Consider the following 115,124-nt stretch of genomic DNA (forward strand, 5'->3'; position numbering starts at 1 on the left):
TCCAGACTTAGGGAACCTTGAACACCTAAAAATTGTTGCATACAATGATGCTTCTTTTGGCAATTTAACAGATGGAGGTTCACAGGGAGGCTATATACATTTTTAGTTGGAAGCAATCACAAGTATATGCCAATTGCATGGCAGTCTAAACGTATTAGAAGAGTTGTCAAAAGTACTTTAGTTGCTGAAACTTTAGCCATGGTTGACATGGCAGAAGCCTGCATTTTTTATCGAAAACTTTTGTTAGAAGTACTACAACTGAAAGATAATACCAACAGCATTAAGATCTTCTGCAAAACAGACAATTCCTGCCTCTATGATTCTGTACATTCCTCAGCACAAATTTTGGATAAGAGACTTCGCATAGAGATGGCTATTTTGAGAGAAATGATTGACAAAAAAGAAATTGAAGAGATCTCTTGGATATCAACTGACCTACAAATTGCAGACTCCTTGACAAAGAAAGGAGTGCCATCATTCAAGATCCTTGTGTTCATATCCGAACCAGAGGAATCCTCTGTATAATGTAAATACCTTGACCCCTTTTTTATTTTGCAGATTACATGATGCCCAACTGAAAAGAAGAGAAAAGAAGGGAAGAACTTTTAATCTGTGTGAGTGATCTCCCCTGAAAAACTCTCCCTGCTAGTGAGGCGGTTTCCGGTCAGAAGTGGAGAAGCGGCCATTGTTGTATATACTCGGCAGTTAGTGAGGAGTCGAATAAAATATTTTCTCCGTATCCGTTGTCGAAGTCCGTCATTTATATGTTTATATATTTTTTTATATGTATTAACAGTCTTGTGTTTAACAACTAACAGCCATGGTAAAGCCGTAACAATTATCAACTAGTATGGCATCAAGAGGCCCCACTCGAAACGACTGCATGGCCCAGAGTCCATTCACCAAATGGCAATACAGCAGCCCCACTATTTTGCACCTGCTGATAGGACGGCCTCCTTAGTGGTTAATCCAAGGTTTAGGTCCCTGACTATCAGGCGGATAACGTCAGCCCAGATGAAACGTTTACCTCCAGCACCCTTACTAGTGACATGGCTACAAGGATAGACATAGGAACAGAAAATTTCCGACATCTCAGGTTACTGTTCACGAAGTACTGTCGACCTGGAGAGCAGCTTTTTCTTCACCCTTTGTGAGAAACATCACTCATTGGAAATGAGGGACAACAAAGAGGAAGCGAGAGTAACGAGAACTGCCGATAACGCATCCACAATTGTCTACTCTCTTTTGTAAGTGCGCTTTGTTTGGATTTGCTTTCCTTTTCATTTCTAAATCGCAATAAAAGGCAAGTTAGTTTTCGCAGGAACGTGTTAACTCAAAGTATTTCCAATCAATGAAAATCATTTCAAACCCCAAAAGTAACAAGTCTATGTCAAAATAATAAACAAACAGAACTTAGAAACTCCTATAAAACGAGGAAATAAACAACTAAAAGAGAGAGAGAGAGAGAGAGAGAGAGAGAGAGAGAGAGAGAGTCTTCATCAGCTGGTGCATGCACTAATAACAACAAGGTAAATCAATACATATACACAATGCCACGCTGCCAAATACTTACATACATCTTACTTACATACAATTACTTACATATGCATATTCACTCTATAAACATGTTGACTTATGACTATATACTCAACTTTCGTTACCCAAACATAACTTTGCATAAATCAACATTTTCATTATATGCTTATAAAATCGTTGATATAAAGATATTTTGTTATAAATTGTTTTCTCAATTTTTCATTTACATAAGCGTGTTTATGTTTTAGTTAGCACTTGCTAACTGGTGACCTATCTATTCTGTCATATTTCATTTATTTTCATTTTAATATGCATGCTCAATTTTTTTTTTCTTATAACATTTATAAACAATTTATATTAATTGTTGGTGTGATTCTTGACAATACCCCAAAACGCCATCATCGCTCAAAATAACTGAAAATGATCCAGTAGAAAAATAATTACAAGTAAAAAGAGAATTTATCGAGTTTTATCGTTTGTTTTAATGTGGAAGAGTTATGTGGCTAATTCAGTATGACAAACAAAGAAGATAACCCTTGACTTAAATTAATGGTCCGCCATTTTTATACACAAAAATGTCCGAACGGAATTGTAGATGATTTTTTGTTAAAAATACATCTAATACATTTTCTACTGGATCATTTTTCGTAATTTTTCGAATGTATATTAATTTAGACATGACACGTAAGTACGTTTTCACCTGAAATGCGTTCGTTTAAAATATCACTAAACTACAAGCAGTAAGCACTTTTTATTTAAATAAATATTCAATTTAAAATATTTCTCACACCCCTACCCGACTTTTATAAGAAACATTTTTTCTAAAATAATAATAAAAAAAAGAACGTCTAAATATCAAAGTTGGATAGAGGTCGAGAAATACACACAGATGTACATTGTACAACCGCGTTATCATTTTAATTTTGTTGTTTTTGTTGTGAAAAGAATTATAAAATATATTTTTCAGCAAATTATTTTTGGATTATTTTATCTCATTTATATAAGTCGAGCAATTAAAAAAAAAAAATGCAGTTTATTAAAAAGAAAAATATTTTATTAAAATAAAGAAAAAAATTGTCGTCTGCTTTGTTGATTATTTTGGCGCCATTATTATTTTTAGTTTTCTTAAAATAAAGTCTCTTCATTTTTGGTTCAGATTTAATCAAGTAAGTTTCAATAGTTGCTTTTTTATTTTATTACTTAAAAAGTGTTTTCTTTTTTAACCTGATTTGTCCCCCAAAAGACATTAAAATTTTATGGAAAACTTATTTAATTTTCGTGTATTTTTAGTAGACATAAATAAAAATAAAGTAGACATAGATAAAAATCAAAATTATTTTCAATGGAAAAAAATTAATTACATAAACATTTTATTAACTTTCAAATTAAGTTTTACTTTTGGATTCAAGATTTCGATTATTTAAAAATTGTGTTGAGTTTGTATATTAATAAAATTGCATTTATCCGTGTGTAGTTCTCGCCTTTACGTGACTTGTTTATAAGATGGGTTTACAGAAGTAAATGTTGAGATTAGCGTCGGGAACAGAATGTTAGAAAAGGCGATAAAAATTGTGCTTGACCTAAGATTATGACATGCTGAACGTTTTGGAGTTAAAATTTATTTCAGTATTGCTTTAATGCTTTATTAATATGAAAAAACAACAACAAAACACACACACACACACACACACACACACACACACACACACACACACACACACACACAAAAAAAAAAAAAAAAAAAAACACGTACATACATCGCATTCATTCCCCTTACTTGCCTTCCCACAAGGACAAAGTTTGACACAAGGTCGTTTAAAAAAAATATGTGAAAATTCAGGTCCATAAAAAGAGGCGTTCTGGATTGGAACGAAATTTTAAATTGCCTCAATGTAGAAGGATTTCTGGGTTTACACATAGATTCGAAAAAGTTGTCAAAAAAACAAATATATAACAAATAAATGTTATCAAAGGCAAGATAAGTTACTTTTCTGCCAAACTGGATATATTTTTTGTGTTTTTATTCAATGTAACATGTTTATTCAGCTCGAAAAACATACAGTGTTTACCGATGTATTCGAAAATTCAAGATGGCGTCTCACACCCTCTTTAACACCGTAAGTTTGGAAAAAGGTGTTATAAATAAAAAACTATTCAAAATACTATTAAAAACCCGCCAAATATATGTCAACCTATGTCACGGTAACATATATTGAGCGAGTTTTTAACAGTATTTTATCCGGTTTTTTATTTATAACATCTTTTCCCACACTTACCGTGTTAAAGAGAGAATCAGACGCCATCTTGAATGTTCCAATACATCGGTAAACACTGTATGGTTTTCGAGCTGAATAAACATGTTACATTGAATAAAAACACGAAAAATATATCCAGTTTGGTAGAAAAGTAACTTCTCTTGCCTTTGATAACATTTATTTGTTATATATTTGTTTTTTGACAACTTTTTCGAATCTATGTGTGTACAGTAATACAAACCCAGCCAAGCCATTTGTTAGTTAATAACTTCGTTATGCCACCATTTTGGAAAAACGACGATAATACTAGCATATTTACTCATTTAAAAAGTGTTTTTCTTCAGATTTTATACGTAAGAACTTAAAAAAAAAAAAAAGTAAGAAAAAGCACTTTACAATGACAACTTTTATACATTTTCGGGGTGCCGCAAATAAATTTCAGGCGGACCTGTACAATAGTGCCCCCCCTAAAAATGCGCCCCCTCCCACTTAAAAAAAAAAAAATCTTTTTTCCAATAATTATCGTTTTAGCAGAAAAAAAATTTGATAAAATAAATTTAATGACTTTAAAAAAAAAGGTCACTTAAAAAAAAAACATAAAAAAGACGGTTTAAAGTTTAAAAAAAAAAAGGTAAATTTTCAGATTAAGTCCACCTCCACAATTTTCTTTTAAATGACGACTTACAAGGTTTTCGGCCATGCTGAATACGAAAATCGCCTTGAAATTTTGCTGAAATAATTAGTTATCGAGATATAAAAAGTTGTAATATGCATTGTATTCTTTGGCGATCATCTTTGTTACGAGTGTAGAGTTGTTTATGGCCGCGCGCACGCGCGTAAAAACGATAGCCGCCAAAGAATACAATGTATAATACAGCTTTTTATATCTCGATAACTACTTATTTCTGCAACTTTCCAATGCGATTTTCGTATTCAGCATAGTAGAAAACTTATAAAAGTCGTCATTTAAAAGAAAATTGTGGAGGTGGACCTAATCTAAAAAAAATACCAAAAAAAAAAAAAAAGCTTTAAAAAAAAAAGAAAGAAAAATAAAGCGTATTTGGGAGGGGGGCACTCTTGTACAGGTCCGCCGATTATAACATTTAAAAGTGGCGCAGAGAAATAGTTTTCATGATATGAAGCAATTATTTTTTCTAAAAAGGGAAATCACTTTTCTTTATAAATTTTACGTAAAATGAGTACCCATTTTCTGGCCACCAAGTGATAATTTTTATTTTTGTTTTTTGGGCTGCCTGAAAGGTTTTTCGGTAAATTTTTTGCTTGGCACTACCGAAAAACAAGAAAAAATGGCTATGATGTCTTTTAAGTCTCGACAAAAACTTCAAAATAAGAAATTAAATAAAACAAAATTGTGGTAGAAACCCATCCATTGCCAACGGTGTTATTTATTGTTTTATTTCTGAGCACTTGTACAGTTTAATGAAGACATTAAAAAAATGAAAATATCGAAAAAGGTTATAAGTACGTATCCGTTTTGAACTGAAGATCTGAAAAAAAAATTTACTTAATTTGATTGAGTAGTTTTTTTTTTTTTTGACAGCGGAAAAACACGTTCTTATGAGAGCGCATTGAAGTCAAATGGAATTTTTTGAACACGCACGGGGAGATAACTCAATTTAAAGCGCCGACACTCCCTCCCCATCTTTAACACTAGCTTTTCTTCCTAAAAATAGAACCTTTTGCTCGGTATCATAACAAATTGTTTTTTTTTTAGCTGTTAAAAAAAAAACAACTTGAAATTAAGTGGAATTTTTTTTCAGACAACTTTATTCCATAACGGCTATGTACAATTTAAACTTTTTTTTTTTTCGATGTTTTCATTTTTTTAATGTCTTGATTAAGCTGTAAAAGTACCTATTTCTTATTTTGAAGTGATTATCAAGATTTCAAAGATGTAAAGAGACATCGCGGCCATTTTTTCTTGTTCTCCAATAGCGTTGAACGTTACTTGTTTTTCGAATCAAGTAAATATTTTACATGAAATAAAAACACTAAAAACTTATCCAGTTAGGTAGAAAAGTAACTTATCTTGCCTTTGATAACATTTATTTTTTTATATATTTGTTTTTTGACAACTTTATTGTACGTTTGTGAATTGTAATAGAAACCCTGAACTTTTTGAATTGCCTCCCTCTTTTCTAAGTGAAAAAATTTAAAAGATGAAAACAAAAAAATTTTTATCAAAAGTTAAAATGAACAAGTGTCAAGACTAAGATCTTAACAAGTTCTGTTAAAGCTTTATTTAGAAGTAGCGGGGGTACCCGGCGTTGCCCGGGTGCTTGTAGTTGTGTGCATGGGGGGGGGGTAAAGAAGAACAAAAAGGAAACTTAACCCTGTTTAAATATTAAAAAAAAAAAACGATAAAAAACAGCGATTTTAAAAATGGAAGAAAAAAAATAAGGAAGGAGGCTTGGTGACAGGTCAGCTCAAACCCGGAGCCTTGAGGCCCATAGACTAAGCTGGAACAACTGCACTACAGCAATAGTCAATGTAAGAGGGATTAAAAAGTGAATGTCAAACATCACGCTATTCTGCAGCTTTTAATGAGGTCAAATCGTTTTACTGCGGGATAGTTGACGGTGACGTTTACATCCGGTTCGAATCCAGTTTCACTGTTTTTATACTGAAAAGTGAAAGCAACATGCGACGATCCGAATATGTGGAATATTTATCTTTTGAAAGTCCGGCAAATTAAATAGACAGGCGACCCTCATTGTTAACTCGTAGATATTATCATTTAAACGTGATATAAAAAGTTTTAAGAAGTGAGTCGATTGATCGCTTCTCGGAAAAAAGCCTTTCTTGGACATACACAAAAAGCGAACATACATACATACACACATTTTTGCTTTTATATATGTAGATTCAATATTAATTTATTAAAACAATCTTTCATCTCATCTCCATCGTCTTTCAGGATGCTTCACCACATAATATACACAACTTCTTCAGTTCTCTTGATATTGCATGACAGTCTGCAAGTCCCAAACAATTTCCAATCCTGTGTCCTGTAGCAGGTTATCAATGTAGGTCATTCTTCTTCTACCACAGTTTGGGTGTCCATCTGTCGGTATCCAGAGAACTAGCTTGCTGGCTTCCTCTTTGCTGTGTCTCATGCTGTGACCAGCTACTCTCATCCTTCTCTGCTGTACTTTCAGTGATACTGGTGGTAGGTCACCATAAAGCTGTTGGTTTGTTGTGTGGCTCCTCCATGAGGTATTGAGGGCCATACTGAGCATCTGTGTGTAACAGTCATCCAGTCTCTTCAGTGCATTTGTAAGAGTCCATGCTTCAGTTGCATAGAGAAGGACTGCTTCTACTGTGGCAACAAAGAGTCTTACTTTCAACTTTTCTGAGAGAGTGGATGACCATATCTTCCTCAACTTGTGACATACACTCCATGCCAGTGCTTTTCTTACTTCAAACTCTTTTTCAGTGCTCTCTGACCATGCTCCAAGGTACTTGAAGTTTTCGACAACTTTGAGCAGAGTTCCATCAAGTGCTTTCACTGCAATTGGGTCAATGTGATTGAAGGCCTGTATCTCTGTTTTCTTGGCATTACAGTACAAACCCATCAATTGCGCTTCCTCTTCCAGTTGGCTTAGGACTTCTTGGGCTTGACCAATTTCCTCAGTTAGTAATGTTAGGTCATCATCAAAATCGAGATCAGTAATAAATGGTCGGACATGCTTGCTCTTTTGTCTGTGCAGCTCCTCTTCTCTTCCAACCTTTACTTAAAATGCCATGAGACTTTATATTTCATGCTGAATAGACTATAAATTTTCACCAAAAAGATGCAGCTCCTCATAGATTTGACTGCATGACCATCTGACAAAAAGAATCTATAAAAAAGCATGAAAAATTATGAAATATTAGGATCTTGAAATTAAAACCAGTGAAATATGGCAACTAGATGCAAATAAACTTTGTAATTATTGGTAATTTGGAGATAATGATTTAAAAAAAAAAAAAGAGGGGGGGATAAAAGTTTATGTAGACAAGATTACTGGGAAGCCTTGTAGCAGTGATAAACATCAATATTATATTTCTCTTGGTCTGTCTCTCTGTCTGTCCATTCCACTTTTTCTAGGAAACTACTGGGCTGATCTGGCCAAAATTTTCTATGAACCGTTACAATAAGGTGAAACAAACTAAGTATTATGGTATCTGTTTGATGCACAGTTAAGGATTAATAGGGATTAGTCACTACAATACTACATTTACTGTAGAAGTTTCCTTGGAAACTACTGGGCCAATCTTCCTTAAATTTTATATGGACCTTTGTTATGATAATGTGCAGGGAACTATGTATTATGATATCCATTCAATGCACAGTTAGAGGTTAATAGGTTTTACTATTTAATGCAAAAATGAGCACAAATTTAACCATATTCAACCATCATTTTCATATAGAGCGCTCATTCTAAGTCAATGGGTTATAACTTTTGTCTGTTTTTAATGGACAAAAAGTCTATTTCCTCTGCTGGAAAACAACCCTTCTGTGGTTGTTTGGTCACACGATGACCAATCGCAATAAATGGTGTAGCAATTTCTACTGGATCGTTTTAGCACTTCATCCTGGGATCTTTAGGGTTTATAAACAGAATAGAGAGTTTTCTCTCTCCTGTCACCTGTTGACATAGCTACCATAACATTGATATAAAACTTCAAAAAGTAGAAAGAACTATCGGAAGCCTATGAAATTTTGAAAGGCTCCCCGCTTACAGGTGTCAGGTTACGAGAAAATAGAACAGAACACAAGCAGGTATTAATAACAGTTTGCTCGCTGTGTAACTAACTCATAAGCCTGATGTAGAATGGCTCTGGAAAGAATAGCTTGATAGTTACAGGCACTGGAATGGGTAACCAGACGTTGACAGGCTCTGGAGTGCATAGCCTGATGTCGACAGGCACTGGAAAGGGTTGCTTGATGGCTACCGGCACTGGAATAGGTTCTTCAATGTTGACAGGCACTGGAGTAGGTAGCCTGATGTCTACTGGCACTGGAAAGGGTACCTTGATGGCTACCAGTACTGGAACGAGTAACCAGATGTTGACAGGTTTTGGAGTAGGTAGTCTGACATCAACTGGCAGTGGAAAGCTGCTGAGGGGAGCAGGAAGGCTGCAGGAGGCACTAGGGGTTGCTGGAGGCATGAAAGGCTGCAGGAAGCATCAAGGGCTGCTGGAGGAGTAGGCAGGCGTCTTAAAGTTAAAGTGAAGGCAGTGAAGGTAGAAAAACTTTCGGAAGGTTAGCCCTGAAAAGGACTATTTGTGGAAAAACTTTCTGAGATTGCTGTGGAAAAACTTTCTGTTTGAAGACCTGCTGAGAGCTTTAACTGGGCACGCCGAAATTGACTCTAAGCCCCACCCCTCCGCCATAGATGGTCTTTGGCAGCAGACGTGCTGTAATCATAAAATAGTATTGTTACAACAGGCGCCACTTTTTGTAAAAAAACAAATGAATAGAATTAATTTTCCACTGAATCAATCACAATAAATAGAGTTTTCAATGTAAATTTATTGTGTTTATGTTCGATTCCTTTTTGCTTCCTGGAGAAAGAGTTGAATTTATGTTTCTTTCTCTTCAGTTCAAAATAAGAAACGAGGTGTTGCTATTTTTAGCACAGGGCAATAGTGCCACTTGTCTGCCACCAGACGGCGAATATGAGATTGCTTACAAATGGCCGCCATAGTAAATACACACCACGACAACCTCTAATTCTTTGTCGTTTTCTTTTTTTATTTGTATATGTGTTACTTCATTATGAAGTCTTTGAGTCTGGCTGGTGGCAGTCTTTTCCATGATGGATTTCGTCTCGGAAGTTGGTCAGCCATTGGGTTTGTAGGTCTTCCCCAGTGTTATTTTTGCAGGTGTGGGTTGTACTCACCCTCAGAGTCAGAGTCAGACTCTTCTCCTTCTGAGATGTGCTCAAGCTTACTTGTTGAACAGAGGAATTTCTGGTCACTTAGTGGTTTCCTCTCTGCACAGTTATCATACTGGTCTTTTTTCTTGTGACTATGGTTTAAGGTTGTACAGTGGGGACAAATTGTTTTGTTTCTTTTGCCTGACCAAGACTTTGTCACCTAGGCAAAGGGGTGTAAATTTTATATTTTTGTTTTTGTTCACATAATCTTTCATTTTCTCTTCATTTGGAATCATTTTTTTCTATGCTGTCATGCATTGGCCTTAGCGCTGGTATCTCAGTGGTATTGGGGATACCAATATCAATTTTTCTGCTAGTACAGACTTTGAAAGGAGATATTTTTGTGGTGGTATGGAGGTGGTTCTATATTGCCTTAGGAAGTGAGGTAACTGGGTTTTCCAATTATGACCTTCTACCATGATAGCATGTATATATATTTTTTTAAAGTATACATAAAGTGCTCATCTTGTCCATTTGCCTCACACTATAGAGGTGTAATTTTTGTGTCTAAAACCTGACCAAATAGCAAAGTCTCTGAAATCTTGCCCTGAAACGGAAACAGGCCATTATCAGATTTTAAAATAGTTGGATACCTTTATCTTTTTTTTTTTTTTGTGGACAGTGAGTGGAATATTTCCACTTCAAGGAATCAGCTATAGTCATCGATTGTAACTTGCAAATAGTCTCCTGAAATGGACCTGCAAAATCAACTAAAATTTCAGTCCATGGAGCAATTAGGAAAGGAGTGGAGTGTATGGGTTTACAGTGTGAGATATTATTAGATACTTTGTCTTGACAATGCCTTAGTGTGTATGATGGGCTATGTCAACTGTCCTTTTACTTAATTTAGAAGGGATCACAAGAAGGTGTCATGCACTGATAGTTCATCCTTGAATGAAAGAAAACTTGACAGTTGGGGGTCATTCTATCGTCCATCTACAACTGCAGCTTTCACCTTCTGTAAAAAGGGGTCTTCCTTTGTAGCTTTCTTAACTTCTTCAGCAGTGATGGATTTGGGTATGGTCTTTTGTAGGCTTCTGCTTGTATTGTCTTTTGGATGGTATGGTATGGACGGTGAATGAGATAATCTGCTAGGTTTAGATAATCTTATCCTGGATGATATATCAAACTGTATTGATAAGGCATGAAATACAGATGCCAGTGCTCAATCCCAAGAAGTGATCAGTGGTGATGGTGAACTTTGCTTCATATAAATAAATATTTGGCTGCGTACACAGCGGCTTACATCTTTTCTTCAGTCTAAGAGTATCGCTGTTCTACATCCGTACGGGCATGACTGGCATAGCATAATACCTAACCCAACTGGGCTTGCATCTACAAGGATGTTGGTGTCTTTATTTGAGTCGAAGTAGGCTATGACTTCAGTTTCTGTCAAAGCTTCCTTCAGTTTGTTTAACACTAATTTTTCTGTTTCTGACCATCTCCATTATCTGTTCTTCTTTGTAAGTTGTTGAAGTGGTTCAAAGTTATGAAAAATGTTAAAACTTCATCCCCCACGTAATGAAGAAAGGTCACTTTCTTTTTTGTCATTGTCAATGTCTAGGGCAACAAATAGATTTTCTAGCCTGCCTACCCATTTCTCCCAACGAATGATGGTTTTCTTGTGGTCAGCATGTACAGTGAAGGCTGGGAAAACTGGTAAACCACCACTGGACATTATTTAATTTTTTCCTGAAATTCTTTTCATTCTCGTCACCAGATGAAATGTCGTGGATGTCAAGTTGTGAGAAAAGAGAACAGGACACAGGCAGGTATTAATGACAGCCTTTTCAGCCTGTAACTGACTCACAAGCTTTTATTTATCTTGCTAGTAAATAGCAAGGAGACCCGACGTTGCCCAGGATTGAATGATGATCAATGAATATTTCATACTCTTATATTTTTATTGTCATTGAAATTCGTGAAATCGCCTGGGAGGAAGCTTCAACTGCCTCCATGCAGTAACTTAATCCAAAATATATGTTATTCTATATTGCACTCTAGAGAACTTACTGTTTATTTTATAAAATTATTTTATATAAATTTCTTTCCATTTAACAAAAAAAAAAAAAAACATTAAGAAATTTACGTGCAGGGTTGGAACATGTCATGGCAAAAAAAAAAACAAAAAAATCATGTAAATTTTCAAGTGTTATAAAATTCTTTGCAGTTGAATAAAAAAAATTAAGAAATTTACGTGCGGAGTTTGAACCTACAGACCACATCATGCAAACCCCCCCCCCTAAAAAAACAAACACTATCAACAGTAGAATTTTCATGGCCAATTGTTCTATCACTGTTGCTAAGTGATGACATGGAAAAAAGGGCTTTACCGATATTAGATAAATTAAAATAACGGTTTTGATTATCGATTACCAGTAATTATTGAGGGGTATTCTGAGGCAAAACTTAACTAAGATCACTCCCAGACTTATATACTAAAGTTCTGTAATTTAAAAGAAAATTTGTTGAGCCTTTCGGAATCTATAGGGAACAAACTCTCACACACACACACACACACACACACACACACACACACACACACACACACACACACACAGACAAAGTTGCATTTATATAATTGTAGACATACTTCTTTTTTGCGCATGCTTTTAAGGTAGTGTAAGGGTAGGTCATTCTTTTGGGAGTTACGTCCTTTTGATTGCAAAATTACAACCATTTTACACAGTGATCACCACTTATCAAGGCCCGGAAGCCACTCAGGGATAAGGGTTATTGCAAGTACATTACGTTAGTGTGGTGATTTGCTGAAGTGTTTACTTAAGGGGGCGGTTCATTAGGAATTTGTTAACATTGGACTTGAACACATCCAAGTTGTAGTCCGGAGGAAAGCAGGCAGACGGAACAGAGTTCCACAGGCGTGCAGTTCTAAGAAAGAAGCTTTGTTCATGGAATCCGCGTTTTGATTTAGGCACAGATATAGAGTGGGGGAAATTTTTCACAGTGGATTCAGCTAGACGGGTGTTTTTCGTGAAAAATTTCTTTCAACAAAAAGACAAATTCAGAGTTCTTGCTTCAGGCCACATGCACTCAGTTGTGTATCATTATATCAGGGGTGAGCAAACTTTTCATTGCCAGTGCCTTATTCAAAAATTAACAATTTTATAGGAATGCACAATTTTAGAGGGCTACATTTAAAAATTAACAATTTTATAGGATGACATGATTATATACGGTCACATATAAAATTAACAATTTTATAGGACCATATGATTTTTATAGGGTCACATTTGAAAAAATTTGCAATTTTATATAACCACATGATTTCATAAGGCCACATTAAAAAAATCCCACACTTTTATAGGATTACATGATTTTATAGATCAATAGAGTATATGAACACAAAATAATTTATACATAAAACAAACAAAATAGAATAAAAAAATGCAATTCATTTTCATTCAACATTTTAAAGTATTGTAGAATATTTACATGAAACATACTTATTTGAAAGACAAAGGTACCTCAGTTTAAATCTAAAAAGTTGCTGGTGAGTATGTAGATTTCCTACACCTGGAATATATAATCATATATTTATATAAAATGTTTATTCATAGAAAAGGATTGTTTTTCCTTTCTTTAACAACCCCTTTCTTAAATATTATTATACGATAGTCTTGTCATTCACATGAAAATTTGCTACTATAGTCTAACATTTTGGAAATTCAAATAATTCTTCTCATTAGTCACTGTATATACAACTGCAATAAATACTTTATAAATTTGTATTTTATGTTTCTATTGTGCATTCTCGTGAATAATTATTTTTGCAGCTAAACACATTTGTATTTCTTCATTGCATTCAATAGAAATATTGTGTATGGGAGGGGAACTATATCTTGACTGAATTATGTTGTAAACAACATTGAAAGGTATTTCGATCATTAAATATGTTCAGGAGGATTAAATTTTACAATTTCCTTGTACATGATAAAAAAAAATGAACAAACTTTAATTTAATAATAACAATAATACAAATTGGGAGAAGGAAAGGCAATATCTGCCTGTTCTACAAGTATTGTAGTGGTGAATGCTCTGAGGAACTGCAAGCACTTGTGCCCCCACGACGTGAACACCCTCGACAGACCCGACAAGCTGCAAAATCCCACCCTCACACTGTGGAGATCCCTAGATGTAAAAGATCCTTCTACTCCAGTAGTTTCTTCCCCAGAACTGCTAGACTTTGGAATTCCATTCCGGGTCACTGCTTCCCCAACTGTACTGACATGCATAGGTTCAAGTGCAACGTGAACCAACATCTCGCTGCCCTAATCCCTACATAGTACCCCAGTAGATGTTTCCCCTGATAGTAGCCCCCTACACCAAGGTGGCAATGTGCCTTGTTTGGGGTGAAAATGTAATAAAAAAAAAAAAAAAAAAAAAAAAAAAAAGATCAATCCATTCAAAGATAAATTAAATTTTATTGACAACAGAAAATGGATTTGAAAAAAATAACTGAATATACAGCCACTGTTAGTAAAAAAAGTTTTGTTTTGACCTTGAAAAGAAAAAGCATCTTTGTATGAAAAGCAGCTGGACAGGGGATGAGATTAGCAATAACTGACCAGTCTTGATTTGTTGCTGATAGCAAGGTGAAAGACCTCGGGATGACTATGGAATATTTTTTAGGCTTGGCTTAAGTATCAATTAGATAGCTCTCAGCTAATGGCACCAATATACCAACGTCTATTTTTTAAAACGTGTGAAAATATATATTCCCTGTGCTTTCAGTTGGCTGTGATCAAATTTCTGTATTAAGATTCTCATCCAATTAAAAGTCGATATTTTTGCAAAAAAACTAATTATTTACTGCTGTTGATTGAACAAGCTTCACAAATTAATAACAGATAAATTGTTATCATTAAGAAGACTCTGGGACATTAATTATGGATTCCAATTCGATAGCCGGTGTGAAATGAACTGACAGATTTATGATTGCAAGAACAAATTTTGTCCATCGAAGAGTTGAGGTGTACGATGTGGAGGAAGTTATCGAAAGTAGAAGGTTAAATCTGTTCAGTTATGTGCAAAAGATGTCTTCAGGAAATTAAAGGAAATTAATTTTAACGGTGGTACATGATCCACAAAGGAATTGGAAACAGTTGGTGGCTGAATACATTGGCCAGTTGGGATTGATGAATCAAGATGTGAGTGATAGAAAATTGTGGAGATATTGGATGAAGACGTTTAACACCATCATGAGAAAAAAGATTAAAAAACGAGAAGAGAATTGATTATAGTTAAATAGATCCCAAAGTTCCCTTTTTCTTGATTACTACATTAAGATGTAGGGGAGGGCACCACTACTTTCCCTGGATTGCACCACATATTCTTATAATGCTATTTATCTGACAAGGAAATATCAAGTACTCTTTGGAGACTTTGCTATTACTTAACTGAGGATTGAACCCTGCTCTTTTAGTCTATTAGCAAATATTTTAGCCATTATACCAAATGGAATAATTATTATGAACATGCGTTTTCTATATGTGAATATTTCTATTTTCAGGTTCAGTTATCCAGAAAACATCTCAAAATGCTTCTTAACCACATCAAATCTAGAGATTTGTTCGCCAGGTGAGTTAAAATCAATTAAATATGTATATTTTTAAATAGTCTTTGGTTAAATTCAATAAACTTACGTCATTTTGATTTCTGCTTTCTATTTAGAAGTCAAGGCAAATACACCAAAGAAAAAAATCCCTTCTGATTCATGTTAATGTAATTCCAGTTTAATTTAAAACTCGATATAAAAAAATAGTCTTTACTTTGAAATGCTTTTTTAGAATGGCTCTATTGATATGTTGTCATCAAAATATATTTTTTTAGTTTTTACTTTGTATACAGAAGAATAGACTTTGAGGGTATGGTCATGTTGAAAGAATGGGTAAGAGTTCTACGAGTTAGTAGATGTAGAACAGTTGCAATAGCATGTTCAGTACGCAGGAGAAGGCCAAGGGAAATGTAGTAGCCGAAACTCGCTACAATCACAGGCAGGAGCTAATTCTCACAGTCTGAGATTTGAAATCCATATTCTCCCTGGCTTGTCTAATCACAAGCCAGCTTTCAATCATGTGACCGAGTACATAAAAGTTGGAATCACAAACCTTTCTTCCTCTTACTCCCTGGCTTCAGCTGGCAGCAGATTAGCCTGGGGCTTTGGCACCAGGCCGAACATGAGTACAAGCTAACATGGCAACCTTCTAACTCCCATTTGTTTCCACGTGCAGTACCCAAACGAACATTCTTTATCATGCTAAAGGACTGCTCTCGTCAATACACTGACACTCACACACCCACTGCAACACTTAAATACACTGAAGACCTTGCTCTTTTTTTCTCCTTTAACCGGTTTCCTTTGTCCCGACGACTACTAGCTATAAACATGTGTAAACGGAACTATTCTCTCCTCAACAAGCTGGCAATATATTAAATCTATCTTTACTCAAGAACACTAACCTGTTTTTCTCTTCTACTAATGCTACTAACGAAAATGACAAATAAAGTTGTTTATTAATATAGAATGAAACTCCATTGCGTTGTCTCATTTCTATAGAAACATGGGAGAAAGTGATAAAAACTGACTTTCAGGAAAGAGGGATGAATAAAGACTTGTCCAGAAATAGGTTACTTTAAAAATCAGTTTCTTAAAGCCATCCAACACATGTAAAATAGATGTTGTGGTGGTGGTGGTGGTGGTGGTGGTGGTTCAGCAGCAAGTACCTTTTCTCCATTCTCTACGAATCTGTCTTTTTTTTTTTTTTTTTACTCTTTTTCACTTCAAACAAGGTGTATTGCTACTTGGAACATAAGGAATTACTATTTGGGATTATGTCTAACAGAGGACTGTAGGGAGTTGGACAGCAAGATGTCTGTTCACATTACATTTAAACTTCTACATGTTAGTACAGTCAGGGAAGCAGAAAACAGAAGAGAATTCCAAAGTCTGGTAGTCTAAGGGAAGAAACTATTAGAGTATAAGGTTTTCCAGCAGATAGGGGTCTCAACAGTGAAGGGGTGAGATTTAGTTGCTTGTCAGGTTAGCGGGAGTATGTACATTGAGGGGGCACATTCCATCAAAGCCCATTCCATTAAAGTACTTGTAAAACAGGCACAGGGGTGCAACATGGTGGTGATGGGACAAGGGTCGGAGCTTGGATGATAGTGCAGGACCTATTAGATTGGAGACTTTTTTTTATACTTTGTGAGACTATTGGTAGAGGCAAGAGTCCATATTTGGCAACACTACTTCATGCATGGGCAAATTATGGCTTTGTAAAAATATAGGATACACTCTGATGTAAATAATTTTATAGCATGGTAGAGAGAGCCCACTTTTTTCACAATAGCCTAGGCAATGTTCTCAATGTATTTATTCCAATTCATGTTGCCTGTGAATGTTAAGCAGGAGAAGTTTGAAGGATGGGCTCTCAGGTAGGGTGTTATTTGCCATGACAATCAGTGATTGAGAAGGTTTTTTTGTAGTTGTTAAAGGAAAGAAGCTTAATTTTAGTAGCATTAAATGTTACCATCCACTTACGACCCCATTCCACTACCGACTAAAGGGTCATTTTCTAGGATTTTAATGAGACTTCTAGGATTATTAGATGTAGAATAGTTGAGGTAGCAAGGTCAGTTGGCAAAGGAATGTCAAGGAAAACATGTGGAATTAATAAGGATAAATTTGAGAGGGAGAAGGATAACTAAAGACTCCACCAGATATAGGTTAGTTTGGAAGTCAATTTATAAAAGTTGTCCAGCATATATCAGCGTGTAATAAAATGTTAAACATTAAACTCGATATAATGATTTAATTTTTGTGTCTGAAACATTTCCGTGTTAAAGAAAGAGAATTATTTTAATATTTGTCTTTTTATTAATTTTTTTTTTCTTTCATGTTTAAAAGTTTTTCAGAAGAAAAGATGGATTCCGGTTGTGGTAGTCAAAACTCCATGCAAGACTCTCAAGACTTCCTCTCTGATCTTTATCCCAGTCAAGTAAGTTATGATACTTACAGGTTCAGTACTCCCTATTCCATTGCTAGAGCTAACACCTCATTTCCTATATCCTCTTCCTATTGTTTAACACATAACACAGATTCATTCATTTCTTTTTTTTTACTCCAAACAAGGCATATTGCTACCGAGATGTAATGAGCTACTGTAATTAGGAACTAGATTTATAGAGGCATCCTAAGTGGGGAGTTGAACATATCTTACCATTAATCCTAAATCTGAGTGACCCTCCCCACCAAAAAACTTTTTTAACCCTACCACTATCCCTAAGTCTGAGTAGCAAATCCCTGCCATATAAGCCCTCTTAAAGCAATACATAATCAATTAAAAAGTGCACAGGATTTATCTCCTGTAGAAAATTAAATTGATTAACTGCCCTAACACACTAGAATGACTTGGAAATTTGTTCACATGACATTTAAACCATTGCATGTTTTATATAGTTAGGGAGACAAGAAGTTTTTTTTTATTTTTTTTATTATATTTTCACCCCAAACAAGGCACATTGCCACTTTGTTGTAGGGGGCTACTATCAGGGACATAAGCATCAGGGGTACTGTGTAGGGATTTGGGCAGCAAGATGTTGGTTCACGTTGCACTTGAACTTCTGCATGTCAGTACAGTCAGGGAAGCAGGGACCCGGAAGGGAATTCCAAAGTGTAGCTGTTATGGTGAAGAAACTACTGGAGTAGAGGCTCTCTTGCATCTAGGGATCTCTACTGTCAAGGGTTGGGATTTAACTGCTTGTTGGGTTCGTCAGGGGTATTTACGTCGAGGGGGCACAAGTGCTTGCAGTTCGTCAGAGCATTCACTGTTAAAGTACTTATAGAACAAGCAGAGGGATTCAACATTTCGTTGATGTGACAGAGGCTGAAGCTAAGATGACAGTTCAGGACCTATCAAGTTGGCGAATCTCTTTTGAACCTTGTCTAGGAGTGAGAGACTAGTAGCAGATGCACCAGCCCAAATGTGACAACATTACTCCATACATGGACGAATGGTGGCCTTATAGAGGTATAGGATACTTTCAGGCGTTAATAACTTTCTAGCACGGTAGAGAGAACCCACCTTCTTCGCAGTGGTCCTGGCAATGTTCTCAATGTAATTGTTCCAACTCATGTTTCCTGTGAATGTTAGGCCGAGGAGTTTAAAAGATGTACTTCTCAGATAAAGAGTCTTTGGCCATTGCTATTGGCGGTAGGGAAGGTTGCTTGTAATTATTGAAGGAAAAAAGTTTAGTCTTGGCAGCATTGAAAGTGACCATCCATTTTTGTCCCCATTCCACTGCGGATGGGAGGTCTTCCTCTAGTGTTTCTGCTATTTCTTTAGATATGTGTTCATTTGTTTTCCTGCCGTGTCTGTTATAGAGCATGGCGTCGTCAACATACATACCCATCTTACAGACAATTTTGTCAGGGAGGTCATTTATGAATATTAGGAATAACAGAGGTCCAAGGATAGACCCCTGAGGCACTCCCGCATTTATATCATATTGTTTAGATGTACGACTGTCAAGGACAACCTGGATTTTTCTCTTATCTAAGAAGGATCTAATTATGTTATGTATTCTACCAGTGATACCGTATGATCTGATTTTCTTGAGAAGACCCTCATGCCATACCCTGTCAAAAGCTTTAGATATATCTAGAGCTACTGCTCTACCCTCCCCTGCTTTGTCCAGTGACTGGTATGTATGTTCTGAGATTACAGTTAGGATGTCTGCTGTGGAACGGGCTTGCCTAAATCCATATTGTTGGTCAGTCAGAAGTTTAGCATCTGCAAGGTGATGGACTAGAGCTTGGTTAATTAAGGTCTCAAATATTTTGGCGAAAAGTGGGAGGAGGCTAATGGGGCGATAATTTACTGGGTCAGTTCTTTCACCAGAATTCTTGAAAACTGGCACTACAGAAGCAGTTTTCTAGCAGGCAGGAAAACAAAATTCATTAAGGCATTTGTTGTAAAGTTTGGAGAGAACTGGAGCTACTTCGGCGGCACACTTTTTTAATAGCACAACCGGGATGAGATCAGGTCCACATGCTTTTGAAGTGTAAAGTTTTCTTATGATAGCATGCACCTGAGTAGGGGTGATTTTCAGATCGTCTAGTGTGGCATCTGTCTGCAAAAGAAAGTCAGGGAGGGGGTGGTTAGCAGAGTCCAGTGTGGAGTTGGAGGCAAACCATCTGGCAAGCATGTTAGCTTTCTCAGTTGCCGAGCAAACAACCTCATGATTGTTGGATAGTGGGGAATAGTTGATTGCCCATTATTTACTACACTGTTGTAGATTTTCCAGAAGTCTCGAGTTCCTAATTTCTGTGCTTCTATGCGTTTTTGGGTGGTTTCAGTAAATTCTCTCTTAGCTGTCGCTATTTCTTTCTTACAGTTATTTCTGGCTTCTATGTACTTCTGTCTGTTTGAACTGGACTTATGTCTGTTAAATTTGCGGTGCGCATGCTGCCTTTGCGCTATGGCAGCTGCACAAGTTGAAGTGAACCATTGGGGAGAGTGGGGTTTGCTATAAAATTTGCGTGTAGGAACATGTGCTTCAATTGCAGTTTTGAACCATTCAGTGGTCTCATTTGCACAATGTTCAGCAGGAAGTGAAAAGATATTTTGCCATGGAGCATGCCTGATGAGGTCCTTGATGGCTTCCCAGTCAGCGAAACAATTTCAAAGTTAAGTGGTTTGAGAGGAAAAAGCTATTAGAGTAGAAAGTTTAATAAATATGAAGTTTAGATGACAGATAATTTTTTTTTGAAAAGACGATATGCCGTATTTCAGTATATGGTATATTTTTAAGGTTATGACATGCTGAATGTATTGAATATTTAAAATAATTTTCTGTTTTCATTTTCTATTACGTAGGATTATTATTTCCATAATTATCATCTCTCTTTCACACACACACACACACACACACACACACACACACACACACACACACATTGTTGAGTTTCATTTCAATGAACAAAAAATAAGTAAAAAAAACTATGATTTTTTTAAAAATATAGGTCAATGTCTATATTTTCTTTTTTACATAAGTGTCTTACGCATATTTTGCTGTTGTGCATATAGCCGATGCTGCCATGACACAAGTCAAACAAGACAAACAAATATTAACAACAGTCGCTCATAGATGAATAGAATAAAGAAGAAAAAGGATACTTGTTTATTTTTATACAAATGCTTTAATTTTCATTATAGTACATCTTACACATGTTTCGTTGAGTAACAGAAGACCACTAAACATTTTTTTTAGGATGAATGTTCTGCATAAAAAAAATGCTAGAAAGTTTATTATATGGAATGAAAAAAATTTGGAATATAAAAAGCATAAAAAAAAGAAATGTAGATGTGTAAAATCTGCAAAAATAAAAACCTAATACAAAATTATGAGCGTGAATTAATTCCATCTTTTGGTTTTTGGAATGATAAGTAATGATGTACATGCTCTGAAGGTAAAGATTCACTTTCATTGATTGTTACCATTCAAAATATAATTTATAAAATACAGGGTGGAACAATAAAAGTGTTGCCCTAAAGAAAATAACACACTACAGCTTTATTTTAAAACTTTGATTGAAAAAATCAATTCAGATAACTTGATTATGTTGTAGAATTGACATCTATTCAATGTAGCCACCTTCAGCCTCAATTATTGCCTCAATACAGTCGAGAACTGTATCAATGCAGTGATTGAGGTAATACCTTATCCACAAGTGCTGGTGTGAGCTCGGCAAATACTCAGCAGATGGCTGGTGTAAGCTCGGTGAATATTCGGCAGATGGCAGTGATCAGGCTGGTTTTGGTGTTGTGGGAGGTCATGTTAGTGATGTTCTCGACCAAGCAAAGTAGTCCAACGGGTTCAGGTTGGGGGAGGACAGGAGCAGCAAGAGAAGGGTACAAAGTTGTAGCACTGCTTCTGCTGCTAAGCCTGGGTCTCTTTGGACTTGTGGGTCAGCATCGTCCTGCTGCCACACCCAGGGTCTGCTAGCGGCCACCTGATTGCACCAGGAGATCACCACACTTGTCAGAACATCCAGATACACTTTGGTGTTGACTTTCAAGCCGACTTCTAAGATGTGAGGTGGCCCTCACTTGAAACCATACCAAAGACCATAACCATGGCAGTCAACTTTGTTTTCATCACCCTGGGCGCGTCTCTGTTATTTGTGGCAATCTAGCAATGTATTTTAAGGGTGCTGGCAATGGTTCTGTTGTCATAACTTGGATCAATAGAGATCTTGCTGGTTGAACATTGTGTCACTTTCAGACATGATAGAAGGCTCCTATCGCCCTTGGGATTTGTACACAACTGGTCAACTAATAGATGGTCTGCAACAAGAAAAGAAAAATGGTTTTGATCAAACAGAAATGGAATCATGTCATCTTTTCTAGGTGACAATTTTATTGCTTCACCCTGTAAAATATATTTTCTTATAATTGTAAGAATATATGTGTGTATGATTGTGTGAATTCAGACGTTTTTTCACAATTATCTTTTATCTATATAATTATGAAACTCTGTGGACCATTTGGCCATCCTTGCTTACTTGAATCTTGTCGATTCCATCTTTTAAAAAAGGGATGGCTTATAAATGTGTGTGTGTGTGTGTGTGTGTGTGTGTGTGTGTGTGTGTGGCTCAAAGGCCAAGGAATGGGGGGGGGAGTTGTAGGTTTTGATTCTAGCTGATGGCACACAAGTCATAAATATATTTTTATAGTTTAAATCCCATTACTATATATTAGGTTCAATATAATAATCGATAGAGAATTATCTCTATAATAATAAATACGTAATCTGCATTAATTAAAATATCATATTTAAGCATATCTTATGACCAGGCAATGCAGGGTTGCCTGCTAGTCCTTTTATATTTCCGACCTCTTGTGTAATCATGAAATTACAACACACATCGCTCTGAAACATGAAAATAGATTGGTTGGTTGGTGGTTGGTTGGTTGGTTGTTTTACGGCATATCAACCCTTTTCGGGTTATTTAATGGCGAATCTAAAGATTTTGAAGAAAAATTTTTTTAATAGAGTATATTTGTTGTTTTCACGTCGGTTTCTATTTAACCCATAGTTGGGACCCTAACAGGTACTACCACTCCGGGTCAGAGTGGACCTGGGAGCAATGGTAGTTAAAGGGTGGCTCCACACTCCCCAAAGCCTACAAGCTGGGGCCTCACCACTGGATATAGTTTAAGGTCATATCCAGGACCCCTATTGAGGGACTTTTACCCTCTGCAGGGGGGCAGTCGGCGTATTCTAATGCCCCACCAACAGGGCCGCATGAAAATAGAAGATAAAATATCCATATTCTTCACAGCACTTGTGAAACTACAAAACACAAGCAATATTTTTATGGCTATAATAATAGGAATAATATTAAAGAAAGCCATTGCACAAATAATGATGCATCTAATTAGAAAGTTGAATGAAAATTTGGCTTTAAATTAAAGTAAAAATGAGAGGTCAGGTGTAACTTCCATTAAGAAAATTAATTTCATTTTTTAAACTGTTTGCCTACATTAATTTTTTGACAAATATACTCTCTAAAATGTTTTCTTAGGTCTCCAAAATTTAAATATTTTATTTTAATCACATGATTGTTTTAAAAAAAACTTCTGTTATAGTCAACTAATGTACTTCCTAATTTCTGGCATAGCACTACCAGAAGTGGTAACACGGCAAATCAGTTCCTTCGCTTTTTCTCTCATGTCTATAAATTATTTGTTATTTTGATTTCAATAATTTTATTTTTATACTTTCATAAATGTTTATTATATAAATTCAAATAAAAAACTTTTATATTTAAAATGAAAAAAAAAAAAAACTTTTATTTTTATAATTTCATAAAGATATATTTATTATATAAATTCAAATAACTTTTATATTTAAAATGAAAAAAACAAACTTTTATTTTTATAATTTCATAAACATATATTTCTTATAAAATTTCAAATAAAATAAAAACCTTTATTCTTTTAATTTTGTTATTAAAAGTTCAAATAAAGACTAGTTGTGTTATTTTTATTTATATAATTGTAATTTTTTTGTATATTTTTCAGTAATGTCTTTTTTACATATTTTATTTCAATTAACTGCTTCAAAATAGAAATACTGAAGAACAATAAAAGTGAAGGAACTGATTTTCCTTGTCACCGTTTCCAGTAGCACTACACCAGAAATTAGGAAGTACATTAGCTGACTATAACCAAAATTTCATATGATGAAAAAGGCTTATTTCTTTATCACTACTTTCATTAAAAAAAAAATTGCTGAGGACAGACATATCCTTCTAAAATCAAAAACAAAATAACTAAAAACTAGCTGCTGTTAAATAGTCTAGGTTAAATGTGTTGTGACCTGCATTGCATAACTTTTGAATAACAAAATTGGATGTTTTTGTTAAACAGACAAGTGAGTTTGAATTTTATTGAATTGAAATGATTTTCCTTTTTTTATTATTTTTGTCTGATTTTTATTTATATGAAATCTGACCAAACCTAACACATAAAGTTTGCTGAAAGCACTACACTTACCTAACATGGAAGTTATCCTAAAGATGAATCGATTATGCTGGTTATGTGGGACCTTCTGTGTAAACCACTGCATGAAGGTTGGCTGGCCAAGGAAAACTTGGAAGCAAGTGATTAGAAAAGAGTAGAATTTGAAAACTGCAGAACCAGAATGAGCTTGCGTAATATCAGAAAACGTCTTTCTCTTGAAGAAGGGAATGCAACAAAGTCACTGACGTTGGGTTAGCAGCAACAGCCATATGCAAAAGACCAAGCTGGCTGTGAGATGTGATAGCAGAAATAAAAAGGGCACACGTGTTCAGAGAAGCAGGTATTCAAGACGTGTTCGAGATGTAGAGGATTCGAGATGTATTCAAGACACAAGAGAGCAGAAATAGACATGTTACACATGTGGTTCGTAAACTACAGGGAAAAACATGTCCTAAATATGGCCAGACAAAGAGTATCACAGCAGAATCTTGTTAAGCACATTGAAGTACGAGAAGACTTTTGAACAAGAACAAGGCATTATTCTGGAAGTACCTGTTAATACATGTCTATTGTTTTTATTGAAAAAAAAAGTGTGTCGAATTCTTTCCTTGTTTTTGTTTCCTTGCAACTGTCTGCACACAATGTGTGGGTCCCAAGTGTTGACATGTAATGACTATGTTACATAGAGAAAGAAAAGTGTCATTAAATGCATATAACATATCATTTCAACATCAAGTCAACATGCAGTGAATAAAAACACATAGAATATAATACTGCAGCATATTGAACTTGTTGGATAACTTTATTGGAGGCTAAGATTTAATTACTTTAAAATTTCATTACAGCAATGTTTTATTTTCGTTAAGTCTATCTTCACTAACCTGTCTGATTTCAAATATAATCAGCCATCAGAAACATGGATAAAGCATTGCAGCACTTATGTGCGAATGTCTCATGATTCCCTCAGTCAATTTCTTGATTGCATGCTTCAAAGACTTAAGTATAAGTCCTAGTATTAAGAAATATGAAAAATGGAAATAGTTTAATATGACACATTGGATACATGATAGCCACTTGTTGGAATGAGTCCCGAGAGACCATTTGGATGTTCCAGCACATCTGTAGCAGCAGAAACACTTCACGGCTTACTAGTTTAAATATCTCAAGGCTGACTGGTGCAGGCAAAAAACTTCCCTTTGACTTTCCCAATCAGATGCCATCTCTTAAGTAGATCAAAGAATTTAACCAAAGCATTTTGCTCTCTTCTGTTCTTGATCCTTGACTGATAACACGTTTCACTGCAGAGCCCAATGAGCCTGTTGGCCCTGACTGATGAGGAGAGAAAGAATCCATTGCAATAGGCACACAATTTTTAACCCTTCTTCAACCTTTTAATATAAAAAAGACAATGAACACTGACTTTTAACAACTTTTAAGCAAATATAATTTCTAGAGTTGAATGGAGAAGTTTTGATTATAATTTTAGGCTCATGTAACGCATTGTCTTTAATTATCAAACTCTGACCTCTTTAATGTCTCAACTAAAAAATTTTCCCTAAAAAATTCACGAACATTCTATTCCTTCTATTGTTGTAATCTTCTATTCTTAAACACATATAAAATATCTCTTTTGTGAATGTATGCCTCTGAACTATTTCTTTATTTTATTTTGTTTTATCATATAACATGTCTCCCATCTTTCTCACATTTGATTATAAACCCTGTAAACCTTTTTCAGTGAAAATATTTGTCTAAACCGACTTATTCCAAAAATACTTTGCCAAAGCAAAACTCTGAAATGTAACCCCCCAAAAAGGTCACGATTCACCATAGCAGGTATCCCCCAAAACTGGCAACTCCCCAAAATTGGGCACATTCCAAAGCATCTACTGAGCCATCATCCAAACCAATACCATGTTTATTATGATGTCATCCTGCAAGGTTTCTCACGTGTTTTTCTCATTTCTATATGACGTACAAATTAATATTTGCATTTTTGTTTTTTCACTATTAATTGTTGATTGAAATAAATTTCCTGGATGTTAAATATTTTAAAACTTATTGCATTGTCCATTATTAATCTGTTCATAGCATTGCCTGACATCGTTCGTTATTTTGTGTCCTACTTTCGTTTATGCTGTCTAATAAAAGACCAGATTCTGTTGATACTTCAATCCATTTTCTCTTCCTATTTTGGGTTGTGGTTCGCATCTATATGACACATCCACTTTTTCAGAGTACCAGGATGTATCGAAAATATGTGAATGAGCCCCCACTGTACAAACCTGCAAGCCAGCAAGACTTATACAACAAAAGTTCCTCTAAACAAAATATGGATTATCGAAAGATAAAACCCAAAGAAAACGATGACAGGTTCGTTTGTAATTTGCTTTGTAAAAATATGTTGCTTTTGCTACTTATTTAAGAATTAAAAAAATTTTTTTTCAACCTTCCATTACTGTTACGGTTTGTCCATGACAATGACAAAGACCCTCTGATGATCTTAGTGATGATGGATGACTCATACTGGGAGTTTGAAGTAAAGCTGGTTTGCGCAGAGCCAGTTTCACTCTCTTGTCCAAACCAGCCTGATCCAACGGCAGGACAGGGTTGAGACAGCTGATCCTGGTGGGATGCAGGAGCTACTAGAATTGTCAATGCTCTCTTACAATGGCAACCCATCTTGTACTGTCCAGGTTCAACTTTGCTTAACTTTAGTGATCTAACGAGCATCAGTGTGTCACCATAATTATACCGTATATTACTATTAAACAACATAAAAAACAGTATTTCGCTCTTGCTACTGCTGCTACTATTGTTGTTGTTATTTAGAAGGAGGAGGAGCAGCAGCAGCATCATCAGTCATGATAATTTGTTGGCATTCGTTTCCCCCAATATCTTTCTATTAAGAATTCTTTCTAGTATAATACTGGGTATTTACAGGAGAAACCACAAGAAGGTTGCCAACGTCCCTAAGTGAAAGTGTTTCTGTGAAACGAACTGGGTTTGAATTTAGCACACTCAGGTTATCAGCATGCATGAACCACTGTCACCTCCCTGCTGTTGTTGAGTATCATTCATTCATTTTATATGAATCAGATGATTATTGCTGGCATTTGTTTCTCCAATATCTTTCTAGTTAGAATTCTTGGTTCTTATCCAAAGTTTCTCCATATTAAAAAGCAAAAATAAAGAAAAATCTATATTATGTATGTACCAATGACAAAACAAAAACATCATATTCCAAAAAATCATGTAAATTGATCAAGTAGATTTATTTTATGAAGCAATTACTGGAAATTCATAGGCATCAACAAAAATCTTGCAAGTTTGAATTACGTTGAATTATCTTTCTGTTTTCTTTTAAATTTTTTCACAATGACAGGCAAGACAGTCACTCCTTAGTTATTCATAAAATTTAATTTCCGTACTTAAAAATAAAGCTATTAGATCAATTATTTCAAAATAAAACTATTAGATCAATTATTCCAGAATAAAGCTATTAAATCAATTATTTCAAAATAAAACTATTAGATCAATTATTTAAAAATAAAACAATTGAATCAATTATTTCAAAATAAAACTATTGAATCAATTATTTCAAAATAAAACTATTGAATCAATTATTTCACAATAAAAATATTAAATCAATTATTTCAAAATAAAACTATTGAATTAATTATTTCAAAATAAAACTATTGAATCAATTATTTCACAATAAAAATATTAGATCAATTATTTCAAAATAAAACTATTAGATCAATTATTTCAAAATGAAACTATTAGATCAATTATTTCAAAATGAAACTACTGGATCGTGATTTTTGAAATATGATATTTTCGTTTTGTCATGACTATGTACATAATACAGATTTTTCTTTATTTTTGATACATCCAGGTTGCCAGTCCGTCCGCATCATTAGCCACTTAACCATTGCCATATCCCTGCTCTTGTTGCTTATTCAAGGATTTAAAAATATTTTTTCAACGAAAAACAATGGTTGCTGGTTAGTTACTTGACCAGTTTACTTTTTGTCAGCCAGCACTTGTAACCCATTCCTTCTCTATTTGGTTATTGAAAGGCTTTCATTTTGACTAGCCTGTGGTGAAGTGAAAAATTTTTTCAACTTTTCATCACTATTGAACAACATAAGAAAATGGTGTTTTGCTCTTATTGCTTCTTATTCAAAAATAAAAGAAAGAAGTTTCGATGTTATGTTTCTGAATTGTTTAGATGAGAATTGATAATTTGGATTATTTTGACTACTCTTCTCATCTTGAATGTTATTCACATGTAATCGCCAATCTTCTTGAAGTGTATTCTGTTGAACAGTTGTAAGTTACACTTTTTTGGCGGTTGAAGATTCAATCCTCATTACAGGCAACATTAAAAATACAATTACAAATTACTTAGGACTTCTACCCAGTCATGGCGGATGGCACAAGAGCATGCTGCCTCTGTGTATCAAATAAAGCGTTCCGTTCGAATTTCCATGCAGATTCTCGAGCTTGACAGAAATATTCCAAAGTTTGACAAGATACACCTGAAGAATGTTTGCACTTATATTGACTAAAATGGTGTGCAAATAACACTCAAGATGAGAACATTAGTCCAAATAATTCAAATAATATGAAAATTTTTCAACATTATATTCTGATAATATTGTCACGATAAAAACGGTTTCTGGTCAGTCATTTAACCAGCTTAGAGGTAAACTTTTTGTCATCCAGCATTCCTTCTTTATTGAAGTGCTTACTTTTTGGTTAGCCTGTTTGAATTCCAGGGTATTAAACACTGGTGGTAAGCTTTCTTTAAAACATGCTTTGTTTTAAAGCGATTTTACCTTTTTATTATGATTAGTTCCTTATACCAAGTGGCTTCATGCCTTGTTTGAAGCAACTTTCATGATAAGAAAAAAAACTCTTGATATTTGTATTTTTTCCTTTCTGCTTACATTTAGGAAAGTAGAAAGTGGACCATTGGTTTGCTTTTGGGTTGCTCATAATGCTTGCTTCCCTTATTTTGTCCTTTAGTTCTCACATTCCATGAGTGGTGTTTATGACAAAAGGGGAAGAATTGCTGTTTTCTGGATCGGTATCTATCCAGTTTTTGATAGTAGTATTTTTTTATTTATTATTTTAACTCCTTACATCAAGTGGCTTCATGCCTTGTCTGGAGTGATTTCCCTAAAAAACAATGTTGTTAACATTGATCATTAGAGTAAAAATAAATGTGATTTTCCTCAATGAACATTTTGTAGCTCATGCATTTAAAACAAGTCAAGAATGACCATCCAGTTCATGAAATATTTTTTGTTTAATATCTTTAACAATTTTCTTAACAGAACATTGATAACGGCGGTTGTGACGGCAGTAAAAGATTCATCAAGTGAGGTCAGTATCTGAAGTTTACATTTATCATTAAGTTTTACAATATTGTTTAGTAAACAGTACAAATTTTATATTACAGTTCAACTGATGTTAGGCACACATGGTATGATCACGACCCACCAGTTCTCATTAGATCGCCAAAGTTAAGCAGTGCTGACCCTGGTCAGTACCAGATGGTTGACCAGTTGAGAATACCAGGTGCTGTATGTAAGAGGATGTCAACACTTTTATGCAAGAACTGCAAAAACATAATGTTGTCATCTTCCCTAACATTCCTTAGACACTTCCTCCTTTGAAAGAAGCTGGTTCAAGCTGCCTAAGATTAATGCCACTGGATATATATATATATATATATATATATATATATATATATATATATATATAATAACACAGAGGAAGAAAGGAAAGTTCTTTGTAGTGGTGGTAGTCAGTTGAGTTCTTGCTGTGAATGCCTCACAAGTGTACCTGCTACATGACTGAAATCTACTTTCTTTTGTATTCATACATAATCTCTCGCATAGTGATTAGTTTGTGGCCCAGTTGCTTAAAACAAGCATGTTAAGACTGGCATAGAAATACATTGGGTAATTCAAACACTTCTATGCATGCTCATTTTTTTCCCTCACTTCTGCCTTAGTTTGGAACTAAAATACAAACAATTCCTAAACAAGCAATGTGGAGATTTCACGCTAAAAACATTTTCTCATCCCTTGTCATGCGTTGGCAGGATGAAACGGAACCCTGGAACTCAATTCCCTTTTTAAAACTAAATCCTGCCTGTCATACCAAGTTACCTTACATTCTTGTGTTGTTTTGTTAAAGAAACTGTTAAATAAAGTTGATTTAATTGTAGAGAAGATGTTAGTATTATTTATATAGAATTTGGGTAACCCTTTCTTTCATTCATTTCAAGCCAACTCAATCAGATGAATACAGACACTATCTCCAAAATGGCCACCTCCAATCTCCAGCATCTCATCACACCAACCACTCTACATAAGTATTTAGATAAACCAAAAGACTGTTGGAATACCATAATTTGATCGGATGAAAAGTTGAATTATTTTGAAAGGATTCAGTTTTTTATGTACAAAAGGACAGCATCTCCAATTGTGGAATGTCACGATATGAGAATGTTTTTTAATAATTATAGCAGAGCAATTCAAGTATGAATCAAGCGATTTATACAAGTAGAAAATATACTCATCTGTTCAGCAATTTGAACTCAGTGATGAATGATGTTCCCAACAAAATACTGATCCTAAAAATATTGTTGAACTTGGAAACTGTCCGAATTGCTAGATTTGGATTTAATTTTAATTTTGCATTTAAAATTTAAATTTGAAATTCATCAGTGAATTGCAGAATTTTTGTAAAAATCGATTTTCTAAAATGTTAGATCGGTTCTTGTCCAGAATTTCCTCCGATATTAAAAAACAAAAATAAAGAAAAATCTGTATGATGTACGTATCTGTGATAAAACGCAAATATCATATTTCAAAAATCACATAAATTGATCGAGTAGTTTTATTTTTAAATAAGAAAATCAAATTTTATAAGTAACCAAAGAGATGCCATCTGGTCTGCCATTTTGAAAACAATCTAATAAAAAATAAAAGGCGATAACCCGATAATTCAAACATGAGATTTATGTTGTAACTAGCAAGGGGTACCTGGCGTTGCCCGGGTGTTTGGAGGTGTGTGTGAAAACTCCGAGGGAGGGGGGTTTAAAATAAAAAAAAATGTTTTGGTAGGTAAGTATGAGGATCGAACCCGAACCGTTGAGGCAAAGTTGTAAATTAAAGTGTGAAAAAAAACGTGCGACGTTAACCATTGCCCCACCACGAGATGCTCACGGAAACACGTTTGAATTTATTTAATTACTTGGATTAGCAGATGCACGTTTTAATGACTTAATGAGGTCAACTTTTGACTGCGGGGTAGCATTTCATTTAGTGCGGGAATTCTCCCCCCTGCCCGACGTTGGGGGTAGGGGGAAGCATTATAGGAAAAGGCCTAACCTACATGCGACGAGCGAAAACTGTTGAATATTTATCTTCCTGAAGTTAAGCGAATTAAATAGACAGGTGAGCTCCGTTGTTAACTGTGAGATATTGTGATTTACATGTGATATAAAAAGTTTTAAAAAGTTGTGTACCAACTGACCACTTCTCTGAAAAAAGCCTTTCTTGGACATACACAAAAAGCGAACATACATTTTCGCTTTTATATATATATAGACTAGCGAGGGGTACCCGGCGTTGCCCGGGTGTTTGGAGGTGTGTGTGGAAACTCCGGGGGTGGGGGGTTAAAAAAAAAAAAAAGTAAGTATGAGGATCGAACCCGAACCGTTGAGGCAAAGTTGTAAATTAAAGTGTGAAAAACAAACGTGCGACGTTAACCATTGCCCCACCGCGAGATGCTAACGGAAACACGTTTGGATTTATTTAATTACTTGGATTTGGCAGGTGCCCGTTTTAATGAGTTAATGAGGTCAAGTTTGACTGCGGGATTTTTATTTTCCCAAGATGTTATAGGAAAAGACTAACCCACATGCGGCCAGCGACAAATGTTGAATATTTATCTTCCCGAAATCAAGCAAATTAAAGAGACAGGCGAGCTTCGTTGTTAACTGTGAGATATTACGATTTATGTGTGATATAAAAAGTTTTAAAAAGTTATGAACTGATCGACTGCTTCTCTGAAAAAAGCCTTTTGTAGACATACAGAAAAAGCGAACACACATACATACATTTTCGCTTTTATATTTATAGATGTCTACAAATTCTCATTAATCACTTAAAACGATTTTCTTTATAAAAATATTTATTAATAATAAATTTATGTGATTTTTGGAATATGATATTTTCGTTTTGTTGCAGGTACATAAATCATACAGCTTTTTCTGTATTTTTTATTTTTAATACAGAGGTAATTCTGGACAAAAAATGTTGACTCATACTTGTAAAACACGATTAGACAGTTCATATATTATTATGGAATGAAATGATTGCGTACAGTGCTCAGGTGCAGTACAACTCATCAAAAGTGCATCTACCTGTATGATTGATGCATTCCAATCCTGTTTATTTATTGATCAATGGCATGAGCAACAATACAAGCCACGCCCCAAAAAACAAACTCTAAAAAAGCAATTACATTTTTATCTAATCAGAGACTCCCAGCAAGAATTTGACGAAAAAGTAGAAATAACAATATTATGTGCTTATGATTATGTTTGCATGCCGAAATCATTTTTTGGGCCTGAAATCAGTTTTTGCACCAAAAAGTGAATTTACTCTTTGGTCCAGTTGCCAAATATAAAAAGATCAGAATTTCAACATTCTTGACACATTGAGACAATACAGTAAAGCCAGAGATAGAACAGAAAGCCAGCACAAAAGATGTACCCAATTATTATATTTGGTTTAACATCTGTTTTACATTCTAGCATAGGTCTGACAGCTTTAAGAAATTGATTTACAACCTAACCTATTTCTGTCCAGGTTTTTATTTATCCCTCTTTTCGTGAGGTCAATTTTTATCATTTCCTCCTAGGTTTTCCTAGACGTTCCTCTTTAAACTGAACCTTCTACTTCAACTTTTCCACATTTATTAACCTAAGAACTCTCATTCATTCTTTACACGTCTTGCCATACTGTTCAGATTTGATCTTCCTCTGGGGTCATCAGAACTAAGCTTGTCTTTAAAACTCAGATTACGCATCCATCATACAACTAATTATTAATATTTCTTTTTTCTCAGGTAAAAGAAAGTTTGCAGCAAATCTTCAGGAGCATCAGCGAGTCACTTTCCAAAAATGATGGCACTGTAGAAGAAATGAGTGAAAGATGTAAGATTGTTTTCTTTTATCCTCCATTTTTTTTTGTTTTGTGTGTTCTACACTTCATTATTTCTAATTTTATTATTAACTTTAATTTTATTCTCATTGTAGTCTATTCTCATAAGTCTTTTTTTTTTCACCCCAAACAAGGCATATTGTTAATTGGATATAAGGGACTACTATTTGGGACCATATTTACAAGGGACTATGGGAGGAAATGTATGAGATATTCGTTCACATTACATGTAAACTTCTGCATGTTAGTACAATCAGGGAAGCAGGAAATTGGAAGGGAATTCCAAAGTCTAGCTATCCGAGGAAAAAATTGTTAAAGTTAAAGACTTCACAATATCTAGGACTTCTACAATGAAGGGGTGGGATTTTGCTGCTGGATGGGTTATTCAGGGGTATATACATCAGAAGGTACAGGTGCGATCATCAAAGCACATTCCATTAAAGTACTTGTAAAAACAGGCACAGGGATGCAACATCATGGTGATGCGACAGGAGTTTGAGTTTGGTTGATAGTGTGGGACCTATTAGATTAGATACTCTTTTTTGGACTTTATCTAAGAGGAAGAAACTAGTGAGATGCACTAGCCCAGATGTAGCAACTGTACTCCATACTTTGGTGAATGATGGTTTAGGTGTCAGTAAATTTGTAGCATGGTAGAGGTAACTAACTTTCTTTGCAGCAGCCTCAGCAATATCCTCAATATATTTGTTCCAATTTATGTTGACTGAATGCTAAGCCGAGGAGGTTGGAGGATTAGCTCTCAGAATCATGGTTAGCAGTGATTGAGGCGGTTTCTTGTAATTGTTAAAGGAATCAAGCTTAATTTTAGTAGCATTAAATGTTAACATCCATTTATGTCCCCATTCCATTACAGACTGGAGGTTTTAAGTGTCTTAGATATGTGTGCATATTTTTTTGTCCCTCATGTCTAGAGTGTTTTGTCATCAAATATACCCATCTCAGACACAATTTTATCCAGGAGGTCAGACAGCATTGTTCATTGTAAATCCACTACAAATGTGAAATTGTTTTAAAACTATTGAATTACTAAATTGAAAATATTAATCCATGACCATTATCATATTTGGTTTAATACTTGTTTTACATGTTCGCATGTATTGGATGGCTTTTAAAAATTCACTTCCAAACTTTTCTCTGGTCAAGTCTCTTTGGAAATCATTTTCATTAATAAGCCAAAATTTTTATTATTATTCCTCACGTTAACTTGGTTATTAACACACCATTTATTAACTTATTTGTATTTAATTTTAATTTGACAGAAATTATTTTTCTTTTCTTTTCTTTTTTTTTTTTTTTGATAAAGTTGGATGTGAATTCCAAAAACAATGTGAAAAATTGTTGTCAGCCATTGAAATTAATGATCAACACAAACAAGAAATTTCTAAGGTGAGTTTCTGGCTTGGATAAAAATATTTACTCAACATTCAAAGGAAGGGTGTGTATATTGATTACTAATACCAATTTTAGAACTAGTTCTCTACTTGAGAAATTAGCTATCTCAAAACATGATGTCCTAATAAGGACAAAGTGTATTCACTGGTTTGGGCATGTTAAAAGAAGCAGAGATCTAGGACTTTTTTTTTTTTACAAGGTGGGGAAGTCACTGTTTATCAAGGCCTAAGAGCTGCTCAAGAATAAGATTGGTTATCAAAAAAAAGTTGTGCTCCCTAGGAAGACATGAAAAGAAATTATTAGGCAAGACTGTAAACAGTAGCAAATGGACAAAGTTAATCTCCACAATCGTGATTACTGGAAACTTAGCATCAAGACAGCCAGACAATGCGGAACTTCTCAAAGATAATATACATGATAAACCTGGATAGCGAGTGAGTTAATCAAGTTCAATTCTTATTATGTCCGATGCATGAATACAAATGTAATATACTGAATGTTGGTGAAGTGAAATGATGCTATTTGTAAGTTACAAATATAAAAAAGGAATTGAATAAAAGCTCTTTTATATAGATAAGCAAATAATATTAATTATATACAAGTAGATTTATCTGGTATTACCCAGGGCAAAAGTGTAATATATTTCTATTAAAACCTCTAACATTTTCTGTCTCTCTATCTTTTTCTCTTCCCCTCTTTAATTCCCTCTTTCTCCTCCATCCAACCCATTCCTTTCTAGCTGGACATACACACACACATACACACAGATAACTCTTCTTTATATGATAAAAGATTCCTTGAGGAATGAATTGACATTTTCTTTCCAAGGCAAGGGTTGCGCAATCTCCAACCACACCTCTCCTGAATTGGTACTGCATGAGTCTAGTGGCAATGGAGAAGTCCAGGGCACTGGAAACAATGCCAAGATAAGTGGAGATCACATACAATACCTGGAATTCTCGAATGGTCACCCATTTTAATATTGATCAGGTGCAATGTTGCTTAACTTCGATGATCTAATAGATTACTACTGCCAAGTAATATGTAGCATTTCTCTCGTGACATTCATCTTTTAAAAAAATCTTTTGCTTTAATTCATTTCCTTGTGTTTATTTTTTGTCTAATTCTTCTTTGCCTACAGAAAGAGCATCAGATTCAAGTGCTTGATCAACAAGTCAAATCATTGCAAGCTCAATCTTGTCTTGAATCGAAGGTCGCAGAGATTATAGCTGAAAGATTTTCTGACCAAAAGTTATACTTGAGCGACAGCTTTCAGAAATTTTCATCGTCCATTGTCAAACAAAGGACTCTTCCAGCCAGAAATTTTGATTCCGATTTGAAAAATTTGGAAAACCAAAAGAAAGAATTTAATTCTCTTAAATCATTTGTGCAAAAAATATTCAAAGATTTGGAGAAAAGGTTGGATTTGCTTTTTTGTTTTTTTTTGTTTTGTAATAAATTTTATTGTTTCTGAATTTTTTAAATGAAAATTGATCATTTGTATTATTTGGATTCTTTTGCCTGCTACACCCATGAATTAAATAAAGGATTCCATTCAAAATTCAGTGCAGATTCCCACATTGGACAGAAATATTCACATATTTGACAAGATAAACCTAAAGATGGTTTGAGGTTACATCAACCAAAACGTGAAAATGACACTCAAGATGAGAACAGTAATCCGAAGAATCTAAATGATATGAATATATTTTATTCTTCTATATTAAATTCATCCAGAATAATTAAGTTGAACAGATTGAAAAAAAAAAAAGACAATTAGTCCTCCTTGTGCTGAATATTTTTTTTAGAAAAATGACTTTTACACCTATTTATAAAATGATTCTGTAAGCTTAATTCTTCATTATATGCCCAAAATATATATATAAAATTTATAGTATATAAAAATAAATTGTAAAATATGACTAATTTGCATATTATGATGGTGGCCATCTTGAATTTATAATGAGATTGAACATCTGCTCATGGAAAATTGTAATTTTCTCAAGCACATATTAGTCAACTGATGAATTTATTGTGTATACTTGTACTGTTGTCTCATATATTGCACATAAAACCAGTTTTGCATGTAGTATCATCTGCTATTAGAGTTTGGCCACAGCCACACTAAGAGAGTTAATAAAGGATGATCTTAAAAGAATGGGTATTATTGAACCGTTAATAATCCTTTCTACTATGCATCCATATTTCTTACAAATAAAATTTACTTTATGATAGGAATATCAAACAGGCTTAGTTTAAGCATTATTGAATGATATGCTCAAAATGCACACATCTGCATTGCAAGCAATTTCGAAAATTTATTTTTTGGGTCATTTTGGCATGACAGTATTGAGAACAGTGGGCCATATCTTAACGCCCTCTCTTTTCCGGGGGCCGGGCCGCATCCGTCGCTATCCTGGTTCACGGGAGCATACTTGTGATGTACTTTTAGCCATGTTCATCGCTCCCGGCTTGCAGGTCCATAGATGCAACCTAGCAGGGCTACATTCTTACTTGTCTAGTGGTGGACCCCTCAAGCATGACCAGACTCTCACCGGTCACTGGAAAATATCTCTCTGCTGCTCAGGACATGCAAAATGTGCATGACCCTAAGTCCATGTGACAACATTGTCGATGTGGACGTATCGATGCCAGCCAGTAAAAAAGACCCTAATTCTAAAAAGCCAATCGTTTTTATTAACTGGCCTCCTCCCCCTCCCTCTGGCATTTTGAAGATTACCTTTCTTTTTTTTTCCTCTGAACCTCTTTTTTTTTCTCTATCCCATTATCTTATATTCTTTTTCTTCTCTCATGAACTTCTTTCTCTATCCCCTTATTGTTTTCATTTTCTCTTTTCTTGTGAACATCTTCCTTCTCTTTCGTGACCATATCTCTCCCTAGAGAGATATGGTCACAAAATTTTATTTATTTATCTGTTCAACTTTATTTATTTATCTGTCCAACTAACTTATCACTGGCTTGGTGGCCTGGTAGTTAAATACAACAGGTGGACCCAAAAGACAACATCTCCCAGACCCCAAAGCAGACATTTTGAACCCAAGTCATTGCTTCCATAATATTTGAATTGTTCTTTCTAAACTCAACCAGAAAACGATCCTGTATTGTTTTTCTGCCAAACTCAAGAATCTCATTATCATATTTTTTTTTTTTTTCCATTGGAATATTTTATTTCTTATGGAAATTTTTGCCTCTTCTTATCGCTACATAAGTACAAAATTGAAATTAAAACCGCTTAAAGAACAATTATTATCTACTATCCTCCTACCTTCCTGATAAAGTCCCAGGGACATTTTTCTTTTTTTTCCTTGATCAAATATCACACCCCATCTCCTACCTTCTCTTCCTCTATTTGAAAAGCAAGACCATCTGGTATCGCCTGGAATCTTGCTACAATAGCAGTCCAACAAAGAGGAAGAAAGTTGAGTCCTGATTGGCTGAATGAAGTAGCCATCACCTTTTGGCGTTTTTGACATTTCAACTTGGAATAGAGATGTGTTATCCTGGGCTTTGTTTGTAAAAAATCAATATCAATAAGGGTTTTATCAATCATTGAGGAACCCCTCCCTGGACTCTAGCCATCTATCTCTGTCCCGAGCTATCGGCTGCCATGTGGTAACCATGTGTTGTATCGCATCATCCCTCCACCTCGTTCTTGGTCTTCCCTTTAGTCTCTTATGTTCATGAGTTATCCATTCCGTTGTCCTGATGGACCATCTGTTGTCATGTGGTCTGGCTACATGCCCTGCCCATCTGTATTTGGATGTTTTGATGGCAGTATTGATGCTGGTGGATATAGATGTTTGTCTTTCTGTCTTGTAGAGTGATACCTAATGTTGTCCTCTCCATCTTCTTTTGTGCCACTGCCAAGATTTCACTTTGCCGAGTTGTTAGGGCCCATGCTTCACTACCGTAGATCATCACAGGTAGTATATATTCATTGAAGATCTTCCCTTTGATTGACATATTTGCTTTTCGGCTTCTCATGATATTCTCCACTTTCCCAAAAGCTACCCATCCCAATACTACCCTTCTCTTTATGTCAGGAAGGAGATCTCCATCTTTCGTAATTTTCTTTTTCAATTAGATGTAGCTTTCAGCTTCCTCAATGGTCTTTCCATCAACAATTATTAGCAACTTGGCAGCCTGTTAGTTTAACATCACCTTGATCTTCCCAAGATGCATGTTGAGGCCAACCGGTTTGCTTTTAGATTGGATGTTGTTTAAAATGTCATTTAGTTCCTGAGGAGAGTGTGCCATCAGTACTATATCATCAGCGAAGATGAAATATGACAGGTGTTCGCTATCGATGTTGACTCCCCTACCCTCCAACTTAATCCGACTGATTATCGGATCCTGGTGACAGGCTGTGAAGAGTTTTGGTGAGATTTTATCACCTTGTCTTGCTCTCCTCTTGATCTTGTTGCTGTCACGATGGAGCTTTAAAGTAGAGGTAGCCCCACTATACAGGTCTTTCAGCAAGATAATGTATGTAGAGTCAACTCCTTGGTTCTCAAGGACAGTGAACAGTGGATCAAACTCTATAGAGTTAAAAGCCTTTTCGTAATCCACAAAGGCAAAGCACAGTGGAATCTTGTATTCATTGGTTTTCTCTTGCAGTTGACTGACAACCTGGATATGGTCGATGGTGGAATAACCCCTGATCTGAAACCTGCTTGTTCTCGACTGTAAAAGATACATCTTCTTATTCTTCTGCTTCTTCTTCCTCCTCTTTTTCTTCTTATTATTATGTATTTTTCTTATTGTTTAGGTTATCTTCATCTTCACAAGACATAATCGAAGAAACTAAAGAAATCAATTCAGATACAAACATGAAATTATTGATGAAAATCCAGGAAATTCTAAAAAGTTGTTCTGGAGAATTCTATAATCATCTTCATACAGAGTTTATTGATCTTTACAAAGAACAGAAGCAGGAAATTGAAAGGAGCATAAATCTCTGGAATGAAACACTTCGACTTGATTTGAAGAATGCGTTCTGCGATCTGAACAATAGCTACAAGCAGTCATTTAAGGAAGTATTTATGAAAATATCGCATAACAATAACGAGATGAAAACAAGGATGCTGGAATTTGAGAAAGAATTGAAAAAACTGCATTCCAACAACCACAACCACCTGCTTCATTGTGGTATAAACAGAAGTCATGTACAAAATGAAAATATGCGCACCGATAACGTACAGTATTGTTACTCTTTCTTAGAAGAAAATGATGCACAGGAGAAATCAATTATGCCTTTTGAAACGCAGCGAAACAAGATGGGTCTCAAAGAATCCAACATGCCAGCCGTAATCAGTACCCCATTTGCAGGCGGAAAATATTACAGCCCTTATGAGTCAGGAAAGAAATACAGGTAAGAAGAAATTTATGGAATTATAATAAATGTTATTAATAAAGAAGCATCACAAATTTGTGATACCACATGGATTTCTTTTCTTTCGTCTGCTCTGATTCTGGCCGTGTCGTTGTCTCTCACATTGGCACTGTCGAGGGAGCTTGCACGGGTTCACAAGTATAAAACATAAAATAAAACACAAACTCAGACAAGTTGTACTCTGGGTGTGTGTGACACCATCGACCCTATACACTTTATGGTCCACATCTTAGTAATCATTGCTAAAGCCTCTTTGTCATCAGTTGATCCATTCATTTCCAAATGTTATAAAATATTATTAAAACATCAACATACTAATTTGTTTATTTTCTTTTGTATGTTCAACTGAGAATCAATTCACCTTTAAATCCAGATTTTTCAAAAACAATATTGGTGCCAGTCCAAAGTTTAACCTAATTAAAAAACCAAAATAAAAGAAAAACCTTTATCACGTATGTACCCAGCACAAAACAAAAATATCATATTCTAAAAATTACATGAATTGATCAAGTAGTTTTTTTTAACTAAGAAAGTCAAATTTTATGAGGAAGTGAGAACGTTATATATCTTGATCTGCCATATTTAATAAATAAAGGTAGACAACTTAATTCAAACTATCAACATTAAAATCAGTCTTGTAATGACTACGATTTACTATTAAAATTTCTAAAAAAAAATTATCTATATATAAAGAAACCTACTTGATCAATTTACATAATTTTTGGAATATGACAATTTCCTTCCATGGCGGGTATATACATCATAAAGATTTTTCTGTATTTTTGTTTTTTAATGAGGCTAAATTCTGAACTTGCACCACAATATTTTCTCATCAAAGCACAAAACATCCTGTAATATAATAATAAAATGCTTTAAATACTATTTAAAAAAGTTTAAATGTGAGAGTTTGAAAAAAAAGAAAAATGGTTTCTACACTATCAGAATGAAATTTCAAAAATTGTGATACATAAAAACAATGGTATCTACGTATTCTTCATATTTTTAAGATTATATCCAAAGACTACGAAAATCGATAAGGTAGAAAATTATTTATTAAAGAAAATGTAATTTGAAGAAAACAATCGTATTTGCTTATGTAAGATACAGGAGAGTTCAAAAAGGAGGTAATTTTCCATTTCGATTTATTTTATAAAAACAAGATAACCATAATTTTTCACCTGCTAACATGACTAAAGTTTTTTTTTTTTAATAATTCAGTAATATTCAGGTAATTTTGACTGCATAATTTGGAAACTAATATTGTAATTTATTAGAAGTGACAAAAAAAAATCAGTAGAAACCATGTTTTTTTTAATCTGAAAACTCCATTTATCGACTACAAAATTTCGTTCTGATAGTGTAGAAGCGCCAAAAAAATTATATTTTTACAAGAAAAATCTTTTTAAATTCCACATTTAGAAATAGTGCAAATGAGAAGTAAAACATAGTTCCATGAAAAAAATGTTTTGTCAAAAACAGATATTAAAAAATATCTATGATCTAGACAGCTTCCCATGTCAAGGATGAAGAATAGTTTAAATATGATCTTTTATGGCAAAGGAGCGATCGATAAACTAAAGTTCGAAAAGCCAGCAGTCAATGATAAATCGATTGAAAACAAATCTTGACATGAAAAAAACAACCCATAATAGCGAAAAATGGGGTAATAGTGGTAAAGGGGACGCAACTCTGCAAGCTTTTCGAATTATAAGTTTTTCAAGAAATTATTGTTCAAATTTGATAAAGAATGAATCTATTCTTATAAAAATCATTACTTCTATTTCTTAAAAGATTTTTCAAAGTTTTATCACATCATGGATTTTACTAAATTTATAGTATTTTTGGTGCACAAAGTGACTCCTCAAAAACGCCACTAATGAAACTGCTAATAAAATTCATAATCCTTTCTGTTTTCCAACCATATTTGGTACAAATAAATTCTAGTCTCTTTTAGGTCAGGTTTATGCGAGAGTGCACAAAACCCTTAATAAAAGATTTATTTGAAACACAAAAGCACAGAATAATTAACTCTTTTTAGAATAAAACAATGAAAAGGTTTATTTCAAAAAAGAACTGTGGCCGAGGTGAAAGAAAGAGGAATAGAAAGTTCTAGGATATTCTTATATCAGGAGGCAGAAACTTAAGGTGTCCCCAGGTTGTCCAGTGAAGTAGTCGCAGCCTGGGTGTGATTCAGTGAACAGAGAGTGAGAAGAGAGAGATCTGTCTACTTTGGTCTGAGCTCTTTTGTTGACTGCTGGTTAGTTCCTGACAATTAGGTAATTAGTTCTTTAAAGGACATATCGGATTAACACAGCCTAGTAGCTGACTGGCCTGTGCATGGCTGTATAAGAAAAAATAGTTTGTTATGGTGACTGCTACACTATTTGAATTGTCCACAAAGTTTCAATTATGAATATCCCACAGTCTTTGTTTTATCATCATTCAATGATATGCAGGGAGGGGACACTTTGATGATCATCTTATCAGTAGCAGGTTAGATCCTGAATCGACTTCACACTTGCCAGATTTTAACCTCCTCTCTGATCCAGATTTTTATCTCTAGTGTTATCTCAAAGATAAAGCCTATAAAAACAATCCGCAGACTATTTCTCAACTGAAGGGCATCATGACAGGTTGAACCAGGCTAATGCAAAGAAAAGAATGTGTTAGATTTACATTATTAACAATTTTGTATGTTGTATCAAGATGTGTTTATCACTGAATAGCAATAAAACAGTCAAAGTATCTTTGAACCAAATGTGGTTGAATTGCAGAAAGGATTCTGACTTTTATTTTATCAATGATTTCATGGTTAGCATTTTGGCAGGGAGGTCTCCAGTGAAGAATTTAGCAGTCACCATAGATGATAGTTTCATGGATAAAATCATTTCATGCAATCACAGCCAATCTACAACTACATCTGATATAAAAAAGAAAAACACGTTAATTGAAGAAAGGGGAAAAATAGTAACTGTATAGTGAAAGAAAGAATATTTCAATTTTTCAAATCCATTTAGTTGAAAACATTTATGGGGTAATTTTATTGTTGGTTTGTGTTAAAATATTTATAAATATTTGATTCTATTGCTTTTTTTTTTTTTTTTTCTCCCCAGAACACTAAAGAGAAGATCACGATACCTGATGAACTCCGAAATTACTATTTCTCCCTTTGTTGTAAGTGTTTCTTATAAAACAAATTCTTTCATAATTTGGACCAATCAATTTTTATCAACGATATTCCGATATGTATTATTTTGACTACTATTCTCATTTTGAGTGTTATTTTAACAATGTTTCAGCCAATGTAACCTCTGACCTTTTTCAGATGTATCTTGTTGAACTTGAACTTTGGAATCTGTATGGAATACATGTAGGTCATCTATCACTGAGCATCTGATAAATTAACCGCATCTGTGCTTCTAATTTTATTCTCTATTTGTAGTCATATTTTCCCTTTCATCATAAGATTCTAAAAACTATTTATATTAAGATTTTGCAATATTCTCTTTGGAAGCATAAAGAAAATCTTCTCAGACTTAATGCATTTCATATCATTTAGACCATTATTCTCATCTTAGATTCTTTAGATTAGTATTCTCATCTTGAGTGTTATTCTCACAACATTTCAGACAATGTTATGTGTCAACCTTCTTCAAGTGTATCTTGTTGAACTCAGGAATCTTTTTGTCAAGCATATGAATCTGTATAAAATTTCAAATGGAACCCTTTATTTAATCACAGAAATCATATGTTCTCAATCTGTCAACTGTACGTTAGCTGAAGTCCTAAGTAATTTGCAATTGTATTCTTAGTATCGCTTGCAATAAAGCTTGCATCTTCAACCTCGAGAAGAGTGTCTTATTCATTGCACCAGACCGCAATTATCTCCCTTTTCATGATTGTAAAAGTCACAATAATCCACATTATAAAAAGGAATGCACAGACTATGTCTTTTTTTCCACTGGATTGTCCTCGACAGATACACCTCACCAAATAGCCTTGCTCTTTCCTTTTCATCTGGATCTGATTAACACCTTGCTAACATATGTGTCATCACAAACACATTATTCAATATGTGAGACTTTCTTATCTACTTACACAGGCATTATTCTACTCAAACTTTGTATACACATTTTCATAAATACTATTTCAAAGAAAACCCAGACAAATTCACGAACAATAAATATTTTCTTTTGTATATTTCATTGTTTTTAAGTTGTTTTTTTGTTTCCATTAGTATATACTTGTATTTGAACATATGTATACATAGGGATAGTAGCTGCCAAGTGCCAGCCCAAAATTCCTTAAAAAAAGTTTTGTCTCTTTTCAGCTTGTTCAACCAATTTATCTCCCAGTAATCACTCGACCGCATCTCCACAAACTAATTTCCATTATTTCTTTTCAGTCACCAGCCTTCAGCTTGCTGAGTACATCACCCGGAGTGTCCGTAAAAGAAATTCATCTACCAAACAAATCAAAGTGTCCAGAGAAAGCCAAAAGAACACACTATGGTAGGTTAAAACAGAGTAGTAGGGCAGGAGGGTCAGCAGCATTCTTAGCTGTTAGTTTTATTTTTTTGTTTCCTTACTTAAAATGTTGTACCGTTACTTAAAATGGTGTATCATTACTTAAAATGGTGTACCGTTACTTAAAATGCTGTATCGTTACTTAAAATGGTGTATTGTTACTTAAAATGGTGTACCGTTACTTTCAATAATAATAAAATTTAAAAAAAAACAACAAAAAAAAAACAACATTAATGTTTATGTGCATTAATCCGGCTCAAACATTAGTTTCATCTAACTTACACTTTTTGAAAATTGCTAAAACATTAAATTTTAAAACTTTAATTCCTAATAAAATCTACAATTTATTGGATAAATAGTCATTGTTTGGAGGGTTTTTTGAGATACCTTTAAGCAGACTAGAAACACTACACCTTTTACACCTCAAATTAAAAAAGCACAACTTCAAATTAAAAAAACTAAACTTCAAATTAAAAAACATAACTTCAAATTAAAAAAAGACAACATCAAATTAAATAAACCCAAGTTCAATTTAAAAGCACGTGACATTATGTTAGAATTATTCATACTCAAACTTTGTAAGGTAATTTGCATAACATCACTTATGCAAATTACCCACTATTACTTGTAGTTGCTCGCAACAATAAAAAAAGAAAAGTTTCTAACAATTAACATTACAATAATTTAAAATATGGAAAATAACAATGGATCTCCGGTAGTTGTGCGATCAAGTAGAGGAATCAAGAGAGGCACAGTATGTGGTCAGTACAAACGCAATCGAAATTCTCCTAAGCGTCGGATTCTGGAAGCCGCTCGAAATAGCAGGGACTGGACAACTGTCGCAGAGAACTGTGGGATAAATAGGAACACCGCGTACGCCTGGGTGAATAAACAGGCCAAGGGGCAAGACGTGGAGGATAAGCCGCGGGGTGGAAGGCGACATGGGAAAGTGAATCCGGACATGGTCAACAACATGCTTGATATAATCGGAGAAGATCCTACCATCACTCTCAAGGAGTTGGCCTTGAAGATTTCGGAGATGCATGGAATCAACCCCCCAATCAGCATTACTACCATAAATAACCATCTCGATGGTAGACTCTTCACTGTAAAACGGGTTCACAAGCAAGCCGAGAATGTCAACACTCCGGAGAATAAGGTAAAACGTCGTATCTATGTAGAAAGGGTTATGGCCGCATTGGGAGCTGGTAAACATGTGGTGTATTTGGATGAGTCAAACGTGAACTTATTTTGTACTCGGACCGTTGGACGATCCGCGAGGGGCCAGAGAGTGGTGCTACATGTTCCAGGCTCGAAAGGTCCAAATATTCACATGGTTGCTGGTATTAGTCAACAGGGACTCATCAACTTCACCCGCAGGCGTGGCGCCTACAAGCACCCGGATGTCAACCAATGGGTTGCAGAACTACTCAATTCTGTCTTCGCAATGGGATATGATGCCGGACAGGTAGCCTTGGTAATTGACAACGCCCCGTGCCATTCCCGAGTGGAACAACTACACGACCAGGCAGCTTTTGCAGAAGTGGAGTTTATTCGCTTGCCTCCATACAGCCCGGCTCTCAACCCCATCGAAATGGCCTGGTCAGCCATCAAAGCCATCATCAAGAGGGATCTACCGAGCGTTATACATGTGCCACAACCGGAAGATATCACAAAAGTGGAGCACCGTCTTCGTCTTGTGGAGACCGCCATCGACCGAGCCTACCAAGTGGTAACTCCTGCCATGTCTCAGGCATTCTGTAATCGGGTTCAACGCCATCACGCTAGATGTCTCAGGGAAGAGGACCTCCCTGTTGGAGAATAAATGGTTTATCTATCATGTAATAAAATTTTAATTTAATTTGAACTTGGATTTTTTTAATTTGAAGTTGTGTATTTTAATTTGAAGTTTAGTTTTTTTAATTTGAAGTTGTGTTTTTTAATTTGAAGTTGTGTTTTTTTAATTTGAACTTTAGTTTTTTTAATTTGAGGTGTAAAAGATGTAGTTAGCTATTCTATCAAAGTATGACTAGTTAGGAACGCTTTGATCCTTCGCACTATTTGTGGTTGAAAACCATAAGCCTGGAGCTTATAAAGCAGAACTCTGTGATTCACTGTCAAGAGTCTTAAGACAATGTTGGCTGGATTCCATGATTATAGTGAGCCATTCCTCCATATTCAGAAGATTATTTAAACAGGATCTCTTTGGTATGAAGCCATGTTGGAATTGTAAGATTGATGCTATTGGTAGGAGATGGCTGACTATAGAAGAGTTGAACGTGATTAGTTTTTAATTGATTGGATCCTTTCAATCATCCTGTTGAAGATCTAACGAATCGCTGTTCATCAGTCTGGTTTTACCTCCTCTTGTCTGTTGTGTTAATAAATTACCTCCCCTGTCTTCTAAAATAGCACTATTCGATTGGACAAGACAGTTCTCTTTGACCACTCACCAATCAATTATTTTGGACGGGATAAAAGCAAAATGGCCTTGTGTATCTTGTTTTGAATGTTGTTTTCATTCAGATAAGACACATTTACTGGCCCGTTTTGATGAGACGGTCAAAAGGAACCTGCTTTCACATGTGCTGTTGTACTAAACGTGCATTTAAGCGCAGTATCAGATAATTTCTTTCACAAAGGTTGTCATAATTTAAATGGACAATGTGCTATCATGATTTAAATAGACAACATGCTGCCATAATTTAAATAGACGATGTACTGTCATATTAAATGGAATGTAACAGATGAATTGATCTTTTAAATAAGCTACAAAGACACTTATAAAAATTCAATACGTTTCATTTATTAGCATCATTATGATTATATTATAATTTCAGCTTGCCTTTTCAACATTCGACCAACAATAGCCAGTAATTCATTTCATTTTGCAGTAAATTATTTTAAAAACTTATTCTTTCTTTGCAGGTAATGAAATGAAGCCGCCAAAATCCGTGCATGTCCCAGTAAGTGAAAACTTATTTGTCACTAGAAGCAAAAAAACTATTTCTCAATTTAGATAATTCAGGCTTAGATGGCGTGTTTCAGCCAACATAATCTCTGACCATCTTTAGGTGCATCTTGTAGAACTGGGAATCTTTTGTAACAGATGTAAGTACTAAGTAATAAGTTTTAAGTGACAGTCTTCTGGAGGTTGAAGGCTTGATCCTCAGTGCAAGCGACACTAAGAATACAGTTACGAAATACTTAAGACTTCTACCGAGTCATGGCTGACAAAATAAGAGCAAGCTACTTCTATGGATTATAAATAATGAATAAATAATAATAAATTGAATTGAATAAAGGGTTTTGTTTAAAATTCCTTAGAGATTCTCGAGTTTGACAGAAAAATCTTCAAGTTCAATAAGATGTACCTGAAACGTAAGAATAACATCCAAGTCTGAATATCAGCATTTCTAGTTTGAATAATCCAATTTATACAAATTATCAATCATTTCTTTTTTTAATTCTGAACCATAAAGCTATTTCTTATTCCCCATAGAATTTTGATGAATTAATAATACAGCATATAAGTTTGTATTTTTTTTTAACATTTTAACAAATAGTGCTCCATACAATTTCTGTAGAGCAATGTAATATTTCTTTGTTGCCCTTACTAAAAAAAAAAAAAAAAAAAAAAAAAAAAAAATCAATACAAAACTATGTTTTCTCAAACATCAAGCAGCTTGTAAAGAAATATTTTTAAAAGAGAACCACCACAATATTCACTGGTAGTCAGTTTTTTTTAACTCTTCACTCCCAACATGAGTGATGAATCTTTCTGAAATATAAACAAATTCAAAGTGCCAGATAAATGAAACCCGAGTATAAGGATTGCGGACACAATAGCATATAGTATTTAAATAAAATAAGTAATAATAATAAACTATATGTACACTCGTGTGTTTGTATGTACAGTCATCAGTATTTTGTAATCTATTTTTCATTTTTGATTTCTGCAAATATGTACATTGTGGTCAAGTAAGAAAAACTGTTCTTTTTTATTCTTTGATGAGTGAATTTAAGTAGCATGACATCTGATTCTCCTCTCTTTATTGGGGAGGGGGGGGACATGTTAATTAAATTCACTGATTAAAAAAAAATAGAAAATTCTTTCACACTTAATCACTATATACATATTGGCAACATTGCCAGTAGAAGTCCAGTATCAAAAATAAAAAAGGGCACTTGTACAGTTTAATCAAGACATTAAAAAACGAAAATATCAAAAAAATGTTTAAATTGTACGTATTCATTTTGGACTGAAGATCTCGGGAAAAAAAATTCACTTAATTTGTTAGAGTAGTTTTTTTTTTAACAACAGAAAAACATGTTTTTATGACAGCGCATTGAAGATAGACATCTTGCAATTTTTTTAACACACCACGGTGAGATAACTCAATTTAAAGCGCCGACACTCCCTTCCCATCTTTAATTCTAACTTTTCTTCCTAAAAATCGAATCTTTTGCTCGGTATCATAACAAATTGTTTTTTTTTTTTACAGCGAAAAAAAAAAACAAAAAAACTACTTGGTGAAATTAAGTGAAATTTTTTTGAAGAACTTCATTCCATAACGGATACGTACAATTTAAACTTTTTTTTTCAATATTTTCATTTTTTAATGTCTTGATTAAACTGTACAAGTACTTAAAAAAGATTACAAAATGAAATAAGATTAACGATTCAAATATTGTAAAAACATCAGTGTAGGAGTCACCTTTTTCTGGATAGATAAATATCAATAGAGGCTGAAGAGAGTCTGACATAAAGGAACAGCTATAGGTCTCTGTTTGTTTGAATTTGAAACTGACAGTACCAATGTTGTCTGATCTTCTGTAACACATATAAATATTGCGCTCTTAGTTTTGAATTTTCTTAATACTTTTGCACTCTGCTGACCCACTAAACTTACATATTAGTCAAGCAAAACTTTTGACCCCTAACTCTGAAAGTTAATATTTTTCTACATTGATTTGTTTATTTATGACATATTTTGCCATTCTCAAAACTACACATGCCCTTAGTTGAACAACAAAAAAAAAGAATGCAGAAAAATATCACAAAGTCAATCCTATACCCAGCTTTATATTTTCCAATAAAGGAAAACAATTATGTGAGGGCGCATCAATTATATGTATATTTATGAAAAAGTTTCAGTTAAAAAACTCAAACTATTGCCATATTTTGAGGAGATTATATAACATAATTACATGATAAATAAGATATGAATCTCTAAATAAAATTAAGCTCAATGATTAATATGTTATCTCAAACAATGTATTAGATCCATCCATCCAGACATTTGGATTTTTTGAATTGAGTGCGAATATTTCCACTGGAAATTATCTGAATTGGAATTGATGAAGAATAAGAATAAAATCAGAAATTAAAGTCTTACTTTTCGATGATAGTGATAATAAAGATTATCTGAAACACGTGTGCACACAGAGATTTGTTGATTTTTGGAACATGATTACAAAATATTAATTATGTTTTAAATTTTGTATTCTAATGAATTATATATATATATATATATATACACAAGAGGCATTCAATAATTAATGGTCTTGGTCAACTTCTCATAGCAACAAAACCTGGCAGAGTTATTAGTCTTTATCTAGATGGTAAGTACTCAGAATGGTGCATTTCTCTCATCGTTTAATGCAACTCTGGATATTGTTTTTGTAGATTAATCCTCCTACTACGACGAGACTTTGGAAATCAAAGTTGTACCATCTGGAAAATGCTTTCCTTTCAAAAGCAACGCCATTGCTTGAAAGAGGTGAAAAATAGAGGGTTCAAGGTCAGGGAAGTGGGAGAGAATTTCATAGCCATACGTCCATGTTTCTAATTTGGTAACATGTTCGTTGTGAATTGAAGCATTGTCTTGCAGAAGGAAGATAACTTTGCTGATCTTGCCCCATCTCTTGATTTCCTAAAAATTGAAGCATTATAGGCTTCTGTAATTGTGGTATTCTTTGCCAGGAAATCTGTCATCACTACTCTTTCCTGGTCTGAGAAGAGCCTGAGCATAACTGCTAGAACAACCTTGCCTTTTTTTTTTTGAGGTGATGAGTTCAAGTGTTTCCACTGCATTGACAGGACTTTGGTTTCTGCATCATAGTGATAGATCCAGGTTTCATCCTTTGTAATTAGTCTTTTGAAAAACTTTGACAAATCTTGGCACATCTTCAAATTTATCCTCAAGCAGTCAATGAGTTCTCACTTGTGGAAAGGTGTTATCAACCTGGAAATTCATTCAATAGACACCTTATACATATACAAACGGTCATGAATAACAGTTTCCACGAATCCTAATCTTGACCTCTTGGACTATTTGGTGATGGTTGATCTACCAAAATAGCAGCCTCAACTTGATAGTGTTACAAATGCTTCATCAGTAACAGAAGTAGGATTTTCATCATTGGCAGAAGCAGAAGTAGGAAACAAGTCCTGGAGCTGTTTCCACAGATTTTTTGCCATGTTTGAATTCATGATATCAGCATTTTATGAGGTCATATGATGGGGAATCATTTACCATATATTTCTTTCATCAGATCAAAATTCTCCTATGGTATGTGACTTTTCAAATATAAAACCCAGTTCACTATGCAACACTCAACAAGTTCCATTTTACTTCTGACTCAGTTCAAACATCTGTACATTAGAAACCACAATTAGTTCAAAGCAATAATTTTCCACATAACTCATAGAGATATAAATCATTGGAAGCGAGTTAGGGGCATTACTTATTGAACGTCCTTCAGATATTAAATTGTAGTGTGTTGACAATTCACCTTGTTCTTGTATTTTCATATAAAATGAAGGTTACACTGCAAAAAATATGAGATTACTCGATTTTATAGCCTACTCTTCCTTTACATAATTTCTTACTCATTCCATTTGCTTTTTTTGTTGTTGTTTTTCAGAGCACCAATTCTGTTTACAAGAACTTTTGGGATTTGTGAGTTAAAATTAAAATACTGACAATTTAAATTATATGTCTGACTATTTCCATTTTAAAGTCCATGTTAAAATTTATTTGACTTGTTAATACAACACAAACTTGTTCACTTCATTCAATAAATATTTAACTTTTAACTCTTTGTATTTATCTTTTTTTGACAGTGAAAAAATACTAAAAAAATTTTAAACAGAAATTTAAATATTACAAATGAAAAAAATAATATAAAAAGAGGAAACTATCCAGGGTCAGTAACATTTCAGAAATATGACAATAAATAAGAGTTAATTAAAACAATTTTTTCAAATGTTTCATCAGTCACAAATCCATGGTCTACCTTTTCTTTCTTCATGGACAAGAAAAATAAAATTAGTTTACTCAAATTTAAATGTCATTTTAATTTAATGGCCTCAAATCTAGTCTACTTTTTATTTCTTCATCTATGTTAATAAAACATCCTATTTTATATTATTTAATTGGAATTTATTGAGATGATAGTCCACAATAAAAATAAAATTAATACATCCTATTTTGTTTAAATTAAAATGGCATACAAATTCCACTAAACTAATATCTTTCTTTTTTAAATATTTGTACATTGTAGTAATTAATATCATGCCATTGTAATTATTATTTTTTTTTTATTAAATATTACTCATGAGACCAGCATTCGCAGTGTGGTGTTCTACTAATGAGCTACAATGGCTCGCTACTTGAATGCACGCTTTTTTATCACTTTTAAATTTAAGATTTGTTGTTATCGTTTTTCTTTTAGCGATATAAACTTTGAAATTAGTTTCAAAACATTTTTCCCCATTTTTTTTCTGCTACATTAGCGTTTTTTTTTTTTTTTCAAAAGCTGTATTATAATAATATAATCACCTTTAACTTAAGTCTAAGATTAGTTTAAGGAGTTAAACAATAAATAAACAAATATTTTCCACTTGTTGATTTTAAATAAATGAATATCTGTATCTATATAATGTTGAATTTTTCATTGATATTAAAAGCCTATTTTTTCTACTTAAAAATTACTAAAATGAACTTCTTAATATACTCAGTCATGGATATGCAAGCTACTAAATAAAAGTTAACTAATTTGTATATTTATTGAAAATCTAACTTTAATTATTCATTTTTTTATGGTTTCTTATTAGATGATTCGTTTCATTTAACTATTACGCTAAGTTTTATTTGTGCATATTTTCTACGTTGTGCATTATTGCATAACATTTAGGATGAAACATTCTAGCACAAACAAATGTATTTATATACATATATAAGTGACCTTGTCTCTGTGTGCAGCAAGTCTGTACCAAAACTCAAAATCTTTGGTCTATAGACTTGAAACTTGATATATAGGGGATTTAGACCTATGGAACAATTTCGATTTGGTTTTTGGCCAGTAAAAAAAAGTTGCTAAAGTGTCAAAATTTAAACAGTTCACCTGGCAAAGTAAGTTGAATGAGGCTGTTATTTTTGTGTATGTGCAAAATTAAACATTCATAGCTCAAAGTCGCTTATTTTTAACTTTTCGTATCTGTCTGTCAAACAGTAACAGTACTGGAGAGATAAATAACGACTAAGGCTGGAGTGCTAAATGTTTTGATTTTGATTCTAATGGATGGTACCAAAGTCATATATTTTTTTTTAAACTTGAAATCATTATATATTGGATACTAATAAATAGGGCTATGACAAGAGCATATTCTTTTCATTGTTTTGACTCTCGAGTATATATCCGACACAGTTAATCAATTGAGAACCACATCACTATCTAAAAACATAGAAGATATTAACTGTGATATATTCGAGAGTCAAAATAATGAAAAGAATATTCTCTTGTCATAGCCCCTACTAATCAATATAGAATTGGTTCTATAATAATATGAAATCTGCATGAATTAATATATTTAATGACCATGTGGCCTGTTAGTTTAAAATAAAACTGTCTTAAAAATGAATTATAATTAATGATGTATGTGAAGAAAGAAATGGTAAACCATGGATCCGAGACCATTTTTCCATTGTGTAAGAATTTAGTGTCCTACATTCACCTTTCAATTTGGTACCATACTATAATCAAAGCTTCATATGTTCTTTTTTAAAACTAATATGTAAATATTAGGAAGCTTTATCAGTATCCTGCTGGTTTGGCAGATTGGGAGCAGGCTGAATGTGTTTTCACAAATAGTATCGATGGAGAGGCACTCATAAAGTGTAGTTAATTTATGATGATCTCCAATGTGGTACATCATTAACAAACCAAAGCTATTGAAGAAGTAACATATGGTGAGACCTATCACTCTACGACGATTAGTAGAAACATAAATCTGTTAAAAAATATATTGATTACTTGTGTTTTTTTGTTGACGCATGTTTAAAGTTTGTTGCTGATTTTATCACTTCCGAGAGAGCAAAAATATCGACAACTCGCATCCCCTATAAGTTACTTGCTATTTGCAAAAGGGAATGCTGTCAAGCCATAGGACTATTTGGCATTCTCTCTGTCGAGGCCAACTATTTAAGGACTCACAGAAAACCAGCGATATCTAGGGCCAGTTGGACAACATCATTGAGAGTGTTGTGTCTAGGAAATCTACTGGCGCTCCTACATGAAAGGGTGTAGAGTTCACATGTTGACTAGCTGACTACAACAGCACCTGTGAGTGCTGCACACTCTCAAACTCATGTGCAGTTTTACAGCGAATCTGAGACAATCAGCATCAATTAGGTTCCTAAGAGCCGATGATGGCAAGGTTATTAGTCACGCATTTTTTAAATCTTGGTATACAATGCATTTCAATTTATAGTGTTTTAACAATTATAACATGATCAAAAATGTGCTCTCTACATCTCTTCGTCTGAAAAAAAAAAAAAAAAGAAGTTGTTCATTATTTTTTAACGTCTCATTTCATCACCAATGCCTAGATCCCCTGTTTGCCTCAGTCAAAATGAATGGCTTTCTCTTTAAAGAAATCTCTGGTTTTCAATAAGCTCTGAAGACTGACTTTCACTTCAGATCTTAAATGGAAGATATTTACGAGGTGCCTTAAATAAGTTTCCAGACTTTTTTTGTATGGACACTTTTATTGATGGTACACACATGAAATTCTAGTCCCCTTCAAAGTAATCTCCTCCAGCTGCGATACACTTGTACCATTCCAACAACTTCTGGAAGGCCCCAAGGAAGTCCTTTTGTATGAGCGTGTCAATGTCTATAGTCATAGCCTCTTTCATCTAAATTGTCTCATAATGACAGCTGCTAAGGTTTTCCTTGAGCTTTGAAAATAACCAAAAAATCACAGGAAGCAAAGTTTGGACTGTAGGATCTAAATTAATCAGCTCGACCATCACCCTGCTGTCATGACAACGTCTTTCTGATATTCTCAGAGCACTCTTGGGACAAACTTTGCATAAATCTTCTGCATCTTCAGTTCCTCACGAATAATTTTGTGTACAGTTCACACACTGACATCAAACTGCACTTATTGTCTCTATAGATACATGACGGTCCTTATCTATTAAATTCTTTATTTGGCCAATCAACTCTGGTGTTCCGACTTCCTTACTCTTCCCACACCTCTCATCCTTCACAGACTCCCTGCCTTCCTTGAATCTCTCATGCCACTCAAAAACTAATGCTCGATTCATACAAGATGGTCCAAAAAGCAGTTTGAAGCATTCCATACATTTCTGTGGCATTTTTTTTCCAAGTTTAAAAACAGAATTTTATTGCATATCATTCTTCTAAAGTGTCCTCATGTCCAAACTGCATTTTGGAAATTCACCAAATGTGACAATCAAGCCTTAGTAGGGTGCATACTATTTTTTGCTGTAGCTGTTCATTTGAACCTGAAATCATAAAAATTGGTCAGTCATCTCATAAGATGTATAACAATAATATACTGAATTTTAGAGTCTATGACAATTTTCAATGCTGTACAAAAAGTCTGGAAACTTATTAAAAGGCACCTCATATATCCAGTCTATTGCTATGATCACCAAAAAAGTTGGCTCCTCCATATCTTTCATTAACGTTAAAACTCTCATAGTATTCTTGACAATCATTCTGTCTCCTTAATCCTTATCCTCGAGTGGCTTTTGTCCCCAATAATCGATGACCTAATAGTGAGAAAAACATTTTTAAATCTAATTATAAATATACCAGCAGTACCCTTTCTCGAGAGGGAACATAATGAAAAATTTAACTATAAAAATTATCCATTAAATATTTTAGATGTTAGAGTGAAGAATCACTGTGTGGAAATTTGATGTTTGTAAACAGAAAAACTGAAATGATTTGTTTTTCAATTATGTCTTTTGTCTGTGATGTAGAAGTTTTCCTATACTGAGGCAATTTGAATTTGGTTTCAATCCAGTGATCCTAATCAGTGAAGCATAAGGAAAGGGGATTATAAGAGGAGGCCAATCGCTATTTCGATGTATATGTATGTATGTGTGTGTTTACCCATGCCTTTTTTTTTTTTTTTTTAAATCAAAATGCTACATTTTTTTTTTTTTTGTACTTGGGCTGTGGAGTGAAAATCATTTGACTGAAACAAACTTAAAAATTGCCTCACTATTGACCCTTTATGAGAGAACTGGATTTTAGTCACAGTAAGAAATGTGGATAAGAAGAGAAAGAAACTTATGAGTAAGCCCCCTTCACCCCCCAAAAATAAGAGGAAACAGTGATGTTAACCACTAAGTAAATGAAAAACAAATTGCTATTTAGATTAGTAGGTTTAATATTATATTCTGACAAAGAATACAATTAATAAGCTCCTATAAATTTATTTTTATGAATAAGTTGTTTTTTTTTAATGACGTACAGTGGAAATATTGGTTGTATGTTGAAATGATATATTTTTATTATGATAGTGTGAATTACTTTCATGTGATAACTGTAACTAAATAAAAAGGTTTATATTATTTATAGAAATATTTACAAGAATAATTAAGCGAAATAGAAAAGATCAACGTATGAAAGAAAGGATATTTGTGTTCATTATAATTAAGTAGAAAAAAAAAATGCATTTTAAGGGAAAACACTATTATACAGACGTGTCATGTCGAAATAAAAAGAAAAAAATCCAGAATTTTTAAAAGTAGATCTAAAAACTATTTTATTTTACAAAAAAAAAAAAAAAAAAAAAAATATTGCCATTCTTGACATGCCATTTTGTAATTTGAAATTGCACAAGTTAACTAAAAACAAAGGAGATAAGTCAGTTTGTTATACGGAATTGGCTGTAATAGAAGAAACCAATAAAATTGCATTATTTGATACATTTTATTTTTCTATGCAAACATATTTTGTAAAATTTTTTACTAACTTCAACATGACATAATTATGTAAGTGTTTTTACTTAAAATGCATTTTTAATATCCAATTATAATGCATAAGCACTGCAAAAAAACATCAAATGTATGTTTAAATTGAATGCGGTTATCCAAAACATAATTATTAACAAGTCAGAACAAGTTTGAAATACCAAAATTATGGAATTTAGCTAAGTGCTGAAATGTGTTTCCCCTTGTATAAAATACTGACCTGATGATAAGTGGCAACCTGTTAGTATCATATTAGTCAGGTTGTCTGAACCAAAGTACAACATTGTTGATGACCTCATCTTTTCTTCTGTAGCAATGTCCAGCATATTGTGTCCTTTTTTCATTTATTACTGAAGAGATCCTGGGCAATCGACCATACAGACGGCTGAAGGTGTTTTCCAGTTAAAGTTTAACACTGCCCAGAGCATTTTTGTGTAAGTTCTATACAACAGACTTTCAAGTTTTTTACTGAGAGTCCATGCTGATGAACCATAAAACACTGTCTCTACTATGACTTGACTTTATACCTATAAAGTCTTCATGAAGTCAAACTAATTTGCATATTTCTTTGAAATATGAGAATTCATTAATTATTCATTTTTTCTGAGATGTATAGTTTCTACATTGTGGATAATTGCGTAAAATTTAGAACAAAAATGCTCTAGCACATGGACATGTCTGTGTGTGCGTGAAACGTCTACCAAATTCCTCTCTGAATATTTGGTTTACAGACTTGAAACTGGATGTATAGAGGGTTTGGTCCCATGCAACAATTTTAGTTTTGTTTTTAGCCTGTAAAAATAGCTGCTAAGGGGTAAAATATGTGTGTGAGGGATTGGGGGGAGACAAAGTAGCTGACCTTGGCAGGAGTAAATAGAATTAAGCCATTACTCTTGCTGTTACTTTTGCACATTCGTTTAATATTTAATGTTTTGTATCCAATCTGTCGGTAGCTCAGCCAGTAACAAGACTGAAGCGATAAATTACAACCAAGTTTGAAGAGCTGAACATTTTGATTTGGATTCTAGCAGATGGCACCCAAGTCGTTTTTTTTTTTAATTTATAATTTGAAATCATTACTATGTATTGGATAATAATCAATAGAAAATTGGCTCTATTATAGCATGAAATCTGAATGAATATTCATGCACATTTTATGACCGAGCAATGCCAGGCAGCCTGTTAGTATGACTACAACGTATAGACTTAAAAAAACATCAAACGTAAGGGAAGCTGGTATAAAATGATAACATGACAGTCAAAAACTGCAAACATTAAAATCAGCTCAATGGTTGAACCTTCAAATCAAGCAGAGCTATTGTATATTAAGTTGAGCCAATTGATAACATTTCAGTCCAAATTCAGAATCAAGAATGATTAGATGTACAATCATTTCTAAGATGATCAGAAATTTTTATTTTATTTTTTACATTTTAATTCCAATATATCTTTTCTTCAGCACCTTTTACAAAAGACCACAAAAAAAATTTCATGCAAAAAGAAAAATAAACATGTAAATAGGTATTTCTGAATTTTTGAGATGAGGATTAGTTATTCATATTATTTGGATTCATCGGACTACTGTTCTCATCTTGAGTGTCATTTTCACAATGTTTCACTATGTAACCTCTGACCTCAGATGTATCTTGTCAAACTTGGCAATTTGGACGGAACCCTTTATTTTACTTCCTTCTTCCATCAGCCATGACTGGTTAGAGGTCCTAATTCGCAATTGTATTTTTTGTTTGCCTACACTGAGAATTGAACCTTCAGGTGAATATCACTTTTATAATTGTTTTTTCCAACACAGAGTTTAACCCGGATATAAGATACCCCAATATAAGAAAACTGATACAAGAAAGATTTTCTCTGGTCCCAAATTAGAAACTTTATTAATATACAACATAACCCGGATATAAGAGCTGTATGAACCGGGATAGAAGTTTCTTATATCCGGGTTACACTGTATTTTATTAGTAATGATTAGTAATAATTACTGATATTTACAACTAGAAATAAAAAAGGTTTAAGGCTCCAAAAATTTGTACTAGAATTGTCCGCAAAGACCTGTGGTGCAGTGGTTAGAGTACTTGGAAAAATCAATTGTAACAGTGTGGGTGATCGAAAAAATACAATTGCAAATTACTTAGAACCTCTATCCAGTCATGGCTGATGGAACAAGAGCATGCTACCCCCCTAAAGTAAATCAAATGTTCTGTTTGAAATTCTGTCCAAATTTCCGAGTTCGACACGATACATCTGAAGAAGGTCAGGTTACATAGACCGAAATGTGAAAAATCACTCAAGATGAGAACAGTAGTCCAATGAATCCAAATACAGATGTAAATAGGTTTATAATACTTCTAATAATGACAATAATAAAATAACGAGAACATATAATAGATTAGAACCTCAAATTCAATATTAGGGAATAAGTAAATAAAAAAATATTGTAACAATGATAATAGGAAAAAATAATAGAAAAAAAAAATACAAAATTCAAATATAACACATCACATGAAGAGACATTAAAATTAAAAAAATAATTTAAAAAATTCCTAATCACCTTAGAAACGATCTTGAATTCTTGAAACTTAAATAATGCTATAAATTTGTTTTAAATAACACACACACACAAGGACACACACTTATATATAAGTTGAATTTTTTGCTGCACTAACATTGATATTAAATGCCTACTTTTTCTACTTAAAAATTATTAAAACAAACTTAATATACTGTCATGGATATGAGAGTGACTAAAGGTTAACTAATTTGCATATGCTAAATAGTTATTTATCTGTCTGTCGATCTATCTATGTATTTTTCTTTTTAACAATAAATATAGAGATAATAAATACAGAGAGGGAGATAAGCAAGCGATTCAACATGTGGCTCTGTTCTTTCGTGCTTAGGAGTTGCGTACGTGTCAAATGTGTTTTGACATGTTAAGGGTTCATGCAGATAGGAAGGGGGGGGCGTTGTTTGCAGTAACTAAGATGCGCCTTCTCGAAGCAGGTTGAGTGACATCGAACTTAAATATATTTATCTATTTAAATTCATTGACTATTAAAGGTCTTGAAGAAATTAAAGTGACTATATATGTAAACATATGCACATACACACACGCACATATATATATACACATACACACATGTACCCACATACACATATATATACATACACATACATAGGCAAGGTTAGGTAGATGTATGATAAAATATGTTCCAATACATGTGGTTGGTTTAATATTTGGGAGTCTGTGTGACATTCTTTGGCACACATTGTGCAGACATGTACGCCACCAGCAGCATGTTCTTGATGTTCTATGTATAATCAAATGCCGCTTCAAACCACCTGCTGTTTTGTACATCCACCCGCAGTTGACACAGGTTAGCTCTGGCAACACAAGACTGCTTTGTGGCCCACTACGCCAATGAGCAGTCTGGTAGCTCATCAGCCCAGCTCTGCTCAGACAATCTTCCGCACACCTCACACTCCAGACCAATTTGGCACCCCTGCCCATCCATGGCTCCTTTCATCCTCCCTTTCCGGATATCGCGCTTCAGCCGCTCATACTGGGTTCGATCTTCCTCAAACTTGCTCACACCTCCCCATAAGGTCCTTCTTCACTCTCCGCGATCCAAAGCAAGACTCTCCCAGGTTCTTTCATCTATCTCACATTTCTTTAAGGTGGACCTCAAACAATCTTTGAATCTCATTTTAGGTTGTTGAGCCAGACGTCTTCCCTTGGTGAGCTCTCCATAAAGGAGTTGTTTGGGAAGTCGACTGTTTAACATCCTCACCATATGTCCACTCCATCTCATTCTATGTTTGATAATGTGAGCTTCAATGCTTAGACATCGGGTCCGTTCAAGCACCTCCACATCATCGACATACATTTGCCAATCCACACCTAAGATTCGCTGTAGGCACGTCTGGTGAAACCACTTGAGACGTCTCAAATGCTTCCTGTATGTTGTCCAAGTTTTACAGGCATAGAGAAGAGGAGAGAAAACGCATGCGACATAAACCTTAATCTTAGTTGGCAGCAAAATCCCATGACAGCTCTACAAACACCTGTCCATCTTTCCGAAGGCATCACTTGCCTTGCTAATCCGTAACGATACCTCATCATCCAGGGCACCGGACATACTCAGTGTGCAACCCAAGTATACAAACTTAGTGACAACTATCCTTGACCCAGATATAAACTGATGGCTCATAGTATGGCATGCCTGGAGCAGGCTGATACATTAAGACAGTTATTTTTCAGATTGATAGTCAGGCCCAATGCACTGCAGGCAACCACAAAGGCGTCCACAAGATGCTGCATATCAGCCATCGTATGAGCCACCAGATCACAGTCATTCGCATAGAGCAAGTCACATATCGCGCTGGTGAGTACCTTTGTACTTGCGTTGAAGCGCCTAATGTTGAACAACCCCTAGTAGTTCGGTAACGAATATAGACACCATCAGAGCAACCTCCAAATGCTATCCGAAAGACCATGGTGAAATACAACGCAAAGAGTGTGGGTGCTGGAATGTCTCCCTGCTTAACACCATTTTCTACTGAGATAGGATCAGCCAGCTTTTCCCCCAACGTTGATCACAGCCTTCATATCATTGTGAAAGAGCTTTAAGATGGTTACAAACTTGTCAGGACAATCAAGCTTTTTCAGAATCTCCCACAAAGCATCCCTATTGACTGAATCAAAGGCCTTGGTTAAATCGATGAATACCTGATACAGTCCCTTTTGCTGTTCTATACATTTCTCCTGTAGTTGCCTGGCTGTAAAAATCATATCCACTGTCCCTCGACATCTTCTGAAACCACTTGTACTCAGGTAAAACATCAGCAGCAATATGCTCCAGCATTCTGTCTAGCATAATCCTACAGAGCACCTTACCGACTACTGACAGCAAAGAGGTGCCCCGATAATTTCAACATCATCTCTGCTACCCTTCCCCTTGTATAGCACCACCATCAATGCATCCCGCCAATCCTGCAGAACATACTCATCCCGCCAAGCAGTCTGCAACAAGTCCGCTAAGCGTTGCATCATTTTGGGTCCAGAACATTTAAAGATCTCCGCATGCGAAGATTCAGGTCAGGAGACTTTCTATTGTTCAGCTTATGGACTGCTGCTTCAACCTCCTGGAGAGAAAAAACCTCTGCCAAGATATCCTTGACTGGATTGCTAGGAATCGACCTAACAAACTCCTGATCAACGTAAGAAGGTCTGTTCAGGAGGTCATTGAAATGTTCCCCCCATCTATGAAGAATGTCGGTAGGGTCTCGAAGAAAATCTCCACCATTCCTCGAGCGCAAAGGAGTGATAGGTGATCTGGATGGTCCGTAAACCGCACGCAGTAGGCTGTATAAGACTTTGGTGTTGTTCGAATCTGAGGCAAGCTGTATCTCCTCAGCTTTCTGCCTCCACCATTCGCCCTGTATGTTTCGCAACCTCCTCTGCACCTCACGCTTGATTGCCTTAAACTTGTCCGTCAAACCACCCCCGAGATAAGCATGCAATGCCTTGGCCTTTGAATCAAGCAGACTGAATTTCAGTATCATTCTCATTGAACCAATCCTGATGTTTACACTCACAATAACCTAATACTCTTTCACATACCTCATAGACAGATTCCTTAAAAGCAGGCGAAGTGTTTTCACAGTCAATCTCTTCCCTCACAGTATTGTCCTTTAGACGGGCAACATTAAGTCACTTTGGGATAGCCACACCAGGTCCCCTCATCTTGGGCTTCACAACATACTTAATCTTTGCACGGACCAACCGATGGTCGGTCCAGCACTCTGCACCACGCATGACATGAACACTGCAGATATCCCTCATCTCACGTTTTCTGACTAACAGTCTATCAAGTGCCATTGTTTGGAACCAGGATGCATCCAGGTTGTCTTGTATTTGTCTCTCTGCTGAAACACGGTGTTACCGATTTTAAAACCCATCTCTGAACAAAACTGCAACAAAATCAGACCATTGCCATTACACTTGCCCATTCCGTGTTTACCCAGAACATCCCAGGTTTCAAAATCTCTTCCCACCCTAGCATTAAAATCTCCAAGAGTGAAGATCTTATCAGCAGAGGGAATGCGTCTAACTACACTGCACAAAGCAAAGTAGAAAGCAAGCTTTTCATCTTCTGTTGCATCCATAGTGCGTGCATAGACACTCAAAAAAGTTGTATAACGACCATTTACCAGAGGTAACCTCATAGTCATGATCAGTTTTCCCTTCTCCTAGAGAGGTTGCCTTCACCACGGCTAACAGAGCCCTCTCCACCCACCATGCCATTTGATCCATGACTGGAACTTAGGTTGCTGGGCACCAGAGCATATTCCACATGCCGGTGGGTTATATATGCTGCAGCTTACAGGGCCTAAGCTCCTCTGGAGGTTTCTGTCAGGGTTACTTCACCCTTAGCCTTTGGTTAAATAACCTTGGCCCACAAGGGTCCAGTTATACGGTGCCGGACACTCGCCATTCATCAGAGCCCCGTCTGCGTGGCAGTGGTCACGACGGGCACGTGAGGTTGATTTGTCTGGGAGAAGCACAGAAAGACGCTAAGACATCTGCGTGCTTTTAACACATGTCCACACCAGTGGTCAAGGTCTATGATGATTGCAACGCCTTGTCAGACGAGTGCCACTCCTTGAGAGTTCATGAGCCCAAATACCTGAGGGAGTATCTATACAAAGATGATGTTACAGAGTCTTAGCTTTGTACGGCAGCTAAGTCTCTCTCTCGGTTCAAAATGTTGAGATCCAACAATAAGCAAGAGCAAGATAGCCAGCAACAAATTAAACTGCAGACCAGCTTAATGCGGGTACTGGTCTCCCGTTTTATGTTTTTTTTTTTTAAGTCAGAGATTTGCTTCTCCTAGAAAGGTCGCCTTCACCACCCCAATACATATATACATACACACAAATATACACGGTGCTAGTTGGCCGTTGACCCTGAAAAAGGGTTCATTCGCCCCTTTGGTCAAGATCTATACATACATACATACATACATACATACATATACAGATAAGTAAGTGCGTTAAAGATAATAGTATTTTAAGCATACCCATATAAATATATATATATACACACACACACACACATACAGATATCAATACAGATTCCTATATATACACACTTATATATGTGGAGAGTTGTAATAGTAAGTAAGTGAGGGATAGTTGGATCCCTGTATAGATAAATGTGTAAATGATAACATAAGTGGAGGAACGAATAGGGGGTGTAAGATTAGTTGAATATATATAAAAAAAGAAGATAAAGTATGGTATAAGGGGTATGGGAGGGAGGAGAATTTATCAGAAAATATATAGAAATATAGGATAAGTGGAATACTTAAAGAGACAGGATATTAGGAGGGAACGGGGGTATGTCTAATAAATAAAAAGGTGAATTGGTTACATAAAAACTTAAAAAATATTCAGGGGGATATTGGGCTATATTTCTAACAAGTAGGAAAGGGGAATGCGAGTTCTAGACAATTGTATGGTTAATAGTTGGGTGGGATAATGGTTCTAGGTTGGTATAATTATAGAGTTTGGGGAGGAGTCTAGGGTAATTTTAGCGAGATTAAATACTTTAATTACTATTCTAAGTTGGGGTATTTGGTTTTTAACACATAAATCAATTTATGCTCACAGTTATATTGGGACATTTACATATTAAGATATATACCTATGCATATAAAACATTGCGCAGTTATACACTCCAATATATACCTGCAGGTGCAAACATATATAGTTGCATGTACAATAGTCTCCCACATCAAATTGTGTGGGAGATATGTTGGGGTTGGGTGGGTAAATTTAGCTAGAAAGAGTAATAAATGCAGATTACTAGGTAATTGTATGGTAGATAAAATTATGTGGTGTTTAAATTGGTAATATTGGAGGGTAATATAGGGTATAGGGAGAATGGGGTAAGAGGATTTAATTGTGTAGATGTTACAGTAATTGGGTGTATGTGGTAGATGGTTGTACTGGGTGTATGATTCAGCAGATCTAAAATGATGTTGTCTGAGGGAAGTTTCAGAAAGGTGTATAATTGCTAAGGAGGTGGGATTTGTAAATTGTCTCTATCCTTAAAATTGAAGATAAAGTTTTTCGTTCAGGCAGAGGAGATATGGAGAATTTAAAGATTTACATATGCTAGATTTTTTTAAGGATTTCCCACGTAATGGTTGATGCAAGGTTATTTTGGATTAGATGTAGATAGTGGGAAGTTAGGGAGGTTTGTTAGGGTGGTTGAGGTTTGTAAAGAAGTATTTATGTACTCGAAATCTATCTTTAAAAAGGTGCCGGCCAAACCAATATAGTATTTTGTCATTTGAGTTTTCTGTAAGTGCAATTGTAGCTTTATACACTGCTTCTGTTAGTAGGCATTGTTGATTAAGTGGGCATTCTGATTTGTTAGTGCAGTTACAATTATTCTTGCTAATGTTATTTGTATTTTTATCCTTGTCAAGTATTTTCCTATTATGTTTCTTGATTATTTGTTTTAACTTATCAGTACAGCTGTAGCTAAGTTTAATTGTGCTTTTATTGAATATTTTGTGTATGTGATTGGGTGAGAAGAGGTTGTTTATTAGTTGAAAGAATTTTTTTGCCTAGTTTCGTTTTGACCATTATATTGAAAGAGGGGGGGGTAAACCAAATTATTTTATTGGCTCTATTTTTCTTGTTTGAAGTATTAGAGGAATTAGGTTCAATGTAATTAAAGATGGTATTTGGGTGGCCACTTTCCTTAAGGGCATTTTCATATAATGGTTTATGTTTGTTGAATATTTCAAGTTTAGATGAATTAGTGCTAAGTCTTTTTTCGACAGATGTAGGGATATGTTTAATGACATGTTTTGGGTGGTTTGATAATGGGTGTATATAGAGTGGGTAAGTACTGCCCTTAGTGTAAGGTTCATATGAGTGATTTCAGAGGTTGAGAGTTATATCGAGAAAGTTGACAGTTTTTACGTTAGACTTAATGTCCAGTTTTAGACCTATTCTATTCATTTCCTTAGTTATGTTTTTTTTTTTTTTTAATTTCTCACATTTAGGGCCATTTGAATTTTCAACTACGATAAGGCCATCGTCTCTATATAGTCCTATATTTTTGTTATTTCTAGTTTTTGTCAGATTGTATAGAATGAAGAGACCAACTAGGTCAATTTCTTCTGCTGAATCTAAAGATCCAGTTGAGAGGTCAAATGATCTGGATTGGTTCTTCTTAGTCCATTGGGCGTCTTGGCTGATTAAGACTGTTTTCCTAGATTTTTTAATAATGTCTATTTCGGATGGTTGTAGGTCAGAAAGTAGAGAGGCAAAGTCTAAGACCTCGTCGAACAGTTCTTTTGATATGGAAGGATAGTAGCTTTCAATGTCGAACTGGATAAAGGTGGCCTTCTTTTTATTTTGGAACCATTTAATAGTGTCATTGGTGTTAATCCATTGGTTTAGTTCATATTTGGTTTTAATTTGTAAATTAATTCTTTCTAGTATTCTTTTACTTATTCTACCTATTTCAAGCTTAGTGGGGTTTATAAGTCTAGTTTGAAGTCTTATTTCAAAATTGGGTTTATGGTCCTTAAGCATAATGTAGCCATCTTTATTTGATAGTTTTTCGACTGTTGCTAATGCTGAGTGTGTCAGTAATATTTTTACTATCTAAATTAATGTCCTTGACTAGATCTGTATCTGATTTTTTATAGTTGGTGATAATGTTTTCTTTTAGTTTTAGGTACTTTTGTTTGTGGATCTTGTAGAAGTTTTGTGTCTTATCAGCTTTGACATACAATAATTTGGAGGTGTTAATGTTTTTGACTAGTTTGTCTAGGTGATGCTGGAATGAGTTTTTTCTGTGGTGAAAGGATACTTTGTAAGTTCCATGAGATCTGTTTCAAAATTGTGGAGTTGATCAACAGTTGGAGCTGTATCTTGATTGACGAATATATATATATATATATATATGAGCAAGGATTTTGAAATGGCGGTTAGACTAAGCCAGACATTAAAAACATTAAAGACATTTGTGGAAGATGTAAGAAAATGTTTGATACTACAGAGAAAATGTTTGACCTCACATCAGCAGTTTAGTATTTGCTAACTTACGTGACAGGACTGATTCATATATATATGTATATATGTGTGTGTGTATGTGGGCAAAAAGTCTTTATATTTTGCAAAGTTTTTAGATATAATGCAAATAAAAGCTTGGTTATGGCTACTCAAACTGAAACTATTCACACAGGCAATCGTTAAAAAATAAAACAATAAAAACTGATTATACATTTCAGAACAAAATTTTACAACTGAATCAAAGTTAGTGTTACATTTTAATTGTATCCATTTTATTATTTAAAGTTGAAAGTTTAAAACAATGTTTTCAAAGGAATATTTTAAAACTCAGGTTTAAATTTTAAACAAGTGCAAGAAAAATTAAATATCTTATTTTTTAATATAGCTGAAGCAAATTATAAAAATTTATTAAAAAAAAAAAAAAAAAAAAATAGAATTTAAAATTAAAACTTGGTGAAAAATTAAAAAAATGGAATTTTTTTCTGAAAGAAATGTAAAAAGAAATGTTTGTACTATTTATATTTTTGATTTTAATTGCTTTTATTCAAAGATTCACATTAAAATTTTGGCATGAGAAGTTAACTTTATCCAAATATAATGAATATCTTTCAGAAATAAATTTCTACTCAACTCTGAAACCTCTAAAAACTCATCTTGTATTTAAAAAGATATTCAAGTGTTCGGAGCTGGGTTGAAAAGATCTTTAAACAGAGTGACACTGTTTGGTCATCGCAACAAATTCACAAAAGTAGGAAGATCGAATATGTACAGCAGCAAGTGGGCTTAGGTTTTCTTGTATCTTATCTGAGAGGGTCTGCTTAATGGGGAAGGCATTTTCAACCTGTAGAAAAAAAAAAAGTTCAGATTTTAAATACAATAAAAAAGAATGTAAAGAATTAAAAACATCTAAAAGATTTCAGCTTTTTCTCCAGTGTATCATGGAGAAATGATACAATAGATGCATAACACAAATTTTAACGACATACTTAGATCTGATATACTAAGAGGAGGAAGCTTAATACTGTAGAACATGAACAGATGCATACAGAACAGGAGACTTTGTTGGTTTAGTTTTATTGAAAGAATTGACAAGATTCCTAAGTTAGGAGATGTAACACACAGAGGAAGGCCAAAGAAAACATGGGAGGAAGTAATAAAGATGAGCCAAAGAGAAAGAGGAATAAATAGACATCAGCTGAGATAGGTTAATCTGAAAGAGACAAAGAAAAAGCCAAAGAGAAAAGAGTGAGAAGAAAAACATTATTGAATTATTATTTTAACTTTGATGAAAGGTTAAATAGAAATGTCTTTCTACTCACTTGGATTTACCAGCAAGAGGCAAATTGGATTTCTTTATTTCAGAACCTGTTCAGAAAAAAAAAAAAATGGTTTGCATTCATTAATACTTCATTTTTTTTTTTTTTTTTTTTTAAATGGAAATTGCTCCAGACAAGGTGTAATACCACTTGATGTAAGGAACTAACATGCATGAAATTATCGCACAGACAGGAGATGCCTATTAACCTTTGTCTTGAAAAGATCAAGGTTGTAGTTAAGAGGAAAACAATGAGCAGGAAGAGAGTTCCACAAACTAAGTTTGTGGAAAGAATCTATTAGAACAAGAAGCTGTATTACAATGGGGGGGGTATAAAAGCAGCAAATTGATGGAGACCACTAAACGAACAAGTCAAACAAGTTAGGAAGCAGGGAATAGATAAGGCAATTCTGAAGAATACATGTGATAATATTATCAATAAAAAACAGACTAACATCACATCTGTAAGAGAGTTATCAAGAACCCTTAGATGTGACAGATTCACCAGTCCAAATATGACAACACTACTCAATACATGGCCTGATAGATTTGTAGTGATGAAAATTTTCTTGTGAAAAATTGTTAGGCATGGGTTTGAAATTATTTATCTCCCTCACAAGATGGGATGATGTAACACAAAGGTTAGAAAGTGGGATTTAAAAAGATAGCACTCTAGAGGAGGAGCCCATGAAAAATACCTGGGCAGCCACTTTGGCATTCCCCGGTAAGAGTACCTCAAGCAATCAGCAATAAACTAAACCCTTCTCAAACGGTTAGATGAGACAGCCTGTGAGGATGGATCTCATAAAATTGAACCGGATTATACCGCAGCCAACAGAGAACAAGTCACCTTAACAATGGTCTGGCAGAGACCCCCTCCATCCTCCCAGCTGATGACTTTGGATGAGGCAGGATTTCCATTGCGACTGGAACCTTGTAGCCATCATTAAGAGAACAATAAATAACCTTACTACTATATTACCATCGTTGTTTTAGGATGCCAAAGTATTACAGAGTAAGCAGTTGCCTCACAAGCAGCCGAAGCACATCAACATTTCCTACCACTAGTATCTGTTGAAAGACCAGGAGTTCTTAGCTCAAGATCAAACATTTCAAAATGAGGGAAAGTATGTCGTGACCAACTTACCTCAAATGTGTTTCAAGTCTTCTTATGGGTTGTTTTTTAGATTTCCGGTATTGGCAGTCATGAAGCCATAGTTCACATACATAAAGACAGCATACAAGATACAAAGAAGTGAATGTGTTGCTGAGGGAGTGGGGTGTCTAATCGCTAATGTCTACATTTACCATCTTTAAATTCTCAGCTAAGACTAAGTCGCTTGTGACCCCGTACCGGCATCGTTCTTCCCGCTAACAGCCAGCGTCTCCTGAACATATGTACTTCCCACTGCAAGTCAAATGTCTGCTTTTTCCTCAACTTGAAAGTTTAGACGCCAGTTTTTTTTTTGTTTTTTTCTGACTTTTCTAGCTTAACCCGCTCATTGTTAACAGCAAATTGTTCGTCACGTCACCGTGTGGTATAATGGATCCATCACTTTCACTGTCTCTTATGTCATTTTACTGTTATTCATTTTCTGGCTACCCTTTTTTGGTGGTCCTTGTTATGGGGACATTCTATAGTATAACACAGCATATTCCGCTAGTAGTTTATACATAATTCAGAAGGAGATAACTTTAAGAAAATACCAGAGTATAAATTTTATAGGAGGCAAGTATCAGATAATTATTGATTTATTATTGGTTTAAATCAAATAAAGTGATCCTTCAGAGTAGTAAGACAAATATGAAGAAATAATTGAGATGAAAATGCTTCTGTACAGAAGCAACATATTAATTGAATAATTACAATTTTTACAATTACAATATATTTACTAAATTTACAATCAAATAATTACAATTACTTAGTCATGAAGATGTAATTGACCTGCCAGTTTTTAATAGCTAATTGTTTATTTTTTTTATGAATTAAGACTATTTTTAAATGTATATTTCAGCCATTTCACACATTTTGTAACCCAGGAGTAGCAACAGGTCATTAAACATGATTCAGGAATTGAAATTTTGCCTTTAATCCCCCCCCCCCCAAATTATTTTAGTTCCAAGACCAAGTTTTAACTGTAGTTTCACAACCCCCTATATTTATATTTTTTGTAGTGGTTACCCTATTTGAGACCCCCCCCCTTTTTTTATTAACCTCCCTCCACTCATTTCGCTTGTGATTTTAATATAAGCCCCACCCACACCTTCACTAAAATACATTCCAAATTTTAGAAAAAAAAAAAAAAAAAAAAAAAAAGAGGAAAAATCTTTTGAGGCATTCTGGTAGGTCAACAGAAATCAATGACTCCATTTCTCTTGAACTTATTCCTGCCAATTATCATTCCTTATTCATCTGTAACAATGCCATTCTTCATGTGTAATTTTTTTTTTTCTTACCTTTGCATAGCTGAAGGTGTATAATATACCAAAACAAATTGAATAAAGCCTTTTTCTAGTCATTTTTGTATAAAAATATAATATACACATATAGATTACACACACACACATGTATGTTGAGAGGATTAATCGAGATTATCAGAAAATGTATGTTGAGATGATTAATCGGGGTAGCAGAAAAATTTGTGCCTATTTTCTGATGCCAAAATGATTCTTGTCTTTATTTGAAGCAAAATTATCCCACTGCTGGTAATAATATTAAAATATTTATTGCTTTTAAACTACTATTAAAACTAAAATCTATAGATTTTAAAAGGGAATAGGTTTTCTTTTCAGAAAATCAGTAATCTGCATTACGAAGGGGATGGAGGATTATATATATATATATATATATATATATATATATATATATATATATATATATATATATAATGCAAGGGTTAGCTACATAAGTGATCACATGTTAAGTGCTTCTAGTTTGTGAAAGAGTTCCTGGCCTTAGATATAGCATCAAAAGTTTCACAGCCCCATATGAACAGTTTTTAAAGAAAACAAGAAAATCGGTTCTTACCATTGCCAGATGAAGTCAAAGGTTTACATGGACCTTTACTTTGTGTTTCAGACCGTGGCAATTGTCTGATTTTATCAGATTTTGGTATACTAGATGACAGTTTGCTGGGGAATGCAAGGCGGGTGTTCATTGCAACTCCATTAGAATTTATATTTGATTGCTGGAAAGAAAATAAAAAATAAGATAACAGCTTTCTAAAAATTTAGTTATTTTGTTTTATATCAACCCAAAATAATATTTAACACTGAGTGATGAAATTTCCTTTCTGTAGAAAAATAATTTTATACACTTTTAAATGACTGTTAGCTTAACCTTTCATTACACACTCAAACAATTCTATATATGAACAATGTATCTTTAAGTTTCCAGACTTTTTTTTGTACAGACATTAAAAATTATTGTAGACTTGAAAATTCAGTATATTATTGCTATATATCTTATGAAATGACTGACCAATTTTTATGATTTCAGGTTCAAATGAACAGCTACAGCAGGAATTGAAATACACTCTACTAAAGACCAATTGTCACAGCTGGTGAATTTCACAAATGTAATCTGGACGTGAAGATACTTTAGAAGAACGATATGCAATAAAATTCTGTTTTGAACTTGGAAAAAATGCCACAGAAACATATGGAATGTTCCAGACTTCTTTTCGGTCATCAGTTTTTGAGTAGCATAAAAGATTCAAGGAAGGCAGGGAGTTTGTGAGGGATGATGAGAGGTGTGGGAGGTGTAAAGAAAATTGGACACCAGAGTTGATTGGCCAAATAAAGAATTTCATCGATAAGGACTGTCATGTGTCTCTAAAGACAATAAGTGCATATTAATTTATTTTTATTTCGGACTATTATTCTCATCTTTATTAGTTGTTGTTTTTTGATCTTTTATTGGTTTTTGTTTATTCACAACGTTTCGGCCAACTATTCCTCTGGCCTTCGTCAGGTGTTAACCGCGACGGATAGGAACTTCGAATCTCCTAACTGCATTCTCAGCCATCACTGCCATCCATAGTTGTTGTTGTCTCACCACGCTTTGGGTGGGATTGAAACTGCTATCTTCAGACAATGTTCATCTGGAACTGTGGTGAGACGACAACAACTACAGATGGCAGTGATGGCTGAGAATGCAGTTAGGAGATTCAACAGTTGGCCGAAACGTTGTGAATAAACAAAAACCAATAAAAGATCAAAAAACAACAACTAATAAAGATGAGAATAATAGTCCGAAATAAAAATAAATTAATATATAATGCTCATCTCAAAAATGAATTTCAATTAAGGAATAATATATATATATATATATATATATATATATATACAATAAGTTCAGTTTGATACCAGTGTGGGAACTGTACACACAATTATTTGCAAGGAACTGAAGATGCAAAAGATATGCATTAAGTTTGTTCCAAGAGTGCTCAGAGAAGAAAGATGTCATGGGCATCAAGATAAGGAATTATCTCCCCTATAGTTCCTCTGACTTTTGGTTTCTCCCTAAGCTCAAAGAAAACTTTAGAGGCTGTCATGAGACAAATGAAAGAGGCTGTGACATGGGTCATTAATATGTTCACACAAGAGGACTTGCAGAAGTTGTTGGAACGGTACAACAGGTGCATTGCAGCCAGAGGGGACTAGAGTTTCATGTGTGTACTATCAATAAAAGTGCCCATTCGCAAAAAGTCTGAAAGTTATTGAAGGCACCTTATATATATAACATTTATAGCATATCAAAATAAATTGTAAAATTTGACTAATTTGCATATTATGATGGTGGCCTTCTTGAATTTATAATGAGATTGAACATCTGCTCATGGAAAATGGTCATTTTCTTATGAATTTATTGTGCTGTCAAGTCTTAAACATTTGCAGATTAGTACAGTCATAGAAGCAGAAAACAAGGTGGGTATTCCAAAGTCTAGGGATCTCAGAGATTGTGCTACTTGTCAGGTTAGTTGGGAGCATGTACATCGCTGAAGCCCCCAAGTGCTACGAGTTCAAAGCACAGAAAAACAAGCACAGGGACATAACATTCTGGCGATGGAACAGGGGGTGAAGCTTAGCTGAAAACGTGGGACATTAACTTTGAAACTTTTGTACAACATTGAAAAAAAAAAAAAAAAAAAAAAAAAAAAAAAAAAAAAAAACAACTTACAGTCGGTTTTGCATAACTAATTTTGCTTAGTGGTGGCGTTGACTGGATACATTTTCGTTTTAATCCCATGACTGGAGATTGGATTTTAGGCTCTATCAGCTGTCAGGTAGAAAAACAAGATAAAACTTTAAATTTATTGCAAGATATTTTCATGTTTTGCAACAACTATCATCATGGTGGTGGTTGTATCATGTTGTAGTTGCCAGCTTTACTGGATGTGCAATACTATCAACATTACCCCCCCCCCCGGCCACCAAAAATGGGTCTCAGGAATTAAGAAATAAGTTTATCAGCCGAACAACATAAAAGGTAGTCGAGATAGTAAAGTTAATCAAAGTGTAGCAGACAAAATAGCAAATATAAATGTTGATATATTTTCAGTTAATTTACGGACAGTTTTAAGAATGACAATGAGTTCTGTGACAGTTTACAAAAGTTGAGGAGAATTATGAAAGTAAGAACGAGATGAAGAGAGTTTTAGAAGATTGAGATAAGCCGACAGCAACTGACGAACATGGCCTCAATAGAACGTAAATGTAGACCTTAGCATGTAGAGGGTTGATGGTGTCACACACACACCTCCAGAGTGATATTTACACAATGTGTTGGAGTTTGTTTTCTTTCATCTAATATACCTAGAAAGTTGAGCTTTTTTTTTTCTTGTTCTGACATTGATATTAAAAGCCTACTTTTTCTATTTAAAAAAAAAATTTATTAAAACAAACTTTTTAGTATACTCAATCATGAAGATGTATGAGGGTCGACTAATTTGCATATTCCTTTGAGAAACTGGTGTTGATTACTTATTGCTTTTTATTAGATGATTCATTTCATTTCACTCTTACAATGAAGTCTATTTATGCATAGTTTCTACATTCTGCATAATTTTGTAGAATTTAAGCTGAAAAATTCTAGCACACAGAAATCTATATATATAAAAGTGATCATGTCAGTGCGTGTGCAAAAAGTCTACCAAACTTCTCTGAATATTTTTTCTACAGAGTTGAAATTTGATATATAGTGTATTTGGACCTGTAACACATTTTCGATTTGTTTTTTTGTCAGAAAAAAATTGCTGCTAAGAGGTCAAAGTTGAAAAACAAAACAGTTGACCTTGTCAGGATAAGTCGAATAAAACATTACTCCTGCTGTTACTTTTGCGCATGCACAAAATTAAACATTCATAGCTTAAAGTTAAAATTTTTAAGCCTTTCATATCAATCTGTAACTCAGTAGCGACGCTGGAGAGATAAACAATGACTATGGCTGGAGCACTAAACGTTCTGGTTTCGATTCTGGCGGATAGTACCCAGGACAGTTTTTTTATAAATTTTGAAATCATTACTACATATTTGATAATAGACAATTGGCTTTATAATAATGATTAAGAAATCTGTATGAATTAAAATATAATGTACAGTGGTGCCAAAAACAAAGCCCACATTTGTTATTTTTTCAAAAACCACAAATTTAAGCTAAATTGAATTTAACTGAACCTTACCTCATTTGATTTGCCTTTTATTCCTCTATAATTTTACCCGTTCATATTTGACTTAATTGAAATATCCTAATGTTCACGTCAATTTAAAAAGTTAACTTCAAATCAAGAAGGCAAAAAGAAACTCAGCACAATGGAAAATTGTTATTTAAATGTAACTTTAGAACATTAATACAACAGGAACACAATAAACTAGTTAATATTTGAGTAGAATAGTTCTTCTGCAATTTGATCGCCTGCAATCTTTTGGCCATGTCTTTAGTCTGCAGTAATACTCTGGTGAAAGGGCATCCCACTTTCATTTTCATCCAGAATTCTTCCAGATTTGAAATTTTATCATTGCGTAGCTGTTTGATGTAATGCCATACGTTTTCAATAGGAGATTGTGCAGGCCAATCCAAACATAGAATATCATGCTCTTCAAGGAACCTCTTGATATTGCCAGCTGTGTGAATGGGAGCATTATCCTGGATGAAGGTGAGATTATCTCCAAATTCCGGCCAAAGTAGGGTAGAAAATGCTCAGTTAACATATTAATGTACTTGGTCAAATTAATTTGATCTTGCAAGTGAACTATAGGCCCTAGACCATTGGCACTAATAATGCCTCACACCAAAACTGAACCTCCACCACCTTGCAGAGTTGAAATTGTGCACCTTGGATTAAATTCTTTGTCCTTCCTTTGAGTGACATACTGCCTACTATCACTGCCTAACTTATTGAACTTTGTCACTAAAAATCACTTTCGACCAATCAAAGTCCAGATAGTGCTTTCTGTTCTTTACAGAAATTATTAGCTAACATCTTGCAACACAGCCTCGCAAATTAAATTCCTTCAATCTGTTCCTAACTGTAGAAAGAGAGCACTTTTTAACAAGATTACACTGTTGTTTCTGAGGCTGCGGATCTTGATAGCATTGTCTTCCCTGTGATAAGTAACTCTAGGACAACCAGATTTAAAGGCATCACGAACATTGCCAATGTTTTGGTGCTTTTGCACAGTCATTCGTACCGTTTTCCCCATCACATTTCAATCTGCGGCCAATTTCTGGATTGGATAAACCAGAAAAGTGGAGATTAATGAGCTCCTGAAAATCAAAGAAAAAGGAAGGACAAAGAATTTAATCCAAGGTGCACAATTTCAACACTGCAAGGTGGTGGAGGTTCAGTTTTGGTGTGGGGCATTATTAGTGCCAATGGTCTAGGGCCTATAGTTCACTTGCACTTGCAGTCAATGCATATGGACTAAAGGTTACACCGTATAACCTGGAACAAATGCAATTACGATTAGTGATGCTTTGTTGCCTAAAAGGTGGATATTTTAAGCTGGTTTAAAGGTCATTTTTTGCTGCGGAGTCTTTTTTTTTTGCCTTCTCGATTTAAAGTTAACTTTTTAAATTGGCACTAAGATACTTCAATTAAAAGTCAAATATGCGCGAGCCTTTTTCAAGTCTCACACAAAAACACGCATTCACATTTCAAGCTATATTACTTGTCGCATACATACGCGCACATAAACATACGCGCCCACGTCCACATATTCACGTTTGCGTACATACACTCACATTCACGTGTATATACACACACGCTAACGTACACACATACACTCACAGGTGGACAACGTCACTTCCTTTCTAAGGAAATACACACATGCGCAAAAGACCACCAGAAAGAAGTATAAAAGGAAGAGACAAGCCGTTTCTAACCCTTTTAAGCCCAGCTTTCGAGCTGGTCGGTCTACGGACCGACCGCGGCCTCACACCACTTGCTACTATGTGGGGCAAAAGGCTAACAGACTGTACGTACTAATGTTGGGACGATTCCTAATTTTTATACGATTCCGATTCCAGGAAAATATTGATTAACGATTCCGATACCAAGTACGATTCCGATTCCTAAGGAATTATTGTTTTGAAATATACCAGGTAGTTTTATACTTATGGTCGGTAGTTCCCAAATATGTTCCCTAACTTTGGAAGAGATATTTTATGTCTACACCGTCGTGTTTTGGTTTAAATAAAATTATTATATAGTAAACTAAACGGAAAAATTAGCAAAATTTATTTTAGAGAAAATTTATTTCACTTAATTGGAATACAGAAAAAAAACAGAGAAAATAGAATTTATCCTTCAGAGCAAAAACAAATAAAATAGAATTTATATAACAGAACAAAAACAAGAAAATTAGAGAATAAATTAACACGATTCATTATTTTGGTCCTCATAATTTACAGATTTAATGAATTAAATAAAAAAAATAACGTGCATAATGAAAAAAACAATATACCACGTGACATGGCGCTGTAGATACAAAATAACCCTTCCAAAGTTAACGACCATATTTGAGAAATACCATTAATCGAAAGTTTTTGTGTTTTATACCAAAAGGTAGGTATAGCGAAAAGTTACAAGTAAAGGAATTTCAAAAACGATTTTTTGTTTGGCTATTGATAGTTGTATTTGTGACGGCAGTTCTTCAGACCTCCATAATTCACAAAGAGTAGTTAACACCTATTGTTTTTTCTTACTTTTTCATTACTTTTACACATTGTTTCTAACGTGAAGAATAAGTTTAGCCAAACTAATTTTGAAATAGGGTATATCAAAGGAACACATATAAAAATGATACCACTATAAAAAACAAATGAAATACTAGATAAAATTGAGCAAAAATAGTTACCAAAATTACAGAAAAAGATAAAACAAAACAAAAAATGGTGAAGTTTGTTGAGTGAAATGAATTATTGAAAGAAAATTAATTGAACTAATAGAAATGTTAAATAAAAAAAATGTCACGTTTCAATATTTTTTTAATAATTAAATTCTCAGTGTTGTCGAAATTAAAAATTAAGTGATTTTTTTTAATTAGACTTATTTCGAAGCTTGTTACCTTGAAAAATACATTTTAAACCCTGTTTTGTTTTTATAAATAAATTGAAAAAAAAAAAAAAAAAAAAAAAAAAACGCAATTAAAAAAATTTAATTGATAATTGAAACTTTAAAAACATTAAACATTGAAAAATTACTTATCTCACAAATTAACGTCCAATAAAGTAGATCCAGTCTTCATACAGGAATTCGGTTATAATAAATATATCTTTCCCAAACTTAAAAATTAATCTTTTTTTTTTTTTTTTTGGAGAGAGAGTGCTTTAAAATCGCCGGGGAATGCCGCCTAAAATTTTAAAGAAGTAAATTTTAGGAGTTTAGTGCCTTTCAAAACGGTTATCATAATTTATTATCATCCTTTAATTTCCTTTTTTCCTCCCCCACACCTTTCCACGTGGTTCAGTAGTTAACCAGTGCTCCTGTTGCTGTCAGTCAGCTATCTTTACCTAAGTTTTAATTTCTAGTTAAAAGAATTTTTCATGAATAGAATCAGCATTTTTAAAAATTATTTTTTTAGTTGTATATATTGTATTTACTCTTTGAAGTTAAGGAAGGTTAAAAAAATTGGTGACTTAGGCAAAAAAAAAAAAAGACACTGCGATTTCGACCCTCACTAATAAAACTGCTCTGAGTGACTAGTTGGTAATTTTTTGTTCCTTTTCTTTTTTATTTTGCTCCTCCAATTCATTTCGATGCTTCATAGTTAAATGTTTTAACATGTTGGTTGTGGTCATGTTAGATGGTTTTGTTCCTCGCGATATTTTAATTTGACAGACTTTGCAAATGGCTTTCAACTCATGATCTTCATCAACTTCAAAAAGTTTCCATGCAAGACTTTTTTTGGACTTTGAGGCCATATTAGAAAATTCAATTTATCTGTAAACAAATAAATTACTATTAAATTTTGTTTTAAAGCCAGTCACTTATTTGGATAATTAATTGAAAATAATCCGCTAAAAAAGACAAAAAGAAAAAAATATAAAGGGATGGAGCGGTAAATTGTACAAACCAGTAGTTAACAAAAAAAAAAAAAAACTTATAGAATTTAATTTTTGAAACCAATGTATGCATTTTCTTTTGAATTTTTTTTTTTTTTTGGTTGACTGTGTTCAATTCACACATGGTTGATGCGGTTCAATATTGCTAAACTATAAGTAAAATTATATTTATAAATACTTTTTAAAATGAAATTATTTAATTAATCGTAAATATTATTTAGACAAAAATTTATTGATTACAACACCTTTTATTTTATATATTAATTTCTTTTTTGTTCAGCAAAAAACTGTGTCAAACACTTTTTTAAAAATTTTCAATTTAAAATTCTAGAAAAAAGATTATATTATTCTGCTTTTAATATAATGAAATTCAGGGTTTTATCTTTCTGGAGAAAAAAATTTAAAAAATGGATTTTATTTCAATGAAATTTAAAAAAAAACAACTTGACAATTGAATTAATTACCCTTAAATTAACGAAGGGGTTATTTAATAACTTTAGGTTTGGAAGAGATAGGTATGGGGTTGGTTTTTTTGAAACTTCAAAAGAAGCCGACTACTGTCAAAATTTTGCGAAATAATACAACATGATCAATTTCATTTTAGAGATATTTCTTTCAAAAGCCTTCTTTTAAAAAAAGAAAAAAAAAGTATATTGTTCTATTAAACCTTTTTCTGTTTAAATAATTTGACTTTGCTCGTTTTAAGAAAATATAAGTTGAAAAAGCATTTTCATTCACTATTAGAAGATTTGTCAGTAAAAAAAACAGTGGCCAAAAAGATAAGCGTTTTTTTTTTATTTTTACTCGCAATGTAGAGCCCTGCATACTTCTTTTCAAGTTAACTCCTTTATAGTTTTGATCACAATAGATCTGAATGAATGAACCTTGTAAGGGAGGGGGCACTAAGCATTGCCCTGTTAATAATGAATTTCTTTGGTTTCTTTTTATAACATGCTACATTTCTCTTTTGCAGTTAGAAATATCAGGAAATTGTTTTCTTTTTTTCAACATCAGAAAGAATCGTAATGAAGGAATCGGAAAATTAAGGTATTTTTTAACGATGCGATTCCGATTCCTCCCAAAATACACGATTCTTACGATTAACGATTCCGATTCATCGTCCCACCACTAGTACGTACACATTCACACTCTTTATCTACTACTGGTCCCTGAGAACACCTTCGCGTAACTGACTGCTAACTGACGTCAATCATCTATCCTTTTCTTTGTCTACACGATGGACTGCCATTTCTCGTTCTATTACATTACTCACTTCTTTTCCCACGCGCGAACAAACGATGGTGACCCGAACTTGAGATGAACACACATTTCCTTTTCTTTCTACAACACCAGTCTCGCAACGAACGATGGTTACACCCGTGCGGACATGAACACATGTTATATCTAAAACATTAATTCTTTCAACAGTAAATAAACAATGTTTATCTTATCCATCAATTGAGTTTTTGTTTCCTTCAATTCCATTCGTTTCATTATTCTTTTGTAACAGGATTAGAATTTATATATCCTAGTCTTCTACAAATATGAACAGGCAAAGTTATAGAGGAATAAAAGGCGAATCAAATGAGGCAGAGGTTGTTTAAACAGTTACATTCAATTTAGCTTAAATCTATGGTTCTGGAAAAAAATGACAAGTGTGGACTTTTTTTTTTTTTGCGCCATTATATTATTTTACAATTGGGTGCTCTGCTAGTTTTTTATATTTTTGAGCCACTGTGCACCCTTTGGCAGCCACCAATGTGAGAGATGACAACATGACCAGGACAGAAGATGAAAGAAAAGAAATCGCAGAAAACAATATTGGGGTTGGTGATTGCTGTTGAGCGAGCACATGGATCTCAAAGATGTGTGGTTTTTCTGATTTTTTTTTTTTACTATAGAGTCATCACTTATCAAGGTTAAAAAACACTCAAGAATAAAGGTTAATGAAATTGATAGATTGACAGTTGAGAGGGTTGAAAATTCTTAACATACCACCCACTCAAAACGACAGTCAATCCAGTAAATATTAGGTTGGTGTAAAAATGTTTTTTGACGTTCAACTATATATATATATATATATAAAACATTTTTGCACCAACCTAATAAATATTACTCATGGAATGCTATCCTCATCTTGATTATGTTACTATTTTGTCTGTCTATTCTCTTTAACTTTTTTAGCCGCCCGAGTTTGTAACTTTGAGGAATTCCAAACTGGGCGCTATATTCAAACCACTTGATGACCCGCCTATAAAATATTTTTTTTATATCAAGTATCAGTTGTTCTTAAGTTCTTTCACAAAGAATTAAACTTGCAACAAGGATGGGAAGAACAGTCCAAAACACATGTAGTTAAAAAAAAAAAAAGAAAAAAGAAAAAATGCATTTATAGATTTCAGATTGTTGAACTTATCCTGGTCAAGAGTTCAATCAATTCCTAGTAACAAAACGAAGGAAATAAACAAAAACAAATACCAGGTGTCCAAAAAGTCACTGAAGAGTTTTTAACTTAAATAGATTCTTTATTTTTGATATTTTTCTGTAATTTTAACACAATTTGACTAAGACATTGGGAAATTAAGAAGAAAAAAAAAAAAAAAAAAAAAAAAGAAAAAGCAAAATTCAAACAATTTTTAGTCATGAAAAATAATGTCTTAAATGTTGCCCATTTTCAGCTTCCCATATTTGTACTCTTTCCAAAACATTATTCGTGACAGATTGCAGAATTTCTGGATTGCGATTTAGCTCCCTTATTCTGTTCCTAATGTTTTCCTTTAATTCTTGCAGGGTTTTGGGTTTGTTAACATACTCTTTCTTTAAGATACCCCCCACAAGAAAAAGTCGGGCTAGTCAAGTCTGGGGAATGTGGTGACCATTTGACATTGCCATAGCGAGAGATAATATATGAAGCTGAAAATGGGCAATATTTAAGACATTTTTCATAAATAAAGATGGTTTGAATTTTCCATTTTCTTTTTTTTTTTTTTTAATTTCCTAATGTCTTAGATTGTGTTACCATTACAGAAAGATATAAAAAATAAAGAATCAAAGTTCAAAATGCTTCAGTGACTCTTTGGACACCTTGTACAATACATTTAAGACATTTGAGAGCTATTCAGTCAAACTATTGTTTAGTGTGTGCATGTGTGGAGATCTAATTGCAACATTTTATAAGAATGCTAATGTCACACTTTACACCAAGCACATCAAACTAAAAGCCCACTGAGGGACATGTAAGTATTCAGAGGATTTCAGTATTTACAGAGTCAAGACAAGGAATTGACAAAGAATCTCTAGTCAGTCCTAGGAATAGCCAAAACAGTTTATAATATAAAAAAAAATTACAAGAAAAATGGTAAACAGCAGACAAAACTAAACTTGCAAAGGATTAAAAATATATTAGAAAAGTTCACCGATATAAATGTCCAATGAAATTAAATTGAGATAAACTTTCTAACCCTCCCTTAACCTTATCACCCGAGTAGCAAGTCTACACAAGAAAAAATGTACTATTACATGTAATTGTTTAAGAGTAATCCCAACTAAAAAAAAAAAAAAAATTCAAATGCACAGTATTTATCTCCCATAGCCAAAAAAATTATGGTTAACTGCCCTAAAAGGCTAGAATGGCTCAGAAATTGGCCATTATTTTACACTAGCGGGGGTACCCGGCATTGCCCGAGTGTTTGTTTCCGGGACGGAGTTTCAAAAAATGTTATGGTAGGTAAGTAGGAAGGATCAAACCCGGAGTCATGAGTAAAAGTAGGAAAATAAAGTGTGAAAAAAAAAAAAAAAAAAAAAACCATCTGCAACGTTAACAGTTTGGCCACCAAGAAAAGTCCATTCCAGTTGTTTAGGAAAAAAAAAAAAAAAAACGACTACGGTAGGTTGGCGCGAACGTGAAAATATAATGTGAATTGTCCAGCACGCTAACCACTACGCCACAGAGCACTGCAGCTTAGTTTAGTGATTTTAAATAACTTCACATGAAAGAACTACGAAGCCAAACCGGTGTTCTCTTCTCAACTGTTCCTTGTGAACGATCCCCGAACGGTGTTAAGTGGTGGCAGGGGGAGGAGGAATTTATTAGAGAGAAAATATTTTACCACTTCCATTGATCTTAACCGATTTTGGCCGTGACTTCTCAGCAGAAAAAGTATAGAAATCTAAGATTATCGAGGAATTTGAGAAATAATAAGCCTATAACACACCTCAGATATTGTTCTGCCGTTTGTGTATATTATATTTGCATGAAATATCTTGATTTTTAATCCTATTAATGTCAAAATCAGACGGGAAAAAATGAGTTCATTTTATTTATATAGAGATTATATTCATATGAAAACCTGATTTCCCACTCTAAATTCTAAAAAATATTTTGCTTCCGTAGCAAACATTATTAATATACAATACCCTTTTTTTTTTTCATACTAAAAGTATTGATTAATGTTTTAACTTCAATTTTGCTTTTAAATTTGTTAAAAGTTAGCTTTTTATGTTCAAAGGGTTTGTGTGTAATAAAATTAAAAAAGAGAAAGAACCAAAATGTGTGTAGGAGAGGGAATGTAACTTTGATAAAAAAAAGAAAACCTTGTCATCATGAACGTTACAAGAAAAAGAGCTGTCACCTTTTCCTGTAAATAAGAACATTAGGTAAGTGGAAAATGAGATTAGGATAAGCCGAGACTCGAACCTTGTAAGCAAGGTTCAGAAATAGATTTAGAAATGGAATGTTAGAATTTCGTTATTTTTAAATTCCATATAAAATAAATATTGTTTGCATTGTGAAAAGAATTAATTGTTCATTCTTTTATGAAAACTGAATTAAAAAGGTCAGCTAAAAAGAATGAACAATACAAATTAAAAATATATTGAAAAAATAGGTTAGTTGAGAATTCTTTGTTTGCAGAAGTGTGTTTTGGAGACGGTGCTTAGCCACGTGAGTTGGTCATATTTTGGAACCACACATCTGACGTCATAGACAAAAAGGGAATTCTTAATATAGGAGCTAGTTTTAGTCAGATCAAGGCAGTCGGCAGTTGGGCAGTTGAAGCAGAACAGTCGAGTCTGCTAGTCAGAGAGAGAGAGTTGGAGTTAGGGTTCTTGGAAGCGAAGGAAAGAATATTAAACTATGTAGATCCCGAATTTGAATTCCTGATGTCATCATTTTGACCGGTCAAATGAAATAAAGAATCACCATCGATTTTTGTAACTGTTTGTCTTCGTGTCGTCATTCAACAATTGAAGGTAATGTGTTAATCATCCTTATATGAACTTTGTATAAAACCCATCCAAGTAATGTGTCCCCCTCCTCCATCATAAGTAATGATTCACCAGTCTGATGCAAAAGAACAGAAATACACATTCATTCAATAATGAATTCCCATCATCATCTCTCACGTCTTTCTCATCATCGTCAATCCTGTATTACATGTACCTGTTATATGTCCCCGTCATCTCTCGTTATATGACCCCATCTCTATACAACATGAATTGTTTGAAGTATGGCAAAATTAACATTTCCAGAGAGGAGGAAATGAAATAAGATAATACGACAGAACAGAAAAAGAAAGACAAAGGAGAATAGAATCAAAGCAGAAAAAAAAAAAAAAGCAGAAGAATTCTGCCTTTTCTCAATTCAAAAAACTAGAATAGATTCTTGGGCCAGAATTTCCCCTATTTGAAAAACAAAAATAAAAAAAAATCTATATGATGTGTGTATCCTGTGATATTATAGGTATTACAAATTTGAGTTATCGCCCTTGTTTGTTGAATTTTTCATAGGCATCACAGTCACTTCTCAGATACTCAAACATTTATTTTCTCATCAAATAGATTTATGTATGTGTGTATGGTGGGTGTAAATATTTAACCGATAAACTGTTAAAACTATTGGTCACATAACACTGAAATTAACAGGAAATAGTAATCATACACAAAGGACAATTTATAACGAGTAAATTTTTGGATGGATGAATAACGTTCAATATGTCAGCAAGTTGAAATGCAAAATGTTCATTTCAACTTGCCGACATTTCTATTACTTTTGCACATGCACAAATTCATTCATAGCTTGAAGTCATTTAGTTCTAAATCTTTATCTGTCAGTAACTCAAACAGTAGGAAACATGGCTAGAGAGCTAAATGTTTTGCTTTCAATTCTAGCTGATGACACTCAAGTCACTTTTTTTTTTAACTTTTGAAATCAGTAATATATATATATATATGCATGAATTAAAATATATTTAAGCATATTTTATGACCGGACAGGGCAGAGCCCCCCCCCCCCCAACTCCTAAAACTACTTGGTCAATTTACATGATTTTTGGAATATATTTTTGTTTCATCACAGGTATGTACATCATACAAATTCTCCTTTATTTTATTTTTTTTTTAATATGAAAGGGAATTTTGGACAAGAATTGTGGAATTTCATTAAAAACGGGCACCTCACATCCACAAATTTTAATTATAAAAATTGCAACTTTGTCCGTTAAATGACAAATTGCAGTATTTATGCACTTCAGAAGTGTGTTTGCAAAGAGTCACATGTCTGTGCGTCAAATATTTGAGATGCTTACTCCATGCAAACGTCACATTATGGATGACCATGATTTAAAAAAAAAAAAAAAATTATGGTAAAAATAACACGTTCAAATTTATAAGGAAACCTTAGTGTACACAAGATTCACACAAGTGTAAATTCAAAAAAAAGATCAGATGACACATAAGCCAAAACATATGTTAAAAAAATAAATAGTAACAGAGAGAAGAACAAGCAGAATGTAAATTATGCAATCGTATCCCAGAAATATTTTTAAAAATATTAATATTTTATATTTATTCAAATAAAGATCAAGTCAACTGATTGACTTTTTAACTGATGGGTATAATAGAGCAGAGATGAGCTTTCTACATTAATACTATTTCTTATTAGCAGAATGGCCTATTTGGCATCACGGTAAGAATGTTAGTTAATGAATCAAGAAACTAGGGTTCAATCCATACTGTTAAATATCTAGATTGTGTATACAGAGAAATTCGACAAAAGGTTAAACAGGCGTAATCAAGTCTAAAATCAGATCAATTCAGTGAAACCATAATAGTCAATTTAACACTCTTGGGATGTAGCTAGTGACAATACCACCCAAGGGAGCATTTCAGGTGGTCACAAATGGTTATATTATAACTAGTGTTGGGATGATTAATCAGAATCGGAACTTTTTGGAGTATCGAAATCTGTAAAATTTGTGTTTATTTTTCAATACCAAAAACGATTCTGTCAATCATCTTTTTTTAATTTGATTTTGTTTAAAAACAAAATCTTCCAATGATGATACTAATAAAAAAATAAAAATAAATAAATAAAATATTGATTCTAAATTACCAGTGATACTAGAATCAACAGATTATCTCACACAAGTGTATTTTTTATGTTTGAGAAAATATCTGCACATTTAACGTGTTTTTATGGTAATCAAGAGAAATTAACAACTCTATAGTTAAATATTTAGAGATTTATAAGGAATTGAAACCAGGAATTTCGTACAGAATCGGGAAATATATTGGAATCGTCCCATCACTAATAATAACCAAAAAAGATACTGGGATTGGTTAACAGTTTGGAGGCGACATGCTTGCATCTCCCTCTTAACAACCAACCATCCATAACTGTCACCAACAATAAAGATATATTGCCATATTTTTATATAGCTGTGTGTTGTCATTCTTTTAAGCATGGCAGAAATACAATACAAAAGACCTTAAAAAAATAAGTACTTAATGGCTGTTTTGCTAAACTCAGCATTACAAGGTGTGGATCAAAGTTAAATAATTCAAGGAAAGGAGTGGTGCCAGAACCTACACTTTGATGTTAACTAGCTAATATCCACTATGTTTGACTACATTCCTTTTTTATTAGCAGGAAAACTGTTGCCTGGGGTTAAATGAGGAACACTACATTCTCCTGCTTATAGTGCATAAAACTTATGTAAATTACAGAAAAATCTTTATGATGTACCTACGAGTTATGAAACTAAGAGGTCATATTCCAAAAATCATGTAAATTGATCAAGCAGTTTTTTTACACTAAGAAAATCCAAATTTATGATTTTTAACTATTAATGTGAATTTTTTGGCATTACAAGGCTGATCTTTCAAGTCTGAATTAGTGCAGACTTATTTGCTTTTTTTTTTTTTTTTTTTTTTATGGAGACGCGCGAGTCCTTTTTGGCTTAGTCACAAAATTTGCTTTAACTAAAAATCAATTCATCAATTTAAGCGATTTTTGGAATATGACATCTTTGTTCTGTGATGGGTATGTACATGATAAAGTTGTAAAAAGATTTTTCTGTATTTTATTTTTCAAAATAGGTTTAGTTCTAACTATACACCAATTATAATATCATTTAGCAGTAATAATTTTTATTTTAAAATGTCTAAATCGCTAGGATTCTTAAAAAAAAAAAAAAAAAAAAAAAAAAAAAAAATCATAAAAACACAATTTGTAAATTTAAATAAAAACTGACCTTTTTAGGAATTGTTTTCTGTGGTGAAACTTTAAGCGACTTCCGAGTGAGTTTGGTTGGCACCATAAGGCTGCTCTTCAATGCTTTAACAGGGGCCACGGATTTCTCCTGAAATTTAACCATGCCATGATTATCCTTCTGTAGTGCTGGTGTTGATGCATTAAAATTCAAATTTGGATTCTTTAAAGTAAAGTTGACCGGTTGAAGACGTGAAACAGAAACTTTTGGTACAATGCTTGATTTTATGGCAGGCATTCGACTCTTGTTCTGCTGGATGCTATTGACCACAGAAGTTTTGTTTGGCGGTTCAGATACTTGTTGAGTGGGGGCTTTAATTACAGATGCCAGGGCTCTTTTTCGAGAACCGGGATCCTTTTGGAAACTGTTGTAAGATTTGTCACTGATTGTGGATTTATTGTACAAGGATTTTAAAGAATTTGCTTTTTCATCTGGTGGCAATTTCTTTTTCAAAGTGTTTTCTCTGATTGGAGTTGAAGTCTTACCGGCAAAAGGATACGCATCACATGCGACAGGTGCATCTACGGAAGATTTCTCAAGACTAAAAGATTCATTCAGGACATGATTTTTCATAGGAACTACTTCCACCATTTGTGGATCTTCCAATGTTAAGGATTTATTCAGAATTGACTTTTTAGTACACGAGACTTCTTCGTTCTGGGATTCCTTCATAGTAAAAGATTCATTCAGAATGGGAGTTCTAGTAATTACTTCTTTATTCTGGGATTCATTCATAATAAAGGATTCATTCAGAATTGGCTTTTTTGTAGGAATTACTCCTTCGGAATCATTTATAGTAAAAGATTCATTCAGAATGGGAGTTTTAGTAATTACTTCATTATTCTGGGATTCATGCATAATAAAAGATTCATTCAAAATTGGCTTTTTTGTAGGAATTATTTCTTCCTCGAAATCATTTATAGTAAAAGATTCATTCAGAATTGGTGTTTTCTTTGCCTCTTTCACAGACAAAGTTTCATCAATAACAAAAGACCCCACTTTGAGAGCTGATGGCTTTTTATTCACAGATTCATCAAGATTGGATTTGTCTATCGTAAAAGATTCATTTAAAATTGTCTTCTCATTCAACGATTCCCGTTTGACAGATTTATTTATGGTCGATGACAAATTTAAAGCACTCTTCCCATTCATGGAATTGCGAGCGGACAAAGAATCATTGAAAGAAAAAGATTTATCTGAAGTTGACCTTGCGTTCAGAGAATCCCTGACGATAGACTTGTTTATGGTAAACGACGAATTCAGGGATGGTTTCCCTCCTGTAGAATCACATACATAAGATTTATTGATTGTAAAGGATTCATTCAGCGTTGGTTCTTGCGAGGCGTTTACATTTTCACAAGTTTTTGTCACTGGACTATCCATTCTTAACAACATTTCAGCATCTTTGTCAATCGTAAATGACACGTTGAGGAGGCTTTTTCGTGGAGGTTTTGGTTCAGCTTCACTGTGCAGCGATTTACTGTGGTTTGGGATAAACGTCTGGCTTTCTTTTGCATTGCAGCTGGAGATATTGGGCCTTAATGGCGAAGGAAGGATGCTTTTACCTTCGTCCAATTTATATGTCTTCGTCCTGAGCCTCGACTTCATTGCATCTAAACTCGACCGATTTGTATGACTAAGAGAATTCCTCACGGCAGAGACCTGCTTTAAAGTTGGACTGGACAACAATAGGAGATCGTTGCCTGCCTCATCTGTGATAAGGGGAGAATTTTCACAATTAAAATATGGGTTGAGGCATTGGCTTTTCTTTGGCGAGTGTTCAACATCATCGAAATTTAGCCGCATCGGGTTTAGCAAATCAAATTGGTCATAAATAGCAAAGTCAGTAGAGATATTCAACTTGGACGAAGTGGCAAGTTTCTGGATGCTGAGAGGAGAGGGTTTCACGACGCTTCTGTTGGTTATATCCTGTAAGGGAGGAGCTTTATAAGGAGAACCAGAAATCATTTTACGCTTGGATTTAACAGGAGAATTCTGGTCCTTAACATTGGGTTCCATTTTTGTAACAGCAACTGCTGCAAGGGTGTTGTCGAAATTCTCAAGTTTGGATCTCCAAAGGTGGAAGACCATCAGGTCGGCATTCTCCTTCATGTGGACCCATTGCTCATCAGTTAATTCCTGAAAGCTATTAGCATTGCACATGTCATCCACTACAGCAGACTTGCGTTTCTCAAGGAAACCAACGTCTCCAACAAAAACTTCATCTTCTTCCCTGAAAGAAGTAAAGAAAAAATAACTTTTTCACATAAAAAATTAAATACGTTTCTAGTCTAAAAAACAGTTAACAGATAATTATAAAAATCTCTTTACAAAAAAAGATGAAAATAAAATACAGGTGTATATAACTGAGGATATAGAAATGAATAAGTTTTCAAACTCCTAATTTAGCTTTAAGTAAAAAACTGCTAGATCTATACCCCGTGTCCCAGACAGATACAAATCTGCACTTCAGAATAATGAAAATTGAAGGATTGAATTTCATTTACAATGTTATCTATTTGTCATGTTGAAATTAGTAAGATATAAAAAAAGATAAATTAATTATTAATGAAAATAGTTTCAAAATATTGCAAGTTATACTTAAATAAGCTGATTCCAAACTGAGTTACTTCCCTTAAGTTACAGTTAAAAATAATGTCGGATTGTGAAAGTATGTTTTGTATAATAATTACATGCCAGCTGACATGGCAAACAGATAACATTGCTTTTAGTTGAAACGACAAAAATTAACATTTGTTTTTAGTTGAAATTTAACTTTTGTTATTCTGAACGAGCACCTACAAATCTATGAAGACAAAATAAACTTCCTGTGTGTCCCCAAGCTCTTTTTCCATATTACTCAAAAACTTGATATGTATGTCAATATAGTGGTTTTCCATGGTGCTGAATTCAAATATACATGTCGTAAGGCGTGAAACTGCACTGTTTGTCCATTTTCACTGGGATTCGGCATTCCCAGGAGCTCAAAAAGGGTCACAAATGCCCCAAAATTGCAAAAAAAAAAAAAAAAAAAACTTTTTACCCCATCCATTAGATTTTTCTTAAACTTGGCGAAAATAAGAAGGCAATGTTGGCCCTTCATACTTTTCACATTCATCATTTCTTCACTATTTTTTGTGGCAACATCTCACATGCAGCACCAGAGGGGAACACAAATGCGCTGCTTGTTTTCTTTATTTTTGTTTTTTAATATATATACAGAAACAATTGTATGAATAAAATGGTTTAAAAAAACAGATTTCAAAAACTCATTAAAATTATATTTGGATTTCTACTAATATATACAGTATTGAGCTATCAGCTAAACTTGTGAAATAAAAATAAATAAATAAAAAAAATGTCAGTGAAATATATCCTTATCTCTTATCTCTATATAAATAAAATGAACTCATTTTTTCCACGTCAAATTTTGACCTTAATAGGATTAAAAATCAAGATATTTCATGCAAATATAATATGCACAAACAGCAGAACAATATCTGAGGTGTGTTATAGGCTTATTATTTCTCAAATTCCTCGATAATCTTAGATTTCTATACTTTTTCTGCTGAGAAGTCACGGCCAAAATCGGTTAAGATCAATGGAAGTGGTAAAATATTTTCTCTAATAAATTCCTCCTCACCCTGCCACCACTTAACACCGTTTGGGGATCGTTCACAAGGAACAGTTGAGAAGAGAACACCGGTTTGGCTTCGTAGTTCTTTCATGTGAAGTTATTTAAAATCACTAAACTAAGCTGCAGTGCTCTGTGGCGTAGTGGTTAGCGTGCTGGACAATTCACATTATATTTTCACGTTCGCGCCGACCTACCGTAGTCGTTTTTTTTTTTTTTTTTTTTTTCCTAAACAACTGGAATGGACTTTTCTTGGTGGCCGAACTGTTAACGTTGCAGATGTTTTTTTTTGTTTTTTTTTTCACACTTTATTTTCCTACTTTTAGTCATGACTCCGGGTTTGATCCTTCCTACTTACCTACCATAACATTTTTTAACCCCCCCCCCGTCCCGGAAACAAACACTCGGGCAACGCCGGGTACCCCCACTAGTATAATATAAAATGATTGCAGAAATTCCCCTCTGGATCAAAGTATAGTAGGTTTGCAACAACAAATGCCACATAAAAATTTAATATATCTAGACTATTAGCCACTGTTTTATGTGGCTTTAGAACGCCATTTTAGACATGTTTAGTCGTTATAATAAAATGCTACATTGAGCAACACCATCACAATATTTTTAGAGGGAAGGGTTCCTATTTTTCCCTCTAGATATTTAGTCCTCCTACCACCACCAGTCAACACCGGAGAAAAAATCTACACTGTCAATAGATAATGTGTTTACACCCATCATAACTGGATCATATACACAAACATAACATAAGCTTTCCCTTTCAGGGCTCTGCATTTGCGAGTGATTTTTCCAGTTGGCGACTAAAAATAAAAAACGCTTATCTTTTTGGCAACTTTTTTTTTTTTTTACCGACAACTCTTCTAATAGTGAATGAAAAATGTCTTTTCAACTTATATTTTCTTAAAATAAAACGAGCAAAGTCAAATTATTTAAACAGTAAAACAGTAATAGAACAATGTATTTTTCTTTTTTAAACGAAGGCTTTTGAAAGAAATATCTCTAAATGAAATTGATCACGTGGTATTATTGCGCAAAACTTTGACAGTAGTCAGCTTCTTTTGAAGTTTCAAAAAGAATATCATTGGAATAACATTAGAACTATGCATGCTAAGTGGTGGTTTGTGGTTAAGGTCTTCAGAAAATTAAAAAAACAAAAACAATTATTTTGCTATCTCTTAAATACAGCTTTATATTTAATTTAAGCTACTACTACGGTAGGTGTATAAGAATTTTTGTATGAATTTTTGACACCCCTAACACGAAATTGCGAATAAAATATAAAAAACTCGTAATTTCTTTAAAAGTGGGTTGTTTATTTTCTTTATGGATTATATTTCAAAAATAAACTATAAAGTTGTATAAAAAGTAATAGAAATATTTTTTTTTATTTTTAAAAAAACAGTAAAGAAATTAGTTGAATTTTACGAGTTCAGTATTTTTGAATTTTTAAACTTTAAAAATCTATCCAAATTTTTCTATTGATTCTATTTTTACGATATTTTCAGGGTCAATGTGAAATTTTATGCTCTTTCCAATAAACCGAATATAATATTTTAGACAAACGATTTTTTTTTTTTAATTCATGCCCGCCCCCCCATTTTGAAATGTCTATTAAAAAGTAAATAATTTACTCACCAAAGTGTTATATATCACAAATTGAAGATAAAAGATCAATAAATAATATATTCAAATTAAAAAAAAAGTGTTTTTTTTAGAAATTTACCTGCAAATCCAAAGTTTAAAACCTTTTTTTTTTTTTTTTTAAAACCACGTTGTTTGTTTTTTTTTTTTAATGAAACCTTTGTCCCTACTCCTTTAATTTAAAGTAAAATTAGGGTTTGAATTACATTTTTAGAGTAGTTATAAGCTTAGAAAGACTGGGGGTGGAATTATTCAATATTTTTCATGAAGTTTCTGACACACCTACTACTGCGGTAAGTCAATTTTCAAATATTTTTTTTCTTTAAAAAATTTACATTCTATTAAAATGTTCAGCTAATGAAGCAACCCCCCCCCCAAAAAAAAAACACAAAAACACATGAACTTTATAAAAAAAAAAAAGAAAAACACGTGTTGATGTTTCCTTTCATATCTTAAAAACTATTTGCCGGTCCCAATTTTGAATGTAATATTTGTTTATAACACATCCGAAATTCTATGAAAATTAAGATTTTAAAGGCAAGTCCTGCGGTAGTGTATCATCGACATTCACCACAAAAAAAAAAAAAAAAAAGTTGCCTTTCCGAAATGTTGTAAAAATTTATTTCCATCTAATTTTAAATTGTCCACGAAAGATTTCTACGCCTATGTGATAAGTCACTTTAATACGCGTGTGCGCGCACATATGGCACACGAATAGCCTTGGTGTGCGCTCAAGCGTACCTTAACGAAAGCTGTAAAATGGCCGAAAATAGTCTGCGGGTTCAGAGGCGCATACCCACTAGCGTAGCTAAGGGGGTGGGAGCAGGGGATGCTGTCTGCCCCGGGTGACAGCCATAAAGGGGCGACAAAATCCCCCCAATTTTTTTTCAGCCAAGCTAAGGTGTGAAAATAGTCGGAAATAGAATTTATTTATTATATATTATGTAATTTTTAAGTTTTAATTTAAGAAAATTTTTTTTTTTTTTTAGAAAACTCTTAACAAAATACTGAGTCATTGAAAAATCTTTTTTGACGATTTTTATTGAAAACTTTTGTACTTTTGAAATCATTTGATGATATTTCATTTTTTTAACTGAAAAATGAGACAGGACATATATATATATACACACACACACACACACAAGGGACGTGTAATAAGTAATGCCCCTGACCCACTTCCAGTTGTCTGATCTAGCTGAAATTTTGCATGTGCAATGATTTATATATCTACGGGTTACGTGGCAAATTACAGCTCTGAACTAATTGTGGTTTCTGTTTTACAGGTGTACTGAGTCATATGTGAAATGGAGCCTGTTGAATGTCGAGCAGTGATCTGGTTTTTGTATTTGAAAGAACGCACACCATAGGAGACTTTTGATGAAATGAAAGAAACTTATGGTGTAATGCCCCACCATATGACCTTGTAAAACGCTGGCATCGTGAATTCAAACATGGTCGGAAGTCTGTGGAAACAGCTCTTAGACCTGGTCGCCCCCCTCCCTCTTCTGCCATTAATGAGGCATCTGTCCGTCAAGTTGAGACTGCCATTTTGGAAGATCGGCGCATTACTATTCGCCAAATAGCCCAAGATGTCAAGATTAGTACACGGTCTGTGGAAACTATCATTCATGACAATTTGCATATGCATAAGGTGTCTGCCAGATGGATTCCCAGGTTGCTCACACCATTCCAGAAGCGAGAACGCGTCGAGTGCTCGAGGATGAATTTGGAGATGTGCCAAGAAGAGGAGTCAAAGTTTTTCAAAAGACTGATTACACAGGATGAAACCTGGGTCCATCACTATGATCCAGAAACCAAAGCCCAGTCAATGCAATGGAAGCACTTGAACTCACCACCTCCAAAGAAGGCAAGGGTGCAGCCCTCCGCTGGCAAGGTCATGCTCACAGTCTTCTGGGACCAGGACGGAGTAGGGATGACAGATTTCCTGGCAAAAGATACCACAATTACAGGAGCCTATTATGCTTCACTTTTTAGGAAATGAAGCGAAGCTATCAAAATCAAGAGGTTGGGCAAGATCAGCAAAGGTACCCTCCTCCTGCAGGACAACGCTCCGGTCCGCAACTCGCATGTCGCCAGATCAGAAGCACAGGCGTGTGGTTATGAAATCCTCACCCATCCTCCCTACTCTCCTGACCTTGCACCCTCTGACTTTCACCTCTTCCCAGCCATGAAGTTGTTTTTGAAAGGAAAGCGTTTCCCAGATGATGCAGCCTTGATTTCTGAAGTCACGTCGTGGTTGGAGGACCAACCTGGGGTGTTCTACAAAAGCAGTCTCCAAAGTTGCATCAAATGATGGGAGAAATGCATAACTCTGGTGGTTCCTATGTAGAGAAAGACTAATAACTGTGCCAAGTTTCGTTGCTCTACTGCTATGGGAAGTGGGTTAGGGGTACTACTTATTGCACGCCCTTCGTGTATATATATATATATATATATATATATATATATATATATATATATACACACACACACACACACACATCAACAGAGCAGTAATATTTAAAAACAAAAAGATTCAAGCAATTTATTCAAGTTATATTTGATAAAATTGAAACTGAATAAAATTTCTGAATTTCCCCATTTTAATTTTGTCTATCTCATAATTCAAAAATTAAAAAAAAAAAAAAATCACCTAATATTATTGGTTTATTCATAACAGTGAAATAGCATTACATTGCTTTGGCTAGTAAATTAAAATATTTAGTTGTCAAAGGTCAACTAAAATTAAATTCGTCCATAGAGACCTGCCTTTTCATAAATAATAACAGCTCCCTCGTCATATTCCACCCATTCTGATTGAATGAACTCTGAACATGGATATTCTGGAATTCGATTCTTCCCTATATAAATGAATGGTTACTAAAAATAAAACATGGCATCACTAACAGACATTCTGCACGACTTCAAGTAAATTAAATGCTTAGATTATTACAGTCATGAGTGTGTGTATTTGTGCGTGTGTGTGTGTATTTGTGCGTGTGTGCATATGCTACTAATCACTAATACTTGTTTTGTAGTTTACATGTTGCTGCTTCTGTGTGTTAAGATAATACTCTCAGCACATCACTTTTTCTCAATGCGCATAACACTTATAGTTTGCGCATGAGTATGCCTGTGTGTGTGTGTGTTTGGTTTACCGTGCATCTTAACTAAAAACTAATTTTATTGTCAGACAGATCAAATGAAACACGCTCCGGCTAGTGAAAGAGAATCGTTCATTTTACTGGAATTTGAAAATAAAATAAATAAAATCGACTTTTTTTTTTTGGTGGGGTGGCGGGGTAAATCTTTTTTTACTATTTATTACATATAAAGAAGTGGTTAAAAAAAAAAAAAAAAAAACTTGAATATATACATGTTATCAAAGGCTAGATAAGTTACTCTTCTACCTATTTGATTAAGTTTATAGTGTTTTTAGTCACTATATGGCCACCAAATAGTCACTACTGGATACTTACATAGGCAACCATTTTTCACATAAATCTTTGTTTTTCCGACTAATAAAATAAATATAATCAGCTGTTTTACAGCATTTAACGAGAAGTTGATTAGAACAAAAACATTGCAATGAAAAAGTTTTGACTAGATTCGTTCATTTGTTAAATTTAACTTCTTGTGAAATAGCATTTTAATTTTAAAATTTTTTAGTTTTTCTATGGATAGCATTTATTCACAAAAATATAGTTTCAGATTTACGCAAAAAAAAAAAGAAAAAAAAAAAAAGAAAAGAAAAGTCAATCATATTGATTTATTTCGTTTTTTGTATACAAATTTCAGTTAAATGAACGATTCTACAATAGTCGTAATGCATGTTTCGTTTCATATGCCCAACATTTCAGATTTCACAATTTTGATTCACCACATGATTTCAGCCATTAACTGAGCCGGGTACAGCTAGTATTCTATAAAATTGAGAAGGAGTGTGTGATAGGACATTTCTCAACCTATATACTCAAATTTTTAATCTACAGACTTGAAATTTGGTATATAGGATTAATCAGACATGTGGAAAACTAATCGGTTTTCATCTGGAAAAACGGCTGCTAAGGGGTCAAATTTGAAAAATTGGCACATGGGAGTTGTCGGACTTTCAACTGTTTCACGAGTGCACATGCACAATCGTGAAATATGACAGCCTTTTCATGTTAATAAGGTTTGAAAACACTTTGTGAAGGCTGTGTCAAGCTGGTGTAATGGTTATAGTACTTGATTGACTGTCTTTAGGTCTTGGTTTCAATCTCAGCTCGAGTATTTTTTTTTTTCTTTTACTTAGTAGTTAACTGCTTAGAAAAAAGGAATTTGATGTTACGTTGATTACCAATGATATTTATGTTTATAATAAAGTAGCAATACACATGGACAATAAAATGCTTTGGATAATCACAGATTTAAAGAGGCTTCTGTTAAAATAGTTATATTTTACAAACCAAACCACTTTAAGTTTTCAAAATACCATCGTTTTGTTCGGAAATGAATATACTTTCAAATGAATTAATAAATAATAATGTACATTATATTTTTAAAAAGTTTTAAGCAAATAAAGTGATAAAAATGTTACCATCATAAAACGGTGTTTTCAATAAGATTTTGTAACGCCCCCCCCCATTTATAAATGTCCATACCGTGTTTGTAGTAGGAATTTTTTTAATGAAATTTGGAAACTAGCCAGAAGGAATGTCAATTTTAATAGTTTCGGCTGTCCGAAATATATTTGACCGCTCATTTTTTTGTGGGGTTAAAAAAAAGATTTCAACATGACAAGTTTGGAAAATTTTGAAAAAAATTTTCTTCGGGCATCCATCTTTAAATAAAACAATCTTTTTACTATGTTTATCCGTTGAAAGAATAATAGTATATCGTTTTGTCTTGTGGTACGTAGCAATTTAAAAGCATGATATCAAGGGAAAAAAAAATCGTTTTTAGTTTGAATGTAGACTGATGTAGTATTAGTAATATCATCATCATCAGCAGCAGCAATGGCCTGGTGTAAACAGACGTTTTTTTTGTTGATTTTTATTCCAGATCGACTTTCTTTATTGAAATTCTGGTTATAAAAAAATTTCTTACATGTTTAATTAGAGCTATTTTGTTAACCATATAAATATTTGAAAATGTGGATAGTAGTCAAATTTTAAAAAATATCGGGTTTCACTTTAAACAGATGTGAAATATTTTTTTTTTGCTTCACATGTACGAGCGGTACCAACCCTTTATATTTTTTAAAATTTTCGTCTTATGTTTTCTGCAGATTATTATTGAATGGAAACTAATCTACCCGATTATAAAAAAAAAAAAAAAAAAAAAAAAAAAATGCAAAATCGATATTTAAATATTTGTTGGAGGTGCTCAGTTATAGAATAAAAACAGTAAAAGACATTAAATGTAATTAAAAATCAAATTCATTCAAAATTTGTGAATAATTTTTCAACTTTGGTAAAAAGTTTTTTTTTGTACTTTTACAGTTTTTCGCCGAAAATGGAGATGCCTTTTTATTTCCGGGCACCTGTCGTTAAAATCAGAGAGAAATCAGTATTTTAACTATGAGCGAAGTAGGTAATAAATAACAAAAATTATAAAAGTATTTTATTAATTGTATTTTCTTAAAAAGACTTTTCAATAAATGTCTTTACAATTATATTTTGATACATGTTTATACAAGAAATGTTTTGGTTTTCAAATGCGCTCACAGTTTAAATAATTATGAATATGTCATTTTCTGTTTTTAATAATAAATATATATATATATATATATATATATATTATATATATATATATATTATATATATATATACACACACACACACACGTTTCATGAAAAACTTTCCCGTTTCTTCATTTTCTGCAATAAACTGTAGAAGTACCTTTTTAATTTTTTTTTTAATATTTAAATAGGTGGGACAAAAAATACTTCGTACTTTACCAAAGATCACGTTTTCTGAATAACATTTATTTTTGACTGTTTGTTGTAATTCTTGTAAAGTTTCATAATAGATGTCAAACACTTAACAAAGAAAAAAATAAAACTTGCTTAGATCTTACATCTAACCCTAGGTACAAGTAGCAAGCCTCCTCCTAAAACCTTAGCCCTAACAATAACCCCAAGTCCAAGTGGCAGAGATCCTCAAACAAAATTCCTCTGTAAGCTACATAAGCGTCAAAAAGAATACTTTTCCTTCAAGAAAAATGCACATGATTAATCTCCCATAAAAAAATAAATTGGTCAACTGTCCTAAGACGCTAGAATGGTTTTGAAATGGTGAATTATTTTACATTAAATTTATGTGAAATCAACCGTCACTCTAAATTCTAAAACAATTTCCCTTAGCCCTATCATTAACCCAAAGTCAGATTGGCAACCTCCCCACCTCATAATTGCACAAAGACCCTCTTAAAACCACACATAATTGCCTTTTAGAAAACAAAAAAAAAACAAAAAAAACTCAGGATTTATCAATCATAGAAAAAAAAAAATTGGGTTAACTGCCCTAAAACGCTGGAATGGTTTAAGATGGGAAATCATTTACATTAAATTCCCAAATAATTTTTGTTTATCTTTCATTAAAGTTTTTCAAAGTGTTCTCACATAATTGTCTACAAAGGTAGAATCACATTTTTGGAGAGGTGGTCAGATGGGGAGGGGTAACAAAAGGTATTAATCTACATTAATAGTAGTGATGGGACGATTCGAAAATTTTTCCTGATGCCGATACTATTACCGATTCCTTTCAAAATTTCAGATTCGATTCCGATTCTTTTAAAATGTATACATATTTAATTAGAGATTTGTTTTGTTTTGTTTCTTTCCTAAATTTTCAAATTATTACATAAACCCCTGGGTAATATCCGCGTATATTTTTTCTCAAATGTTTGCTCTGTAATTGATTAAAAATTAGAAGACAACAAAACATTTATTTTGATTTTAAAACAAAGCTATATTGTATCAGTTCGTATTTACTGTATAACATGCTACTTACATAAATAGTTAAATAGTTGAAAATATTCGAAGATTGGTAGGCAAAATAAGAAAACGATGCAAGAACAACATTCAACAACGTCATCTCATTGTTATGAACGAATTTCTAAATAATAATGTTACTATTTAGAAAAACATTTTTACCGTGAGATTGCGTGAGCTTTCTGTGCCTTCTCTCTATGAATGAACTAAAGTTTTATTTTAATTATAAAAAATTTTTGGTAGGTTATTAAATTGATTTACTTTGCTATAAAAAATAAAACAAAAGCAAAACGAAGTACAAATGGTGATGATGACGACGACAACAACGACGACTTTGTAGATTAACATGCAGCTAAATCCCTATTTAAATATTTATGAAATAGTACTTTTATAGATTACGTGTTGGAACATTTTTTTTTTAAATTGACGGAAAGAAAAGCGATCATGGTACTTGTGCCATTTACGTCTCTCATTAAAAAACGAAAATTTCAAAAAACAATTATATTCTACGTACCCGTTATGGAATGAAGTTATCCTAAAAAAAAAATCACTTAATTTCATCAAGTAGTTTTGTTTTTACAACTTGTTTTCAATCTCGGGAACATGAAATTTCTCTAATAAATCGCTTAATTGATATCAAAGGGAAGTAATCCATTATATTTCGACCAAAATCAATGCTAATGGCGTAGTATAGATTGACTATTCCGAATGCCTCGAATGAATGCTTTTAGCGATAAAAACAAAACTACTTGATGAAATTAAGTGAAATTTTTTTATGAGAACTTCATTCCATAATGGGTATGTAGAATATAATTGTTTTTTTTAATTTTCGTTTTTTAATGGGGACGTAACTGCAAAAGTACCTCGATCATTGTTTAATTTAGAGTGTGAGATCAGTTTCAAATATAAATGTAACGTAAAATGATCATCGTTTCTGGCCACCCTAATTCTTTATGGATGTTAACTAAATTGTTTCCCCACTAAATTAAGTTCGATTTGCAACGTTGTAAAACCATGTGTAATCGTTTAATAAGTAGACACCCCTCCTCCTCCAATAAGCGCACATAATTTAAAATTGGTAACACACTACAATGTTTTGGAAAAGCAGCTCATTCTACGTTAAATTTATTTGTGAAATTGACCCTCTATTTTAAATTCCTAATCGTTTTATATTTATTTATTTATTTTTTATAATTATGAGTGTTTATAGGCAATGTTTATATTTCATTTTTAAATATTTACGTGTAAAACGGTACAAAGATGTAAATAATGTATTCTCGTGAAATTATCGGTGTTTTTTATTCCGTTTTCATTTTTCGCCCATTGCAATTATATCTTTTAGTTGCGATAAGAAAAGTTTGATTCTCCATTTTATAAACGACACAGCCCTTTCCTACTATTAACCCTAAGTCCGTGATAATACAAAAAATAAAGCGATTATTTGTGTTTTTATGATTTTGCCGATTGGGTTGTGAGTCAATGGTAAAAAAATTAGTTAACTGCTTTAAAACAATTCGAATGGCTGGGAAACGGGGGATCATTTTATATTAAATTTAGGAATTTAAGAAAATTGGGCAACGGAAAAGGGCAATTTTCGCCCGCTAGGAATAAAAGGGAAATTATTGAATAAATATCGATTGAAAATTAATTTGAGCCCGATTCTTGCGGAAGAGGACTCCCCAATCCCCCACCCCAATTAAAAAATTGGAATATACTAATTGTTCTATTTTGAGCTCTCGAATGCGGGATTTTTTCGGTTGAAATTGAGAATCTGCACATAATTTTGGTTCGAAGTCAAATCGACCGAAACATTAGCAAAGTTTAGTATCTCTTCTGATGCTACACTTCACCTCTTTTCGTCCAATGAAGGAGAAATGACTGAGGCAAGTTAATTTTTGTTCCGACCAAAAGTGCCCCTTTTAGGAGCTGGATATTCCCCATATTTAAAAACGACTGTGTCTAAGTGTACTTTCTGTGTGTGTGTGGGGGGGGGCGCAAGTAAATAGAAACATTCAATATAAACAGTAGTTCAAAGCATGTTCATAACTTATAGACATCGATTTTATTTGGGTTTAAAAACCCTTCACATTTAAATTTTCTTTTTAATATAGTTTTTTTTGGGGGGAGGGGGGCTTTTAAAAAGACTCTTGAACAACAAGCTATTTTTAATAGATATTTATTTAATAATTGCCCGAAATTTATATGGGCTACTAACTCTCCATCCTAAATTCTAAAATAATTTGGTTTTTAGTGGGTTCACAAATATCGCTCAAAAGTAGAATTCCAATGCGGGTGTGGGGTACTTTTAAATGTAAATATAATTTCTTTTTCAATTTGAAAAATTTCTAAATATTTTCTCTTTATCTATTTTATCCAGACTTTGATAAATTCATTGCGATATATTCATGTATATTTTTAACGTTTCCCCTACAAAAATACAAAACAAAATTAATTGCTTTTTTTTGGCATTCCTTGTCATATTTTGCAATGCCGAGTAAGGGAGCGGACAAAAACCTAACCCTTACAAAATCCAACACTATTATATTCTACTTTTGATTTAATTAGCAATAATGTTTGATATTATTTTTCTTGACAAAATATTTCTTTAAATTTAAACAATTTTTTCAATACATTGAAAATAAACTGTATTCTTATAAATGTTATCTAGCGAATTTCACTTTTATTTTGTTTATATTACGCAGATAAAATAAATTTAGATCTTTTAATGTTATGATCTATAGAGGTTAGTTTTACTAATAGTTTAAAAGGAATAAATATTTACAAAGGTATGAGCAATGAAAAATTAACATAATAAAATATGAAAAGAATCAGTTTTGGAATCGGAAATCAGGCAGGAATTTTTCCGATTCCGATACCCCGAAAACTACCGATTTTTCCGATTCCGATTAATCGGTACAACACTAATTAATACCAAAGAAATATTGCAATATATTCATTTTTAAACAGTCCTAGATTTAGATTTATTATTTGTGCATAAAACACTTTTTAAAGGTTGTGGCAAGCTGGCTTAATGGTTATCGTTCTTGACTCACTGTCAAGTTTCGATCTAAGTTTGATTTTTTTTTTTTTTTTAGTTTCAAGTGAACCATTTCGAAAAAATATACTCACACGTCTCAGTTTCTTTGTTTTTTTAAACTATATTGGGTACAATATAACAATCAGTAGAGGATTGATTGTGCAAAATCTGCATAAACTAAATATATTTATGCATATTTTCAACTAGGCTATGCCAGTTGGCCTGCTAGTATATATACAGGGTGACCCCCCCCCCCAAAAAAAAAAAACGCGATATCTCCATTATTTATTCACCGGTTGCCCTTATTTTACAGGACATGGCAGAATAAATGACCGTGAGGACACCAAGACTCCAGTGGAAACTGGGACAAACAATACACGGTGTTAAATTTCGTTCGGACAAAACACTAAGAAACGAGGCTTAATTAGAGTTGGGGCCCGTTTTTGTTGGGTCACCCTATATTATTATATATATATATATATATATAGATTTAACGTATATGTTAAATAAAAATTTCAAATTGTCACAAGTAAGCTCAATAAAAAATAAATTTACACTTTCAGAGTATATATATCGGAAGCAAACATTCCAAACTGAAGATGTATTTATATCAAACTCCCAATCATTTTAGTAGTAAGATAATGCGTCTTACAGGTGTTTAATTGAATGGTAGAATTTACGAAACAACTCTGAGACAGATTTATGTTCCTCGGAAAAAAAATTCTTTTTTTCCTTGGATTAAAAACCATAAAAATTGGAAGGAAATAGAAACCCTTAAAAGTCAATTCTTTATTTCCCTCCAATTTTTATTCAAGGAAAAAGAAAATCTGCTTTTTTCTGAAGAAAATAAATTTGTTCCTGAGGAGTTGTTTGGTAAATTCCACCATTCAACGAAGCATATATAAGACACACTAAACTAATAAAATAATTTGAATGTAATATAAATACATCTCTGGTTTGGAACGTGCACTTCCAATTTTATATATATATATATATATATATATATATATATAGTAAGTTATAAAATGTGTATGGCGATTAAGCTACACTGAATATTCCGCGTTTCATCCACTCTAGGATTCTTCAGGCTTATGCGCATAAGCCTGAAGACTCCTAGAGTGGATGAAACGTGGAATATTCAGTGTAGCTTAATCGCCATATACATTTTATAACTTACTAACTAGCTCTACCTATGTATTGAGCACTTTTGAAGTAAATACTTAAAGTTTACGCATAAATCTATACTTTCGTATATTAATTTTATGTGAGTAAATTAAGTAGTTATATATATATATATATATATATATATATATGGTTATTTAAATTGTAAAACAAATTGTCTAAATGTTTATACTCACTCTTCACTGTCAATGTTAAAATCAAAAATGGCATTGTGAATTGAATCAAGCCCTAAAAAAAATAAAAATAAAATAAAAAATAAATAAATAGATAAATAAAAAAAAAAAAAATAAAAAAAATAAATAAATAAATAAAATAAATAAAAAACATTTATCAATTTCTACACAAGGCAAGTAATAAATGTAACATTTTACGGTCAAAAACGGTCTTGTGACGACGACCGGTTCTATGCATGCACCAGATGACGTCTGGACCTGATTTACTTTAACTAGTTGAAAAACTGAACAAATTTCATGTACGTCGCGTTAGGTCAGTTGATTAGCACGTTGGTTCATTAACTAAACGTTTTGGGTTCGAATCGTGGTGTGAGAAGTCTTTTTTTTCTTTTTTTTTTTTCGATTTTTTAAATTTAAATATTGAATCAGTGTTATTTAAGCCATTTTTCACATAACGTTCATTTTTCTGTTTTTTTTTTTATTACTTCGCTTATCAACCCCCGACCACACACCCAAAAACACCCGGGTACCCACCGATTTTTTAAATTTTAATATCGAAACAGGCTTATTCAAGCCATTTTTCACGTGTTCATTTTTCTGTTTTCATTGTTCGTTTGCCTTACGTTAGTTTTTTTGTCGTTTTTTTTTTTTCAATGTTTTGATTACTCACCCCCCACTTAAGTTAACGTTTTCTTTTTTTACTTCGCTTATAACAATGCTTACGTCGTCGGCATCGTAATGCTCGACGACTTCCGTGCGCGCACCTGTCAATTTGGTTCTTACTTAAATAAATTTAAATCTTTCACTACCTCATTCTGGCTGGCCGATTTTATATTCAAACTTCGCCTCAGGGCTTCCGATTCGATCCTACCAACTTCCCCCCCCTCCTCCCGGTTTCTTTTTTATTTAACACCACACACACCTACAAACACCCGGGCAATGCCGGGTACCCCCGCTAGTCTATATATATAAAAGCGAAAATGTGTGCGTTCGTATGTATGTATGTGTGTTTGTATGTCTAGCAAAAACTTTCCACATGGGTCACGGATTTTCGCCAGATCGGTATCATTTTAAACTTCCAACCTTCGCCCGACAAATATAAAAAAATTGGCCAAAAACGTTAATTCTTCACCCTGAAATCAGTATTTTTTTACAGAGGGGGGGGGGGGGTCTGCAAAAACCGTCCTCTCATGACGAGTTCGGTTCTACGCATGCGTCATACAATTTCAATTGATGTCAGAATGTTCATGATGTAAAAGATAGAAGCTTGGTTTTAGATGTCTTAAAAGTAACCAGCTACTTTTTTCCCCCATTGCATCACATGCTCAAGATCAGAAGAGAGAATCAAAGAGAACTTACTCATTTGCTGCCATAGATGGCAGTATTGTCATCAAAAATGTCTACGAATGATCTAAGAATGTAATTTGGAAGATCATTAATATAGATCAAGAAGAGAGTTGGACCCAGGATGGACCCCTGAGGGACTCCAGCATTAATACTATGAGCTTCTGTTTTCTGCCCATCAACTACTACTCTTATAAACCTATCAGAGAGAAATGATTTAATAATTGAAAAGACATTTCCAGCTATACCATAACTGGAGATCTTGTGAAGTAGACCTTTATGCCATACCCTATCAAAGGCCTTAGGTATGTCAAGAGGAATTGCCCTAGAAAGGAAGCCTCCATCGATAGTTTCGCTAATTCTATGAGAAATAACTGTAAACACATCCGCTGTAGATCTAGCAGAATGGAAACCATATTGCATGTCACTAGGAAGGTTATTTTTGCTGAGGTGGTTAACTTCTCTATTTAACACAGATTCAAGTAACTTACTCATGACGCACAGGAGACTTATTGGTCTATACTGAGAGGGAGATGACTGATCACCTGAATTCTTAAATACAGGCTATACCGATGAGATTTTCCAGGGTGTTGAGAAGAAATTCTCCTTAAGATAATGCTTAAACAGCTTTGTAAGTATAGGCGTTAGTTCTGGTTGAAGCTTTTTGAGCACTATAATTGGAATGCTGTTGGAGCCAGTTGCTTTACTGGAATCAAGGTTTTTGATTAGCTTGGCAACATCACGTAAAGATATTTGTATGTCGCATAGCATGTTTTCTGATACCGGAGGAAATACGGGGGGGGGGGGGGGTTCTTGGTCACATAGATAAGAATTAGCTGCAAAGTTCTTGGCAAGAGTTTGGCTTTGTCTGATGCTGACGAGATTACTTCAGGTCCATTGACAATAGTTGGGATAGAGCACACGCTTTTGTTCAGGATCCTGTTTGCTATTTGCCAAAAACTGGTGGGAACCAAGCTGCTGCTCAATTACTTTAGACTTAATGGACTGAGCATACAACTCTCTTGCGTTCTTCATTACTCTTTTAGTTTTACAGTGGTTGCTGGCAGTGCTAAATGTGGTTTTAGTCCCAGTACATCTGTTACGTTGGAAGCAATGGAAAAAGTGATTTCTGTGCGCAATGGCAGCAGAGCAGCACATTCTGGAGAGAACCACAGCTGCCTGTTTTTTGGTACTTGTGCACTTTTGCTACCCTGCTGAAATAATATTTCAAAAGCCATTCTTAACATGGAGATGGGAGGGTGTTTTGTAACTATTCTGTGTTTCCACCTAACAATTTAATAATAATGAAAATATTGTGAAACTTGAATTTAATCTTAAAAATAGCACGGTATCAAAAGTGCATAAGCACTTTTTTTTTCTATTTTGTAAACACGGTAGTAGGGTTTTTCGGGTGTGCCGAAAACGAATATCATGTAAATTTCCCGTAAAGAAATAGTTTCCCTGATATTAAGCAATGTAATTGTTATAAGTGGTGGCCATTGACAATGGCCGCCATTGTTGTAGCGTTTGTTGTACGTACAAGCACGCATATTTTTGCTGTGAAACTACTTCTTTACGGAAATTTTAAGTGTGAAATTCGTTTTCAGCATACCCGAAAAACCCTACTTCCGTGTTTACAAAATAGGACCCCCCCCCCCAAAAAAAAGAAGGTAAATTTATACAAACACCGTGACAGCGAATTAACCCTAACCCTGTCACGGTGTTTGTATAATAATACCAAAAAGAAATACTGCACTTTTGATACCGAGTTATTTTTAAACAGTTTTTTCAGATTAAATTCAAGTTTCACGATATCTTTTTTTGTTAAATTGAAAAGTTACAAAACACCCTCCCGATGTTAAGAATGGCTTTTGAAATAAATAGAAAAATTTCACTGACATTTATTAAAGTTTAGATTTTTGAGCGATTATCAAGAGGGGGGGGCCATGGCACCAGAGTTCTTTTGAACCGAACAACGCTTTAAAATAAGTTAAAACACAAAAACTTACCTTTTTCGGTGTGCTGTCGCTGTCTATAATAAAATATGCTCCGTTATTTTCAGCATCTTTGTATTCTGCATAAGTGCCACTAGTGTTGTTGAGGTTTTAAAGTAACTTTCAATATTTTAAAATGTCGGCATTTTACTAAGAATTTTAAAGCTAGAAATCCGTTTTATTCTTTTATTTTTTACTTGACAGTTTAAATACTTTCAAATTTTGAAGGGTCGCGAAGCAATTACCTTTTTATATTATTAAAAAAAAAAAAAAAAAAAAAAAAAGATTAAAATAGCTGACTTGTTTAAAAGATACGAAAATTCATTCTGGTTAATTTTAATTTTTAAGATTGTTTTAGTATTTTACGAGGTACTTGTACAGTTTAATCAAAACATTAAAAAATGAAAATATCGAAAACGGTTATATTGTACGTATCCGTTATGGAACGAAGTTCTAAAAAAAATTTCACTTAATTTCATCAAGTAATTCTTTTTTTTTTGCAACGAAAAAACAATTCGATATTAGTTTAGTACGAGAGAAAAAAAAAACCGTAGACATAGACGAGAAACGCACACACGCGAAAAATGGATTTTATCAATATAGAAAAATAAATAAATCAAAAAAGAAATGTCTTACCCTCGGACACAATAAATAATTCGTTTGTTAATCTTGTTACGCCGGCCAACATTCTTTCTCCCATTTTAGCCAAAAGTTTAATTGCTTTGTTGTTAATACAAGTTTAGGTTAAATATTCGACAAAGTCAAAGAAAAAATGGTGTTAATCAGCGAAAAACGGCATCTTAAAAATGATTAGAAAGGAAACATCATGGCAAGGTGGAGCACTTTGAAAAATAAATAAAACTTTAAAATTTTCCCTCTTTGTTTTGATTGGTCCAAAAATTGCCGTCATTCGGTTAACTGTCGTGAATGGATTTATCACAATTTACGGCATGTTGCAAACAAGGCCACCGCCTTAAATAATCCCGTCCCACCTCTCTCTATCTCTCACTGTCTAAATATTAAATAGATAAGATTAACGGCCATAAACTTCCACCAAATGCGATTTCCGCTAAATTCAGTAATTTTTAAGTAAATTCTTAGTATATATTTTTCTAGAAATAAATCTTAATTATCACACCTGGCGTAGTCTATCCTCCTGCTTCGCAAAAACTGTAAATTCTACTTTTACATCCGCAAAAAAAGAATTACATTTTTTAAAAAATTAATAATAAAGGGGAGATCAGCATTTGACAATTATGGCTCGGGCTTGACCGGCAATCACCGGATTAAGCCGAGCTTTGTTCAAATGTTGAAACGCTAAATCGACATATTTTTTTAAATTATTTTTTTTAGTGGTGGTGGATATTTTTTAGGTGATGGGGGGGGGTATTTTTTTAGACGGACTCTACGAGAGTGGCCGCCCCCTAAAAATGCGTGTTTTCCACCTTTTCTAACTTTTTTCCGACAATTATCATAGATTACAGACTTAAATATATTAGCAGAAAAAAATGTGAAAAATAAAAAAATTTAATGACTTTTAAGAAGGGGGGGGGTCACTTTCTCGTTATAACGTTCTACATCATTGTTATCTGACTTATTGTCCATTATTCTGAGCTTGCGTGTTTTCCCCACGTTTCCTTTCGGACTACTATTCTCAGCTTGCATGTTTTCCACACGTTTCAATTTGGATGTATGGCTACTTCTTCAGTGGGCCCCAAAATGGAATTGGTTGAAAATTGTACAAGTGACAATGCTGTGAACTATGCACAATCAAAATTACTATTGTGCTGTTGTGGACGTACCATGTCTATACAGAATTCTACAGCCTTCAAAAATGACACTGTGTGTTGGAGGTGCCCCCCAAAAAGGCTTTCCATAAGGCATGGGAGTTTCTTCGAAAACTCTAAATTAATGCTTAGCCGGATGTTTCAAATCATTTTTGATTTTGTTGGTCAAGTGCCAGTGAGTTCTTCTGCGTGTATGAATGGCATTACATTGAAATCTGCCATTCAGTGGTATGAATACTGAAGGGACATTTGTATTTTCAAAATGAAAGACAGAAAAATTCTAGGTGGCCCTGGACATCAAAACAATGTGGGAAGAATTGTAAAACAAATATGGGTCATAGGGTTTTATGACCAAACGTAAAAGATTGGTTTCCTATGGCAAATTCCAAACTGGACAGCCCAAACCCTGGAATCTGTAATTTTGGAATATGTAGCTCCTGGGTCTACAGTATATGCAAACGAATGGAGGAGCTACAGCAAGCTACGCAGACGGGTATATTCATGGAACTGTTAACCATTTCGAAAATTTTGTCAATCCATTAGCAGGTGTCTGCACTGACTCAATAGAGGCCTAATGGTCCCTTCTTAAAAGACACTTAAAAGATATATCGGGATCAGTAGGGGGACATGAAATGGTCTCATGTTTCGGGAAACTTATGGCACGACATGTGATAATCTCATGGACAATTACGAGTTATTTTTAACTCATATTAATGAGAAATAGCCACTAGTAACCTCTTTTTTGCTTGCCTTTTGTTTTTTATTAAAACTTTTGGCTAATGTCAAAATGTCAATTCGTTCATTTTCTTTTTGTCGTTTCTTATACATTTCGGTACTTTTGCAGTTACTGACCCACGCTGAAATATTATTATTCTGTTTCAAATGCCCCACCATTTGTTTTTATTGTGGGGTGCATATACATATTCTTATGTTTATGGCTTTCAAAATAATGTCGTTATTTCAGCATGGCTCAATGACTGCAAAGTACAGGAAATTGAAATTTTCTATGATTTGCCTGATGCCAAAAGTTTTTGCTTAATTTTTTATTTATTGTTATTGTTTTTTTTTTGTTTTTTTTAAATCTTTTTACCGTTTCTTGTAAGGGAATTCCAGGAAACCTCAATAGTCACATGACACGTCGGTAAAATAACAATAAGTCAGAGAAGAATGATATAGAACGTTATATCGAGAAAGTGAACATCTTTCTTAAAAGTCATTAAATTTTTTTTTTTTTCAAATTTTTTTCTACTAATATTTAAGTCTGTAATCTATGATAATTGTTGGAAACAACACCCTCCCCCTTAATGTGGCAATTCCGGACATTTTGAGTAGTCACATGACCATCTACGCCCAATGGTTTCAGAGATACAATGCTGGTGGGTGGTCGTACTTTGCTAAAATTAGTTGATTTCTGAAGAGTTTAGCTCTGGATATAAAAACACTTTCAGTTAGCTGGTGTTGGCAACCTTCATGTAAGTACTCGATGCTTTCTAGAACTGCTAACAATAATCATCCGATTCATACGAAATGAATGAATGATGCCCACCAATAACACCATATAATAATAATAATAATAATAATAATAATAATAATCATCTGTTTTATATACTGGCCTGCATTGGACGACTTTAAGAAATTAGCTTCTAAACTAAACTATCTCTGGCCAAGTTTTTATTTATCCCTCTTTCTCTCAAGTTCATTTTTATCACTTCTTTCCATGTTCACCTTGCTCTTTCCCTGTGAACTGCTATTTTAACTGTTCTACAACTCAAGAACTCTTGTTCATTCTTTTTATGTGGCCATACCATCAGAGTTTCCTGTTTTTAGTCTGAATTTGATCTTCTTCTGAGGCCATCAAAACTAAGCCTGCCTTTAAGACTCACATTACACATTCATCGTATAATTCTCATATCATTTCTGTTCAAAAAGCTTTTATTTATTTTTTTTATATTATTAAATAAAAAAATAAATTAAAAAAAATAAAATAAAAAGTAATAATTTACTAAAAAATAAAATCGGGAGGTCAGTTTGGAAGTAAATTTCTAAAAGTCATCATGTAAAACAGACATTAAAATGATGATTATGATTTCATCAACGTTTGCTCTTTTGTACATTTCAGACGACCACAATAAACCAATTTCCTCTCCCAAAGGAGAAGGTAATGCCTTGGGGGATAGCTTCCTAAAACGTAAGGCCAAATAAGTATAAAAAAAACTGTATGTTATTTTATCTTCTCTATTAGAGGCTAGACACAAAGTCAGTTGTAGGTTTGAAAAGTCAGTGCCCTAGGATTACCGTGCTCTAGCTTACAAAAATGCCTGTGCAATCCCATCAGCATTTCCTGGTTTGGAGCCTCAAGTGATTTGCAATAAACTAACCTTTTCTCAAAGAGAAGGTAAAGCCTGGGAGAGTGTACCTCCTGAGACTGAACAGGACAATACCTAAGGTTGACAGCAACAAAGTCACTGTTAGTGATTGTTGAGGATATATCCCTGATACGAGACAAGTAAGTAAGTAATGGAGATATTATTGTAGATTAACACACTATTTTAAATACCCCTCAAAAGAATATGATTTTACTTTGTTAGGCGATTACCGATGAACACCTCAAAAGAATTGCCAAAAAGAAGAAAAAAATTAAAGAAAATAAATCTTAGAATTTAGAATGGGAGATTTGTTTTGCATATAAATTTAATATAAATGATCCTTTATTTCAGAATCAATAGCAGTTAACCAACTTCTTCTTCTTCTTCTTCTTCTTCTTCTTATTATTATTATTATTATTATTATTATTATTGCAGTTAAATGAGGTGCATGTTTTTTGGGGTATGTGTGCATTTACTTTTTAGGCTACTGTGTGTAGTTTTACCACCTTGCCACTCGAATTTTGGGTTAGTGGTAGAAAATTTTGATTATTTACCCTAAAAACGTAGGATGACTCGGAAATTGAGAATAATTTCAAGTTAAATTTTCATATAAAATGATCACTCCTCTAAATCCTATTTTTTGCTTGTTTTCTGTTTTTTCTTCCACGTTTTTTCGTACTCTTGCAGAATTTGACCTGGATCCTTTGGAGTCTCCATCAATTATGGCTTGGGATCGACCGGCAATCACCAGATTAAGCTGAACATTATTTAAATGTTGAAACGCTAAATCGACATTTCTTTTATTTTTAAATGTAATTTTTTAATTATTTTTTTGGTGATGGATGGGGGTATATTTTTTCTTTGCTTATTTTTTTTTTTTAACATTTGTTGATAAAAATAATTTATAAATTTTTTTTGAAAGAACTGTTTTGTAGTGTACTTTCATCTAACAATTTACGATTGTCATAGAAATCATTCATCTTTTCTTATATAAAAAAAAACAACTGTAGCAACAAACTATTTTATACATGCGGATCAGGTGTGTCAGAAACTTTGTGAAAAATATTGAATAATTTGACCCCCTGTCTTTCCAAGCTTATAACTATTCGAAAAATGTAATTCAAACCCTAATTTTTTTTTTCAATTAAAGGAGCAAGGACCAAGGTTTCATTAAAAAAACAAACAAACAAAAAATACAAACAACGTGGTTTAAAAAAAAAAGGTTTTAAACTTCGGACTTTACAGGTAAATTTCCAAAAAACTGTTCTTATTTTTCGTTTTAAATTGGAATATATTATTTATTGATCTTTTATCTTCAATTTGTGATATATAAAACTTTGGTGAGTAAATTAATTATTTACTTTTTAATAGACATTTCAAAATGGGGGGGGGGCGTGAATAAAAAGAAAATCGTTTGTCTAAAATATTATATTCGGTTTATTGGAAAGAGCATAAAATTTCACATTGATCCTGAAAATATCGTAAAAATAGAATCAGTAGAAAAATTTTGACAGATTTTTAAATTTTAAAAATTGAAAAATACTGAACTCGTAAAATTCAATTAATTTCATTACTGTTTTTTCAAAAATAAAAAAAATAATATTTCTATTACTTTTTATACAACTTTAATAGTTTATTTTGGAAGTATAATCCATAAAGAAAATTAACAAACCACTTTTAAAAGAGAAATTACGAGTTTTTTATATTTTATTCGCAGTTTCGTGTTAGGGGTGTCAACAATTCCTACAAAAATTCTACTGACCAATCAGTTGGCAGAGTGCATTGATTTTAGCTGTCTCCTAAAGGACTATTTTTAGCCCTTTGGAAACAGCTGATTTGGGCAGAGAGACACCAGTCAGCGACCAGAACAGATCTCTCTCACAGCAGTCCTGACACCGCTACTCACTGACTACTGCCATCCGTTGCTCACCTACCCGATCATCAGCAGACGACACCCATCCAGGCAGATTCCTTTGCCCTTTCTTTCTCTTCAGTTCGAGAAACAATCTCGTCTTTCTTCTGCAATAAACCTTTTTGTTGTTATATGTTTCAAGGAGGTGTTTTGTTGTTTTTGTGATTATTGCAGAGAGTGATCCGTGCTGAAATAATAACGTTATTATTTAAAAAGCCATTCTTAACATGGGTTGGGGAGGGTGTTTTGTACCTATTCTGTACTTTAACCTTACAATTGAATAAAAAAAAACATATAATAAAACTTTAATTGAACGTGGAAATATGATTTAAAAAATAGCTTTGATCGCTCTCTGCATTAGAACCTGATTATTAATTAAATAATTATTAGGAGAGTACCTACATTTCTTCTCCTAAACAACTTCTGTCTACCACGGGGGGAAAGAAAAAAAAAGAAGTTTACTGCCAATTTTCTTTTTAAGAAAAAAAAATGTAAGTTTTCTTGAAAAAAATCTGTACTTTCACCTAACAATTTACAGTTAAAAAACCTTCATCTTTTCTTGAAAAAAAAAAACCAACAAAAAATATTGCAAAAAAGAATTAATAAGAGTAAACATGAAACATCCTCAGAAAAAACTCGAATAAACCTAGAACCCCATCTTCCAACGTAGACCCCTACTACCATGTCTCCTTCTCCAACATCAGGGGTCTACGTTCCAACCTTCCAGAGGTTGAAACCCAATTACAGGAGACAAAACTGGACATATTCTTTCTAAGTGAAACTGGAATAGGGCCGACCACTTTCCTAGATGAGTTCATAATTAACGGATACTCTAACTTAACATCTAACTCTGACCCCCCAAGATCGCTATGGGCAATGGTTTCCCATGTGGCAGGGATATCTCTAGAGAAGATCCTAATTTACCTTATATGTGCTTCCGGGTTGCACTTGCTTACACCACTGCATTTATATTTGCCCTCTATCGGCCTCATAACAGCAGAGTTACTATCTTTAAGAGCATATCTGAGAAAATAGACCACATCCTTAGAACTGCACGCCTGTGGAACTCTGTTCCATCTGCATGCTTCCCACCTGACTACAACCTGGATGTCTTCAAGTCCAACGTAAACAAATTCCTGATGAATCGCCCCCTTAAATAGACACTTTATTAAATCTCCACACTAATGTACTGTACGTACAATAACCCTTATCCCTGAGTGGCTTCCGGGCCTTGATAAGTGGTGACCACCTTGTACAAAAAAAAGTAAATAAACAATTCAAAATGCAACTTTTCTTGATAATATATATATATATATATATATATAT

At 33.7% G+C, this 115,124-nt stretch overlaps 2 protein-coding genes across 4 annotated transcripts; one reads left to right on the forward strand and one right to left on the reverse strand.

Annotated features, from left to right (window-relative positions):
• The first annotated feature begins 2,656 nt into the window (after window positions 1–2,656).
• Window positions 2,657–51,990, forward strand: LOC145243669 (uncharacterized). The gene is made up of 13 exons (XM_080106716.1): window positions 2,657–2,702; window positions 15,267–15,334; window positions 17,664–17,754; window positions 26,522–26,658; window positions 29,631–29,679; window positions 33,442–33,529; window positions 34,861–34,943; window positions 36,091–36,368; window positions 39,739–40,341; window positions 43,476–43,536; window positions 44,768–44,873; window positions 47,817–47,854; window positions 51,819–51,990. Exons 2-13 carry the CDS (start codon window positions 15,294–15,296, stop codon window positions 51,855–51,857), a joined length of 1,614 nt encoding a protein of 537 aa, XP_079962842.1. The 5' UTR covers window positions 2,657–2,702; window positions 15,267–15,293; the 3' UTR covers window positions 51,858–51,990.
• A 15,837-nt stretch (window positions 51,991–67,827) lies between these two features.
• Window positions 67,828–108,880, reverse strand: LOC145243670 (uncharacterized). 3 transcript variants are annotated; one of them, XM_080106717.1, is made up of 7 exons: window positions 108,370–108,872; window positions 104,399–104,450; window positions 87,720–89,970; window positions 73,804–73,902; window positions 71,650–71,809; window positions 68,626–68,671; window positions 67,828–68,147 (listed from the first exon to the last, which is right to left on the reverse strand). In XM_080106717.1, the coding sequence occupies exons 1-7, from the start codon at window positions 108,431–108,433 to the stop codon at window positions 68,090–68,092; spliced, it is 2,730 nt and encodes a 909-aa protein (XP_079962843.1). In that variant the 5' UTR covers window positions 108,434–108,872; the 3' UTR covers window positions 67,828–68,089. The 3 variants fall into 3 exon arrangements, with proteins under 3 accessions (XP_079962843.1, XP_079962844.1, XP_079962845.1); XM_080106718.1 differs by lacking the exon at window positions 73,804–73,902 and having other exon boundaries at window positions 108,370–108,880; XM_080106719.1 differs by lacking the exon at window positions 104,399–104,450 and having other exon boundaries at window positions 108,370–108,873.
• Window positions 108,881–115,124: the final 6,244 nt, after the last annotated feature.

The sequence above is a fragment of the Euprymna scolopes genome, chromosome 22 (genome assembly GCF_053919585.1).
Source record: "Euprymna scolopes isolate OS-2025 chromosome 22, ASM5391958v1, whole genome shotgun sequence".
NCBI classification, from domain to species: Eukaryota; Metazoa; Mollusca; class Cephalopoda; order Sepiida; family Sepiolidae; genus Euprymna; species Euprymna scolopes.

Bases quoted from the DNA above. Each gene is read 5' to 3' on its own strand.
- LOC145243669 (XM_080106716.1), top strand. From the start codon at position 15,294: ATGCTTCTTAACCACATCAAATCTAGAGATTTGTTCGCCAG. The intron at 44,874-47,816 runs GTAGGTTAAAAC...CTTTCTTTGCAG, and splicing joins AGCCAAAAGAACACACTATG to GTAATGAAATGAAGCCGCCA. The intron at 47,855-51,818 runs GTAAGTGAAAAC...GTTGTTTTTCAG, and splicing joins CAAAATCCGTGCATGTCCCA to AGCACCAATTCTGTTTACAA.
- LOC145243670 (XM_080106717.1), bottom strand. From the start codon at position 108,433: ATGGGAGAAAGAATGTTGGCCGGCGTAACAAGATTAACAAACGAATTA. The intron at 89,971-104,398 runs GTGAGTATAAAC...TACTTCTTTCAG, and splicing joins TTTAACATTGACAGTGAAGA to GGAAGAAGATGAAGTTTTTG. The intron at 71,810-73,803 runs GTAAGTTGTTTT...TTTTCTTTCCAG, and splicing joins TTAGTTATGCAAAACCGACT to CAATCAAATATAAATTCTAA.